At 44.1% G+C, this 144,179-nt stretch overlaps 1 protein-coding gene and 1 long non-coding RNA gene across 3 annotated transcripts; one reads left to right on the plus strand and one right to left on the minus strand.

The window, feature by feature from the left end:
- Nucleotides 1–27,383: 27,383 nt before the first annotated feature.
- On the minus strand, nt 27,384–93,111 carry LOC147626027 (uncharacterized). Of its 2 annotated transcripts, XR_015268754.1 has the most exons (4): nt 92,659–93,111; nt 92,112–92,191; nt 28,136–28,215; nt 27,384–28,015 (listed from the first exon to the last, which is right to left on the minus strand). It is a non-coding gene; the product is annotated as an uncharacterized LOC147626027 (long non-coding RNA). The 2 variants fall into 2 exon arrangements; XR_015268753.1 differs by having other exon boundaries at nt 27,384–28,215.
- A 14,183-nt stretch (nt 93,112–107,294) lies between these two features.
- Nucleotides 107,295–108,608, plus strand: LOC147626028 (uncharacterized). Its single transcript, XM_086817778.1, has one exon. The coding sequence runs from the start codon at nt 107,295–107,297 to the stop codon at nt 108,606–108,608; it is 1,314 nt and encodes a 437-aa protein (XP_086673904.1).
- Nucleotides 108,609–144,179: the final 35,571 nt, after the last annotated feature.

The raw sequence follows: 144,179 nt of genomic DNA on the forward strand, positions 1-144,179 counted from the left end.
TTTCACCCTTTGGGACTGCTGCAACTCTCGATCAAAGGCTTCCTTGGCCGCCGTGCCATAATCACTTCATGAAGACCCAAAACATCATCATCCAGGACTGTTTTTGTGATGGATATTTTGTTCCCTATACGGATATCTCCAAAAGCTCCATTGGCCGGTCTAGAGGGAATGGCCACCATCTTGCGGTTTTTAACCCAACAACTTGACTTTCTTCTTTCCTTTGTGAATTGTAATCTCATCCAATTACCAATCCTATTTAATCCATGCCTACCAAAGACAAGGTTGACCAAGCAATATCAGATAAGCCCCCTTGATGTCTTCCATTTGGAGCACAACCCCACGACCGTGCTAAAGTTGAATCTGGCTATCTCCATGGTCACTCCACAGATTCAGTCCACGGATTAACCCAAGTGGTTGGACCCACCATTAATTAGCCATCTTCGTAGAAAAAGGGGCCAAATCCTAGGTTTTTAGACCAAGATGGCAACTGTTACATGTGGTGTCATACAGTATGTTCACTCCAGAACCGCCATCGAGCACATCCAATAGCACACCTAAGATGGTTTGCCCTACCAATTGCACCTTCAACATTGGAATTGCTTCATCTCATACATGGGTGCTTCCTTTCCTTTGACTGTTGACTCCTCTTTGTTGACCTGCAAGGTCTCCTGAATTGGCAAAACACCACGCTGCTCTACTGCTGCTCCCATATCGGTCAGCTTGTCGGACTAACTGATTATAGAATGTCGGCACCAAAGCAAGGAGCTGATCCATCGATATATGAATCGGTTGCTTCTTCAAGTCTTTCCATAAGTCATATGGCAGAACCTTGTCCGTCTCCTATACCAGCTCCATCTGGACGAGCTCACCCCCTTGACTAGTTCCATCTTGGCCATTTCTTCCTTGGCTGGTTCTTCACTTTCTTGCTCTTCTGTGGGCCAATGATTCCCTTATCGGTTCATCCTTGGCTAGTGTTTTCCTTATCGGTTCATCCTTGGCCGGTGTTTTCTTCACCGGTTGATCCTTGGATGGTGTTTTCTTCACCGATTCTTCCTTGGCTAGTGCTTTCTTCACCGGTTTGTCCTTGTCTAGTGTGTCCTTCACCGGTTCTTCCTTGGCCCATTCTTGGACCCCTGAGACTATATCTTGCCCTTTTGGGCTCCGCAACTTCAGTTGGTCGGAGCTGAATGGATTTGGAGCTTGTTTCCCTTGAGCTTGTTTTTCCTTTTCAATCCAGTTGGCCACCTAATGCCAAACATGGTTTTGTGCTTGCCAATCCACCCATTTCCCCTTCAAATCCTTATATCTAACTCCATCTTTCTTGATGGTGGAAGTCATAGATGCTGCATAGAATGGGTGATGGCCATCACTGGAAACTCAACGAGACCAGCACCGTCGAAGTAGACACCATTGGCTCCTCCAGTACCATGATTTCCATTGTATTAGGCGATGCTTTGGAAGTAGACGCCATGGGTTGCTGCTTGCTCTGCTCCTGCTCCGTCTTGTGTTTCAGCCAAAGTGGATAATCCGACTTCCTATGACTAGGAAGGTCATAGTAGAGGCAGGTGAAATTTTGAGATGTGCCCTAAGATGTGTCCATGGCTCCTATTGCCTATTGAAAATTAACCCATGGCCAAAAAGGACGGTGCACCAGCTTCTGTGTGGCTACTAGATTGGCAGGCTGAACTACTACCTAGGGCTAGAACTAGCGATGCTGGTGCCCGGTTGAGGTTGTGTTACATTCCCGTAACGCCGCTACGGGCGTTACCACAAGAGGGGACGGCCTCTGGCTCACCACCCAGCCATAGAGGAAGAATGAGGATTGCCCCTCATCCCCCAGGCTATATAGTGTGTGGCCTGCCGTCCACACTAGCCTGGCCACCCATGACTCCGCATGGGCGTCCTCTCCCACTGAACCCCGGATATGGCCATCCGGTCTGCCGTCGGTCACACAGGCATTACAGCCTACGTGACATTACCCTCCCCCTTAAGAAGAGTTTTCGTCATCGAAAACAAACTGGGGAAACCTTTTGGAAATTGCACTACGGCGTTCCCAGGTAGCTACCTCCTCATCCCTATCTGTCCATTTAACAAGTACCTCCTGGTACACTTTATGTCGGGTTTGTCTATCACGATACTGTAGAATCTTTTCAGGTTCATGTGGTATCTTTGGTGGCTCTATCAAGTCTACCAAAATCTCTGGAGAAACTGCGTTCTCTAACCCGTGAACTGATTTCTTCAGTTTACTGACATGGAAGACAGGATGGACTTGAGAACTCTCCGGTAACTCAAGTTTATATGCTACGTCCCCAATCTTCTTAAGGATTTTAAAAGGACCACAATATCTCGGAGAAAGTTTATCACACTTTCCCGTTTTCATGGTTTCTGACTGCGCAGGAACCTTGAGGAATACAAAGTCACCTTCTGCAAAGATCACCTTTCTTTGTCCTTTATCCATATAAGTTTTAGTGCGATCCTGAGCGCTACGAATGCTCTCACGTGCGGCTCTGAGCATATCATTCATATCTTCAAGGAAATCCTTGACAGATTGAATCTTCTCCTTTTCTAGGCCTACAGCCCCATTGGAGATCTCGGCTGGAATCCATACATTAACATGAATGGTGTAAATCCAGTCGTCGCTGAGTGTTTGGAGCTGTTATAGGAAAACTCCAATAAGGGCAAGTACTCTTCCCAATTAGATTGCTTCTTACTAACATAAGAACGCAACATATCCTCTAGAATTTGGTTAACTCTTTCAGTTTGACCATCAGACTCCGGATGATCTGCCGTACTCATACTCAGAGTAGTATCCAACTTTTTGAAGACTTCCCTCCAAAAATGACTGTTGAACTTTCTATCTCTATCCGACACTATATCTGCGGGCAGGCCATATAGCTTGTAGAGATGTTCAATAAAGAGTTTTGCCAACTCTGGCGTTTTAACAGTTTTCTTCGTGGCGATAAACTTTGCCATTTTAGTTAACCTGTCCACTACCACCCACACCGAGTCATTCCTCGACTCGTCTTGGGTAAACCGGTAATGAAATCCATGGAAATGCTTTCCCATTTCCCTTGAGGAATATCCAGCGGATGGAGTAGTCCTCCAACCTTAAGACGTTCATGTTTATTGACCTGGCACTTACTGCATTTCAGCACATAAGCCTGGACGTCCTTAAACAAACTAGGCCAATAAAACTGTCTTTTTACTAGTGCATAGGTCTTCTGAATCCCAGGATGACCCGCACTTGGACTATCATGACTTTCTTTAAGAATTTGGGCCCGAAAGTCACCAATAGTTGGTACACATATTCTACCCTTGTAGAGTAAGTACCCGTCGTCAATGGAGTAATTAGCATATTTCTCCCCCCGACGAAGTTTATCACTCCCCTTTGAACCCGTGGCAGTCAAAGGTGATGAAGGGCCTACGTCAGAACTCTCCGGCTCCAAACTATACCCAGAAGACACGGCTAGTCTCTCCGGACTAACTCTCGCTTCCCTTCTCATTGCACCTTCGGCCAGTCTCTCCGGACTAGCAATACGTGCCAACGAGGGAGGTGGTCGTGTCTGTGAAGAAGTGCGTATGCGTACAGCGCGCCAGACCTCTGTAAAAGATGGATCGTGCTCACATAAACCACGTAGGGACTCCAAGAAATCATTCTTGAAGACTGTGAAACTAAGTTCATTAATTTGTGGCATGCGACTAAGTGCATCTGCCACCACGTTATACTTACCTTTCTGGTAACGTATCTGAAGGTCAAACTCCTGTAGAATCTCCGCCCACCGAGCTTTTCTACCCTTCAGTTCATTTTGACTTGAAAGCCATTTCAGACTTTCATGGTCCGTCCGGACCTCAAAAGTGGCACCATATAAATAGTGTCTCCACTTTTTCAGTGCATGAACTATCGCTAGTAACTCTCGCTCGTAAGCCGAGTAGTTACGCTGCGCACGATCTAACTTTTTACTTTCAAATGCAATTGGGCGTCCCCTTTGCATTAGTACGGCCCTAATGGCCTCATTACTAGCGTCTGTTTCCAAAACAAACGGCTCATTTGGATCGACAATTGTCAAAACAGGTGCAGCTGCTACGGTCACCTTGAGCTTGTCAAAGCTCTTCTGTTGGGCGTCCCCCCAACTAATGTTTTTTGTTTTTGACCGTAAACTGGTCAGTCAACGGGACTGCGATCTTCGCGTAGTCCTTCACATACTGTCGGTAGAACCCCGACATGCCAAGAAAAATCTGCAGTTCCTCGAGATTCTTCGGCGCTGGCCATTTAAGAATAGCCTCTACTTTTTCTGGCTCCATCCGTGTACCATCGGCGGATATAATATGGCCAAGGTAGTGAATTTCTGTTTCAAAAAATTCACATTGGCTTTTCTTTGCAAATAATTTGTGCTCTCGCAACAACTTGAACACTAGACGCAAATGCTCTATGTGTTCTTTCTGTGTCTTACTGTACACAAGAATATCATCTAGGAAAACTACTATGAATTTTCCCAGATATGGACGTAAAATGTTGTCCATTAGCGTCATAAACGTTGCTGGAGCATTGGTTAGCCCAAATGGCATGACCAAAAACTCAAAATGCCCGAAACGGGTCCGAAATGCTGTCTTCGCAACATCTTCTGCTTTTATTCTAACCTGATGATACCCAGATCTCAGGTCTATTTTTGTGAAGTATCTCGATCCATAGAGTTGATCAAACAACTCATCCATGCGTGGCATCGGATACTTGTTCTTAATCGTTATCTGATTAAGAGCCCTATAGTCTATGCACATCCGCATAGATCCGTCTTTCTTCTTTACCAGAAGAATAGGCGATGCCCACGGACTTGAACTAGGCCGAATAAAGCCTTTGTTCAAATATTCCGTCAATTGTTTTTCCACCTCCTGTGCCTCGGAGTGGCTTAACCTATAAGCAGGTTTGCTTATAGGTTTTGATCCTGGCATAACTTCGATGCCATGGTCTACTTCTCTAGATGGTGGTAAACCATCTGGTAAATCATCAGGAAAAACATCCTGAAATTCCTCTAATAAATTCATTAAAGTATTTACGTACTTTTTCTTTAATGTCTCATTCACCTTGGATTTTTTCTTGTTTGAATCACATGCATGCCAAACAGGGTTTTCAAACAGTGGTTCTCGTCCAAGGTTATTTTGTTTTTCTTGTTTGTCTACGCAAACATCATTTATCGTTTCATCTACGAAAACAGAATTCAAAAGAGGGTAACAAGCATATACCTCTGCTATCTGGTCTCTGCGGACCGCTGTACACAACTCCATGGAGGAAATAAGTGGTGTGGCAGGGACAGTACGGTCGCCCTGCAGGGTGATGACTCTACCACCGTGCTCAAGACATAGCGTGTTATGTAAGTAATTCCGAGCTAGACTAGGGCCCAAGCCATACAGCCACTCCCTGCCTAGATATACGTCTGCTCTGGCTAAGTGCATGACCTGAAAGTCAAGCGGAGCCTCGTAGTCCTGCATAGATAATGGGACCCCCAATACTACGGTATTCCATACCGTTTTGTCATATCTGTTGGCTAGGCCAACAGTATACTCATGATCACTCCGGGTCTTAGTCAACCCCAACTTCTTGACTAACGAGTAGTTCAAAAAGTTGTGGCTAGCTCCATCATCAATAAAAACTATGACTCTACGGCCACCTATGGTGCCATACATGCGCACCATGTCATGCGGACCTACAGTAGGCTGCCACATCGCTGGTGTCACTGAACAAGCGTGATGCTCATCACAATGACACACTGTCACCTCTCTGAACTCTGCGGAACTGAGAGGGAGTCTCTGCACTGTATGCAACTGCCTAGAAGATTTACCATCTTTTTTGGTCTCGTTGCCACTCGTGCTGGATTTAGGATTTGGACACTCAGCCTTCGTGTGTCCTACTTCATTGCAATTAAAGCAGCGATTTTCCTTTCGCGCTTTAATATACTGTTCTTTCTTTTGGATTTCGGTGTCTCTTTTTTTCCTGGATGGTCGCGGTTTTTTAGACCAATGACCACCCTGTCCTTCCTGGTCCGTCCTATCCCCTTGTTTCTCACTGCGGAACCCTTTTCTTTTGAGGCCTGACTTCCTCTTTTCACTACCCTCGGCCCTGCTAGAACCACCACGCGCACTACGGCGCTTGATGTCATCGAATATCTGTGCATATTGAATTGCCTCTGCTAAGTCTTTAGGCTGTAGGGGTTCTACGTACTCAAGGTAATCATCTTTGAGGCCTCTCTTAAAGCCTCGCAATGTCTGGAATGCATCGATTCCCTTTAGCTTGAGTACTATCTCCCTGTAGTTTGAGATGTACTGAGTTAGGGATTTGTTCTCCATCGAGCACTTGTCCCATAACTCCCAGCTTCTCTCTGCCTCATTAACAGGCAAAAATTCTTTTCGAAACATTGTTTCAAATTCTGTCCAAGTGGCAGGGCGAGTTGTCAAACTCATCCACCACTTGTACGCTTTGCCGGTTAATGAGAGACTAGCCTCTACGGGCTGTATACGGCTAGGCTGCTGTCGCAGCGCGTGCAAATCTGACCACTTCGCTAGAAACATATTGACTGAGTCCTTGTTTCTCTCCTTTTCCTCACCACCAAAACTAGGCGGCTTTAAGTCTTTTAACAACGACGAAGCTGTCGCTATACGGACGGCCCCGCAGCAGGTGCATCGGCCTGTACTCCTGCAATTACTGGCGAGGCTACGCTCACCCGTGCCGCAGGAGCTCGGCTACCACGAGGAGTCGGAGTACTACCCGAGGCGGCTGTCAGTGCATCTAACCGTGTGGAGATGCTCTGTAGCATCGTTACTAAATCAGCCTGGACTTTACCCATAGTGTTCAATTTGGCATTAAGATATTTAAACAATCCACTAGAGAGCTCCGTCTCTGTCAGGACATCAGCAGGGTCCAATAGGTCATAGTCGTTGTCGTCATAATCCAAGAGGTCCTCCTCGGTCCCCTCGGCGACGTCAGTGTTCATGTCCTCTGGCTCATCGGCCAGAAAGGGGTCATCAGCCAATGCGGCCGCTGCGGGTCGCTGGGTCCTAAGACGGGGTCAATAGACGAGGAGGGCGCTGGCAGATCACGAGTGATCGATAAGCGCGCTCTGGACCGAATAACGGTCGGGCGTGTACGGCCTGACAATTCGGTCGGGGTCAAACCCGCGACCGAGGACAAGAGACTGGAAAAACCTAGAGAAGTAGAAGGCGGTGGGGACACACTACGCCTAGCAGACATTTTTAATTCTTGCAAAAAATAATGCGAGAACTCGGAAATTACTAAAAAAAACGCTAATAAAAATGAGCAATGGTGGAGAGAGAATAATAGTCACCCCCCTTTACGGTCGCCTGTCGAATTGTTGTGCGTTGCGGGCCTCTACAAGGATGCTTCCGGGATGCTCCGATCCACGAGAAAAATGCCTGCAACTCATAACAAGAATTTAAATGATCGAGAGGTGCCTTGCCGGGATTATTTCTTGTGGGGATGATTCTCCTCCCCAGCCGAGAGAGAGGGTTTCCTTGAATTTTCTGATTTTTAATTTTCAAGAAACGAATAATGAAAATTAATTTTTAAAAAAATAATTTTTTTAAATCTTTTTTTTTGGTCTCTGGCCGCTGGTGGGTTGGCTGGCGTGTGCTGGACGTTGTGGCCCTTGGCCGCCGCCGCCGTTGGCTGGTCGGCGCCGGCGCCTGCTGCCCGCCCATGGCTGGCCTGGCTGGCTGGCTGGCCGCCGCCGCCGCTTGCCGGCCTGGCTGGCTGGCCTCCACCGGCTGGCCGTGGCCCTGGCCGCCGCCTCCTCCCCGCAAGGCTGTACGACGGCGAAAAGTCAAACGTGGTCTCCTGCGCCTCACACTCGTCGCTGTGGTCTCCTGCGCCTCCCCCCCTCTACACACGTGGGCTTTGGGGTTGACGTGTGGTTGGATGCGAAGCAGATGAAGCTCCTCCCCCGCTCTCTACACAGGTCGTGGGGGGAATGTGCTTTGCCCCACACACACGGAATTTCAGCTTCGACTAGCTACTGGTTTTCGCCGACTTTGCCTTCGTTTTTTGCAAGGCAAGCCCCCGCAGAGCTTCAGCTATGTGTTTTCGCCGCCCCACCCCCACACACACGGGCTGGTCGTGGGGGTGGTCTGCGCCCCCCCACTTCAACAACGTATACGTGGGACTGGCCGGGCTGGTTTTCGCCCCCTTCATCCCACCTTTAGTGTATTTCGTGGGGGTTGGTCTGCGCCCCCCACCTCGACACACAGGTTTCAATCCTTTGAAAACCTTCAACGCAGAGTTTTTTTTTCGAAGCGATTCAACGCAGAAAACAAAAAAACAAAAATTTTGCTTACAATTAGTAGGAGAGGTATTCAAGCTATAGTGCAATGATGCTATCATGAAGAAAGAGTTTGGTTTGCTAGGAGACACATGTTTGGGCTGCCCCCAAGAGGCATACTACATGATTAAGAATGTGAAGGGGGAAAGAAAGCAGCAGTTGAAATGGTATCTGGAAGAAAATTTTCAGCTAATGAAGTATGATTACATGAATAAAGATAACTATGCCCCAATTTATTATGTAGAGAAAGGTGGAAAGGTTAGTTGGGCCTTCATTATTTATGATCAGATCATGTAGGAGATATAGGTGAAGGATAAGAGGAAGGCTTAGACTAAATCAAAACTTAGCACCTTCTTAGCAGCTTTGTTTTGCTAGAGGATGGAAGGAGAACATAGGTATTCTAGTACTTGCAAAGGAAGGAAGAAAAGAAGCAGTTGCCTATTGGGACAAAAGGGAAAAAGAGGAGATTGCACCTTGACACTAAAGGATTAAGTATTCCAGAGGAGATTGCAAGTGTCCCAAGGAAGGTGAAGGTATTTAAAGATCTTATTGCGGTAGGATATAGTGAATGAGGAAAAGGATATCCTAATTACACCATAGAAGGAAGAGCAGATGGGGGATGATTTGTTGATGCTTGCAGAGGAAATAGAAGGAGGGTTGAAGTCTCATGGAGGAAGAGCAGATGGGGGATGATTTGTTGATGCTTTGCAGAGGAAATAGAAGGAGGGTTGAAGTCTCATAGAGGAAAGAAGGTACAAAGCTCAAGATTAGCACAACAAGAAGCCACCTACAATTCAAGCAACACCGGTGGATTTAGGGAAGAAAGAGGATAGTGGGTGAGTAAAAAATGGCTAGCTGGAACTAGCTAGAACACTCTACTTGACATATCTAAGGAATGTACTACTATCACACTAAAGGCTACGATACCAGAAATGTATTTTTTGCAAGTGATGTGCCAAGGACTAGTCATCATCATTTTTTAAAGAATCACAGTATAGATGATGTTCTCAAGCACTTCAGTATTCTTTGTTATCTTTGATGGTTGTGCAAGAGTTCTTGATAGATCAAAATAAGCAGGTTGTTCTTTTATCTTTAGAGAATCAAAAGTTTCAGATTGAAGAAAGACTTGGTTTGCAATACCAGGCTCTTCTCAAGTAGATGGAGGAGGAGTTAGCTCAAATGCGAGTACAAATGTAGAGACAAAAAGTGATAGTAGTTGAAGAGAAATAAGAGTTGAGGATGCAGTTGGAGGATATGCAGAAATAGGTGATGAAGAACAAAATGTCCTTTTCAATTGTTTAAGGAATGGACTAGGTGAATTGAAAGAGTACATGCACACTGAATTAAGTGTTCTCTGTGACAAAAATGTGTCACTTCAAGTGGATAACTATTTTCTTTTGCAGAGGATTGAACCCTTGAAAGCCATGGAACAACAAGTTTTACTAGGGAAGGAGGATGTTGAGACTTAGAGGGTTCTTGTATTTGAGATGATGAAGTAGGAAATGGCTCAAGTTGGTACCAAAATGTGGAAGGAATATAGGAGTGTAGAGCTAGGCATTAAATCTATTTCAATCTTTGCAAAGTGATGTTGTATCTGAGCATGAAGCAAAACTATTAGAGCAGGTTGGAAGCTTGGAGAAAATAAATGAATTCAGAGCTGAAGGCCCAGTTTTGCAAGATGCACAATAGAAGCTGGAGAAATATGTTGATAAGAAGGAAGATCTTATTGAGGGAGTTGGTCCATAGCATCAAAATGAAGTAGAATTAGATTAAAAAATTAGTACTAAAAAGGTAGATAATCAGGAGAGCCAATATTGCATCATGTGTAGGAATCTAGTGGTGAGGATAATATCTAGCAGTTTATGTTTTTTGTCAAAGCATTTATAGAAGGGAAAACTTAGTGTATGGAAGAATACCAGTAGAGCAGGATGTGGATAAGTCAAAGATGATGAGCAAGAGGATGCTAGAAAAATGGAAGGAGTTGAAGATTTGTTGTTTTGGAAGAAACTAGAAACGAGCATGCTATCATCATCACCGCCATCCTCCTGATGCACTCGGCTCCTAAATTCCCCATAATTTTTTGGGTGCTGGAAATACATGATAACAAATGTATGCTTGAAACTCATTCCATAAGTGTCCATAGGCATGTGGCTAACCGTTCCCAAAAGTTTGTCAATTGACCCATCGTCCATCTTGATAGAAACACTCAAGGGTAGGTTTGTCCCATTGTAACCAACAAGATTTTGTTGCAATACTCATACCTGCCCCACCATCTAGAATGGTTGAGACTTTCATTCCTTGGTAGGAAATGAGAATTTTAGCATTTTTATCCTCCCCTTCATAGTATTGGTATTGTCCTAGTTTGTTTATGGACACTTTGGGAATGCTTTTCCCATTTGTATTATGCTCTTCTTTCAATTGAGTCCGATTCAACAAACTTGGTCTAAAATTCCCTTAAGCCATCCCATTACCTAATTCCATAATGCACGCTTACCCTAAAGGAGCTCTGAAGAAGCTCGCCCCCCATAGCATTAGTTGAGTAGGAGAAGACAAGGTTAATTGAAGCATAATGGTGTTTGCATGATGCTTGGTCATATTTTTAGCTTTTCCTAACTTTGAAAAGCGTATGGACCTAGTTGTTACAAAACCAAATTATTTTCCTTGTTCCAAGCTAGTATTATTGTCTTCTTCACTTCTGATGAGGTAATGAAGGAAATGCTCCTATAAATTCATTCTCACATCCAATACACTGGTCAACAATTATGACCAAGGAAACCCTTAACCAAGGGGGAGACCTCTCGTGGAGATACAACCACAAGTCCTTAGGCTCAGGCATTTCCATAGGTTTGGGGAGAATTTGAGGTTCTTTCTCTACTTTGTTTTTTACTTATGGTTGTAATTTTTCCTCTTTATTAGGTTTTTACTCCAAAGCTCTTCGACATTGAAGCCTTCCGAATCGAGTACCTCTATAGAAACATCATTAGCATCATCCATAGGTAAATCATCATTTTACAAATCTTGGATGACTGAAAGGGGAGGAGGAGGACACCATTAAGAGTTCTTGAGAGGTCTAAAGACACTCTCCAGCTCTTTTTGGGATCGCCTCACCAATTCCTTTGCTTTTTCTATCAGCTTCTTTTCTATGGTGGGCTCAAGGTATTTTACTAGTTTTTTGGCTAGCTTTTGAGGATTATCTTGCAAACTACCTTCCATAGCCTTCCTTGTATATCTCAAGTCTTCATTGCAAAGAATGGAAGGAAGCAATTTATTGGAAGATGAGTTAGATCCATCAATAATCTTTACTTTGTCCCATAGGGAAAAAGGGAGCTCATTTTGGGGCCCTGTAAGAAATTCACTATTTTTCGATTTATTTCTCTCCTAAAAGATCTCAAAAATTATAAAATAGGGAAACGTGGCTCAGAACTGTCAGTAAGGACTACTGAACTGTCAGTTCAGAAAAGAATAAGATAATCTTTTATCTAACTAACACGATTTCGCATTAAATATCTCCTTAATTTTTTTTGTTTCTCGAAGATTCCGCATCTCTTTTGACGACGTGTGCAGGCCTCTCATAAAGAATCCATCACTGAACTTAATGATTGTATGGATACCGCCACACTTCCACAATTCATGTTACAAAAAGACTATGAGATTGACAAGCCAACTTTGCAACCTCAGAAGCACAAAAAATGGCTGATACTAGTGAGTTACAATCTCAGAAGAAGCGATTATACCATCTTCACATCGACTTAGAAGAACAATATGCTCCAGCACAAAAAAGACGAAAGGATACGGTGCTGAATGCTCAACAACGGGAAAATATGAGAAGAGAAGGGCTCCAACATATTGACTTATGGTGTGATGGAAGTATATATCCAAAATGTCTAGTAAAAAACTCTACACCTCCATTTGTCAATCCAACCACACTACTGAGGTTTGCGGGCGATGGACAAAATGGACTTCTTGGTTATATTTCAGCACAGTTTGCATTTGCAGAAACATATAAAACAATGTACCTACAAGAAAAGGGGGCCAGGATTCAAGAGATAGCTATTCGTGCAAAATTGGAGCAGCAGTTGTAGAATGAAATTGAGGAGCATTCAAAGAGTAAAAAAGAGTTGACAAGATCAAGAAGGAAGAGAACCGTGCTTGGAGACAGACAACAAAGTAGGAAGATTAAAAACATTGCAAATTTGAAGGCTGGGATTGGTGGATGCAAGCGAAGAATTCAGGAAGCAAGGTTAGTTTGTAATTTTTTATTTTTTATACTAAAAAATGCTCTCAAATGACTATATCGATTTTGTCCATTAACACAAAACAAGATTGGAAGTGTTGAATAATATAGGCATATTGTGTTGTTACTATAGGAAACTATTGGAGCCTGCAAAAAAAAAAATCCCAACCTTCTTCCAGTTAAACAAATGAAAGGATTGCTTTCTTGTGGTGTAGCAAAAGGTTTGATTGAAGAAAAAAAATACAAAACAATCAAACGCAATGTTGTAGAGGACTTTATATCCAATAATCAAGTTGATGGTACTACAATCCAAGAGGCTCTTGATGTTAGTGGAGTTAGCAGGAAGGGATATAGTTCGATTTTCCATGCGATATCCTCAACTTTGAGAGATCAAAGGATTAAACGAGTTTTACTGCCAAATCCAGCAACAGTGTGGAAGATAAGAGGTCATTTGAATGAAAGTATAGATGAGTTTATTAGACCATATATCCATATTGAAGAAATATTTCATGGTGCTAAAGGAACCACTGTGTATGACCCTTGGAACAATATATTTGTAGATCTACAACAACTTCAAAGAAGAATGGTCGAGTTTTATGGAATAACATTTGAAGAGTGCAAAGGCATTTTGAAATTTGTTATCAAACTGGATGAGTGTGAGGTTGTAAAGGAAAAGAAAATGGAAAGGATTACTATCACATTGATGAATGGAGCACTTGATACATCATTGACTGAAGCGAGTTCAAAGTATTTTAGTGTGTAGTCGGAGAAACACATATGGTGGTTGGGCTCGTTCCAGGTATGATCATTTTTTATTTCGTACTTGATTTTAGTCAATGTTTTCAAATCTTTTATAGTAAGACTTTTGTTTTGTATAATCACAGGTGAAGACAGAAGACCATGAAACACTAGATTGGGTGTTTCACCACACGAAAATACCAAGAATAATTAAAAGATAAGTGCAAGGAGAGAATCTCCATGTTGTAGGAAAAGGTGATTTTCAAGTAGAGTGGCACATGGCGGGGGATCTTAAAACACTTAAGTGCATGTATAACGTTAGTAAAGGAGGTAACTCAAAGTCTCCTTGTCTTTACTGCAAAGAATCAGCTCAAGTAATGGATTCCAAATGGTGGAAGAGAGCACCTAATAGAGATAAAGTTGACCCTGACTTCAAGGCCATTCTTGACATTCCACTATGTAATGTTCACATATGCACATTGCATGCTCTATGTCGAATTATTGAGAAATTGGTATTTTTGTATATTGGATTTGCTTGGAAACTCCGTCCCGAAAGAAATAGAAAGGATGCTCTTCATGCATTGGAAAAAGTGTTATCCGATACATGGAGGTGATGTTCATATCACAAAGGATTTTAAAAAGTCTACCAATGGCAAGGAGGTACCAATCAAGCTCTCTATTGGTGGTGTTAAGGCAAGAAGATTCTTGTCTCGACCCAAACACAGTAGTAAGCAAGTAAGGCAAGGTAGAACAGTTTCAAGGATTAGTTATGGATTGTGGAAGCAAGTCCATAATGCCGTGAAAGATCATGAGGCAGATGGGGAAGCACGAAATGTGAAGGCAGAGGTGTGGAGGTCTCTTGATCAACTCTTCATGTTCTGTGACAATGTAACATGGACAAAGAGTGATTACAAGAACTTTGAAGAGGCAATTAAACATTTTGGGAAGTCAATGAAAGACGCGTGGACAGCCTGCAATATAACTCACTACATGGTAAAGTGATGTCTTCTTCTTTTACTTAAGTGTGATCCTCTTTTCTTTTATAACTTACTATGCATTCTTATGTCTCTGTGAAAACAACATATCATCTACAACCACCTTCCCTATTTTGTCAAAAAGTATGGATGCCCAGCAATTTGGTCTACCCAAGGCATGGAGAAGTCTCACTACATGGCACGTAATGCATTTTTCAGACACACACAACACTATGGAGGGAGTCAAAAGGCAAATAGTCTGAAGGAAGTCTTCCAATGGTTTTACCGAGGCATTCTACAAAGGCTGCATGCTAAAAGAAAAGTTGCTAGTTCCAAAGTCAAGCTTGCTTTTATTCTAGCCCAAAAGCAAAGACGAAGACAAACTTTGGACAATTCAATGGCAGCAGAGAGACATAGACAATGGAGGGATTCGAAGATATTTAGAAACCATAAATGGACAAGTAAACATGAATAGCAGTTTGTAACTTATTGGTGTTATGTCCACATGTTTTCAAACTCAATCAATAGATTTTTATTCTGTGGAACAAGTGACTCTTGGTGTTATGCCTATATGTTTTGAGACTCCATCAAAAGTATTTCCTTTGTGAAACATGTGATCTATATTAACAAGCATCAATACATCCATGAGCTACACACAAAAAATTCAATCAATACTACTTAATTATGCTAGACACACTATTGATCCTTACCAATAAGGTACTGAGTGTCAAACGCTTTTAGAAGCTACTGAGTGTGGGAAGAGTACTGAAGTGTCGTACGGTGATGGGACAAATGCAAAAGGGTACTGATCGTCCGTACGGACAAGGAACTGATGAGGATCAAAGACTTTGTACAAATCAGTTCAACTTCAACATAATGTTTGTGCTATATTTGATGACTAAATCCTATTACTCCCAAGGCCTGCGAGTCGGAACTCTCTTTTTGAACTTGATTGGACTCTTTTTCTTCCTTGTTGGCTTGATGTCGACTTTCTGTTTATCAATGCTTGCCTCTGTTGCTTGTCTGAGAGGGGTATCCTTGTCTTCAGCTATCTCCACGTGTTCTTCTTCTTGGATTGTGTGGCCTGATGCAATCATGGGTGGCTCTCGAAACCTTATGAGCTTGTGTTTTCCATAGCCCTCTAGACATTTGGGCTCCTTAACACCACATGCTAATGCATAAGAAGTGTAAGACAAAAAGTAAGAGGCCCTAGAGGCCTGCTTATTCACATAATCCCCAAATATATCTATGGCGGACAACCTCTCTATTAAAATGATCTTTTCCTTTTGCCATGGAAGATCATGTCCACCTAAAACCCTAGACAAACATTTAAAGAAGTAAACAATGGCTTCTCCATTGTTGCTCAACTGCCTATGGTAAATCAAGATCTTAGCACTGCCTAGATCATGAATATAATGAGCTAGGCTTGACATTTTGCCAAACCCAGCCGGCCTGCTTCCACTTGTTCTCTGGAGGAATGTGTCATCCTCAATTTGTAGCTGCCATGTATCAAAAGATTGGAGTGAGACAATAATACATAACTACAAAACATTTAAACACAAGATAAAGTATTTGATTTGAAGTAATAATATCATACCTTCTCATTTTCATCAGCAACAAGAAGTTCATCTTTCCAAAGATTTATTCCTCTCCCCTCCAGTCCAGCCTCTTCTTTAAGCTTTTCCTTATGAAGTGCTGAGAGATTCATAGCTTCCTGGGTGAGCTGGAAGGCAGCTTCATCTGGCTCTTGGAAATTTTCAGCCTCTTTGAAACAAATAGTAAGGGCCTCTGCAGGATCAAAAGTTGTTTCCAAAGCTAGCAGTGAATGGTCATCCTCTATGCCAACCTCCTTGTCAAGCCTTGAAGCCTGGGCAATAAGGGAAATGGCATAGTCCTCCCTCAAATTGAATATACACTCTATATCATGGAGGAAAACATAATCTTTACCACCAATCAAGACACCTGGAAGCATGGGCACTGCATAGTTGCTGCTCTGAACATCAAAATCTTCAACTGGCTGTGCTGCCCTAAGAGTTTCAGTCCTCAGTTGAACAAGGTCAAGAGCAGCCACTTACAGCCCCTCATCCTCGAGGTTGATATCTTCTTCCTGCTCTGCCATATTTGTTGCCACAGGAATATCCTCTTTTACCTCCGCTACAGATATATCTTCTTCTTCAGCCTCCTGCCCTTGCTCTTCTAGAGATTGCTGTTGGAAGACAATGTACATAAGGAATGCCATGTTTTCCTCAAGCACTCTACACTTTCTGGTGTGCAAGCTACAGCTGAATTTATATTCCTCAGGCAGGCTGTCAAACCTTCTATTCACATGGTACCTCAGCCTGTCAATGGAGACAATATGATTTAAATGCACAAAAACCTTTTCACCTTCCACAATCCTTCCTGCCTCTGTCAGTTGTTTGAAGGTATCCCAATGGTCTGAAAGAAAATCTCTGTGATGCTCCAAAACAGAGCTCATAGTGAACTCCCTGTTGAAAATACTGTGGTATATGTGGAAGTTCCTCTGAGCCTTTCACTTGTGAAGAAAGTCAAATAGGAGCAAATCTGGAGATTTGTCCTCTTCTGGTTCCCTTTCTTTTGAAAGGGAAGACTCACCTTTCTGCTCTAGTCTCTTGCTTTTGCCTGAACAAAAATTTATATACCATGAATTCCATATGCTGACATATGCAATCAGGTAATGTATAGGATATCACCAAACAACTCTCTTCATGAGCACACAGTAATCACCTGGTGATTGCTGTGGTGTGAGTATAGCAGCAGAAAAGTCCAGCTTCCTCTTGAAAGGAGGGGCCTAAGAATCAATTGTTCCAAAGCAAAAACTTTTCTCATCATCAAGAAAGAAATCTCCAAGGACATAGAAAGCAAAACAATGAGGAAACAGTGAAAACCAAAAGGGACACAAGAATTTGCAACAAAATGCGATGCAGAACCATTTGAAAAATGCAAGTGCTCTCCTCGCATTTTATTGCAAATTCTACATTTCTATTGACATCCATCTCCAATCAAATGCTAGGGACATCTCACAATGTTCTGGACAGTAAATGGCACTAGGAGGAATTCCCCAGGGCAAAAGAGAGCAAAACAAAGAGGAAGAAATAAAAACTGAAACTAATATCAGAATTTGTAGGAAAACGCGATTTGGAGCATTTGGAAAATGTAAAGCACTCTCCTCGCATTTTGTTGCAAAATTCTAAGTCCTATTCATATCCATCTCTAATCAAATCCTAGGTTGATCTACTAGATTCCTAGGCACTGAGATTCAAGAATTCTATAGATGGAAGAAATATATATCAGAAAACATTGGAAAGGGTATAGATCTCTGACCTTTCTTTTCCTCTTCCATACTGTTGGAGTTGCCCTGGTGATTCTCTTGCTCTCTTCCAAACTTGAGCTGCAGCACTGGTAACCTGGAGATCTGGCAGTGGTAGTAGTCTTCAGACAGGTTGCAGAGTGGATGGAGTGTGTTGGGTAGGAAGTGATCAGAGTGGGAAGGAAAAGGATGATGGGAGGGTACTGGCAGGGATGGAAGACGGGGAGGGAAGAGTGTTAATGGATCTGATTATGAAATCATGATTGGCACAATTTCCAAGGCAAAAAGTGACTTTCACACGTGTCAAATTTCAAATTCCAAAAGATCTGGGTGGGACCCACACGTGTTAAAAAACGACTACATTTCACACGTGTGGTATTTAATAGCTCCTTTATTTGTATTTTGCAATAATCTACTCTCCTAACTCAGTTCTCTTGCATCTCTACCTCCCTACTCTACACCATCAGCATCCAGACTAGCAGCAACATCCCCAGCACAGGATACTCATCATCAGCACAGCACACCTACAGATAGCTTCCAGGTCAGTAAGACAATCTATTTCCTTCTCTTCTTGTTTAATAGTATATTAGGGTAAGGTACTGATTGATGTGATGTAGGTTAGATATTATGATAAATATTATATGCATTTCTTAGATTTTTTCCACTGCATGTAGAAGCAGGAAGACTTTTTATTTGGGCTTGTTGAGTGAGAGCTTGATCACTTCTTGCTTTCTATAGGCTCAATCCATGTTGCACCAAGTTGTATACACACTGAAATGACTAAAGGCATGCTCAAGTATGCTGCCTCAAGAATTTGCAGTAAAACGCGAGGAGAGGGCTTTAGAAATCTCAAACAGCCCAAATCGCATTTTGTTGCAAATTTGAAAATGCTTCTTCATCCACCCCTTTCATTGTGATTTTGTATCTTTCTAGGCTATTCAAGGCTGCATACTCCTTGCATAAACTCAATACATATTGTTTATAGTTGAAAAGACAGAGAATTCACTATAGGAATGCAATAGCATGTTGTTTCAAGTATTTGTAGAGAAACGCGATGATGAGCTGTTAGAAATTTCAAATTATCATAATCGCGTTTTGTTACAAATTGTTCAATTTTGCTTTATCCAATTTGTCATTACCTTCTTTTATCATTCCATGTTCTCCATGGTTGTAATCTTTTTCCATTGCTTTGTATGCAGCTTTTCAAAGTGATGGCAAGAACCAAGGCAACTGCAAGGAGGTCTGGCAAGGGGCCAGGGCTTGCAGCAGCAGCAGCTGGGGCTGATATCAAGGAATCTAGTGTGCCTCCAAAGGGAAGAGTTGCACATGGCAGGAAGGGGAAGCCAATGAGCATGCTGCAGCAAAAGTCCAAGAGGTTAAAACATTCTGCAGGTGTGCTAAAGGAGATCAGGAAACAACAAAAAGCTATAGGCTTTGTAATTCCCAAGGCACCTTTTCAGAGGCTAGTGAGAGAAATTTGTGATAGCTGGCACCTTGGTTTCAGGTGGAACAGGATTGCCACTCTTTCCTTACAGGAAATGGCAGAGGATTACTTGGAGAAGTACTTTGAAGATGCAATGCTTGTAGCAGCCCATGCTCACAGGGTAACTCTGATGGCCAAGGACTTCAACACATTGTCCAGAGTGAGATGGAGGTATGACAAGCTGGTCCATCCTGTGGAATGGCAGGACATAAAAATGAGAGACATATTATTAATTCCACCTACAAGGAAATTGAAGGTAGACAAGGTGAAGGTTGTTGCTTATGAGGAGTCACTGAAGCAGCAAATAGAAGAATCCAAATCTGCTATAGATGTGGAAACTGTACAGATGGAGCTGCAGATACAGAGAAGGTTGCAGGAGCTGGGCCCTAACATAGTTGTCCATATTGAAGATGATTTTTCAGAGAATAATTTTGACTTGACAAAAGCATGCTTGGCAGCATTGGCTCATAAGAATGAGTATTGCTCAGATACTATCATTCTTGCAATGCTCTAGTAAGTGTCTTTTATTTTACATTTGTTTGCAAAACAATCCTTATTGTACCTCCTCCCTTACACCTTACCCTAATTATTGTTTTGTCCAATGTAGCATGATGAGAAGCTGGCTGAACCATGCTGTACAGCATACATTTCATATTATTGATCCTGCAATTTCCTTCAAGTTAAGAGATCCAAAGGAAACTCCCATGGATATTTCCAATTGGTTCAGACACTGTGATTTTGATCATGTTGATATTTTGCTACTTCCATACCATAACAAGTATGTGGGTGGCTGCTTCTTTTGGGATTTTTCTTCAAGATTGAGTACTCTTGTAGCCTTTGATTTCTTAATGCTTTTTTCCTTATGCAGTGACCACTGGAGCTTTGCTTCTATTGACATCCAGCAGAAGCAATCCTTTTTATTCAACTCTCTTAGAAACACACACAGAGAGGTGAAATTGTAAGTGGTTTGTGTGCTATTTTTAACTTTAAACTTCATTATTTGGATTTAATGCACACTAACTGAATTATATGTATTGCAGTTGTATTAGAAGACTTCTAGATGCATTGGATCACTGTCCTCCTAATGTCAATCTTTTGGATTCAATAGAGCCAATAGATTTAGAGGTAGAAAGTTGTTCCCTCTACTGATGTCTATTTCATGCTATGCCTTTGAACTTATTGAATAATTTTATTTTGTTCAGATATTAACAATTTCTAACATATCTTTTCAACTATCCAGACACCACAACAAGATGATTCAAGTAGCTGTGGCTAGAGAGTGCTGATTAGTGCCAAATATATACTTTTAAGCTATTTTGAGATAGGACAACCAGAGCTTGTAAGAAAAAATAATTTTCATTTAGCTTCAAAAAATTTGATATTGGTACAAAGTGTTCTAAATCATCATATCTCATTGCAGATGAGAGAAGATAGCTTCAGCTCGAACTATGTGTATAGTTTCAGAGCTGATATAATTTGGAAGTTTTTGAAGTATGCCTCCCCCAAACCTATTGTACCAGCTACTATCGAGTTGGGTGAGAGCTCTAAAGTCCGAGAAGGTGTCATACACCTTGATGACACAGATGATGCAGATGTGGTGCCATAGGAACAAGGACCTAGTGTTGATGAGGAGAAGCCACAAGGACCTACTGTTACTGCTGTTATTGAGGAGATGATGGAGCAGCAGCAAACAGATGCTCCAGGGGCAGTAGAGGAGACAATGGAGCAGCACCAAGAGACTGTACACGACAGGATGGAGCAGCAAAAAATAGATTCTCCAAATAAAGATGATACGGTGAGCTTGGACCATGTAGAGCAGCCTCTAGATCAGCCTGTAGATAAATAGAAAATTGTTGTCAAGAATATGTTCTACATATATAATTAAACACTTCTGTACAGAATTTTACTTTATTGAATATAATACCTTTGTTTATGGAGTCTGTGTTATCTCAATTTTTAAATTTTCAATGTCTTTGCATTTTATTGAACTCTCTCTTCTTTTGAGCACCTGCAAAAAAGCAATATGAAACAATAAGGTAAAGTAAACTAATAGCAGTGCTTAATGAGACTAGGATAAGTCACATGGTATACCTTCTTATTGTTGTAGATAAATAAAAAGTCCTTTGAAATAGAACCTTCTGTCTCAAATAGAATGTCATTGCGCAATTGAGCTAGGGAGCAACATTGTCTTAATGAGATATTGACTAGCACATCACCATTCTCAACAACATCAATATCAAGAAGTTTATTTTCTGCACCAAAAGAATCTTCATCTTGATCCACTGGGACTAGTTTTGTACCTAGCATTCGACTGCGCTTATAATAAAAAGAAAAAATAAAATTTTGTGATGCAACCATGTACTTTAGTTGCATAGAAGGTTGGACAACCTCACAAAACACTGAACTACATGTCTTCTTATCCCAACCTTTATCCAAAAATTGTGGCATGCATGCCAGACTTGTTGCTTTAACTGTGAACATTGTTTTTGAAACCTTCACTGGAAAGGTATTAAACAAGTCTACAAAAACTGTGAGAGGCATGCATAAAGAAAATTTTATTATTCTTGTGGCAATATTGGGCCTCAGAGCTTTCTGTACTTCTTTGAAAAGCTTGGCCCTATATGCCTCTGTAACACTAAAATGTGGGAGAGGCCAATCCACTGAATTCCATGCCGGAAGGTCTTGTTTTCTTAACACACCATGTGTGTTTGCATTGTCCAGCAACAACTGATAAAAATGATCAGTAAAAAATTACCGGATTGAGCTAGCTCTGTTGCACATCGACCTTGGTATTGTTGTTCTCGTATCGATCCATGCAAAACATCTATAAATCCCAGAATACAATCGATGTTTTGCCATGTCTCATACGATGAAGGGTATAAATCTGAAATAAAATAACACAAGAATGTCAATAAGCAAAGAAAGAAAGCTTTATCTTAAAAATCCATACACCTCATAAAGAACAAAACCACAATAGAAAAATATACAATTAGGCCTGTGTTGCGGAAGATCATTTGGATAGTCTCGCAAGACAAGTTCTTTATGCATGTACACATGCTGAATCAAAACTTCTTTCACCGATATCTTCCCTCTGGTGATTTTAAAATCTCGTACTCTTCCCTTCCATGATGCCAAGAACATGTTTTTTTGTCTGGGGTCTCTTTCTTTTGCTAGGTTGCATGAGCACCCATGCTCCTTTCGAAACAGTAAACCTTTCCCAAGTTCCTTCCGTTTTGACTGTACTTGAATTCTCTACCGAAGAAATAGAAGAAGCAGGTCGACGGGGTAAGGATGTGTGGTATAATTCTGCCTTTATAGCATTATCATCCACAGAGTGTCTTCCACAAGAACGGCCATAGTTTTTATTCACCATGGAGACCTTGTGAATCTGTAACCACAGCAAAGTAATGTAAACAAGATAACAAAGTGAAGTTTCAAGAAAGAGAAAGTGGGCAGACAGATAGTTGACAAGAAACATCTTACTCTAAGCCAAACAGGATCAAGGGAGCAGTTTTGGAAAAGAAGAGGCTGCTGCACAATGAGGCAGTGGTGTAGAATGGTAGACCTTTCGAAGGAAAGGCAGCACAACATTTCAAAGTTCAAAGGAATGTGGAAGCGGGAAGGCCCTTGTCAGAGAAAATGTCAGACTAGATTCTATCTTCATGTCCAAAGATCTTGTGAGAATAAAAAACCAATCTCCACATTAATGTAGCACGCTTGTACCTACATAAAATATTATTTCTTTTATCTATTTTCTCTTATTTTTGTGAATTTCCAACGTTACGTTGGCCCTCTGTTCATTGGTTGAGAGCTTATTTTTCCAAACCGTAAAAGGCCCCAAAATGAGCTCCCTTTTTCCCTAATGTTTCCATTTACCAACTGTGACTTTTTTTTTGTCTTCCCATCTGCCGTCTCTTGGTACTCATGGTAGTTGAAGCTTCCACATCTCTAGCCTTGGCCATTATAGCTTTTGCTTGTGTCATGACATTAGTCGGAGCTAAGATGAAGTGTTCACTACCTTGATTTTGCAAGGCCCTCATTATGTTAAGTCTAGTGGTGGGTCTAGGTGAAGTGCCTATATTTGAAGTTTGTTGGTTTTTGTATGGACAATCCTTAATTAGGTTATCTATCCCACATCCTAAACACCATCTTTCCAAGGGTGTAGGACTTACCACTATCGGTGCATCCTTATATGCCTAGTTTGGACACTTTGCCTTAATGTGTGGTCCTCCATAGGCATAACACAACATGATAAGGGTGCTCTCCTTGTCAAAGAATTAATATCTCTACCTCTACCATTAGCAATCATAATTAGCAAGGTTGTATACTCTTTAGATTTTGGTGGGCTTAGCCACCAAGTTTTTAGTATCACTATATCAAGCTCAACAGGTGTAACATTCGGTGGTGCAGGGGCTATGGTGGCAAAACTAGAGGTGGCAAAGGAGTTGATCCTCCCCTTACCTGGACTAGATTATGCATAGGCATAGGTGGTGCAAGTAGAGCTAGAGGTCTTTGGGGAGTTGAAAAAGTTGAAGCTCTAGCTGCTTGATTTGCTCTTAGATCTGGGTTCAATCTATAGCCTCTATTTGTGTCACGGGGTTACCCACCATTCATGCACAATATCCACACTATAGATTTGGTCTTGGTTTAAGGCACAAACACCTGAGAAACACTCTCTGTATTAGTGTGATTAGCCTTACAAGAAGCGCACCAAACCATATCTCAATGCAGATAGAGATGGGGATTGCCTATCTCTTTGGAACTTGTCTTCAAGTTGTTTCCTCAATTTTCCAATCAATTCTGAATCGGCTTTCGTCTCTTTATTTTTTTGGTTATCACTTGGGATACTCCTAGAATTGGTCCTGAATGATGCTACTGAATCATGAATTTCCTTGGGTGGTCCCATAAGATTGTCATCACAATAAATAGCATCTAGAGTGCATTCACCAGAGTGCATTCATTGAAAGTTCCATACCTTCGAGCATAAAGAGCATCATGAAGTTTGAAGTTTCTCGCTCTATAAACCTTCAATTCCTTGGAGGAAATAATATTGGCATTATAACAAGATTTTTTTGTGTATGGGACAATAAAAGAGAACCCAATGGAAGAAAACCCAGTGGGCTGGCCATTTTCCTAGAGTTGGAGGATCCCCGTCCCCTCATTTCACTATTTCTGGGGAAGTTATTCTTTGGGATGGGGTGACTCATTCGGGGCCTCCTTTACATCACATTCCTACCGAAGCTACTCGGAGAAACTGTCCCAATTTTCTACAAGGAATCTCATGGTAGGGAAATGCAGGGAGTCTTCTAGGGTTTAGGCAACTAAAATTTAGGTCGAGGTCACATAGCCTTTTACTAAATTTAGACTTTAGATTGAGTTAGAGATTGATTTCCTCTTGGTCAATCCTAATCCCTGTCCGTCCCGAGGATTAGCCTACCACTCGGCCACTTAACCAAGGGTCAATATCTCTTTTTTTATTTGGTTGGGGGGTTGAGCCCAGGTATGAAGACCCTTCCTCCAGGCCCCCTAGCCAGCACGTGTAAGGACATCAAGCACGCACAAGTAATACATGCACACCTTAACATTTTTAACTTTAAAACTTTTCAATGTTTGAGTGAGACATAAGAAGACATCAATGACACTCATCCTTGTCTATATTTTTTGTTTTCGCATTGTCAACACAATGCATTACAACATCGAAACCTAATTTTTGTGGGGTTTTGGTATTGTGGTCTCATATAGATCTTTAATCCTTTACTTCTCTATCAAGACGGAGTACTCCCTCGGTGAGATATCCCTTGGCATCCTTAGAAAAAGGCACATCCAAGGCGATAATCAACACCCATATCTTAATTTCAAGGCGGGGTAATATCTCGATATGAGGTCCCACTGGAATTCTTTCAGGTATTTCCGGGATGACTTGCACCATAAACTACCCACCAACGGGGTCCCTTGGTGGGCGATCCCATTTGTGACCCCCAAGCGTAGTCATAAATGGCAACATATACCCTTATCATCCACAACTGAGGAGTATTGACCTCAAAAGGAGGTCCCATGGATGTCAAAGCACTTTTTGACCACCCCATGGGCGACTAGACATGAAAATTCTATTAGCCATACCTCTCTTAAAAAGGTCAGGATCTCGACTCGCCAACAACAGGGTGATCAAATCCAATGGCTTAAACATGAAGTTTATTCATTTATAAAAAAATTTATTTCTTAACCTTATTCATGGACTGGAATTTAACCTTCCAAGGTTAAGTTTTGGTATATTTGCATGAGCAATATTATGACCTATACCTTTTTGGCATAAAGAGCTTGTATGATACCCTTTTTTCATAGGGTTATTTTACACCTCAATGGTTGCTTGGGAATTCAACCCTAGAAAACATATCAACTTAATTTGTCAAGTAAGAGTGTATTATTCTAGTCACATTTTTCAATACAAAGATTTGTGTGATTAACACTCCCTATACTGGATTTATTTTTTATATAAAACGTGCATTACAAATTACTCTAATCATAGAAATTTTCATTATTAACTTGTTTAAACATAGTAGTGCATTAGAACATTGGAAGATCTAGCTTATTTTAGTTATTCAACACAGTAACATTATGTACCTGCACTATTTTATAAAAAATAACTTGACAAACCATGTCATGTCTTATTTGAAAGGCTAAAACAAAAAAACTTGTGCATTTTTTGTGATGCCAACCGCCAATGTAAGAGGTGAAATTAGTGAAGCACCAGTTGCAATGCTAGGGTCTTCACAATAAGCATTAGGCCATCAAGTGGGCTAGCCAAGAGGGTGGCAAGATACCAAGCTGCAAGCTATCAGGTATGCAGTCGAGAGGGAGGCAATGAGAAGCTCGATCAACTAGCACGTAAGAGAGAGAGAGAGAGAGAGAGAGAGAGAGAGAGAGAGAGAGAGAGAATCATTAGCCATACTAGCACGTAAGAGAAGCAATAGTTCAAGAGAAGCAAACCAGCACACTATTGCCAGCAAGCAAGCCACACGCTGCCCCTTTAAGCACACATTCCAAATAATAAAAGCAAACAGTGAGAGAGAGAGAGAGAGAGAGAGAGAGAGAGGACACCGAAGCACAAAACATTCACGCATTCCATCTAGCATACAGAGCAACCGGCTAGTATGCCTTGGAGTGTGGCCATGCAGTCGAGCATCCACGACACAACCTACTAGAGAGAGTAAGCCAAGCCCCAGGCAAGCTAAGCTTGGGGGGTTCACTATATAGAAATCCTCTATATCACATGCGTTCAAGGCCTATTAAAAAATACCCTTATCTGTGATTTTATCATGAATAAAAAAACACACCCTTTTTCTATTCAATCTCTGAATACCCCCATTAAATGTTACTCTTTTGTATATAAAAATTTTCTAAAAAATGGATTAAAAAAACTCGTTCTGTTGAACCCACGTGCTACACTTACATATTTATGAGTGACCCCCCGAGAGGCTAAGCAGCACCATCATTTGCATACACCATACGTGACCTAGCAAAGGCTAGCCAAGGCACCAAGAAGAACTAAAAAAACTAATCGGCAAGGCAAGACGTACCATAACTAGTACCCAGCATGTAGGCCATGAAAGGCAATAAGACCACACGTAACTTAACGAAGCACATAGGAGCACAACCAATTAGCATACACAGACACAGAGAGAGAGAGAGAGAGAGAGAGAGAGAGAGAGAGAGAGAGAGAGCAACGTTCCACGAATTGCACAGTGGAAGCGTGGTAGACCTATAACCTTTAGGTGTGAGGAACTCCTAAGACTTGTGGAAGCCACTAAAACAAAAGTGGATAACACTTGATAGGGGGGAATGTTGGGATATATCAAGAGTCATCCACACTCTGTGGGAAAGGGCTCTAACCACCTAAACTTTCTTTGGCTTCTCCTTTCAATGAAAAATGGATGGCTACTGCTTTTACATATCATTGGAGAGTCTTCACGAAAGTCTAAGTTCCTATTGCAAGAGAATAAAAAATTGACCATTGAAAACTCCACAACAACGACGGGTGAAATCACCATCAAAAACTACAATGGGACTAGTTTTGCAAGCTCTAGAGTTGATGCAGATGAAGCTGGAGGTGATGATAATGACCATTGAGAACTCCACAACAACGATGGGTCAAATCACCATCAAAAACTACAATGGGAATAATTTTGTAAGTTCCAGAGTTGATGCAGATGAAGTTGGAGGTGATGATAACGACGATCCAGATATCATAACATTTTATGCAATAAGTTTTAATTAGAAAAATAAAAGTCCTAGATTAGTTGCATCACTATTTTTTGTAAACAAGGGATAGACACTAGCTCCACAAAGAGCTAAGAACCCCTTCACATATACATGCACAAGATATAAAACCTAACATCTACATCTCTAGAATGCCATAGCAGTACAAAGCCTTGTGTGTAATGTAAGATCTTTGACATGTGCAGTGAATATCCTATAAGGAGGAGTAAATCTGGCTAAGCTCTTCATAGAAGATAACGTAAGTGATAAATACAACATAAGTACTAAGTACTATGTACAATAGTCATAGTGTCAAACCGCTATGTTAGTGAGCTTGCAAAATAAGTGTGCCATCACTCTTGCTAGGTAGACCAGTTGATGTGGTCCAACTATCAAACATGCTACCATGTGTTGGTGATATGAATGCAATGTCAATGGTCATGCAAGTGTATAGTGAATGCAACCTCATGTTGAGCTTGACATCTCTACACTCCTCCTCAAGCTTAACACCATCTCATGTATGCCAATCATAACTCAAAATGTATGCAGCTTCTCTCCTCCCAGGGCCTTTGTAAAAATTTCTACTACCTGCTCCTCAGTGCCCACATACACGAGATCAATGTCACCAATACAAACCCTCTCTTTGATGAAGTGGTAGTGGACCTCAATGTATTATACCTTCACATGAAATGCATGATTACATGCCAATTAGATTCTACTAAGATTTTCACAATATATGAAAACCTTCATATCAATCTGCTATCCAAAATCTCCATGTAGCATGTGAAGCCAAGATACCTTGCATGTTGTGACCATATCACTTCAAAACTCTGACTTAAGTACGTTCATTCGCCGAGCCAAAATTCCCGAGCTAAGAGCTAAAATTCCAGAGTTAGGAACCACATATAGTCCAAAAATTTGTTATGACATAACAATATTTCTTGATTAAACTATCTATAAGACTACAAAAAAAATCATAATTAAAAAAAAATCCCTCCAAGACATGTTTCATGATAAAACTATATGTATTTAAAGCATCAAAATCTTTAAAAAAATATTTAGAAAAATTTTATTTTGAAAGATTTTTTTAATTTAATTTTTTTATTTTTACAGGCATCAGAGGGAGCCATCTTAGAATATACATTTTTGGCTCCCAACCATGTTTTGTCGGCGAAATAGATCTCGGAGCCAAAAAAAAATTATCTTAAAAAAAATAAAAATAAAATTTCAAAACATGGTTGGGAGCTAAAAATATGATTTTAATTTTTTTTAAACTTTTATTTAGATCCTAGATTTTTTTTTGCCTTTTTTGTTTTTTTTTAGCTCTAAGACCATGTTTTGCTGGCGAAACATGGTTAGGAGCCAAAAAATATCTATTCTAAGATGGCTCCCAACCTTGTTTCGCTAGCGAAACGGGTCCCAGAACCAATTGGGAGACAATTTATTCAACTTTTCATTAGTCATGAATTTTTTTCTCTAACCTTTACTCTCTCTCTCTCTCTCTCTCTCTCTCTCTCTCTCTCTCCCCCCCCCTTAACACACACACATGCTTCAATCTGCTATACCTATATTAGCTGAGTTTGGATATGAATACTAGTTGCTTATACATTTGGTTCGAGAGGGTGTGTACCCTATTCGCTATGTGCATCAGTATGCTAGAATAGATTACATTCTATATTGTGCATCAGTACCACCTCCTAGCATAAAAAAAGAAGTAATAATTACACCTCATTACTTTTTTTGCTCAAATTATTATCTTGTGCTCATAGAAAGTCGATCTCTTTGGGCTATCAAAAAGCAAAGATTCCAACATTGGAATCTTCCATACATTGAAGAGGCAAGATACCAAGTTTGTGACCACTCATCAATTTTTTAGAGAAGAACCCTTATCTTTTGTGAGTAAAGAGAAATAAAATATTTTTACAATCCTAAAATAAAAATTATTTTGTATTTAACCATAACATGATGCAAGTGAACATATTCCTTTTTAGTGTTGCCTTATTAAAAGTGTTGCATATACTTTAGAGGGGCACATATATGTTGCCTCACATGGATCTGCAAAAAAGAAGTAAAGACCACATGAAAGTGACCATACCAAGAAACATGTTGAAAGTTCATAAGCCCCAGCTATTTTGAGGATTCTAAAGTCCCGACCACAAATGGGAGTACTCTAGTTGTAGGAGCACCTTTGGACTATTATACCTAGAAATCATATAGTGCAACAATCACCAAGCCCGCTAAAGATACCATTTCTATGTGTGTATTTGCCTTGCAAAAGCAATCCATTCATAGATGCACTTAATAGAAATTCATGAGTAGCTTAGTAAGTCAAGCAAAGCACATGGAAAACATATAGTACCTTGACTCTATCGAGTTCGGGACTCCAAGGGGAATCCTTACATGTTCGATTTGGCAACAGGCACGAACCATTACAACATTGAGGACAACAAGGGTCCACTTCATGATACTATAAAGAAGAAGACATGATTAGAATAGAAGAAATATCTATGACTAACTCCAACAAAAATGAATTTACAAACAAGGCCTGGGTGACACTAAGGAAGTATGCCTCCTAAACCCTAGTTGTTACGTATACGAGCATGATTGAGCCTGAGCGATAGACTTCGTAAATCCACTTGTCTTTTGTAGTCTCATCGAGGCATTAGGGAGACTCTTTAGCCTCGAGCAAGGTAAAGACAGGAGACCTCATAAGAGCATTTCATTATGTGTCAATTTTAATTCCTCATATCATCCAAATCCTCATCATTTGAATTGTCCATAGAAAAGTAGGTCTTCATGGGTTCCTCAAGAATGTGGGTGGTGTCATATAGTGGAATCTATGATAACAACGGGGACCCATTAATGTGTGCACTAAGTATTTTTATTGAGAACATGATAACAAATATTTTGTACGATTTTACAATTTGTTAGTAGAATATTTGCCATTTTCCCTTTTTTTGTTGGTCTCGTAAACTTATACTTTTCAAGCAAAGGATAATGAACTACATTATACCTTAAGATAGCTCTACGTTAGAGGAAAGAGAAATGAAAGAATCTATTTGATCGATCTGTGGTGCAACTATCTCATGGTAGTCATCTATAAGACTATATAACCATACATTCCCTCTCCTATCTACATCTTTTTCTTACCTACTATTGTTTTTCATAAACAATTATGTGTGTGTAGGTGTGTTTTCCGAGGCATTTGCCTTGTTGGCTTAAAAACATGACTATAAACGAATAAAGGTACAAAATACAAAGGTGGTCCCCAAAATGGAACACCTTACCAATTGGCTAACTCTCCTCATATTTTTTACTACATATGGTTTTCATGTAATTGTTTACTCTTTTGTTTAAATACACAATAAAACAAAATCTTCTCTCTCTAGTACACACAAATCCATTCTCTCTCTTTCTTCCTCTCTCTAGTACACACAAACCTTCACATGCAGAGATGTCACAGAGAGAGAGAGAGAGAGAGAGAGAGAGAGAGAGAGACTAATGTGGCTAGGGGGTTGGTAGTTAACTTACAGTTAAGTTAACTGTAGCTTCTTTTAATTCAAACCCAAAGCAACACACTGCCCTAAAACTTCAGCAGTCCATGCACAAACATTGTACATATGCCAATAGTTAGGAGCAAGCAAATCTTATCTCAGTGTCTTTGCATCTAATTTGGTAGGGGGACCAATCTATTTGCATGGGTGGGTATAAATTTCGTCTTGCTTTGCTCACTGATTTCGTATTGCTTGTTCTTATATGAGAGAGAGAGAGAGAGAGAGAAAGAGAGAGAGAGCCCAAGGCTTGATATGCTCAATGAGGGGTGCTATTGTGGCTAACTCTCTTGTGGTACTTGATATGCTTCAGAGAAGAGTGATGTTGTGGCTAACTCTCTCAGCTAATCATTCTCTTGAGTAGGTACCTTGCACTGTTCTCTAGCATCTAAGGACTGCTTTGTTGATATCTCAATCCCATCGTACTAAATGCAACTCCGACTTTGCCACAATGAGATCTTGCTTTATTTGTGAGGCTTCTCCCATGATATCTTTCAATTCATTGACAGTCTTGCACCTTTGTGAGTGAGCTTGGCTCATGGGTCCTAAAACTACTTTTCACTGTCTAGGCCCAGTCTTTCCTTGTTTAATGAAGGTTCTTTTGAGCTGCTTGCATCCATATGAGTTGTATGCTCTTCAATCGTATAAGATCTTCAAAGATCATATGAGTTGTATGCTCTTCAAAGATCATATGAGTTGTATGCTCTTCAAGCCATTGGCCAAGCCTTGTCCAAACACATCATACAGTGCAAAAGCCATGAGTTTAAAACCACAAAGTTGATTATAAGATATCAAATTACGCGTGAGAAAGGACGGTGCTGTTATGAGCCATGAAAGACTGCAGTAGCCCAAATGCCCATACACTCTCTTTCTCTCTCTCTCTCTCTCTCTCTCTCTCTGCTTTTCTGGCCGTGCAGGGCTACTGCTTGTTTTCTCCCACTCTCCCGCTCTCTCTCTCTTGGCCACTACCAAAAGGGAACAAATCCCTATCGAGACTGTAATGCAGGGGCTGCTTCTGCCAACCGCAAGCCAAGGGGAAGAAAGTCCATGATGCGATATCAAGGCAGGAGCTGTTGGAGCATAATATTGTGCAGGGCGGTGCTCTAGTGGACATGTTGCCAAGCGCGGGGTTGTTTCCTATCAGCCTTTCCTGGTTGCCGCAGAACAACATTGTGTTGGGCTTTGCTCTAGTGGGCATGTATGCAAGTGTTGTGCTGCAACAAGGCTCGATGGGCTGCCTTCTTGGACTGTTTTGAAGGGATGCAGCATGGGGACATCTTTCCAAGGCAGTGATCTACACTTGCATCTTGTTCAGAATCAGCCGTACTAGTCAAGAGGAAACTAATCCGTGAGGAGGTTGTAAATCAAGGACAAGGCAAACAAATCCATTCTGAGATTACAAGGGTGGTGCTCTAGTGGACATTATATGCACAAGAAGGTTACGCCAAGTAAGCACTCAAATGCTTTGAAGAGAAGCAGCATAAGGTCAGCCTTCCAAATGCAGTGACTTTCATATGCATCTTGAAAGCATGTTCCCAATCTGAGTAGCTGACGAAGGAAAACAAATTCATGATGGATTGTGAAGCAGAGGTTGCTGCTACACATAAGGCAAGACAAATGCATGACGAGATTCAAGGGATACAAAGCATGCATAAAGCAAGGTGCTCTTACAAAATATGTGGTCACGAGGGTAATCTCTCTCTTCCACTTTCTCCCTTTTGAAGGGCTGGCACCCGCTGCTCCTCGCCAAGCCTTGGCCAATGGCTAAAATGACCAAGGCATGAGCAGCCGCGCGTGCGCGGACGGTCTGCCTGCTCATTCCTTGGCCATTAATTAGTGCTTGGTCATTATCAAATATTATGAGGCAGCGGCATTTTACTAAAAAACTGTATGTTGAAATCCTTTAAAATTAAGCGCCTATCAACCAATGCATTCTTCTTCTTTTTTGTGGAATATTATGAAACCGTCTATGAATAAATCCCAAGTCCTGGCAACCGTTACTTGTGTGCCCGGGTGTGCCTTGTGAGAGCACCCAAACGTCCATTCTTTTGGGTTCCATTAAAGGGCACCTTTTTGCTTTTTGCTTTCATAGCCAAGGCCAATGGCCATATTGATCAGAGCACATAGGCCGTCCACGCGCATGCGGATGGCCTGTGTGCTCATGTAATGATCAATATAGCTATGGTTTTTTTTTTTAATGTATAACAGCATTGGCCTAGTTTGGCTACAGTGCTTGCAGAAAACGGCATTAACATGGACTGAAATTGAGAATTACTGGATGGAAATTTACTTTGCCTTTTTTTTTTAGTGAAAAGAGAAATTATATTAAAAAAGAATATTTACCGGTTGGAAATTATATTACTGACTGGAAATTTACTTTGCCTTTAAGAAAATCGGCCATAATTTTGTCAATTCAGTTAAAAAAATCGGCATTTTACATTAAAATCACTAGTAAAACCAGTTTACTTTTACACATGCCCTTATTTTGATTGGTTCTAAAAAAGGTTTGTTTTCTTCTAGCCCTGTTTAGATATGGTCTTTTTTTTGAATATTGGGTGACAAGCTCCCAGACCGTCCGTGCGCGCGGACGGTCTTGCTCTAAGAGCATAACAGATTCCAGCCTACAGAAACCTACGCGTGCATCTTAAAATCCTGTGCCACGATCGGGGCTGCTCACAAGGGCAAACAAATTGAGTGTTGGGCGATGCTCTAGCGGACATGTATGCCAAATGCGGTGCTCTCTCAAAGGCATGACAAGTGCTTGACTGGCTGCCTTCTTGGGATGTTGTCTCCCAGAATGCACTGATTACAGGATATGCACAAGGTCATGCTAGGTAGCTGCTCATAAATGTAGGAACTTCATGAGAACTCAAACCCACAGTACTTTCAATCCACAGCGAGGGCATGCCACATAACTCACAGTACTTTCAATCCACAGTACTTTCTGTGGATTGAAAGAACTTCATGCACAACGAGGGCATCCTTCTAGATGCAATGATTTCAAGGCAGGGGTTGCTACACAATGATATCATGCTGTATCAAAGGCACAACAAGTGCTTGGGGGGACTGCCTTCTCAAAATGTTGTCTCTTGGAATCAATTGATTGTTGCAGGATATACATAAGGAGGTCAAGCTGAGCAAGCTCTGTATTGCTTTGAATAGATGCAATGTGAAGGCATCCTTATTACAGATGCAGTAAGCTATACCTACATCTTGAAATCATGTGCCACAATTGGAGCCGTTGACAAGGGGAAACAAATCCATGACAAGATTATGAGGTAGGGATTGCTACAAAGTGCAATGCTCTTATGGACATGTATTCCAAGTGCGATGTTATTTCAAAGGCACAACAAGTGCTTGAGGGGCTGCTTGCTCAGAATATTGTGTCTTGGAATGCACTGATTGCAGGATATGCACAAGAAGGTCAAGTTGAGCAAGCTCTGGACCACTTCGAGCAGAATCAGTGTGAGGGCATCCTTCCCCGTCAAGTACCTACACCTGCATCTTGAAAGCGTGTGCCATGATAGGAGCCGCTGACAAGGGGAAACAAATCTATGATGAGATTGTGTTGGGCAGTGCTCTTGTTGATGTGCGGTGCTGTTTTGAAGGCACAACAAGTGCTTGAGGGGTTGCCTTCTCAGCATGTTATCTCTAAGAACATACTGACTACAGGATATTTACAAGAAGGTCAAGCTTAGTAAGCTTTGAATTGCTTTGAGTAGATGCAACTTGAGGGCATCCTTCTAGAGGTAGTAACCTACACCTATGGCTTGAAAGCATCTGCTGCAATTGGAGCTGTTGTCAAGGGGAAACTAATCCATGATGAGATTGCGATGCAGGGGCATTGGAAAAAGGTTGTGTATGTAGAGACTAGCTTGGGGCTTTTTTGTTTTAGAGAATATGAAGATGTACTAATACCCTCTGCGACACAAACACAGTTCTAGACTCTCGATTATGGTGGATATCTAGAAGACATTGCCATGATAGCATGTTGCAATCACTTTGAACTTGAGCCATTGTTGAATTGAGCTTGCGCCCCCTAACTTTGCAAGTACTCATAATGGAGAAGATGTGCCTTTTATAAACTCTATTGCTTCTACTACTCAACCTCTCTCTTGCAAGTATGCTCGCTCTAAATTTATGAAACGTCTATCCATGTGTCATTGTTATTTGGTCAAACATCCTTGAACTTAACATGAAAACTTTTTGCCACTTACCTCACCTTCTTGCCTTAAATACATTTGGAGATATGTCCATCTATATTATGCAACCATTTAACTTCTATTAAATCACTCTATTGTTTGACACCATTGAAATGTTGTAGCTCTCCTTTGCACATCTGGTACCACCAGAGCTAGCAAGGCTGATTAATCTCTCATAAAAGCTTTGTAGTGGCATCTCTCAAGTTAAACTTTCTTCCAACATGTGCAAAGAGATGACAAGGTATTGTACATTTCTATGTTGTGTACCAATGTTTCATGTATTCTAATTTTTGGTGAGCTTAATAGCACAATTGCACATGGAAAACAAATGCCCAAATACATCATTAATGGCATTTTGAATGCATTTGAAACTTATCAAGTGATAGAGTGACACATTTACCAAGCTTGAAAAATATATCCTTTCCCTATGTTTCCCTAATAGTGTCATCATTTTGTTGGCAGTGAAGTACACGGATTCTTGCAGCTTGCCATTCTAGTAAACTTGCTCATGGCTTAGGGTCATGGGAGGATGGATTTCAGCCATACAATCAAAAGGTTTTTATTTGTAGAATCTAACTCAATAGCTGTTAGATGACAGACAACTCAACAGTGGGAATGGAGCTCCCACTCTCCTACGGCCATGACAGCCGGGAATGACCATGGATCGGGCATTCCCAGGGAAAAATGGGTGTCTACGTAAGGTCTTGGAAAGATGCAGGTTGTACCACATTGTTAAACCCCCTCAAATGCCAGTTTTGGGTAAAACACGGAGTCATCCTAGGGCATATTGTATCCCAACATGGGATCTCAACAGATGAAGCAAAGGTGAAGCTAATATTAGACCTGCCACCCCCAACGAATTACAAGGGAGTACAATGCTTCATGGGACATGTTGGCTACTACAGACGATTCATCGTCTTCTATGCCAACATAGCAAGACCCTTGTATAGACTTCTAATAGCCTTTGAATGGACCGAGGAATGCCAACAATTATTTGAAACCTTGAAAAATGCATTGGCAAGCGCCCCCATTCTTCGTAGTCCTCATTGGAACATCCCATTCCATGTCCACATTGATGCATCAGCTTATGCTATTGGATGCGTATTGGCACAACCTGGGGAGCATAACATGGATTTTCCTGTTAGCTTCGCCAACCGCGAACTCAATGACGCTGAGCAAAATTACACAAACACGGAAAGAGAAGACCTTGCTATGGTGTATGCCGTCAAGAAGTTTAGACACTACTTGTTAGCTAACAAGTTTGTGTTCTATGTTGATCACCAAGCGTTGCTCTATCTTGTCAAAACAAGCCATGTGCTACGGGACGTATATCACGATGGCTACTAATCCTCATGAAATTTGACTTCACAATTATTGTTCGGAAAGGATCGCAACATGTGCATGCAGATCATATGTCTCGTATTCCTAATGGTGAACCACCACTAGGAGTTGATGATGAATTCCCAGACGCTGCACTTTTTTCCATTAGCATAGTCCCTGAGTGGGCTGAGGATATTGTTTACTACCTTGCTAATGGAACCTTAAGGGATACTAACCTTAAAGCAGATCAAGCCCGATGCTTGATCAAAAAAATAGCACCTTATCAACTCATCACAGGAGAGTTGTACAGACAAGGGAAGGATGGGATTCTAAGGAAGTGTGTTCCTGAGAGCAATTATATATCAACATTGGAATTAGCTCACGCTAGTCTAGCAGGAGGACATTTTGCAGCTGACATCACTGCTAGAAAAGTTCTTCATGCAAGGCTATGGTGGCCCACACTATTTGGTGATGCACCAGAATTCACTAAAAGGTGCGATGAATGCCAACGAACATCCAACCCCCAGAAGAAAGATCGAATGCCACTAACTCCAATCATATCTTGGCAACCGTTTGAGAAATGGGGCCTAGATTTTATAGGTCCAATCAGCCCTGCAGCAAGATGCACTCAAGCGAGATATATCATTGCTGCCACGGATTATTGCACTAAGTGGGCCGAAGCAAAAGCCACGAAGAAGGCAGATGCACGAACAACAGCCAAGTTTCTTTTTTGCCATATCATAACAAGGTTTGGCTGTCCTCTTGAATTAGTCAGTGATAGGGGAAGTCACTTCATTAATGAAGTGGTAAGCCATTTACTGAGCGAATTCATGATTATGCATCATAAATCCACCCCTTACTACCCACAAGCCAATGGACAAGCAAAGAGTACTAACAAGGTGCTCTGCTCCATCCTAACTAAAACAGTAGAGGCCAGTCGAACAGATTGGGACAAGAAACTCCTCTCAGGCTTATGGGCTTATAGGACTGCATATAAGGTTGGCACTGGGTTTACTCCGTTCCACCTAGCCTATGGACTACATGCGGTAATGCCTATGGAGTTTCTAGTCGCCAATCTTTGAATAGCAGTAAAGGAAAGATTGGAAGGAAGCATGCTTTCTGACAGACTACTGGCCCTGGAGCAATTAGACGAAACTAGATTACAGGCTGTTCATGGCATATGATAGTGGAAAAGTTCAAACGAAAATAGTGGTTTGATGTGACCAACTAAAGGAGAAAGACATCATGGTGGGAAGTCTAGTCCTCTTGTATAGTGTAAAAAGCCAAAAGCGTAAGCTCAAGTATAGAGGACTAGGACCTTTCCAAGTGGTTGAAATCACATCCCAAGGTGCTGTAAAACTTTCCACACTTGACGGCATGGAGATGGAAGGCTACATCAACGGAAGTCATCTTAGAGCCTTTTATGGTCCTTTAACGGAGCATATGCTACAGGCGTTACACCTCAAAAAGGAGGAGAGGAGATAATGGGAGGAATTAAAATGCGAAGCAAAACGTGAAGCCAAGGCGCGTGAAGAAAAAAGAAAATTACAAATTCTCCAAATCAATATGGCACAAGTTATTGACTTACAAGAGGAAGAATGGGAGGTGCAGCCAGCTCGACTTTGGGTGGGTATACAAACCCCAAGCGCTTAGTTCAAAAATCAGCATTGCTAGATATTGGCGCGAGTCATAACTTAATGTCATATGAAACATGGGAAACATTGGGGAAACCGACATTATGCCCTACACAAGCCTTGGTACAAGCAATAAATGCCAACACCACACCGTGTTTAGGCACTTGCACAATTCTATTTCACATTGGAAATAACCCTTTGGAAGGGAAGTTCTATGTAATGAGTGCAAGTACCATGACTGAGGAATTACTGTTGGGAAGGAATTGGATGGGCCACAACAAGTGCCAAATCGATTGGGAAACAAGAATGGCAATCCTCCAACTAGCCACTGGAAAAGTCACGGTCCTCATGACAGAAGAAACCCCGAAGGTACAGGAAATAAACAACATCAACTCTGTCCCCCAACAACTGCACAAACCCCAAGGTGATGAGTCTTCAACACAATCACAAGTGCCAACAGCTGAGTTAAGAAAGCACTCAGCCCCCAAGCCGCAACAAGCAGTCTATCATCATCGAGGAAACCAATGGTGGGTTTGCAAGGACCTTCTAAGGTCGCAAGGTTACACAGGGAAGTGCACCAAGCTATGGATTCCACGGAGGCCAGGAGTACCCCAGCCACCAAGACCAAAGGAGAGACCAGCCAAGCAAGTGAAGAAGACAACTGCTACCCAACCTACGCCGACACCCAATGGTCGATAACCCAGCATTATGTACCCAAGGATAGCCTTCTTGCTCAAGGATATTACAAAGGAAGAACACAACTATGGCTGCCAAAGCAACCAAAGACATCACCAGTCGACCTACGGCAAACCACAACCCTGAAAACGCCCAAACCACCAGCGCCAAGGCCAAAGGCACCAAAAGCTACCAAACCAACACAGAAATGGATTCCCAAGTCCCTCAACAAGGAACCCAAGCCTGTAACACCCCTATGTTTTGTTCCGAGACAAGTACTTTTGGGAACTTCAAAAAAGGGCATTACAGAAGGAAAAGATTTGGTGGTCAAAAGGAATACCCAGGCAATGAACCCGACCCTAGATGTGAAAACCCTACAATCACCCTATGATGCCTCCACTTCCAATAAGCCACCCCTGGCACCCACAAACTCTGAACAGGCAAGCAATACATTCATGTCAGCATGGAAGAAATTAAACCTCTTTGCCAAAAAACGTCAATAACCTCACCGGCCACCCTCACAAAACTGTGAGAAGGAATGGTCAAAGAGAGTCGAAGAAAGCAGACAAGAAAAATGTCGAAGAAAGCAGGGAGACAGGTGAGTTGGTGAACTACTCAAGCATATTTACCCCTTACTTGCTTTGTCCAAACTGCATTAGGCACTCACATAGGCTAGGCCTGGTACATTTCCGGATGGGGAGATTCTAGCGGGTTTCAACCTGGCCTAGGATACGACCCATCGCCAGGTTGCATCACTGAGTACACAAGCATCCTTTCAAGTGAGATGAGAGCACAGTGTGCACAAAATCAAGAAAATCAAAAAAATCAAAAATGAGCAAAATCTCATTTTTTCCACAAGTCAGGATGAACGCGTTCATCCTGATGATGAACGCGCTCATCCTGAAGAATTACGAACGTTCATCCTCCATCGAGATGTACGCGTGCATCCTGACGATGAACGCGCTCATCCTCACTCATAAATCACAATCGTTCATCCTGACGATGAACGCGCTCATCCTCACAAATTATGACCGTTCATCTTGACGATGAGCGTGCTCATCCTCACAAATCACGACCGTTCATCCTGACGATGTATGCGTTCATCCTCCATCGATGAACACATGCATCCTGATGATGAACGCGTGCATCCTCAGCAACTATAAAAACCACTGCCCCACACTCAGTTTCTCACTTTTCTATTGCTCTGGAGCCAAACTCTTGCAAATTTTTACTAGAATTTGATCTTTGAGCAATAGAACTCTCTGCAATCCTTAACACTCTCATCATGGCTGATCCATCCCCCCGCAAGAGGAAGGCATCTGTCCCTCCCTACGTCGAGCACTCATTCGAGGAGAAAGACAAATCGTGGATCAGCAAAGACGATCTGAAGTTAGTCGATGGTGTTGTCACACACAGTAGCATGGAGAACGCTACTGGCATCACTTTCAGACTCTGCTACCACTCCCCCCAATGCCACAGGCTGCTCCAGGATGCCCGGGTCCTTCCATACATGTAGAGCATGGGGCTAGGTGATTTTGCACAGCTGCCGCCCTGGGGTCTGGACATCCCCAAGTGCATCCAATTTATCAGTTCTTACAACTCCCGAACTATGGTAGGCAAGGTGCTGGGAGAGGGAGACGAAGAAGTTAGAATTCACTTATCCCAACAGAACATTTGCAGGGCCTTGCACTTACCACTCATCGAAGAGAAATACAAGCAATACAGGAACATTCACCCAGTAATCCAGGGTGTGGTGAATGTCAAGAGGATCCGTGGAGCCTTTATACAGTGGGAGGATATCCAACAACCAGAACTTGTATTGCCCGCACAAGTCTTGACAATGGTCACCCAGCTACACTACCCCGACAGGTTCAATACCTGTAAAACCGATATCCTCAATCGGGTGGTTGAATGCAAGCCTGTAAAAACTGGGGCTCCTATTTGCATACCGAATTACAGAGCATATGTGAGAACCGACGGATGAAGTTCGCTGCAGCATCCTTATTAACAAGGATCATCTACTAGACTGCTGGATGGATGCTGCCAGCAGTGGAGGACATCACCCAGATCCCCCAACAGTACACATTGAAGAGATAGCCACTGAAGCCGCGGAAGGACCCTCGGAAACAGGGGATCCCCTTAGAAAGAGGCAGCACATGGACCCTCAGATAGGAGCGGAGCCTACAACAGGAGGAGGAGTTCCAGGGGGGGATACACCCGAAAGCAGCCTCCCCCAAGATCCCATTGACATACCCTCACACATTCCCACCCCACAACATCTACAACAGCCAGAGGCCTCCACAGGAATAGGGACGCCGGACTACATGTAGTATTTATTTGGAGCCACAGGGACCCAAAGGGGGGAAGCCTCATCTTCAGCCACAGCCAGAAACATCCAGCAGACACTGGATCAGCTCGCATCGAGCCAGGCCAATTCACTGGCATGCCAACAATGGATAAAGGACGGAAAGCTCTACTCCAAGGAAGCTTTTCTAGAGGGTATCCAACAGGTTCAGGGGGAAATGCCTGATCTGGAGACAGGTATCCTTGGCCTCCTCCAAAGTAATGTATGCAACATACAATTATTGATGGAGCGTCGGGCAGACCAAAGATTTGAGGACCACAAACAGCTGCAACAACTTCAGCAACAACATGCAGATTTACAAAGGACACACACTCATGTGCTCAATCAACTGGATGCTAGCATAGCAAAAAACAGGGCTCAAAGTAATACAATCGAGGCACTTGCTGCACGGAACAACAACTATGAGGACCAGCTAACCCAACTCCAGATAGAAGTAACCCAGCTCCAGCAAGCACGCCAGACCAGTGAGGCGGAAGCTGATAGGTGGAGAACCCTCTCCATCGACGCTCAAGACCAGGTGCATTTGGCAAGGAGGGAGAACATAGAAAAAGGAGAGAAGCTACAGAGAATCACCAGATTGCATGCAGAGGAAATAGCAGTCAACGCCAAAGCTCTACAAACTGCTGAAAGCCTGGCCATCACCAAGGACAAAGAAATCACCAAGCTGTGGCAAATGCTCGAGGATCAATGCCAACAACTCCAAATACTCCGAGCAGCTAAAGAGAGGGAAGATGCGGGAACTTCACAGGCACTACATCATTTAGATAAAGTCCAGGACAAGTTAGATGTTTTGATGGACGCTGCAATAGGCCTACCCCTCATGAGCCATGGCCCATACACTCCTTCATCATTACTTGAGCTCAGGAGGAAGGCTATAAGCTTACATATGCTACAATTTGATTTTGAGCTCAACAAACCACTCACAACAGCAATCATCACAGCTCTGTGCGACAAGCAGCGGGATCCAGCCCTTGCGACCATGGCTATGGGGTTCTTTCAAGGCCAAGTTGAGCTCCAACATGCAGATCAAATCTACAAGCTACCTCGGCACCCCATAGCCATGAACCTCCAATCATGGTGCAGCGTCTTGTCCGATGCCACTACATAGATTGACGAGGATTACATCAACCTCGAGAAGCCGGTAGATCTGCCACCTGTCCTCCTTACCATGCAGGATCTACAGGAGACAGTGCATTGGCTGGAGACTGAAGGCAAGGATGCAGTCATCGCCACATAAAGCCGCCTGATTGACTTTAAAAACCCAACTTATCATGCACAAGGGATTGTCACCCTCTACTATAGAGTGATGACATCCATACACGAACAGGAAAAGTAGAAGATCCTTGACTTCACAACGCAGGAGGTGGCCTACCCAAACCCCAGCGAGGAAGAGTTCCTCAAAGCTATCACTCTATTTCCGCCCTCAACATTTGACCAAGACGAGGACGCGGCGGGGGGGTTTCACAGCCCCGACACACCAAAAGACTCCAATGGCGCTGAAGGAAATTCCGACCCAGCAGAGGAGCGACATGGACAGCAAAGCCCTCAACCCACCCTACCTCACCAAGGCGGTGCTTCACCCTTCGACGCCATTGAAATCTTGTCATGGTCGCCCACCACCCTCACACTCTTTCCCGCAACCACCAAAACCACTCCACAGCCCATTCCTCTACCACCCCCATCATCTCCTCACCACCCCCCACCCTCTTCACCATTAATCTTTACTCTAGCACCCCCCGGCACCACCTTACCAACCCCTACCGTCATTCCGCCAAAGGATGTCCCGCAACCCGTGGACATACCCCCCCTCTCACTCGCTCAACCTCAACCACCAACCCCCACACCCCCCTCACCTACAGAGGCAACTTCACCACCAGAGGAAGGCCAGATCCCCTCAACAGGAACACCGCAAGGATTTCCGTTCCAGAAGCAAAAATACTACCACCCTCAACCACACCACAATGGGAGGACCCATTGAACATCTGCACGTTCAATGAGGTCCTAGATACCCCCGTCGTCGATATCCTCTTCCTCAACACAGAGCCTGAAAACACGCAGAAGCTGGATATCCGCTTACTTTGACTCTACCTTCTCCGTGTCAACCGCAATACCTACTCCAGCAAGTACCCCACCCACTCTACACGGGCAGGATACCAACACCCGAATGAAGCAAAAGCACCTCCTACCAGAGCTGAACTCAAAGGCCAACCAAAATGGCGCAAGCCATGGCTATTCCAAAGGCACCAATGCAGATAAGGATCACAGGGTTATACTTCCCCATACCCCGTCGCTGGAGCTGGGAGGAGTTTTGGAAGTTACAAAAAACCAAATGTCCAAGTATGCTTTACAACTTCCCATCATTCGCTCCACCACCACATCAGCAACCAGTCACCGAAAAATGGATGATCAAAGTTATGGAAAGCTTCAACCAAGAATACCTACAGGTCCCAAACCCTACCATCGTCGCCACTCGCAGGTTTTTCAAACTCATCATCGACATGCTGCTGGCTTTTCCAGAGTGGACCACACATTCAGATCCCATCAAAGGGTTAGCTTTCCACATCGACCAAGGGCCATCACTTGCACAAACCATTGGCTACTTCTCTCTCTCTCTCTCTCTCTCTCTCTCTCTCTCTCTCTCAACATGACACACACACAGTTCTATTGATTGGATAGCTCAAAGTGATCAATATGACACATACACACACACAGTTCTATTAACTGGAGTCTGAAATATCTCAAAGTGATCAACATGCCACACATGCACACACACAGTTCTATTAGTTAGAGTCTGAAGAAATAGCTCAAAGTTCTACTTTCCTCTGTCAAAAAGGTACAGTTATACACAAAATTACATGGCTAGAAATGTTAGAGACACTAAAGTAGATAATAAGTGTGCATAAGCAAGGGTAGCGTAAGCAAGAGTAGCATTAACTTTGATGCATAAGAGGAGATCCCTAAAGAGGCAAGTAAACACATCATTCTTCAAATATTCAAATCTTCACTTGCTACTCCAAGCTCATCTAACACCGGGATCATATCGTCTACCTCCTCAATGTCCGAGCTTTCAGAAGCAAGCTCCCATTCCATTTCATCATCACTCTGTTACTCTATTGCGAGAGTCTCATGAGTTTGAAAAGCTCCAAAGATCGCTTATGTTGCTCTTGTAGCTATTTTAGATGGAGCATGGATTAAACACATGTTGCAAAAAACATATACCAAGTCAGCTACACGATTAGGATTTAGGCAATTTCGTGTGCACAAAGTTGAAAACAGACCAGTTTCGCTCACAACTTCCACTTGATGCTGTAACTGATAACGCATGAGTAGCTACATGTTGTAGCTCTATTTTGTCACCGCCATACTCCTTCCACCATATTGGAGCACTTACCTTCTTGATTGCGTCAATGTGTCAAGGGTCCCCAAACATACCCTGTCTATTAGCATAATCGACTCTTTGATGGAATGCTTCTTTACCGTCATCTCCTGATAATAATTGCAAGCAGACTTTTTTAAAATTACTCATAACCTCACTATTTGCTGCTTGTCCAAACATCTGAAACTTGGGATCCAGTACAAACGCAGCTCCATGCAAAGGTGTATGCATCTGTGCCCAACGAGAATTTGTAACTGTAACAAGCTCTGATTTCTCCCTTGTAGTAAATTGGTTAAATTATTTTACTTGGCGAATAGCTTTAGACATTAACCAATATACGTTGCCAAACACAAACTTGTCAGTGTCAACAATACGTAGCAATTCAACAAAGGGCTTTGACACTCCCACAATTTTTTCTACATTGCACCAATTTGGCGGCTGAACTAGTTGCACACACTTTACAGTGTGATAGCTAGGATATTTTGCAATCCATGCATCCCAACGTCTATCTGCCACTGTTTCATTTATATTTGGCCGCAATGTTAACAATGTACTCAATACATAATATGCAGTAGCGAAACGCGTGGCACAAAAAATCTGAAGGTCTTCGTGGGTGACTTGGTACAAAATAAGGCATATGTAAATTGATGCTCCCTTATAAACTTCACCACAGCATTCAATAGAGTCCGCTTTATAAAAGGCATCTTTCCTATATCCTTCAATAACAAGTTCAAAGTGTGTGATGCACACGAAACCCATATTATCTCGGGATATTTTTCTTGTCCCTTTATAATTGGATGCATTATTTGTGACAATAGTTGTAACATTCTTTGGCCCCCCAACTTTGGCAATAGCTCGCTCATATACCTTTGACAAATAAGCAAATGTCTTTTCTTTGAGGGATGTATCCGAATAGCCTCAAGAAATATAGATCCTCTAGGTCAAATGCACATAATATTAATCAATGGTTTCTTTTGGCAACTGGTCCAACCATCTAAAGATATTGTGCATCCAAACATTAGCACAAAGTATAGCACAGTTCACTTAAGTATAGCTTATGTGCTACTCTTCACTTTGTCTACATATTCTGTACGCATTTTATTGTAATCGGGCATAACAAAATCCTTCTTTGCAGTACTCATCAATGCATCCTGGAAGATAGGATTACGAATCACATTAAATGATATACCACATGCCAGTCCACTTTAAGTGTAATTCGAGCATTGATTGTTTATCAAATGCATTCTGCAAGCATTGATCTATTGCATGGCCTGACATTGAAATTGCATATGAGCTTTGGACACGAGAGTTTTGACCCATACATGGAGATATATAATCCCTAGGCTCTTCTTCCTCAACCTTCGTACTTTCAGGTGTGCACTCAACTGAGGCTCCACATCTGATGCCTTGCTTTATTTTCTTCTTCACCTATGATGCACTTGCTTTAAGGTTTGTAGCATATTTCTGCAAGCGCACATGTGTATCACCAGGTGGAGAGGAACATCACCATTAACATTGACTCCAATATTAAAAAGATGTTCTTTAATTCTAGTTGCATTGTCATGAAAAGTATGGCCACAACTTTTACAGTGAATATGTGAGGTATTTTTGCCTAGAACTAGTTCATCTACATACGACCATTCTTGCCCACGAACCATGTTTGTAACCTACGAGCAAGAAAGCAAATAGAGTGAGTGGCTATATCCAAATTCAATACGATATTGGATATCATCTAATTTCTAAATTTATCATAAAGTGTGAGACTTTGGTCGAACACAATAAGATAAACTCAAAACTAAAACGGATATTTATCTAAGAGTGTGAGGCTATGCTCGAACACAAAAAGATAAATAAAAAGCTAAACCTAAATTTATCTTGGAGTGTGAGACTAGCCTCGAACACAACAAAATAAACCAAAAACTAAAACCTATGTTTATCTTAGAGAGTGAGATCATGCTCGAACACAAAAAGATAAACAACTATGATCTACATTTATATTAGAGTGTGAGACCAGCTCGAACACAAAAAGATAAGCAACTACAATTTTATCTAAAGTGTGAGACTAAGCTCTAACACGAGATAAAAAGCTAACCTAAATTTATCTTAAATATAAGATAAGTTAAATCTATATTAATTTCATTTATTAATATTTTAAAAAAACTTTACAAGATTTTTTATGACTTTAGCCATTACCTTGCATACCTAGGAGCGGGGTCAGTAAAATGGCAGTTCAAATGAGTCCCCAAGCTAGATTTGGGGATTTTTATACTACTTACATTTCGATCGAAAGTCTTTCGATCGAAATGTAAGTGGAAAATCGTATATTTGAAAATACGTGATGTGTCCACGTATATTTCGATCGAACAATAACCTCTATCATAAAATACGCCTTTAATTTGTGAATAAATTGAATGTCGAATAACGAATAATGCAACTTAGCTCCTAGCTCTCTATATATATGACCCCCCTTGTCCTCACAATGCATGCCTTCCATGTGTGCTTGGCCCTAGGGTTTGTACATGAAGTTACATGTTAGGATTTTGCACATGAAGGTATTGGTGCATGATGATAAGTGTGTGTAGACATGTGTAAAAAGGGGTCGTGCATGTATGCTAGGGCATGCATGATGGTAGGCTTTCTTTACATACTAAACTCATGCCTTGCTTGTGCATGGAATGTTTGCTTTGTTGGATTGCTTACATGCTATTCTATGCCATGTTTGGTACATGTTTTGAATGCTTGTTGTTTTGCATGCGTGAATGAGAATCTACAGAGAGAGTATGAGAATTTAGTTTTTTCTAGTTAAAATAGCTTTATTTTGTGTTAAAAATAAAGGAAGTTGCTTGTCTTCCAGGATGTATAAAAGATAGCCTTGGGCTCACTTTTGCATCCTTGTTTGGGTGAAAAACCAAGCAAGACAAGGGCATAAGAAACCTAAGGTGCAATAGTAGGTGTTGATGGTTGTGTACGCCATGGGCACGTGTGATTGTGTCGGGTGAATATCAAGAAGCTTCATGCAAGTTTTTCTCGTGAGGAGCATGTATTGGTACTAGAGCTTTTGTTAACAAATAAAGACATACCGCAAGGAGGTTCCGGTTCAATGCCTTCTCTGTGTAGGAGCGCACTAGCTCCATTTCTCTTTATCTCAAGTGTTGTGCAAGTGTCTCAAGTGTTCATATCGTCTACTTTCCATCAAGGGCGTGAGAACCAAGTAGGTATTGATGTGTACCCCATGGACACGTGTGCTTGTGTCAAGTGAAGTTCAAGAAGCTTCATGTAAGTTTCTCATGGAGGAGCCCGTATTTGTTCTAGAGCTTTTGTGAATAAATTCAAAACTCTCTACTATGAAACAACATGTGAGAATGTAACACTCAGAGAGAAGTTGCTCAAGGCCCAAGAGGACCTAAATACTACTAAGGAACAGGCTCAGCTAATTGATGCTCATGAAAAGGAACCGCTAGCCACCAGCATTCCTAGAAAAACCCGGGGGGAGTTGATTGTTGTAGAGAACCGCGAGGTTGATGCAGTAAGTACAGGGATTGCTGAGACAAGTGCCAGAACCTACCGAGCTGAGTTTTTACAAAACAACTGCTTATGTACTTAACAGTGAACTTACCAAGCTTAACAAGCCGTTCCCACACTTTTATGATGACACAGAAAGGCTGACCAAACAACCAAATCTGGGAGCATGGTTTTTTCATACGGCAAGCATACAGCATATGCATACAAGTATGGAAATATGGTTGCAGTATGGTAGATGCCGCAACCATATGGCATACGTGACCATAAAACCATGTTATGTTTCATGCTCGGCTCTCTGTTTGCATGCCTGCATTACCTTTCTGAATGAACTAAAGCAAAATTTGCATTGTGGTGCTTGCTAATACTAGCTAGGATATTCTAGGGCTACTACAACGGGCCACACGTAATAGCTTGGCCAAGCATATGCCTATGCGCAAATTCATGAGATATATGTAAAAACTTTGGAACCAATCAAAACAGATGAAACCAAATCCAAAAACTCACAAATATTTCTTGTTTTCTGTAATGTGAACATTCAATGAAGAAACAGAGAGTGTACTGTACGCTCACAAATGCCTTGAAAATTGAAGGCATGCTTGGCGCTATGGGAAAGTATAGAGCTGTGAAAAGGAGAAAACAGCTATCTACAGGCACTCAAGGAGGCTGGTAGGAAGAGTGAACGATGAACCACTCCGGAGGAGCATAGTGCCATGACACAGTACCAGCGGTGTGCTTGAAGAACAATGAAGTCCGCCCCCAATGCCTAGTGAAATCAAATCTGCGCTGCTCTGCAGCTGTAGCTGTACCTGATGAATCGTCCCACTGACTACGAAGAGTGTGAACAAGCTCTGTTCATATCATAGTGAGAGTCTGAGAAGTCGATGAAGGATCTGCACTCAGCACATGAGAACATCGGCATTTCCAAATGCACCATAAGGAAATGCTGAAAAGTGTGGAGAAAATGGGCTCTCTAGTCTGGGTAGTAAAGTCATGAACACCATGCGGCAGCATAGAGAGAAAGGCTTGGCTATGACCAATACCTGACAACATGAAGACTGGATCCTCATCCTCCTCCTCAAAGAAAAGATGAGAGCCAGGAAACTGCGCGTTCAATGTGACTAGGGTATCTTGGCTTCTTCAGTTTCCTGGCTCTCATCTTTTCTTCAGTTTCCTGGCTCTCATCTTTTCTTCAGTTTCCTGGCTCTCATCTTTTCTTTGAGGGGGAGCATGAGGATCCAAACTTCATGTTGTCAGGTATTGGTCATAGCCAAGCCTTTCTCTCTATGCTGCCGCATGGTGTTCATGACTTTACTACCCAGACTAGAGAGCCCATTTTCTCCACTTGTCAGCATTTCCTTATGGTGCATTTGGAAATGCCGATGTTCTCATGTGCTGAGTGCAGATCCTTCATCGACTTCTCAGACTCTCACTATGATATGAACAGAGCTTGTTCACACTCTTCGTAGTCAGTGGGACAATTCATCAGGTACAGCTAGAGCTGCAAAGCAGCGCAGATTTGATTTCATTAGGCATTGGGGGCGGGCTTCATTGTTCTTCAAGCACACCGCTGGGGCTGTGTCATGGCACTATGCTCCTCCGGAGTGGTTCATCGTTCACTCTTCCTACCAGCCTCCTTGAGTGCCTGTAGATAGCTGTTTTCTCCTTTTCACAGCTCTGTACTTTCCCATAGCGCCAAGCATGCCTTCAATTTTCAAGGCATTTGTGAGCGTACAGTACACTCTCTGTTTCTTCATTGAATGTTCACATTACAGAAAACAAGAAATATTTGTGAGTTTTTGGATTTCGTTTCATCTGTTTTGATTGGTTCCAAAGTTTTTACATATATCTCATGAATTTGTGCGTAGGCATATGCTTGGCCAAGCTATTACGTGTGGCCCATTGTAGTAGCCCTAGAATTTGCTAGCTAGTAGTAGCAAGCACCACAATGCAAATTCTGATTTAGTTCATTCAGAAAGGTAATGCAGGCATGCAAACAGAGAGCCGAGCATGAAACATAACATGGTTTTCTGGTCGCGTATGCCGTATGGTTGCGGCATTTACCATACTGCAACCATATTTCCATACTTGTATGCATATGCTGTATGGTTGCCGTATGAAAAAACTATGCTCCCAGATTTGGTTGTTTGGTCAGCCTTTCTGTGTCATCATAAAAGTGTGCGAACGGCTTGTTAAGCTTGGTAAGTTCACTGTTAAGTACATAAGCAGTTGTTTTGTAAAAACTCAGCTCGGCAGGTTCTGGCACTTGTCTCAGCAATCCCTGTACTTGCTGCATCAACCTCGCGATTCTCTACAACAATCAACTCCCCCCGGGTTTTTCTAGGAATGCTGGTGGCTAGCGGTTCCTTATCATGAGCATCAATTAGCTGAGCCTGTTCCTTAGTAGTATTTAGGTCCTCTTGGGCCTTGAGCAACTTCTCTCTGAGTGTTACATTCTCACATGTTGTTTCATAGTAGATAGTTTTGAGAGTATTGGCCGCATCTCTAGGGAAGCTGTATGCATTGTTCACCAACCCTTGCATTTTTTCCACCTTCCTTATTTGGCTGAGTGATCAGTCTTTCTTAGGCTATAGTGAGGACCACTTCTAAGGTGTGCACATATGCATTTTTCTGCTCTTCAAACTGCTCTAACTGCTCTTTGTACTTTCTCACCTCTTCTTCTCTTGCCATCATCCTTTTGTTGTCCTGCTGGAGCTCTCTCACCAAGTTGATGTACTCTTGGTTATGCTTTGAACCCTTGTTGGCCTCCTGCAGTAACTCCCTCAATTTCCTTTCCAGCGCATCAGCTTTCTCTACTCTTTCCCGGGTTTCTTTCTCGCAGGCATGTGCAACCCCTAACTTTTGCCTAACTATCTCGAGTTTTATCTTCCTAGCCTCCATGAATTGTGAATGGTGTGCTTTCTCCTTATGGCTGGCTTCCTCAAGTCCTTCGACAGTTTGTGTGAGTTGGTTGCGCTCTCCTTCGAGAATGGTCATAGCCTGTGCAAACTCTTTCAGCTTCTCCTCCTTATGACACAGCTGTGCCTCAGCACTCTCAAGCCTATAGCGCAGGCTGCTGGTGGATCCCTCGAGCTGTTCTTTCGCAAGACCTAAAAGAGACTCCAGACAGTCTTTTGTGTTTTTCTCATAAATTGCAATCAGCCGCATCGTCCTCATCATCTGCTCCTTTGCTTCCCCGGTAACGTGTAGGTTGCCTCTGAGCCTTGCCATGGCTTGGTCCAGTTTGTGGTTGATAGTTGTGTCCAGGGCTCCCATCTGTTGCTGTTGCCGTAACTATTGCTCTCGTTGCTGCTCTTGTTGCTGCTGCTGTTGTTGCTGCTCGTGTTGTTGCTGCTCTTGTTGCTTTTGTCGTTGCTTTTGTCGTTGTTGCTATTGTTGCTGCTCTTGATATTGTTCATGGAGGGGTCGGAGGTCGATCATTACATTTTGTCTCTCTGTAGAATGTCTTGTATCTTGGGTGTTGCCCTCAGATTTGCCATTTGCGCTTTCTGAAAAGTCACCATGGACCTTCTTGAGCTTCTTTTCTGTCTCGATCTTGGGCTCTACATCATCAGCAGGCCCATCCCCTTTCACACCTACGTCTTCCGAATAGTCATCATGCACCTGCTTGCCCTGGGGTAGAGGCAAGGTGCGTGGTATACTTTCCATCATGCGGTCCTCCTATCTCGCTGCTCCTGCCACTCTCTTCCTCTTAAGCTGAATGTGCCCTTCCAATTCTTCAGCAAGGATGTCCTCATCCATCATCTCCTCAAAGCTCAAGGGCCTTTTCTGCGAAGAAGTACCCGCTTGTTGCACTTGGTCCTTGGGGTGGGGGTCTCTCCTGTGTCACCTTTGTTCTGGCGGAGCTCTCTGCCCTTTGCTTTGTTCTTCTTTCTTTATTCATTCTGCACAGTATGGCCCCCCGTTTCTGTGGCTGTGGCCGCCTTTCTTTTGAGGTTTTCTAAATATATGGATGCCCAATTAACTTTCTCCCCTTTTTCTGCGGCCCACAACCTGTTGTAGTGACATGTCCTCTGATATCGCCATTAGAGCTATATTGTGTAAGTAGCCCTTCTGTCTGGGTTAATGACATCTTTTACCTGATGCATCTGCCCCTTCTTGGGCACTTCGGCTGCCACTCGGTACTGCTTATCAGATTCTGTTATCCCTTCATCTGGCAGCCCGGACGCCTGCTTCACAAGCGGTGTGGTCACCGATCCAGGCTCCTTCCCAGGGACCAGTAAGGTTTCTGTTTCTAAAAAGTTTCTTAGCAGTTCTTGTGCTCCCTCGGGTTCAGCCAGCTCCTCCTACTCCTGCTCTATCAACTGATTGAACCCTAGCTTCGCTGCCCACTCTTTGTTGAGGGATGTCTCCATGTTGGAAAAGTAGTGTGGTCTCACAGGCAGAAGGGAATTAGCGGCAGCCTTGGCCTTGTGACCACTTTAGTACACCTCTATGCTGGATGTATGTGGCACACCTATATGTATGTGTTGTGAATGCATACATATGTAAGGGCCCGTGCGTGCATTTTCTGTAAATCTGTTTGCCATCTGTATTTAGTAATCATTTTTATGTTTTTGCTTGGTATATGTGCAGTATGATTATCTGCAGTTGTTCACTTGCCATTCTCATGACTTTGTGTGCCGTGCACTGTACGTGGATGTATAATTTGTGCATTCTTACTAGATGAATGCTGGACACCTGCCTTGTGTATGAATTATGATACAAGTTTATGGCTGACTGCCTGTTGTGCTTGTTGCAGACGATAAAGGAAGAGCCTCTGGTGTCAGCTCTGCGGGACAGCCCCACCTTGTATCACCAACAGGGAAAGAGAGAAAAGCAGACATGACTGATTGTAGTGTGAAGACGGTGTACAGTGAGTCGGTGAAGGTACTTGCAACCGAATATCTAGGTTTGGCATTCAATCTCCCGAATGGATCGGGGACTATATGGAGCATTATGGAGCAAGACATGAAAGAGCTAGGCTCCAACGAGCCATTTCCAGATCAAGTTCAGATCTTGGAGTTCCTATCCATTTTTTTCGCCAAGGAATTTGTTGATTTGGTTTCGAGCAATCTCCAAGCATTAGCCAAGTCTAGTTTGGGGATTGAATACACTCTTCGACGACCTAAAGCAGACATCGGGAAGGCCATCATTGAGGGCCTCCGAGAGGATGCGTCGGAAAAGGGGTCACCTGTGGGGTTTTTCTTGGGCGTCCCCTCCGTATTCGATGAGCTCGAGGATGCAGATGAGAAGATCAATGATAGCCGTCAAGATCAAGGAGCAGCCTATGATTTAGGTAGACGAGCACAAGAAACCAGTAATGGCGGTGATGGTGGGGACGAAGGAGAAGCAAGCGAAGCGATTGAAAGATTGGGTGCTGGTTCGGGAGAAAAGGAAGCAGGTGGTGGTGAGGACCAACAAATGAACAATGCTCGGCTAAAAGTTATGGATGAAGCAAATACCAGATGGGTGCGGCTACCGGCATACACAACGCCACCAAGGAACAAACCAGGCAGGAACATGGAATTGAGGGTCAGATCCAAGGACTTCACAAAGGTAGTGGGCCACAGGCCTAATCTTCTCTATAGCCCCTTCCATTCTTTGAACGGCACTGTCAGCTTATATCATGGGACCAGATCTTCGTCGCTTCAGTCCTTCGCAGTAGCCGGGATTGATCCAGAGTATACCACCAACAAATTCAGCCAGCGGGAGGCATTTTACTTGACGAATTCAGTACAGTATGCACACGAGTTCCCTCTTCATTATCACCCTTCCAGGAATGTGGCTGACCCTGTGGCTGTTTTGGAATTCAAGGTCAAGGTGGAGGTTCTTCATGGTGAGGAACCTCCCAGTGTTGGCTCAGCCCCCTTTGCAGTAAAATGGTTTCGTGGCCCCGACGAAGAATGGCAGAAGTTCTGTGCAGCCAACATGCTTCCACGAAAAGCAAGAATTCAGCTTGGCCTCAATGCGACGCAACATAGCCATGACATCGTTATAGGTCCCATTTGCAAGGGAGTTAGCGTGACTGGTGGTGATATTGGAGTTGTTGGGATGGATCTTCCGAACAATGTGTACCTCACACAGGTTGCATTTTGTACCGAGAGGGCCAGGGCTTGGCTTGAGTAGCATTTGCGGATTGTGTTTTGTGAAGAGAGAGCAAAAGAAAACTGAATGTCTGATTGTCATTCGCCATAGTATTGTATCAAAACTTGGGAATCAATGTTACTCAAGACTACTCTTGTTTTTCTCACTAGGATGACATGGTATTATTTTCATATATGTGTGCTCTCTCTCTCTCTCTCTCTCTCTCTCTCTCTCTCTCTCTCTCTCTCTCTCTCTCTCTCTCTCTCACACACACACACACACACACACCGTATGTTGATGATGGTTGTTTTTTTTGTGGGTTGATTCAAATTGGAGCATGAAAGAACTCTCTTGTGTAGTTGAACCCTTTATTGATGACAGGGGTATGGCTGGAAGTATCCTTATGTGATGATACATTGCTGGTTTAAAAAGGGACTTGCTCGTGGAATTTTGGTTAAGAATTTATATTGATTGATCTGCTCCTACGAGCTCCGCCTCTTCCCCCTCCCGTCTACCTTCCCCTGCTTCTCGCCGTCGCGCGCCCCCCTCTCCCCCCCCGCCTGTCCCCCGCCATCTCCTCCGCCTCTCTCCCACGCCTCCTTCCTCGCTTCCTCCCCCGCCATCTCTCCCCCCCCGCCTTCTCCTCCCCCGCCTCCTTCCTCGCTTCCTCCCCCGCCATCTCTCCCCCCCCGCCTCCTTCCTCGCTTCCTCCCCCGCCATCTCTCCCCCCCGCCTTCTCCTCCACTTCGTGGCTCTTCCCCCCGCCTTCTCCCTCGCCTCCCTCTTCGTCTCGCCCCTCCTCCCACCGCTAGCTCCCCCGCCTCAGCTCCCCCCTCCCCCCCCCGCTATCCTCTCTCCCTCCGCCTCTCCGTTTCCTCGTAGGGCTGTGTCCCTCCCGTTGGTGACCCCGGTCTCTGGCCTTTTCCCTCTGGACTACCCCTGCCGATTCCGGTCTCCTTCTGGAGTTCACAGATGCAGATCATCAGTTGTTTGTTTCCACAGTATCCGCTCTTGAGGCCTCCTCCTTGGTCTGCAAGATAGTGGGTAGCCGTCCGATGCGGAGACAGCTTCGCGACCTTCTGCAAGGAAGCCTCGTTGGCGTGCCTGCCAAGATCGTTAGCGTCGATTTTTTGGGACGTGGCTACTACCAGGTGGATTTCGAGTCCCCCCAGGCAGCTCAGACGGTGCTGGCTCGGAGCCCCATTGCCCTCCGCTCATCCCGGGCGTTCCTAGCGCGATGGACTCACGGTTTCGACCCCGCTTCTGACCCGCTAGCAGGCGCGACAGGTTTCCCCATCACTATCTGCTTTCCTGGACTCCGCAGGGAGTACTTGCCCCTCTTGTCATCCATTGGCAAGGCGTTCGGGCAGGTGGTGGAGACGCCTCAGACAGCGGCTTCAGTGATAGCTCGGGCACCAGGACTCCCGACCATTCGTGTTGTGGTTCCGTCACCGGAGTCCCTCCCGAAGACGATCCTCCTTCCTTGTCTTTCTGGAGGATATCTGATACAGCGCGTGGAGTATTCGGGCCTCCCCGGCCAGTGCTACATCTGTCGGGAGATGGGCCACCTCGCACGCGCCTGTCCCCGCAAGGGGGTTCATCCTTCACGCTTTGCCGCCTCTGGACTCCCTTCAGGAGGCCCGAGGGGTGGCCATCCACCTCAGAGACCGGACATCCCTGGCTCGTCTCAGCAGTCGCCATCATCTGACGAGCAGGCCCCAGCGGAGGATGCCGCGCAGACCCAGGAGGCTGGCGGATGGCAGGAGGTTCGCCGGCGGAAACGCCCGGCCCGCAGGGACCGTCGCAGACGCCAGCAGGCAGCACAGGCTAGCGGACAAGCGACTCCGGCTGGCGTCCAGGCACCTACCCGCACTTATGCTCCAGTCAGGGATAGGCGGCCAACAGGTCCCACCCCGATGGACGAGGATTCGGTCTCAGTGCCCGTTGAGGCCACCGGTGGAGCCCCCCACATGGAGACCCCGCTCCCGCCTCCCCCCTCGGGGGGCCCCGCCCCCTCCATGGAGCAGATTCCTGAGGATCCCGGGCCGCACTCTGCGACCCCTGGCCCCTCTTCCCCTCACTCGGAGAGCACTCCTTCCACCCCCCCCTCTCCCCCCCCACCTCCCGCCTCCCCCGGCGAACCCCCCTGACACCTCTCCTCTGGCAAATGCCTCTCCATCCTCTCCTCGCTCTCTCCCCTCCTCTCCGCGAGCCACCATCCCTCCCTCGGCCTCTCCAGGATACTCCTCCAGACCACCCACTGCCCCGGGGCAGCGCAGCTGGGTAGGCCAGAGTTCAGTTCAGTGACTGTTCCACCGCCACTCCGGGCCGGTGGAGATGGCGATCCTAGCTTCGCCCGCCACAGAGTTTTCTCCAGCCTCCCCTGGGGGGCCCCCGCGAGTGATGGGGCTCCCAGTGGATTACGGTTTTTTCAGGTGTCTCCAGCTGGATGCTGGCCCGTTCGAGACACTGGTCGTGCCCTTGCGAGTTTGCGTGGTGTGCCATCCCTCTCGTTCTCCTTCAGTGGTGAGCAGCATGGTGGCCTTCTCCTTTCCTCTCAGTGTTGCCCCAGACACAGCATGGGATTGCAACTCTGTAGAGGAAGTTTTGCGTGATCAGATACTGGAGTTTTCTCACCACTTCAGTGACTTGGGGCTCACGGACCTTTTGCAGACCCGATTACACTCAGCCCGCATGAGCTTGTTTGGTATAGGAGATTGGCGGGCGGATCCGGTCCACACCTCAGTTGAGGCGGTGCTACTGATTCTCCTCCATGCCGCCCCGAGGATGCAGCCTACCTTTAGATACATATATGCAGAGGATTGGTCTCACGCCTATGCCCTGGACAGGGCGAAGGTGGAGTGGGGCTGGACACAGAGACAGGTCACCCTCTTTTTGGAGAGACTCCGCACCCGTACAGACAGTGACTATTCTCCCTCCAAGCCGGCGCCCAAGACTCACAGAGTGGAGGGCAGCTCATCCGGGCCGGCTGAGAGGGGTGAGCCAGTGGCGGCTGCTTCACTTGCCATAGCTCATCCATGAGGATCCTCTCATGGAACATCCAGGGTCTTGGTGGACCTCGCTGCTACATTGGTCGGGGCAGACTTCGCCAGGACATCCAGAGGGCTCTCGTTGGAGGACCCATAGATATCCTTTTCATCCAAGAGCACCACCTCTCTGCCGGGCGTACCCGTACCTGCGGGAAGATCTTGCCAGGCAGGAGTCACACTTTTTGGTCACCGGCATATGGCTCCCAGGGGAACGAGGGTGGAGTATGCATCTCAGTCAGCGAGCAGCTTCTATCCGAGGTTGTGGATTCTGGCACTCTGGCATATGGCTCCTAGGGGAACCAGGGTGGAGTATGCATCTCAGTCAGCGAGCAGCTTCTATCCGAGGTTGTGGATTCAGGGTCGAGCGCAGTGGATCATCCTTCGGGTTGGGGAAGACCGCATTGGCTTCCTCAACTTCTACGCCCCTAATGGGGCGACCGGGAGAGGTGAGTTCTGGAGCACCATTAGGCAGTCCCTCCCCATGGCAGACCATTGGTGCCTAGGGGGGGATTGCAACATGCTGGAGGATGCAGAGGACAGGATGGGGGGCAGCCAGGAGACCATTCATGGACCGGAGCTCGCTGCCTGGGAGGAACTAGTGCTGCAGGTGAGAGGCCAGGATCCGTGGACTCTCTCGGAGTTTGGCAGGTTGCAGGGGAGTTTATCTTTCTCGCGCTCGGATAGACGGGCCACAGGAGTTAACCTTTCCCGCATCGACAAGTTTTACATTGATGAGTGGGCTTGCAATAGAGGTGGCACTGTGGGTATACTTGCAGGCTTCTCGTTTTCAGACCACTTTCCAGTGCTTCTCCAGATCGAGGACCCTACGAGAGGAGAGCGAGGCTAGAGCGTCCGGATTCCAGATTGTCTCATAGAGGAGCCCGAGATTGCGACCAGAGTTGAGCAGGTCTGGCAGGAGCTTCAGTTCAGGAGAGGATCGGCCAGCGATCTTGACAGGGGTTTGCAGGAGATCAGTAGGATGCTCAGACAGGCTGCCCTGGACTGTCTGGAGGCTTTCAGAGAGCAGGAGAGGAGCCTGCGGAGGAGTCTAGCTTCCCTTCAGAGACTTCAGGAGAGGGATCCTACGAGCCCTTGGATTTCAGAGCAGATGGAGTCAGCTCGCACAGAGATCAGATCCATCGAGGAGAGGAGGGTGGAGTTCTGATTCCATGCTCGGGCTTCTTTTTGGACACGGGCTGGAGACAGAGTGACTCGAGATTTCTTTGAGGCGACAGGGCCTCGCTTCAGACGAGAGGGTCTCACGCGTCTTCGGCAGGCTGGTGGCCAGGTAGTGGTGGATCCCCCCAGAGTTCGGGCGATCGCCACAGATTTTTACAGGGATCTGCTCTCTGCTGAGCCAGCAGATGACAGGGTGAGAGAGGCTCGGGAGGCAGTCTGGAGCTACACGAAACCGGTTGTGCCGGCCCATTTGCAGCACTCCCTTCTCTCCCCCTTCTCGGATACGGAACTGGAGGCGGCTCTTCAGGCACTTCCTCGGGGCAAATGCCCAGGAGAGGACGGTCTCTCAGTGGCTTTCTTCCAGAGGTACTGGGGTCTCTTGCATAGGGGTTTCAGATTGGCATACCAGGAGATCATGGAGTCGGGAGACATGCCGGACAGCATGGCAGAGGGGTTGATTCACTTGATCCCCAAAGAGGGAGGAGACAGACTGGAGATTAGACAGTGGAGACCGATCACCTTGCTAGGCACGGCCTACAAGGTCCTAGCTAAGGCGATCAGCAGGCGGCTTCAGCCTCACCTTCCGGACATCATCCACTCCACGTAGACAGGCTTCATCCAGGATAGGAGCATCCTGGATAACATCTTCTCTTTCTGGGAGGCTACGGCTTTGGCTAGATTTCGGCAGGAGGATCTGGCAGTGCTCCTTCTCGACTTCGAGAAGGCATATGATCGGGTGGACTGGGCCTTCTTGGAAGGCACTGTGGAGAGGATGGGCTTCCCCCCTCAGTGGATCCGTGGGGTCTCTGCACTCTACACATCGGCTCATAGCCAGGTGCTGATACAGGGCGTGCGCGGAGAGAGGTTCCAGCTCTCGCGCTCGGTGCGGCAGGGGTGCCCCTTGGCGCCCTTTCTTTTTCTTTTTGTGGCGGAGGCCATGAGCACTTTCTTGACGGCACAGGATACAGGTTTGCGGGGCCTCCAACTCCCCATCCGCACCTCGGAGGAGCTCCTAGACTCGGAGTTTGCGGATGACACTGCTGTCTATCTTCAGGGAGGGGAGGAGAACCTCCGCCGCTTCGCCTCAGCCATGGACCGGTTTTGCAGAGCTTCGGGCGCTTTGATCAACTGGCACAAGTCGTGTGGGTTGTGGGTCAGTTCTGTGCCCCCCCCCCCCCCCCCGACTTGGAGGCCAGTTGATGGGTTTCAGTGGCTGCCCCCTGGCACTACAGTGCGCTATTTGGGATGCTATGTGGGCATTGACATATCTCCAGAGCAGCAGATAGCCCCCCTTCTTCTGAGCATTCGGAAGAAGCTTCTGTATTGGAGTACCGCTCGTTTATCTCTGGCTGGCCGAGTGGTTGTGGCCAACCAGGTTCTGCTTGCTACCATGTGGTACATCACTTCTTGCTGGGCCTTCTCTCGGGCGTGCATTGGCCAGGTGCAGAGGCTCATCAGGAACTTTCTTTGGTCCGGTGGGACGGGCGGCCCGCCAGGGTCAAGGTGGCATGGGCTGTGATCACTCAGCCGAGGGAGAAAGGCGGCCTGGGCATAGTTGATCCTATTTGTCAGAGCCGAGCTTTGCTTGGCAAGTTGGTGGTTTGTGGCCTCCTACCAGGCGCTGAGCCGTGGAAGGAGTTTCTTGTTTCCAAGATTCTCAGCCGCACTCCTTCTCTTAGCGGCCCTTGGACCCCCAGCATCAGGTGGATCTTTACAGAGCAGCGATCCAGAGGAGTGGGCCTTGGCTTCGAGGAGCGTTTTGCAGCTACCCTTCTGAGGGCCTGGGAGCATCTGAGGCCGTCACTCTTCCAGACTCCCCCGGGCACCGATGAGGAGCGCCTGAGGCAGCCATTGATCTGGAACCCCTTGATCCGACTTCCCAGTGGTCATATGGTTGGATCGCGATCTCACGTGTCGTGGGGCCCGTTGAGCTCCGGCCCAGCCCAGTCCCTAGACGACTGGATATGTTTTCAGAAGCTGCCTCTAGAGGTTCAGGAGAGGAGACTCAGCGGGATGAGGGGCAGAGAGTTGATGAGGCAGGACATTGAGGCGGCCATCCCCCGAGAGTGGCGGACTCCAGTACAGGACCCTCCACCTCCACAGTGGATGGGAGTCTTTATTTGGCATGAGATCCTTCTAGCGGTCTGCGGCTCAGCAGAGAGAGTCGCCCCACTCACCTTCGAGGTGGGAGAGGGAGGCCAGCTTCAGAGGACCCGACTAGATTTGGATGAGTTCCAGGGTTGTATCTTTCAGAGGGTGCGGGTGGTCGGCTTTCATCAGAGACAGTGGCATGTAGACCCCTCACCGGCCTCGATAGGGGAGGACTATTCTTGGAGATTATGGGCTTGGGACAGCAGGCCCCTTATTCGCCTTCAGTGGGATCCAGGCGAGTGGCTTTGGCGAGATCCCTACTCGGCCCCTACCAGCCCAGGCACCCCCTTTTTTCAGTACACAGCGAGGCTGGGGCGGCGGATTCAGAGACACAGGATAGCGGGCACCCCGGCGGCGGCCGAGCATTGGCGGCGACAAGGGCTCTCCCCTGCCTTCCTTAGGGACTTCTGGCAGCGCCTTTGGGCCAGCTTCCGGCCCCGGAAGGTGACGCTTTTTCTCTGGCTTAGAGTGCATAGAGGACTGGCTGTGGGGGCTTGGCTATCGGTGCGGCCATGCACAGGAGTCGCAGCGGCACTGCTTATGGGATTGCCCACAGGCACAGCAGGTCTGGCAACGCGCTCTCAGGATGGTTTTTGCAAGCTCGCTAGGTGAGATGATGGTGACGTGGGGTGCGGTGGCTTGGGCCACGAACAGCGCCCCGGCCCTTAGATACGAGGACGTCCCTGGCAGTGTGACCATCCACAGATGGGAGATGATCAGCAGCATGACGGCTTGGCACATATGGAGAGCCCGATGCAGGGAGGCCATAGACCGCCACGCGACTCCACCGGCGGAGGTCATACAGGCCCTCTGGGTGGACATCATTCACACCTTGAGAGGACACTGGGGGAAACTTCACGGCGACTCGGATCGCATGAGAGGTCGCCGCAAGTCGTTCCTCCGCACTTGGCAGCCTGACCAAAAAGTGTGACTCCTGCCTGGCAAGATCTTCCCGCAGGTACGGGTACGCCCGGCAGAAAGGTGGTGCTCCTGGATGAAAAGGATTTCTATGGGTCCTCCAACGAGAGCCCTCTGGATCTCCTGGCGAAGTCTGCCCCGACCAATGTAGCATTCGATTGTAATCTCTAATAGCAAAAACTCTTCTATTTGAAGCACTCACAAACTCTACCTCATGGTTTACTATACCTTCAACTTCTATGTCATGATGATACTCTTGTTCTAAGGTTGGATCATGTTCTCCATTTACATTAATAGGGGAATGAGAAAGAAGAAGGGCAGGACCAAGAAGAGAAGAACTGTAAGAAGCTTTCGCTACTACCGCGCTCGAGGACGTGCGCAAAATAGGAAGGGGGGAGTATGAGCTATGGCAAGTGAAGCAGCCGCCACTGGCTCACCCCTCTCAGCCGGCCCAGATGAGCTACCCTCCACTCTGTGAGACTTGGGCGCCGCCTTGGAGGGAGAATAGTCACTGTCTGTCCGGGTGCGGAGTCTCTCCAAAAAGAGGGTGACCTGTCTCTGTGTCCAGCCCCACTCCACCTTCGCCCTGTCCAGGGCATAGGCGTGAGACCAATCCTCTGCATATATGTATCTAAAGGTAGGCTGCATCCTCGGGGCGGCGTGGAGGAGAATCAGTAGCACCGCCTCAACTGAGGTGTGGACCGGATCCGCCCGCCAATCTCCTATACCAAACAAGCTCATGCGGGCTGAGTGTAATCGGGTCTGCAAAAGGTCCGTGAGACCCAAGTCACTGAAGTGGTGAGAAAACACCAGTACCTGATCACGCAAAACTTCCTCTACAGAGTTGCAATCCCATGCTGTGTCTGGGGCAACACTGAGAGGAAAGGAGAAGGCCACCATGCTGCTCACCACTGAAGGAGAACGAGAGGGATGGCACACCACGCAAACTCGCAAGGGCACGACCAGTGTCTCAAACGGGCCAGCATCCAGCTGGAGACACCTGAAAAAACCGTAATCCACTGGGAGCCCCATCACTCGCGGGGGCCCCCCCAGGGGAGGCTGGAGAAAACTCTGTGGCGGGCGAAGCTAGGATCGCCATCTCCACCGGCCCGGAGTGGCGGGTGGAACAGCCGCTGAACTGAACTCTGGCCTACCCAGCTGCGCTGCCCCGGGGCAGTGGGTGGTCTGGAGGAGTATCCTGGAGAGGCCGAGGGAGGGATGGTGGCTCGCGGAGAGGAGGGGGGAGAGCGAGGAGAGGATGGAGAGGCATCTGCCAGAGGAGAGGTGTCAGGGGGGGCCGCCGGGGGAGGCGGCGGGGGGGGCGGGGGGGGGCTAGGGGGGGAGAGGGGAGGGTGGAAGCAGTGCTCTCCGAGTGAGGGGAAGAGGGGCCAGGGGTCGCAGAGTGCGGCCCAGGATCCTCAGGAATCTGCTCCATGGAGGGGGCGGGGCCCCCCGAGGGGGGAGGCGAGAGCGGGGTCTCCATGTGGGGGGCTCCACCGGCGGCCTCAACGGGCACTGAGACTGAATCCTCGTCCATCGGGGTGGGACCTGTTGGCCGCCTATCCCTGACTGGAGCATAAGTGCGGGTAGGTGCCTGGACGCCAGCCGGAGTCGCCTGTCCGCCAGCCTGTGCTGCCTGCTGACGTCTGCGACGGTCCCTGCGGGCCGGGCGTTTCCGCCGGCGAACCTCCTGCCATCCGCCAGCCCCCTGGGTCTGCGCGGCATCCTCCGCCGGGGCCTGCTCGTCAGATGATGGCGACTGCTAGGACGAGCCAGGGATGTCCGGTCTCTGAGGTGGATGGCCACCCCTCGGGCCTCCTGAAGGGGGTCCAGAGGCGGCAGAGCATGAAGGATGAACCCCCTTGCGGGGACAGGCGCGTGCGAGGTGGCCCATCTCCCGACAGATGTAGCACTGGCCGGGGAGGCCCGAATACTCCACGCGCTGTATCAAATGTCCTCCAGAAAGACAAGGGAGGAGGATCGTCTTCGGGAGGGACTCCGGTGACGGAACCACAACACGAATGGCCGGGAGTCCTGGTGCCCGAGCTATCACTGAAGCCTGAAGCCGCTGTCTGAGGCGTCTCCACCACCTGCCCGAACGCCTTGCCAATGGATGACAAGAGGGGCAAGTACTCCGTGCGGAGTCCAGGAAAGCAGATAGTGATGGGGAAACCTGTCGCGCCTGCTAGCGGGTCAGAAGCGGGGTCGAAACCGTGAGTCCATCGCGCAAGGAACGCCCGGGATGAGCGGAGGGCAATGGGGCTCCGAGCCAGCACCGTCTGAGCTGCCTGGGGGGACTCGAAATCCACCTGGTAGTAGCCACGTCCCAAAAAATCGACGCTAACGATCTTGGCAGGCACGCCAACGAGGCTTCCTTGCAGAAGGTCGCGAAGCTCTCTCCGCATCGGACTATCTTGCAGACCAAGGAGGAGGCCTCAAGAGCGGATACTGTGGAAACAAACAACTGATGATCTGCATCTGTGAACTCCAGAAGGAGACCGGAATCGGCAGGGGTAGTCGGAGCGGCTTCCATGGAGTCCTCCAGAGGGAAAAGGCCAGAGACCGGGGTCACCAACGGGAGGGACACAGCCCTACGAGGAAACGGAGAGGCGGAGGGAGAGAGGATAGCGGGGGCGGAGAGGGGGGGGGGGGGAGGGGGGAGCTGAGGCGGGGGAGCTAGCGGTGGGAGGAGGGGCGAGACGAAGAGGGAGGCGAGGGAGAAGGCGGGGGGAAGAGCCGCGAAGCGCAGGAGAAGGCGGGGGGGAGAGATGGTGGGGGAGGAAGCGAGGAAGGAGGCGGGGGGGGAGAGATGGCGGGGGAGGAAGCGAGGAAGGAGACGGGGGAGGAGAAGGCGGGGGGGGAGAGATGGCGGGGGAGGAAGCGAGGAAGGAGGCGGGGGAGAAAGGCGGAGGAGATGGCGGGGGACAGGCGGGGGGGGAGAGGGGGGCGCGCGACGGCGAGAAGCAGGGGAAGGTAGACGGGAGGGGGAAGAGGCGGAGCTCGCAGGAGCAGATCAATCAATATAAATTCTTAACCAAAATTCCACGAGCAAGTCCCTTTTTAAACCAGCAATGTATCATCACATAAGGATACTTCCAGCCATACCCCTGTCATCAATAAAGGGTTCAACTACACAAGAGAGTTCTTTTATGCTCCAATTTAAATCAACCCACAAAAAAAACAACCATCATCAACATATGGTGTGTGTGTGTGTGTGTGTGTGTGTGTGTGTGTGTGTGTGTGAGAGAGAGAGAGAGAGAGAGAGAGAGAGAGAGAGAGAGCACACATATATGAAAATAATACCATGTCATCCTAGTGAGAAAAACAAGAGTAGTCTTGAGTAACATTGATTCCCAAGTTTTGATACAATACTATGGCGAATGACAATCAGACATTCAGTTTTCTTTTGCTCTCTCTTCACGAAACACAATCCGCAAATGCTGCTCGAGCCAAGCCCTGGCCCTCTCGGTACAAAATGCAACCTGTGTGAGGTACACATTGTTCGGAAGATCCATCCCAACAACTCCAATATCACCACCAGTCACGCTAACTCCCTTGCAAATGGGACCTATAACGATGTCATGGCTATGTTGCGTCGCATTAAGGCCAAGCTGAATTCTTGCTTTTCGGCTCTCTCTCTCTCTCTCTCTCTCTCTCTCTCTCTCTCTCAGGCTGCCCATGAACTATACTGGCTGTTTGGGGACTGTTTTGGAGGCTTCCATCATGAAGAAATATTGAAGGCGAGGTATTGAATCAATTTATTATGGAAGCATGTTGGCTGCACAGAACTTCTGCCATTCTTCGTCGGGGCCACGAAACCATTTTACTGCAAAGGAGGCTGAGCCAACACTGGGAGGTTCCTCACCATGAAGAACCTCCACCTTGACCTTGAATTCCAAAACAACCACAGGGTCAGCCACATTCCTGGAAGGGTGATAATGAAGAGGGAACTCGTATGCATACTGTACTGAATTCGTCAAGTAAAATGCCTCCCGCCGGCTGAATTCGTTGGTGGTATACTCTGGATCAATCCCGCCTACTGCGAAGGACTGAAGCGACGAAGATCTGGTCCCATGATATAAGCTGACAGTGCCGCTCAAAGAATGGAAGGGGCTATAGAGAAGATTAGGCCTGTGGCCCACTACCTTTGTGAAGTCCTTGGATCTGATCCTCAATTCCATGTTCCTGCCTGGTTTGTTCCTTGGTGGCGTTGTGTATGCCGGTAGCCGCACCCATCTGGTATTTGCTTCATCCATAACTTTTAGCCGAGCATTGTTCATTTGTTGGTCCTCACCACCACCTGCTTCCTTTTCTCCCGAACCAGCACCCAATCCTTCAATCGCTTCGCTTGCTTCTCCTTCGTCCCCACCATCACCGCCACTACTGGTTTCTTGTGCTCGTCTACCTAAATCATAGGCTGCTCCTTGATCTTGACGGCTATCATTGATCTTCTCATCTGCATCCTCGAGCTCATCCAATACGGAGGGGACGCCCAAGAAAAACCCCACAGGTGACCCCTTTTCCGACGCATCCTCTCGGAGGCCCTCAATGATGGCCTTCCCGATGTCTGCTTTAGGTCGTCGAAGAGTGTATTCAATCCCCAAACTAGACTTGGCTAATGCTTGGAGATTGCTCGAAACCAAATCAACAAATTCCTTGGCGAAAAAAATGGATAGGAACTCCAAGATCTGAACTTGATCTGCAAATGGCTCGTTGGAGCCTAGCTCTTTCATGTCTTCCTCCATAATGCTCCATATAGTCCCCGATCCATTCGGGAGATTGAATGCCAAACCTAGATATTCGGTTGCAAGTACCTTCACCGACTCACTGTACACCGTCTTCACACTACAATCAGTCATGTCTGCTTTTCTCTCTTTCCCTGTTGGTGATACAAGGTGGGGCTGTCCCGCAGAGCTGATCCCAGAGGCTCTTCCTTTATCGTCTGCAACAAGCACAACAGGCAGTCAACCATAAACTTGTGAGACATCCCTCAACAAAGAGTGGGCAGCGAAGCTAGGGTTCAATCAGTTGATAGAGCAGGAGTAGGAGGAGCTGGCTGAACCCGAGGGAGCACAAGAACTGCTAAGAAACTTTTTAGAAACAGAAACCTTACTGGTCCCTGGGAAGGAGCCTGGATCGGTGACCACACCGCTTGTGAAGCAGGCGTTCGGGCTGCCAGATGAAGGGATAACAAAATCTGATAAGCAGTACCGAGTGGCAGCCGAAGTGCCCAAGAAGGGGCAGATGCATCAAGTAAAAGATGTCATTAACCCAGACAGAAGGGCTACTTACACAATATAGCTCTAATGGCGATATCAGAGGACATGTCACTACAAACAGGTTGTGGGCCGCAGAAAAAGGGGAGAAAGTTAATTGGGCATCCATATATTTAGAAAACCTCAAAAGAAAGGCGGCCACAGCCACAGAAACGAGGGGCCATACTGTGCAGAATGAATAAAGAAAGAAGAACAAAGCAAAGGGCAGAGAGCTCCACCAGAACAAAGGTGACACAGGAGAGACCCCCACCCCAAGGACCAAGTGCAACAAGCGGGTACTTCTTCACAGAAAAGGCCCTTGAACTTTGAGGAGATGATGGATGAGGACATCCTTGCTGAAGAATTGGAAGGGCACATTCAGCTTAAGAGGAAGAGAGTGGCAGGAGCAACAAGATAGGAGGACCGCATGATGGAAAGTATACCACGCACCTTGCCTCTACCCCAGGGCAAGCAGGTGCATGATGACTATTCGGAAGACGTAGGTGTGAAAGGGGATGGGCCTGCTGATGATGTAGAGCCCAAGATCGAGACAGAAAAGAAGCTCAAGAAGGTCCATGGTGACTATTCAGAAAGCGCAAATGGCAAATCTGAGGACAACACCCAAGATACAAGACATTCTACAGAGAGACAAAATGTAATGATCGACCTCCGACCCCTCCATGAACAATATCAAGAGCAGCAACAATAGCAACAACGACAAAAGCAACGACAAAAGCAACAAGAGCAGCAACAACACGAGCAGCAACAACAACAACCGCAACAAGAGCAGCAACGAGAGCAATAGTTACAGCAACAGCAACAGATGGGAGCCCTGGACACAACTATCAACCACAAACTGGACCAAGCCATGGCAAGGCTCAGAGGCAACCTACACGTTACCGGGGAAGCAAAGGAGCAGATGATAAGGACGATGCGGCTGATTGCAATTTATGAGAAAAACACAAAAGACTGTCTGGAGTCTCTTTTAGGTCTTGCGAAAGAACAACTCGAGGGATCCACCAGCAGCCTGCGCTACAGGCTTGAGAGTGCTGAGGCACAGCTGTGTCATAAGGAGGAGAAGCTGAAAGAGTTTGCACAGGCTATGACCATTCTCGAAGGAGAGCGCAACCAACTCACACAAACTGTCGAAGGACTTGAGGAAGCCAGCCATAAGGAGAAAGCACACCATGCACAATTCATGGAGGCTAGGAAGATAAAACTCGAGATAGTTAGGCAAAAGTTAGGGGTTGCACATGCCTGCGAGAAAGAAACCCGGGAAAGAGTAGAGAAAGCTGATGCGCTGGAAAGGAAATTGAGGGAGTTACAGCAGGTTCTGGAAAAGAGAAGAGAAATCGATGCCTAGAACACTCAAATTTGGAATTCTACATTTGAGGAGTTGCAAACTCGAGTGCTCACTATCACCGCTGAAAGGGATGTCCTACAGCAAGAGGTCAATGCTACTCACTGATACCAAGAAAAAGCTCATCAAATCTGTAGCACGCAACCTGGCTCAAGGCACTAGCTACCATGTGGGAATTGTAAGAGCAAAGAGAAGCCAAGATCGGAGACTTACAACTACCATGGTGAAGCACACCCAGTCCACACAAACTAAGGCTACTCAGACAAAAGCTGAGGATAAAGATATAGCCTACTGGAGGAGGCAAGTAGAGGTGGCTAGGGAGAAAGTGAAAAATCTGCAGGAGGCCAACAAGGGTTCAAAGCATAACCAAGAGTACATCAACTTGGTAAGAGAGCTCCAGCAGGACAACAAAAGGATGATGGCAAGAGAAGAAGAGGTGAGAAAGTACAAAGAGCAGTTAGAGCAGTTTGAAGAGCAGAAAAATGCATAGGTGCACACCTTAGAAGTGGTCCTCACTATAGCCTAAGAAAGACTGATCACTCAGCCAAATAAGGAAGGTGGAAAAAATGCAAGGGTTGGTGAACAATGCATACAGCTTCCCTAGAGATGCGGCCAATACTCTCAAAACTATCTACTATGAAACAACATGTGAGAATGTAACACTCAGAGAGAAGTTGCTCAAGGCCCAAGAGGACCTAAATACTACTAAGGAACAGGCTCAGCTAATTGATGCTCATGATAAGGAACCGCTAGCCACCAGCATTCCTAGAAAAACCCGAGGGGAGTTGATTGTTGTAGAGAACCGCGAGGTTGATGCAGCAAGTACAGGGATTGCTGAGACAAGTGCCAGAACCTACCGAGCTGAGTTTTTACAAAACAACTGCTTATGTACTTAACAGTGAACTTACCAAGCTTAACAAGCCGCTCCCACACTTTTATGATGACACAGAAAGGCTGACCAAACAACCAAATCTGGGAGCATAGTTTTTTCATACGGCAACCATACAGCATATGCATACAAGTATGGAAATATGGTTGCAGTATGGTAAATGCCGCAACCATACGGCATACGTGACCATAAAACCATGTTATGTTTCATGCTCGGCTCTCTGTTTGCATGCCTGCATTACCTTTCTGAATGAACTAAATCAGAATTTGCATTGTGGTGCTTGCTACTACTAGCTAGCAAATTCTAGGGCTACTACAATGGGCCACACGTAATAGCTTGGCCAAGCATATGCCTATGCGCAAATTCATGAGATATATGTAAAAACTTTGGAACCAATCAAAACAGATGAAACCAAATCCAAAAACTCACAAATATTTCTTGTTTTCTGTAATGTGAACATTCAATGAAGAAACAGAGAGTGTACTGTACGCTCACAAATGCCTTGAAAATTGAAGGCATGCTTGGCGCTATGGGAAAGTACAGAGCTGTGAAAAGGAGAAAACAGCTATCTACAGGCACTCAAGGAGGCTGGTAGGAAGAGTGAACGATGAACCACTCCGGAGGAGCATAGTGCCATGACACAGTCCCAGCGGTGTGCTTGAAGAACAATGAAGCCCTCCCCCAATGCCTAATGAAATCAAATCTGCGCTGCTCTGCAGCTGTAGCTGTACCTGATGAATTGTCCCACTGATTACAAAGAGTGTGAACAAGCTCTGTTCATATCATAGTGAGAGTCTGAGAAGTCGATGAAGGATTTGCACTCAGCACATGAGAACATCGGCATTTCCAAATGCACCATAAGGAAATGCTGACAAGCGTGGAGAAAATGGGCTCTCTAGTCTCGGTAGTAAAGTCATGAACACCATGCGGCAGCATAGAGAGAAAGGCTTGGCTATGACCAATACCTGACAACATGAAGACTGGATCCTCATGCTCCCCCTCAAAGAAAAGATGAGAGCCAGGAAACTGAAGAAAAGATGAGAGCCAGGAAACTGAAGAAGCCAAGATACCCTAGTCACATGGAACGCGCAGTTTCATGTGGCAGACCCAACAATGGAACCATGAAATCGGCCTTAAATAAAATCCTGACAGGCGGTAGACGATATGAACACTTGAGACACTTGCACAACACTTGAGATAGAGAGAAAGGGAGCTAGAGTGGTCCTACACAGAGAAGGCATTGGCCCCAAACCTCGACGCCCCTTGCGATATTTCTTTATTTATTCACAAAAGCTTTAGAACAAATACGGGCTCCTCCATGAGAAACTTACATGAAGGTTCTTGAACTTCACCTAACACAAGCACACGTGTCCATGGGGTACACATCAATACCTACTTGGTTCTCACGCCCTTGATGGGAAGTAGACGATATGAACACTTGAGACACTTGCACAACACTTGAGATAAAGAGAAATGGAGCTAGTGCGCTCCTACACAGAGAAGGCATTGAACCGGAACCTCCTTGCGGTATGTCTTTATTTGTTCACAAAAGCTCTAGTACCAATACATGCTCCTCACGAGAAAAACTTGCATGAAGCTTCTTGATATTCACCCGACACAATCACACGTGCCCATGGCGTACACAACCATCAACACCTACTATTGCACCTTAGGTTTCTTATGCCCTTGTCTTGCTTGGTTTTTCACCCAAACGAGGATGCAAAAGTGAGCCCAAGGCTATCTTTTATACATCCTGGAAGACAAGCAACTTCCTTTATTTTTAACACAAAATAAAGCTATTTTAACTAGAAAAAACTAAATTCTCATACTCTCTCTGCAGATTCTCATTCACCCATGCAAAACAACAAGCATTCAAAACATGTACCAAACATGGCATAGAATAGCATGTAAGCAATCCAACAAAGCAAACATTCCATGCACAAGCAAGGCATGAGTTTAGTATGTAAAGAAAGCCTACCATCATGCATGCCCTAGCATACATGCACGACCCCTTTTTACACATGTCTACACACACTTATCATCATGCACCAATACCTTCATGTGCAAAATCCTAACATGTAACTTCATGTACAAACCCTAGGGCCAAGCACACATGGAAGGCATGCATTGTGAGGACAAGGGGGGTCATATATATAGAGAGCTAGGAGCTAAGTTGCATTATTCGTTATTCGACATTCAATTTATTCACAAATTAAAGGCGTATTTTATGATAGAGGTTATTGTTCGATCGAAATATACGTGGACACATCACGTATTTTCAAATATACGATTTTCCACTTACATTTCGATCGAAAGACTTTCGATCGAAATGTAAGTAGTATAAAAATCCCCAAATCTAGCTTGGGGACTCATTTGAACTGCCATTTTACTGACCCCGCTCCTGGGTATGCAAGGTAATGGCTAAAGTCATAAAAAATCTTGTAAAGTTTTTTTAAAATATTAATAAATGAAATTAATATAGATTTAACTTATCTTATATTTAAGATAAATTTAGGTTAGCTTTTTATCTCGTGTTAGAGCTTAGTCTCACACTTTAGATAAAATTGTAGTTGCTTATCTTTTTGTGTTCGAGCTGGTCTCACACTCTAATATAAATGTAGATCATAGTTGTTTATCTTTTTGTGTTCGAGCATGATCTCACTCTCTAAGATAAACATAGGTTTTAGTTTTTGGTTTATTTTGTTGTGTTCGAGGCTAGTCTCACACTCCAAGATAAATTTAGGTTTAGCTTTTTATTTATCTTTTTGTGTTCGAGCATAGCCTCACACTCTTAGATAAATATCCGTTTTAGTTTTGAGTTTATCTTATTGTGTTCGACCAAAGTCTCACACTTTATGATAAATTTAGAAATTAGATGATATCCAATATCGTATTGAATTTGGATATAGCCACTCACTCTATTTGCTTTCTTGCTCGTAGGCTACAAACATGGTTCGTGGGCAAGAATGGTCGTATGTAGATGAACTAGTTCTAGGCAAAAATACCTCACATATTCACTGTAAAAGTTGTGGCCATACTTTTCATGACAATGCAACTAGAATTAAAGAACATCTTTTTAATATTGGAGTCAATGTTAATGGTGATGTTCCTCTCCACCTGGTGATACACATGTGCGCTTGCAGAAATATGCTACAAACCTTAAAGCAAGTGCATCATAGGTGAAGAAGAAAATAAAGCAAGGCATCAGATGTGGAGCCTCAGTTGAGTGCACACCTGAAAGTACGAAGGTTGAGGAAGAAGAGCCTAGGGATTATATATCTCCATGTATGGGTCAAAACTCTCGTGTCCAAAGCTCATATGCAATTTCAATGTCAGGCCATGCAATAGATCAATGCTTGCAGAATGCATTTGATAAACAATCAATGCTCGAATTACACTTAAAGTGGACTGGCATGTGGTATATCATTTAATGTGATTCGTAATCCTATCTTCCAGGATGCATTGATGAGTACTGCAAAGAAGGATTTTGTTATGCCCGATTACAATAAAATGCGTACAGAATATGTAGACAAAGTGAAGAGTAGCACATAAGCTATACTTAAGTGAACTGTGCTATACTTTGTGCTAATGTTTGGATGCACAATATCTTTAGATGGTTGGACCAGTTGCCAAAAGAAACCATTGATTAATATTATGTGCATTTGACCTAGAGGATCTATATTTCTTGAGGCTATTCGGATACATCCCTCAAAGAAAAGACATTTGCTTATTTGTCAAAGGTATATGAGCGAGCTATTGCCAAAGTTGGGGGGCCAAAGAATGTTACAACTATTGTCACAAATAATGCATCCAATTATAAAGGGACAAGAAAAATATCCCGAGTTATCATGGGTTTCGTGTGCATCACACACTTTGAACTTGTTATTGAAGGATATAGGAAAGATGCCTTTTATAAAGCGGACTCTATTGAATGCTGTGGTGAAGTTTATAAGGGAGCATCAATTTACATATGCCTTATTTTGTACCAAGTCACCCACGAAGACCTTCAGATTTTTTGTGCCACGCGTTTCGCTACTGCTTATTATGTATTGAGTACATTGTTAACATTGCGGCCAAATATAAATGAAATAGTGGCAGATAGACGTTGGGATGCATGGATTGCAAAATATCCTAGCTATCACACTGTAAAGTGTGTGCAACTAGTTCAGCCGCCAAATTGGTGCAATGTAGAAAAAATTGTGGGAGTGTCAAAGCCCTTCGTTGAATTGCTACGTATTGTTGACACTGACAAGTTTGTGTTTGGCAACGTATATTGGTTAATGTCTAAAGCTATTCGCCAAGTAAAATAATTTAACCAATTTACTACAAGGGAGAAATCAGAGCTTGTTACAGTTACAAATTCTCGTTGGGCACAGATGCATACACCTTTGCATGGAGCTGCGTTTGTACTGGATCCCAAGTTTCAGATGTTTGGACAAGCAGCAAATAGTGAGGTTATGAGTAATTTTAAAAAAGTCTGCTTGCAATTATTATCAGGAGATGACGGTAAAGAAGCATTCCATCAAAGAGTCGATTATGCTAATAGACAGGGTATGTTTGGGGACCCTTGACACATTGACACAATCAAGAAGGTAAGTGCTCCAATATGGTGGAAGGAGTATGGCGGTGACAAAATAGAGCTACAACATGTAGCTACTCATGCGTTATCAGTTACAGCATCAAGTGGAAGTTGTGAGCGAAACTGGTCTGTTTTCAACTTTGTGCACACGAAATTGCCTAAATCCTAATCGTGTAGCTGACTTGGTATATGTTTTTTGCAACATGTGTTTAATCCATGCTCCATCTAAAATAGCTACAAGAGCAACATAAGCGATCTTTGGAGCTTTTCAAACTCATGAGACTCTCGCAATAGAGTAACAGAGTGATGATGAAATGGAATGGGAGCTTGCTTCTGAAAGCTCGGACATTGAGGAGGTAGACGATATGATCCCGGTGTTAGATGAGCTTGGAGTAGCAAGTGAAGATTTGAATATTTGAAAAATGATGTGTTTACTTGCCTCTTTAGGGATCTCCTCTTATGCATCAAAGTTAATGCTACTCTTGCTTATGCTACCCTTGCTTATGCACACTTATTATCTACTTTAGTGTCTCTAACATTTCTAGCCATGTAATTTTGTGTATAACTGTACCTTTTTGACAGAGGAAAGTAGAACTTTGAGCTATTTCTTCAGACTCTAACTAATAGAACTGTGTGTGTGCATGTGTGGCATGTTGATCACTTTGAGATATTTCAGACTCCAGTTAATAGAACTGTGTGTGTGTATGTGTCATATTGATCACTTTGAGCTATCCAATCAATAGAACTGTGTGTGTGTCATGTTGAGAGAGAGAGAGAGAGAGAGAGAGAGAGAGAGAAAGTCAATGATAGTAACAAAATAAGATGTTGAATATATCAAAAGTTTACAAGTTGATCAAAATTTGAGAGCTGAAAATATATAAAATGCTGAATACGTTAGATATTTATAGGGCCCGCCAAACTATGTTGTTTCAATTTTCAAAGTCCGACACTTTGATAGCCTTCATTAGGGGAAAGTTGGGGTCACTTTTGGGCCTTTTAAGGTTTATGGAATATTCCGTGAGAACCAATGGGGGTGAGGCTTCCGTTACATAACTTTTGATGTTACTTTTTTATGGAAAGGCCATAACTTGATCGTATGAACTCCAAATTTGGCGGAGGTTGGTGCGCTAGAATCCCCTCACTGAGAACTTTCCAATGATATGTTACATGATATAGTTTTGAGGTAGAGAGATTAAAGTTATCCGGAGGCCCCCTTTCTTCATTAGATTGATGACATGGAACTTCTTAGAGGGCCCAAAAATGACCCCAAATTTCCCCTAATGCGCAAGAAATCTTTCCCACCACCAAAATCTGTCCTAGGATGCGTTGAATTTCCTCGTTCATGTTTCCATTCGTCAATATCGAAACATCAAAGTGCACATTGACAAACTTCTCCTCTAACTTGGCAAATGTATCCCTCGCCAAGCCAGTGATGAACTGGTCGTAAGCATCCATACTATCAGGGTCATAGTAAGGCCTAGGGCCATAGCAAGGCTAAGGACTCTAAACCGGTTTGCAGGTGCTCTCACCATAGCCAAGGGCTATTTTTGCCATCTCTCTCTCTCTCTCTCTCTCTCTCTCTCTCTCTCTCTTGGAAGCTTTTCAGAGCTTTTCAATTCAAGCTTCGTTCCCACGAAGATGACCACACAATTTTCCATGGCTGACGGCGACCATCTCACTTTTGATTTCAAACAAGATAACATGGCACCGGCCATGGGCTATGTCGATTATCTTTTGTGAGTAAAGAGAAATAAAATATTTTTACAATCCTAAAATAAAAATTATTTTGTATTTAACCATAACATGATGCAAGTGAACATATTCCTTTTTAGTGTTGCCTTATTAAAAGTGTTGCATATACTTTAGAGGGGCACATATATGTTGCCTCACATGGATCTGCAAAAAAGAAGTAAAGACCACGTGAAAGTGACCATACCAAGAAACATGTTGAAAGTTCATAACCCCCAGCTATTTTGAGGATTCTAAAGTCCCCACCACAAATGGGAGTACTCTAGTTGTAGGAGCACCTTTGGACTATTATACCTAGAAATCATATAGTGCAACAATCACCAAGCCCGCTAAAGATACCATTTCTATGTGTGTATTTGCCTTGCAAAAGCAATCCATTCATAGATGCACTTAATAGAAATTCATGAGCAGCTTAGTAAGTCAAGCAAAGCACATGGAAAACATATAGTACCTTGACTCTATCGAGTTCGGGACTCCAAGGGGAATCCTTACATGTTCGATTTGGCAACAGGCACGAACCATTACAACATTGAGGACAACAAGGGTCCACTTCATGATACTATAAAGAAGAAGACATGATTAGAATAGAAGAAATATCTATGACTAACTCCAACAAAAATGAATTTACAAACAAGGCCTGGGTGACACTAAGGAAGTATGCCTCCTAAACCCTAGTTGTTACGTATACGAGCATGATTGAGCCTGAGCGATAAGACTTCGTAAATCCACTTGTCTTTTGTAGTCTCATCGAGGCATTAGGGAGACTCTTTAGCCTCGAGCAAGGTAAAGACAGGAGACCTCATAAGAGCATTTCATTATGTGTCAATTTTAATTCCTCATATCATCCAAATCCTCATCATTTGAATTGTCCATAGAAAAGTAGGTCTTCATGGGTTCCTCAAGAATGTGGGTGGTGTCATATAGTGGAATCTATGATAACAACGGGGATGTCATGGCCCTGTGAAAATGGAACAGCACAAGTGTGGGCATGGTGGTTGCAGAGTCAGAATATTGAATGATTCACATGGGGGGTGCTCGGACAGAGTTAAAGATGTGTGGACATCCCTAGGTGTGAAGGGGGGAACTAGAACATTAAACTTTTAATGTTTATTAAAGTTGCCCCTAGGCCTTAGTGGCCCCTAGGGACTTTTAAAGTTTGGGGCCCTAGGATTTTTATGGGGAGGAGGCCACTCCACTTTTGGAGTGTGTGCTTCTCTCTCCTCCCCCTCTCTCTAGCTTTTGGGAAAAGGAATCGTGGAGCTTTCAAGCGCTTGTGTACATGCGTGGAAAAGCTGAAGGGAAGAAGGAGTCGACTGCAGATTTTGTGTGCTGCTGCTGCTGCTGTTTTTCTGAGTGCAAACCAGCCGTACAGCACTGTGTGAACATCTGCTACTGCAGGCGGCTGTAGCAAGGACTGTACGGACAAGCTGCTGGATCAGGTGCAGGTCGTACAGTACAGTACGACTGCCGTACAGTGTACGGACAGTCCAGGTACAACACTGTACTGCTGTTGGCGACGCAAGACAGGTTCTGGACAGATTGACTGCGCAGGTTCAGGCGAGTCCAGGTGCTATTTGCAGGCGGTGTTCGCAAGTACAACTCCTGGCACGTATCCCGAGGTAGTACAGACGGGTACGGGGCTGTTTTTCAGATCTGTACATTCAAAGACAGCATAGAAGTGAACACAAGGAGGAGGGTACAGACAAGTACATGCACATATGTGAAGCAGGGTTGTGGAAACAAGTGCCTGCAAGTACAGATTGATGTCGTTGCTTCCTCCAGTGCTGTTTCACGAGCTGATTTTGGTAAGCTCCTCACCTGTTCATCTATCTCTCTTTCTACTGCTTGATGTCTGTTGCAGATATGAGCTATCTGGCCCCTTGTGAGAGGAGGGGTATGGCAGATTGACAGGAGTTGAGACAGAGTTTGGACAGTACATGTATGTATGAGCTGAGATGTTGTATCATGCACTTGAGTTATGCCAGATGTATGCTCATGGCTGCCCTGCTTAGTGGTCTTGGCTGATCAGAGGGAGGCACAGTGTGTTATTGTGGAACACAGATCTGTGTGCATAGATCCTCTGTGCTAAGAGGGTATTGTGGGCCGTCAGATTGGACATACAGGTGTAATCTCTTGGCTGATTTTTGTTGTACTCAGCCATTCATATTTTTGGAATTGAATAAAGAAATACCGCAAGGGGCGCCAAGCTTTGGGGCCAACAGGTGTCGCCTTGTTTTCAGATTTGGGCACTTTAGCTCCAATCTGTTTTGTTTTCATATCTAGACTACAAGTGGACGGGTGACTGGTAGTCTACCGCACTCTGGTTTCTATTAGAGGCCGGTTTCAAGGTTCTGTCCCCGGGACCAATCATCAACTTTCTGAAGGGGGTGAGCTCGTGGTTGCTTTGAAGAAAGCCATTGCTGAAAATTCAGCAAACATGTCTGATACAGAGGATGAGTACTTCTATCATGAAGAAGAAGAGCAAGAGACTTCTCCTGAGAGAGATGTATCTGAGGATATTTTTGCAGGAGAACAGGCTGCAGATGTTGAGCCTTATGAGGATGTAACACAGCCAGAAGATGTGCATGGTAAAGAGGATGATGATGCTCGGTTCAAAGATCGTTTGGCTAGTGTTATGGATACTTTTATGCAGCTCACACAGAGTGAGATTTGCTGAATTTATGAGATCCCGCACAGAGCCCGAAAAAAAGAAGAAGAAGGTTCGTTCTAAGAATCTTCCACAAGGTCATAGTGGTGCCATCCCACAGGAACCATCTTTTGGCCAGTTTCCGAATATGCAGCATGCTTATGGTGCAAACTCTCAGAGTTCCTTCTATGGACAGCCACCTATTCCTCAGCAGAATATGCATCCAGGTTATTTTGGTGGTGGCTCGGTGTTCCAATCTATGACTGGGGGTTATCCTCAGGGAGGCATGGGTATGTACGGGCCTTTTGGAGCCAATTTTCAGCCTGGCATGCAAGGGAATATGTTTGGAGGCATGCAACCTGGGATGCAAGGCAATATGTTTGGTGGCATGCAGCCAGGTATGCATAATGGAATGTTTGGAAACATGGCTGGAATGTATGGTATGCCTGGTGTGGGAATGGGAAATGTTGACCCAATGATGGGTATGAATGTTGGGGGCAGCAATCTTGCGAAACCACTTCCATATGATAATCTAATGCCTATGGGAAAGGCGAAGGATTACAAGGAAGGGGGAGCTGCAGTGAAGTTTGACACATTCAGTGGGGCCAAAGATAAATTGAAAGCACTTACCTTTTTACAGCAGTTTGATGCTGCTTTTTCTGGTGGGAATTACACAGAGTCCTCTAAGGTGAGGAAAGCTGCCACTTTTCTCAAGGGCAATGCTTTGCAGTGGTGGTCTACTCTTCTTTTGCAGGGCATAGCACCCACTACATGGGTCCAATTTAAACAGGTTTTCTCTTCCGTATGGCTCACATCTACATTTGAGGTGGATGTTATGACAGCATGGCACAAATTGGATGCTTCAAAGTGTGATAATTTGGAGGATTATAACAAGAAGTTTTGGGAAGCTTTACCCCCAGTGACTTCTTATCGTGCTGTGCCATTATCTGAGCAGGTAGAGAAGTATTGTTGTGGGCTGCCCAAAGAGGTACGAGATTATTGTATAAAGACAAGAGTAACGAACATGTCACAGATGATTGAAAATGCTATGACAGCTAATGCGTTACTCACTGGTGGTTCGTCTGGGTTTAAAGGCAGTAAGAAATTGAGCAAGAAAGCTGAAAAATTTGGGCATGCTTCTCGTGATGCTAAAGGGTCTTCAGAGACAAAGTATAAGAAGTTGCCAATGCCCAAGAGGACTTCTGAGGAAAGATAGGTTTTGAGAGATGCTCATAAATGTTTTTACTGTACTGAAGAGGGGCATATGTCATTCAATTGTCCCAAGAGGAAGTCCCAAAAGGACTCTGACAATAAAGGAGAGCCCAAGCCAAAGAAACAAAAGCCTTCTGCAGGCTTAGTTCCTGATCTTGTGGGGGAACAGCCAGGTGGTGAAGCTACAGAGTTGTGCAAGGCATGGGGCAAAGTGAGAGATCAGAATGCCTTGATCTTCTTTGACACAGGTGCTAGAGCCAACTTCATTTCACCAAATTTGGCTGGCATGTCATTACCCCCCCTTAATTTTAGGTGGTAGGATGTGAATACAAATAGATGAGATGAAATGGGTGTCTACTCTGATGGTGACCCCTTTTTACAACAAATGGCTAGGGGGTACTAGTGATTTTTATTGCTCGCTTTAGAAGAGCTGGTCGCTTGGAATCTTTTTGCTTTTGTCTGTAGTTTGCCTCATTCTTCTTTAATTTGCGTTCTTCTTCTTTGTGGTCGATCTTCTTACAATGATTGCACTTTGGCTTATCCTTTAATCTGCATTCACTCTGGAAATGTCCCTTCCTTCCATAATGGTGACACTTCATGGTGTTGTTGTTGAAGAGCACATGTATACTTGTGCTTCCTTGTTTCAACCTCTTTTCTTCTTCAAGAAGAGAAGAGATACACGCTTCAAAGATTGGATATGGTAGTTTTTTCAATGTGATCACTAATGTATTATATTCCTTAGGCATGCTTTTTAAGAGTATGGCTAATGCATCCTTCTCTCCTATTTTAGTCTCTATGCCTTCAAGTTGGGTCGTGATGCTCTTTATTTTTCTCACAAATTATGCTAGTGACTCATGAAAATTCATTGCTAGTCCATAAAACTCTATTTTGAGATGGATTTCTTGATTCTTGGCTCTGGCCCCAAACACTTGGTTTAGCTCTTTCCATGTATCCTTAGCATGTTCTTTGGAAATAATGTAGTGGATGAGATTAGTACCCAAATGCAATCCAATGAGTGACAATGCTCATTCATCTTTTTCTACCCATTGATGCAAGTGGTATATCTTCCTTAATGATTTTCCATAGCTTTTTGTGCATGACGAGGTACTTCATTTGTGTAGCCCAAGTGTGGAACCCTTCCCTAGTGAACCTCTCTACGGGTGTGCTTGTCGCCATTTGAAAAGGTCTTACCCAAGTACTACTCAGATAGTGTCTAGTCTCGCGTACAAATTTGGGTGTGAAATCAAGCAATATAGATGAGTAAAATGCAAATATTTTTGGTAGTTTTGATGACACAAAATGATGAAAAACTAAGGCAATGCAAAGAGCTTTGAGTGATAATGAGAGTTACCCTAAGCAAAACAAACCCCACTTTTGTAATCTTGATGTTAATGTTTGCTAATGGATGCTGCTAAAACCTGTTTTGTTGAAAACCTGTAAATAGCATACCCCTATATTGTTTTGGTCGTAACTTGAGCTACATAACTCCAAATCTGAAATTTGAAAGTCTAAACACGTCTATAGAAAACAAGCTTTCTATTTGTTACATTACATACACTTTTGATCAGTGCAACAAAAGTTATCGTTGTTCAAGCAATGTGTAATTTTTCTTCACAAGTTTTCAACTTTCGAGCGATTTGGGGAGAAATTATTAGAACCCTTTGGTGAGGTTGGGAACTTAGATGAGGTAAAGTGTATCCCATAAAGCGGCTTGGCTAATGGATTTCTGTAAAGGGGGAACCAAGCTGTGTAATCTCAGTATTACTCTCAAGCTAGTGGATAAGATGAGATTAGTGGACTAATTAAGATTTATTAGTGTTCCTACAAGTGAAAATTGGATAATGGAAGTTGAGAGGAATGATGCGGGCTTGAGATGGAGAGATTCAAGGGGAGAGAGGAGGCTCTGATACCATAACAAGAATCATGGTACCTCCTAAATGGCTAAAGAGATGGAGATGAGCTATGGGAGCTCATGTGAAGCTGAAGATGATGATGGGCTATGGTGGATAGAGCCTAAGAGTACCCATAGTTAGAGTGTATACTAACTAATGATGCACTCAAGTTAATTAGGTTCCAAGATAGATTAGCTTGGGCTCATAGAGAAACTTGAGATTAGTGCAAGTGCTTGTGATTACATTGCTTGAAAATGACCCCTTTTATATGGGTGGAGTACAACATTGCCATTGTCCTTGTTTATGGGATATGGAGGCTTTGCCACATGGCTTGATGCTCTCCTACTCACTCCTTTCCTCTATCTTGTGCTCAAGGTAGCACACTTATCAACACTCAAGTGGGGTAACTATGATGGTTGGTGTAAATGAGGGTCTTGTTAAAAAATTACAATGGTTTATTCTGTATCTTGTTGGTGTGCATGTGTGCATTGTATTGCCCACAAAGAAAACCTTGTTATGAAATATGCTTTCAAAAGCTTTAGAGAATTTGTGTATTTAGATAAGCTTGCTCCACAAGGTAAGGGAATGGTTAGGAGAGTCAACTTTAAGAAGCTTCTTGAAATCTATGATGCATTTCATTTAAAGCATTACCTAGTCTTGAAAATTCATAGTGTCCGCGATGGTTATCAAGAGGAAAGGTAATAATAGGTAGGTTCATTGAAGATTTCTCTTCTCTTTCACATTGGAAAGAGAACAATGTGACTTTGTATGATCAAGGGGTAAATTTTCAAGTTCAAAATCTTATCCACTTTTTAACAGATGTATTGAAGGAAATTGATTATTTGAACTTAAAATTTCAAGATGACCATGTTAACATAACAACCATTGGGAGAGATGTGACCATTGTGAATGAACACACTTAAGGATAGTTATTTGGGAAACTATTTTGGAGGGTGTTCAGAACACCTTAAGTAACTCTTAAAGAAGATTCAAAGTGGTATTTTTAAGTGTTATAATGAGACAAATAAAATGATTGAGCATATCCTTAAGTATGAAAGTCTCCCAAATAGTACAAGGTAAAGAGATATTGAAGGATGATGGAATTCAATGAAAGGTTTGTTGATTTCAATTTGTTTAATGCAAGAAAGCTCTTCTCACCTAAACATTACCTGAGTGAAAAATGAGATCAAGGAAATTGCTCTAGATGGTTTTTGGGTTGACTATGTGTGATAGAATGGACCATATCCACTTGTAGACAAGGATGAATGTGAGATAAAGCTACCAAGATTTGTTGCAACATTATTAGAGGCCTATCCAACCAAAGGTCTCTTTGATACTTGGACACAATGTGGTAGTGAATGATGCAACATTAAAGGTCTCTTTGACACTTGGACACAATGTGGTAGAGTGAACTAGAGTAGAGATAGATATTTCTAGAACTATCCAACCAAAGGTCTCTTTAACACTTGGACACAATGTAGTAGTGAACTGGAGTGGAGACAGATGTTTCCATAACTATTCAAGATTTGGAAAATTATACCTACTAGCTATATCATGAGTGAGAGAGGTTTTTCAAATCAAAATAGAATGAAGAGTCATGATAGATCTTCTATTTTCTTGAAGTCCTTAGATAGGCTTGTGCTTATATCACTTTCTATTGATGATAAGCTTGAAGTTGTAGATTGGGATGGCATATTTGAAATGTGTAAGTCAATCAAGGAAAGGATGTGTTATGTCCCATGTCCAGGACATAACGAGGCTAGTGTTAGTGATTGGCCGGATAGTTCATACTCAGTGTGGACATTATACTATATAGTCGATTGTGGCTCATTTGTGAGAGAGCCTTGCTGGAGAGATCTACCTTGGGATAGGGGCATCCCAAGGGTCCCACTTGGTGACACACCAGGATGACACACCAGGACAATTGTGAGGATTAGGGGTGCATAGGGGTGCATGGTATGGGACACACATGCCTTGGAGGTGTGGGAGCTGCCATGGATCATGCATGTCACTAGCTCCGGGGTGGCTTACTCGGTTGGAGCCTATGGATCATCTAGGTCACTAGCTTGGGGGCGGCTTACCATTGTATTCAATTGGAGCCTATGGTTGGGTGGTGAGTGCTAGCCGAACCCCTTTATGTTCTTGTTGATTCTTCCCATTGATTCGTGCTTGTTGTACCATGCTGTTGTACCATGCTATAGTGCTATAGTGCGATGGACGAACTCTCAAATTCATCCATGTGAGTATTCGTGGGACACTTAGGTAGGTGCTTTATTCCTTGGGGTGTTTCATTTGGTATAGATTTGTTTACCTGATGTGGATGGTGTGAGGAATCACATCTTGCTTGAGTATTCTCACGGACACTCGGGTAGGTGCTTTATACCTTGGGGTGTTTCATTTGGTATAGGTTTGTTTACCTGATGTGGATGGTGTGAGGAATCACATATTGTTTGAGTGTCCATCTTGTTTTTGAGTGTCATGACATGCCCTTGGGTAGTACTGAGGATTGAGCAATTGGTAAGAAGGGATTTCTTCTGGCTAAAGTTGAAAGCTCATGTTGAACAATATGTTCAAAACTGTCAACAATACCAAGTCAATAAAGCTTAGTGCTTGTGGTGGCTTGTTGCTTGCATTGGAAATACCTGAAAAGAAATGGCACAATATTTCTATGGACTTTGTGGTTGGATTACCATGGACTTTGAGGGAGAATAATGCCATATGGGTGATCGTTAACTGACTCACTAAAATGGTGAGATTTATTCCTATGAAAGATAGTATCTCAACTATGCAACTTGCTCATCTTTTTGTTAAGAATTTGTTTAGCCTTTACGTTTTGCCAGTTGATATTGTCAGAAGTTCATTGGACATTTCTAGTGTGAGGTGTTCAAGAAATTGGACACGAGGCTAAGTATGAGTTCGGTTGACCATCTTGAGTCTGATGGGTAGACTGAACATGTGGAGGATATGCTTCATGCATATGCACTCATTGATAGTGGGAGCACACATAGTTTTGTCAACAAAAGGTCTTTGAACACTCTCAAGATGCAACCGATTTCTTTGCCAAACAAACACATGGCTCAAGTAGCCAATAGTGATTCAATGGATTGCATTATGGAGTGTCAAAGTGTGGAGTTAAAGCTGTCCAATGACTACATTTTCAAGGTTGATCTATTGGTGCTCGAGATGGGACCAATTGACATTGTACTTGGATGTGATTGGTTGTGCACATTAAACTCATTCACTATGAATTTGCAGAAATGCTTTATGAGTTTCATGCATCATGGAAGAGAGGTCACTTTGGATGGAATGCATGGTTCCAAGCTCTCTATGATCAATGCTACTCAAATGAAGAGGGAGTTTAAGAAAGTGGGCTATTTCTTTGTATTACAGCTTTGCAAAGAGGATGAGAATGTATTCAAGGATGGTACTAAGAATGAAGACATGGTTAAGCTACTAAAGGAGTATGAAGATGTTTTCACCATGCCAAAGTCATTGACACCAAAAAGGAGTGTTGACAAAGATAAAGCTGATAAAAAACAGAAGAAGGAGGGAGCACACACGAAGAGAAGCAAACCCTAATCATAAACCATAACAAAGGAGGGAAGCCATATCCATCATCTCTCTCACACACCAAAGGGGAACACACAAAGTGTTATGTTCACACTCGAAAGGAAACCTAATGTAATGTCCACACCACACTTGACCAGCTGGACGTGGTCATAAACAAACCACATGCTATCCTCCTAATCACATTGTCATACTGTCCAGCACCCATGTGCTATCCTCTAGCTGTACTAGCTGTACACGAGCTTGACATTTCAACACTCCCCCTCAAGCTTGACATGTCCATCTCTAGTACTCCCAATCTAGTATGGAAGTACTCGAACTTATCCTTACCAAGAACTTTGGTAAAGATATCTGCAATCTGCTCATCTGTCTGTACATAAGTCAAGTCAACATGCCCATCTAACACTTTCTCCTTGATGAAATGGTAATGGACCTCAATGTGTTTGGTCCTAGCATGATAGACTGGGTTACTAGCAAGCTGTATGCTACTCATGTTGTCACAATGAATGACAACTCTCATATCACTCTGTAATCTCACATCATCAAGCAACTTCTTCAACCACATAGCCTCACACGCAGCTATGGCTGCTCCACGATACTCGGCCTCTGTGGTAGACAAAGCAACTGTGGGTTGCTTCTTTGCTGCTTTAACTCACAGCACCACTACCAAGGCTGAAAGCATAGCCATTGGTAGACCTCCTATCATAAGCACTACCGGCCCAATCCACATCTGTATATCCATAGACATGCATGTCTTTTCCTATCTCATAGAGAAGACCATAGTGCATGGTAGTCTTGACATATCTCATGATACGTTTGACAGCATCCAAATGAGGCTTGCGGGGACTCTGCATATCCTTCTGGTTGTTCCATTCACACCTCTTCTTGTAGTTCACCATTCAAGAAAGCATTCTTAACATCCATTTGATGCAAATTCCAACCTTTTTGTGCTGCCAATGCAATGATAGACCTCACAGTGGCCATCTTAGCCACTGGGCTAAAAGTTTCATCATAATCTAGCCCATAGGTCTACGCATATCCTTTGGCGACCAGCCTTGCCTTGTGTCTTTCTAGGCTACCATCTGATTTGCACTTTACTTTGTACACCCATTTGCAACCAATCGCGTTCTTTCCCTGTGGTACCTCAACCAATTCCCATGTATCATTTTTGTCCAAGGCATTCATCTCATCGTCCATTGCCTTGTCCCAATCACTCTTTCCAACTGCTTCTTTAAAACCTGTTGGCTCCACATGTTTTATGACAGATGTCATGTATGCATAGTGTATTGCATACCCCTTATATGTCAATCTCTAAACAGGGTATCTCACCCTTTGCGACCTCCTCACCTGTGGGTCACAATGAGCTTCACCATGAGCTCTTGCATGTGGTGGCACATACCTATTTTGCTTTGCACCTGGAGTGCGCAATGTTGGGATTCCCAACTCTTCATCAAGACTCTTTGAACTTGAGGAGTCATAACCACCACTGCCAATGCCAACACCTTCAACTTTCCTCTTTCCTTTATCAACCACATTGCTAGTACTAGTGCTAGCATCATCATGCCTTAGTCTCCCGGACCAAGGTCTCACACTAGCATCACCACTTGATGTTTCTGTGGGACCTGTCATACTAGTAGTGTTGTCCATAGGTGGCAAGTTCACCTGCACATTTGTATCAATGTCATCAACTGACATATGTGGATCACTCTCTTTGTACCAACTACCCATCTCATCAAAGATAACATCTTTGCTTATAACCACCTGTTTTGTTAATGGGTTAAAGCATTTGTATGCCTTTCTGTCAAGCGCATACCCAATAAAAACACATTTCTCTGCTTTGGGATCCAATTTCCTTCTTCTCTCATCTTGTACATGCACATAAGCTATGCATCCAAAAACCTTCAAGTGTCCAACTTCTGGCCTAAAACTTGTGAGCCTCATCTCTGGAGTGCTCTCATGAATAGCTGCAATGGGAGTCCTGTTTAGCAAATAAACAGCTATTGCAATGCTTCTGCCCAAAAATAATTAGGCATACTCTTCTCATTTAACATGGCCCTGGCAATCTCACCAATCACACGATTCTTCCTCTCAGCCACACCATTCTGCTGGGGTGTGTACCTACATGTGACTTGCCTTCTTATGCCATGTTCATGTAAGAACCCATCAAAGGCTCTTGACATGTACACTCCACCGTCATCAATTCTCAAGCATTTAATCCATGCACCATATTGCTTTTCAGCATAGACTTTGAACTCTCTGAATTTCTCAAATGCTTCTCCTTTCTCTTTCAAGAAATAAATTGATGTTTTCCTGCTATAATCATCTATGAAAGTGACATAGTACCTCCATCCACTTATTAATGTCTGGCACCACTCCTTGACCTTTAGAAAACATGGCTGTTTTTAGCTGAGGTATCCTTGCATCAAGCTTGAATAACCTGCCATCTTTCTACCCCTTGGTAATCAATTTACAGCCATTCTTGAAATCCTCAACAAAGCATCCATGTTAGTTGAAATGAACCTATAATCCCTGCTCAACCATTTGTCCAACTGAGGCTAGATTCTTTGTTATAGACGGTACAAACAACACGTCTGACATGCTTTTGACTCTCCCATCATGCATCCTGAGGGGTATTGTACCTGTATGTGTGATGGCATGCTAAGTGTCATCACCTGTCGCCACATAACCCTACGACTGTGTGGGCATCAACCTGTCAAACCACTCTCCATAACACGTCATGTGGTTTGAAGCTCCTGAATCCATGTATCAAGTGTCATCCATCTCTTTCTGAGATGTCATGGTGCCCATCACATACTTCATTACAAAAATATGATTGGCATGTCCCTCATTACTTGACAATGCATAGTGCCCATGTTGCACTCTACCTCCTTGGAGGTCATTTTGCTTCTTATAGCAATCCCTTGTCATATGGCCAAACTTGCCACAGTAATGGCATTCAACTCCACTTGCACTTTGTTGTGGTCCTTGCCATCTTCCACGACCATGAGTACCTGTTCTCCCCCTTGCTGGAGAGTGTGCATTTCTTCCACCAGCTCCACGAGCACCATAAGACTACTGATAATTCTATTGTGGTGGTCTATCCTGCCATCCACCATGGCTAGTACCATGGCCTCTCGAATAAGCTCTCCCCTTGCCTCTAGCACCTCTAGAGTAAAAAGTATGGTCTCTTGCATGACCACCTGTGCTAGACGATGAAGAACCAAGTCCAAGCTTTAGCTCCTCCGTGATGAGTAATGCACACAACTCATCAAAGTCTGGGGGGTTCCCTCCTCTCACAGCTATGGAGGTGTCAAAGTTCTTGTACTCCTTGCCTAATCCATTCAATGCAAGGGCTACCAAATCACTATCATCAACAGGCGAGTTGATAGAAGCAAGAGCATCTGCTATACCTTTGATCTCTTGCACAAAGTCTTGTATGTTCCGGTTGTTCCTCGCAGCACTATGCAGTTTCTGCTTTAACTGCAGCTTCCTTGCTTGAGTGTTTGTGTCATAAATCTTGACCAGGGTGTCCCATGTATCCCTTGGATTGTCAGCATTTTGAATGTGACAAAGCATCCCTTCAGTGACACAAATAGCAAAATAGTGTAATACACGATTGGCTCTCTCCGTCCATGTGTGATGAGCATGTACCTGTACTGGAGTGGGGTTGGGAACCTATATCCTGGGTTCTACTTCTTCACCTATCACCAAACTCCAAAAGCCTTTGCCTTTCAAAAAACTTTGCATTTTGTATTTCCATGACTGGAAATTTGTGCGGTCCAATTTCTCCCCCACAATCTATACCGGTCCATCACCCATAGTTGAGGTACAGATTGGACTTCAAAAAACCTATAAGTGAGCTCCAAATCCTTGTAGGAGTGTTCAATCACAGCTTCCAAACTTGCATTCATTCCCCATTATATTCCATATCACTCATAAGCATCATCCAAGTGATTACATTCAAAAAAGTTTGAGTTGAAATTTTTTGGTTCGGAAAAAACCCAAAAAAACTAGTCAAGATTATGACTTTAATCCATCCAAATGTTGTTCAAATGAGGGTTGCAAGCATTCAATAGGTTCATAATGCATTGCTCCATGATACCCTAAGAGGGTTTGATGAGTTTCTTCAAGATGAGGGAGTTCCACCAATTTTAGTGACTCTCTGGTTTGTCAAATTTTGCAAATGTCGGGTACCTACATTTTTCAACCCCTTGACCAAATCCATACATTTTTGTTTCATTGGCTTACCAACTACAAGATCCAACCTTGTACCAAAGGAATTAGGCTAATTTGTAAAGGGTAGTGAGTAATGGCAACTTTTCCAATGCTCTATTTTCAAATAATAGGTTTGTAATTCTGCTAACTGTCCATTAATTAGCTCATTGTGCTTGTAATCCTCCAAATGATGCTCCCAAAGCAATTTCCTAGCACCATTAACAACTTTTCTAAGCTCTTTATGCATCCAATCACCAAGCATTGGCCCCAAATGAAGTGTGCATCATGTAATATGACAAAAGATATGCTAGAAAACACGCCGCCTATTCCAGAGGGTTGTAGGAGAAGGGCATATGCTATTTGATGCTACACAACCCTTAGCAATGACCTAATGCATGTTGTATCCAAAGGGTTTAATCCAATTTTGAATTTCGGATGAGTAATCAAGCCTCCACGGAGCCTATATCCTCCTTTTTCAGAAAAAACCAGAATTTCTATCATAAACTCACTTTCACTTGAGTTTACTCAAATCTATATGCATTAAATTGCTTCAAGATCCTGTATGTTGCTTGTGCCCAACTTGCTAATACATTTGCAAGCTCAAATACATGTGCCTTGAAGTATTCATTTGCCAAAATACATTCACTTCAAGTTTTCCATGAAAGCTTTGAAAAAACCAAAAATTTGCACTTGCTTTGTGCAGTTCAAATCTCACTGATTCTGTTCACTGGCACCTGCAATCCACTCAAGGGTGTTTTGCTACTCTTACCCGTTAGGCCAAGCTTCAGATCGGCAACCGAGGTGAGCTCCACCGCTTTCTTTTGCTCCGCAGCTTCAATGGAAGTCTTCACAACTTTTTCTTCTTCCCTCTTCTCACACTCACTCACAAACAACAATGTTGAGCTCTTGGCTTTGATACCATGATAAAAAACAGAAGAAGGAAGGAGCACACATGAAGAGAGCAAACCCTAATCCATAATCATAAACCATAACAAATGAGAGAAGCCATATCCATCATCCCTCTTACACATGAAAGGGGAACACACAAAGTGTTTTTTTTTTCCCCCCCGAGAGAGAGATCCTACTAATAGTTAACATTACAACTCGCTCAACGTCCCAGCCACGCTGGTGTCGTGAGCTACAAGATCATCTACGCGGCCCTCTGAAGAGGGCGACGAGTACACTCGACCACAGAGAGCGGAGGGGCTACACTAGAGTCCTCCTGGGAAAGGCGGCCAGAACACGATCGACGCCGAAAGGGAAGCTTATGGAGAGCGCGGATGAGAGGTGCCGCCGAGGGGTCCAAGCAGGGTTTGAACCCAAGACCTTTCGGTCCTAGGCAAACACTTTACCACTTGGACTATCACCTCTTTGGCGGGAACACACAAAGTGTTATGTTCACACTCCAAAGGAAACCAAATGTAATGTCCACACCACACATGACCAGCTGGACGTAGTCATAAACACACCAGATGATATCCTCCTCTTAGGGAGGCAAATGTCACCTAGGCTGGGATCTTCTCCTTCCATGTAATTGACTGGATCACCATCTTCCAGCACTTGCTATCCTTCCTCCATTTCACTATTGCTCTGTTGCCTAGCTCTGCTTAGAGCATTGGATCATATAAAAGACTTGTTTCTCATTGACCAACCCTATTTAGAGCCAAGGGGGTTGTTTAGAGGCAAAACTTGTTTAGAGCCAGGGGTTGTTTAGAGGGCTAATGTATGTTATTGTTCTATGGAAAAGAATCAACGGTTGTGCCTCTCAATGAGGAAAAAAGCATTGGTCTCTATGATCCAAGTACAGTCTTTTTTCCTGATCTGACTATGGGACTTACGGGTTCGGTCAGATGAGCTCAGTTAGTTAAGGCTTTTGAATACGTTCGGGAAAAGTTATCTTGGTGGAATCGCCCGTGCTTTTCGAGCCAGAGAAGTTTTGTTTGGAAGAATCGAGGAATTAGTCACCTGTCTGGATATCCGTGGGCGAGGCCCCGAGTGTGGGACCGTGCCCCGTGTAAGATGTGCTACTTCCGCTGCTAGCACCCTGAATCCATTGCACGGTGGGGACAGGGATCTTACAGTTGGTATCAGAGCTATTTGGCTAATGAGGATCAACCGAGAAGCCAAATATGTCAAAAATGTATCAAGAAGCACTAAAAGGTTGTAATTGTGTGATAAAATTCATACAATTTGATATTCAAACTGAAATTAGTAAATTGGTAATTGGGTCTTCAGATGGAACTAGGAGCTCAAGCTGCTTACCGATAGGTAGATAGTCAAATGCTAACATATCTTTCCTTGGCTTATTACACTTATGACACTTCTCACAACACATTAGACACTCACGCTACAATGTTCGCACAAGAACATGGTGCAATGTCTCCAACATAGTTATTCTCATTACTAGGCTGAAGAAACTCAATATCATGTTGATTTTCATCTTCACCCATGCATAATTTATAACATAGATATTGAACCATTCCAAGTCCATTAAACATGGATTTTAATTGCTCCCAACATGCTGGGACTCTTAATCCATCAAGGTCACCATCCCATGTTTTTGGCAATTGTACCAAGAGTTTACTCAAGCTTGGTTTTTGGCATTCATTTGTACGTTTTCCTACTCTACCTCCACCCAGGTCTCCAAATAGTAGTTTAAGCATCTTATCTTGAGCATTGATTGGTATTCGATGCTCATCCCATAAAGCTTGAAATTCAACTATTTTCTCTAATATTTGATTACATAATGATGGTTCTTGGCTCTCATCAATACTAGTTAGGTCTATGGAGGGATCAAATGATTGCTCTTGAGGATAAATAAAATTATCATGGAGCCCTTCATAGTGATCCTCGTTGTCATTCTCCTCTACAATGTTCTCATCTTGACCAAATAGACCTACTTGTGTACCAAATTCATTATACTTCAACTTTAATTGTTGGTGCATAAAAAAAGTTGAAGGGGCTACGTTTCGTCCACCATGACAATATGACAGACAATTACAACAAACTCGTCTTCTTTCTTCTTGTACTACATGATGTGACTCTCTTACTTCTTGAACATGAATGGGTGTCTCTACTTGGGTTTCATTTTGAATTTCTCTCTCAATACTTGGGTGCACATTCCCAAGTACATCGTTTTGGGTTTCATTTTGATTTTGTCTCTGAACATTTGGAGGCACATTTCTAAATAGATTATTTTCATTTTCATTTTGACTATCTCGTTGAATACTTGGGTGCACATTCCCAACTATATCATGATTAGTATGTTCATAATATGTACTTCTACTTACTAATTACCAACCTTCAATAGTATGTGCACATTTATAATTACAAGAACACCTTTTCATATTGATTAGAACTACAGAAAACAATGATATCTCACTTGCAAAATTGATCGAATGTTACGTAGCTAGAGTTGTGATGGATGTTGTGTAGCCAAAGCCGCGTAAATAACTCGAGCAACTACAAAAATCAAAACAATAAAAATAATCAACATAACAAATAATAATTTATAACACAAAATAATAAAATAATAAAACCTTAAAAAACACAACCTTAAAACCTTAGTTTTTTTATTAAAGTTTAAGACTTTAAAAAAAACCTTAATAAAAAAAACATGTGTGTGTGTTATGTATGTATAAATATATGTGTGTGTGTGCGCGCGCGTGTGTCAGGCACACACACACATATAGCCCAAATAAAAAACAAACAAACAAAAAAACCTTAATAAAAAATAAACATTAAAAAGCCTTATTAAAACCTTAATAAAATTTAAAAAAACTTAATAAAAAACAAGCAAAAAAGAAACAACAAGCTAGCATTTTTTTAAATAAAAAATAAAGAAAAAATAATCTTATTAAAACCTTAATAATAAAACCTTAAAAAAATTTAAAAAATTAATAAAAAACAAACAAACAAAAATACAATACCTGCTGTGTTGTGATGGCGCAACGCTGCTGCTAAGAACTCTTAAAGAACTGCCGCGTTGTATCCAGCAGACTGTTTGCGTTCAGATGCAATGCGCCGTTGATCAATCTCGCAAGCTTCCTGGAGCCCCTTGTGTATGTCTGTGACACGTTAGCCCCAATCCGTCTTAACTATTCAAGCGAGAAGGGGAGGGCGGCCACATACTTCCACTTGCTGCTGCTGATCTCCAAAGAAGTGGACTGGGCTACACCCCGGTCGGCCTCTCAAGAAGGGCTCACCCCACACATACAAGAAATCAAAGTCTAAAACAAAAAGATCGACTTATTATAGCTAGAGGAGCTGCAGTGCAGCAGGAGGAGAAAGCTCGAATGAAGCTCTCTCAGAAAGTGGCCTACAAGAAGAGCGCTGAAGCTCTGCGGGTGCAAGAAGCTGAAGCTGGGCAAAAACGAGCGGGAAGTTTTCTCAAATGGGAAGAAACGAAAATGTAAAATATATATATATATATATATATATATATATATTGATTTTGTTTGATACACATTAAATACCCACGGGCTGAAAGTTATCATGTAGTGAGAGTAAATTAGTACATCATTATATTTGGGAGATTTTCTAACTAGAATGGGACCCATCACAAAGGGTGGTTATGAATAAATCACGCAGAAGCTCAACACAAAGAAAGTGGGCCCCCTCAACCAAGTTTTAGTTCCACTCACCTTATTGCTTTGGGCTAGCTAAATGACTCATTTTTTTTGTTTAAAGTTTGGCGCAATGCCAAAAATTATGTACGAGGCGAGAGGACTCCTCTCAGGGGCCATCTACCCCTTTTACAAACACCCATATCCCCACACCATGGGCCAATTTGTACAAGGTTTACAAGGTATCATCAGTGGTCGTGGGTAGCACCAACAAGGTTCGAATCCATGACCTGGGTTGATGACCGAAACACCTTAACAACTAGGCTACATCTGCTTGATTAAATGACTCATTTTTTTTTTGAAGATAGACGCACTCAAACAATTCTATTCTCAGCCAAGTCATCCTTAAGGGTGCTTCATAATTTCTCTTTCGAGACCTTGTGGCCCCCCTTTTCACAAGGAGTGAAAGTGCCCATGTTTTAAATAATACCTTTATAGCCCATTTCAAGTGTGGTGGGCCAATTAGTTAAGGCTTGCATGTTGATAGGCAGGGGTATAAAGTTCAAGTCCCATTAGGACCCGTTTGGTGCAAACATTACGACGACTACATCACAGTTTTTATAATCCAAACCAAATGCGGTTGCAACATCCAAACCAAATGCGGTTGGATGGTGATCAAACTTTGCGAGGGTGTGGGGGGGACCCACATGGACACCCTCACAAAGTTTGGTCGCCATACAACCATGTTTAGTGCAAAACTTACGACTTCGTTGATGGCACGAAAGCGATAAAGCTGTCTACGTCTTTATAGAGTGCCACACTTCCACACACACACACATGCAAACACGCCAGAACATCACACCAAAGAGCATGAACAAGACTTATATTTCAGAACACACCTTCATCTTTACAGAGTTAGATATCCCAGACACCAGCTTAATCTAGCAATCAGCCCACTCCACCTCCTGGTCACTCCCAATCCGTTCACACTTGCTTCTCTGCAGCAGCCGACCTCTTCGTTCTCTGCTCTGCTCCTCAGCTGAAGACCACTCTCTCCTACGCCACCAGCTCACTGCCAGTTCTCAAAGCAAAAAACCAGTCACCCTTCTGACTTTGTCACAAACCCAACAACCAGCCCAAGGCAAACAAAACCCAGCCACACCTCTGAACTTCCCTGCCTCTCAGAGACGGCATCCGCAATACCAGAACCCAAACACTCTGACGTCGACCAGCTTGTCTGCTGCAGCACTCCAGCGCTAAGTTCTCCACGATCACCTAGAGGCCTGCAGCCAGCCTTCTTTGCTTGCAATCATGTGGCTGCGCTTCATCCCTTCACACCAAACTGTTCTACGCTGGTTGCACCAGCCCAAGCCAACAGAAAGGCGGCCTTCTTCTTTACACCCCTTCGCTCCAGGCTTCCGAAACAGCCACTTCTTCCAGCGCTGCTCTCGACAGTTCCCTTTGTCTCTTTTCTGCAGCGCCTCACACACCAGGCAGCTACCAGGCTCGATGACCCAGGCGCCTCCAGCTAGCGCCTACACCTCTGGTCTCTGCAGCGCCAGCAAGGCGTCGTTCCACGTTTCGCAATCACCAGCCCGTCTCTTCAACACTAACCAAACACCACTTTGCTCTCCCCGCAGCGCCACAGCAAGGCCACCTTCTCACGACCCCCTTCACTGCCAACTCCTCTGCAGTGGTCAGCGTGCTCTCTCTCTCCCACCATGACCCACCTCCACCAAAACCAACGCTACCCTTCTTCTGCAGCTGCAGCGGCAGTCTCCTCACGGTCGCCAGCAACTCCACGCTTCTTGCCCTTCTGTGCCTATGGCTGCACACGCCCCAGCACCTGCAGCTCCTTCGCTTCCCTTGGCTCTGTCCTGTGGCTACGCCAGAGAGCCCCCCCACTGCAACAACACGGCAGCCTTCACTTCTTTTCTTCTGCAGGCTGCGCCGATTCTCCACACATGCTTCTGGATGGCTTCCTTCACGTGCATCGCCAATGCTGGCAGCAACTCTAGCCTCCACGCCAACCTTTTTCAGCTGGCCACGTTGATCCCTTTTTTATTTTTCTTAAAGCCACCAATTATTCCTTTTCACACCAAATGCCCAAGGCAACTTTGGCCCACAATCTTTTATTGCTCCCATGCTCCACACACTTCAAACACAACCCACGATGCCCGCTCATTTCCTTCTCTAAGGAAACCAATTCCAACAGATCATCCATTGCATTTTCAAGAACACAGTTCAGCTCATCATCCTCATTCTCACAAGCTGCAATATCCAACTCATCACCCGGATTATCCATATGTACTCCATCCATAGTATCTTCATTAGTAACATTTTGATCATCACACTCCACCTTGACTGGCTGAAGTACTGGCACATGCAAATCATTACTCTTTTCTGAATCAAAAAGATCATCCAAGTCATATCCATACTTAAACACATCAGGCTCCTTTGCATTAGCATCACTTTCACAATCCACAGCACCATCAATTCTTCCATCCTCCTCCTCCTCACCTTCTGAAAACTCTTCAGGGCTGATTCCAGAAACCTCACCCTTCTCCATTTCCAACAGATTAATCTATCCCATATCCTGCTCTGCAAATGTTACCTCACAGACTTCAAGAACATTGGGCTGAATTGCATCCTTTATCTGTATACTAGGGTCCATCACCCTATTACTCATTCCCATAGACAATTGATATATACCACCATTAGCTTTGGCTGGTCTCTCACATTGTGGACTGATATGACCCCACTCACCACAATTCCGGCATTGCACATCACTCGGATACCCTCTCCCTCTTCCAATATCTGCTGAATTTTCTTCAGAACCAGATGATGCATCAGTTTTCCTTCCCATAACACCTATGCCTCGTCCTCTTCCTGTAGACTCTATCCAATTCAAGCTTAAAGACTTCATGAGCTCCACTGCTTCATGAACCTCCCTCTTCAAAGAATCCTCCTGTTTAGGAACAACAGCAGCTTTTCTTCCAGGATGCATACTCTCAATCTCTGGCACCTTCACAAACCTCTTTGGCTCTTCCTGCATTCCCAACTGCCTCAGACGCTTCACCTTCCACTCCTTCTCACGAGCAACTTTGACACCCTCCTCAAAGCTATCCAGATTCTTCAGCTCCACCACCGTTGGCTCCAGACCAGCCACAAACCGCTCTCTCTTTATCATCGACGGGGGTACTTCAGGAATCAAAGCCTCACACCATAGACTCCACAATCTACCAAACTCAATCAAATACTGATCCACATCCTGACCATCTTTCTGCTGAATGTTACACAACTCCTTCCATACTTCATTCGGACTCTTCACATGGACAAACTGTGCCAAAAATGCAGCTCTGACTACACGGTACTCAGGATCCTGTTGATGAACATTCCTGTGTGTAGTCACAAACATCTGTAGCCATGTTTTTGCATCACCCTGCAAGCAATAAGTCAAAATCTGAGAAAGGATCTCCGGGGTTGTCCTGTCCTTCATCAAGGCTGTAAACTCCATCTTCTCCAGAAACCTGATTGCACTCTCCTGTGGCAATCCCCAATACTCCGAAAAATCCTGAGCCATCTTTCCAAATCTTGCTTCACACAGCCCCTGTCTTCTTTCACAAACCAGAGGAAATCTGCATCCTCTGTGGAGGCACCAAAAAGTGATGGCACGGAAGCGGTAAAGCTATCTACGCCTTTATAGAGTGCCACACTTCCACACACACACATGCAAACACACCAGAACATCAGACCAAAGAGCATGAACAAGACTTATATTTCATAACACACCTTCATCTTTACAGAGTTAAATATCCCAGACACTAGCTTAATCTAGCAATCAACCCACTCCAGCTCCTGGTCGCTCCCAATCCGTTCACACTTGCTTCTCTGCAGCCGACCTCTTCGTTCTCTGCTCTGCTCCTCAGCTGAAGACCACTCTCTCCTACGCCACCAGCTCACTGCCAGTTCTCAAAGCAAAAAACTAGTCACCCTTCTGACTTTGTCACAAACCCAACAACCAGCCCAAGGCAAACAAAACCCAGCCATACCTCTGAACTTCCCTGCCTCTCAGAGACGGCATCCGCAATACCAGAACCCAAACACTTTGACGTCGACCAGCTTGTCTGCTGCAGCACTCCAGCGCTAAGTTCTCCACGATCACCTAGAGGCCTGCAGCCAGCCTTCTTTGCTTGCAATCATGTGGCTGCGCTTCATCCCTTCACACCAAACTGTTCTACGCTGGTTGCACCAGCCCAAAGCCAACAGCAAGGCGGCCTTCTTCTTTACACCCCTTCGCTCCAGGCTTCCGAAACGGCCACTTCTTCCAGCGCTGCTCTCGACAGTTCCCTTTGTCTCTTTTCTGCAGCGCCTCACACACCAGGCAGCTACCAGGCTCGATGACCCAGGCGCCTCCAACTAGCGCCTACACCTGTGGTCTCTGCAGCGCCAGCAAGGCGTCGTTCCACGTTTCGCAATCACCAGCCCGTCTCTTCAACACTAACCAAACACCACTTTGCTCTCCCCGCAGCGCCACAGCAAGGCCACCTTCTCACGACCCCCTTCACTGCCAACTCCTCTGCAGTGGTCAGCGTGCTCTCTCTCTCCCACCATGACCCGCCGCCTCCACCAAAACCAACGCTACCCTTCTTTTGCAGCTGCAGCGGCAGTCTCCTCACGGTCGCCAGCAACTCCACGCTTCTTGCCCTTCTGCGCCTATGGCTGCACACGCCCCAACGCCTGCAGCTCCTTCGCTTCCCTTGGCTCTGTCCTGTGGCTACGCCAGAGAGCCCCCCCACTGCAACAACACGGCGGCCTTCACTTCTTTTCTTCTGCAGGCTGCGCCGATTCTCCACACATGCTTCTGGATGGCTTCCTTCAGGTGCATCGCCAATGCTGGCAGCAACTCTAGCCTCCACGTCAACCTTTTTCAGCTGGCCACGTTGATCCCTTTTTTATTTTTCTTAAAGCCACCAATTATTCCTTTTCACACCAAATGCCCAAGGCAACTTTGGCCCACAATCTTTTATTGCTCCCATGCTCCACACACTTCAAACACAACCCACGATGCCCGCTCATTTTCTTTGACGCGCACACACCGAGAGCTGCCAAACAGCTGATACTACCTCCAGTGAACCTCGTTCCGGACAGGCTGTGCTTCCAGAATTTCATCATTTTTTCTTGCACATACACCTCCATCAAAACCAAAAGCCTGATTGCCGCATCCACGACGCCCACACCGAGTCAATGGGTGCGCCCATGACTTTACCACAACATGAACATCACTCATGTACACATGTACAAGTTGAGTTTGAGGTTCTCCAAAAACTTCACACAACGTCCTAGTTTTTATAATCCAACTAGTCTCTAGAGCGACGTTTAAAAGTATGGTTGTAGTTGTAAGTTCCGACCCAAACACAATCCAATGCAACCAAACATTTCAAGAGTGTGGGGGGACCCACATGGACACCCTCGCAAAGTAAAGTCACCATCCAACCACGTTTAGTGTGAAAGTTACGACTACATCCTAGTTTTCAAAATTCAACTAGTCCTTAGTGTGACATTTAAAAGTATGGTTGTAGTTGTAATTTTCGAACCAAACACGATCCGATGGTGACCAAAATTTGCGAGAGTGTGGGGGGGACCACATGGAAACCCTCGCAAATTCTGGTTGCCATCCGACCACGTTAAGTGCGAAAGTTACGACTACATCCCAATTTTTATAATCCAACTAGTCCCTAGAGCGACATTTAAAAGTATGGTTGTAGTTGCCAACATCCAAACCAAATGCGATCTGATGGCAACCAAAATTTGCAAGAGTGCGGAGGGGATCCACATGGACACCCTCACAAAGTTGGGTCGCCATCCGACCACGTTTAGTGCAAAAGTTATGACTACATCCCATTTTTTATAATCCAACTAGTCCCTAGAACGATGTTTAAGAGTATGGTTATAGTCATAATTTCCAAACCAAATGCGATTCGATGGCAACCAAACTTTGCGAGTGTGTGGGGGAGGCCCACATGGATACCCTCACAAAGTTTGGTTGCCATCCGAACACGTTTAGTGCGAAAGTTACCACTACATCCTAGTCTTTCTAGTCCAACTAGTCCCTAGAGCGACATTTAGAAGTCTAGTTGTAGTTGTAAGTTCCAAACCAAATGTGATCCAATGGTTATGAAAGTTACGACTAGTTTTTATAATCCAACTAGTCCCTAGAGAAACATTTAAAAGTATGGTTGTAGTCTAAATTTAAAAACTAAATGCGATTCGATGGAGACCAAACTTTGCAAGAGTGCCAGGGGACCCACATGGACATCCTCGCAAAGTTGGGTCACCATCGAACCACGTTTAGTGCAAAAGTTATGACTACATCCCAGTTTTTATAATCCAACTAGTCCCTAGAGCAATGTTTAAGAGTATGGTTGTAGTCATAATTTCCAAACCAAACGCAATCCGATGGCAACCAAACTTTGTGAGGGTGTGCAGGGATGGACACCCTCACAAATTTTGGTTGCCATCCAACCACATTTAGTGCGAAAGTTACGACTACATTCTAATTTTTATAATCCAACTAGTCCCTAGAGCGACGTTTAAAAGTATGGTTATAGTCGTAAGTTCCAAACCAAACGCAATTCGATGGTGACCAAACTTTGTGAGGGTGTGGGGGAGACCCACATGGACACCCTCGCAAAGTTTGGTCACCATCCAACTACTTTTAGTACAAAAATTATGACTACATCCTAGGTTTATAATCTAACTGGTCCCTACAAATGACGTTTAAAAGTATGGTTGTAGTCGCATTTTTCAAAACAAACGAGATCCGATGGCGACCAAACTTTGCGAGAGTGTGGGGGGGACCCACATGGACACCCTTGCAAAGTTGGGTCACCATACAACCACATTTAGTGTAAAAGTTATGACTATATCCTAGTTTTCATAATCCAACTAGTCCCTAGTGCGACGTTTAAAAGTATGGTTGTAGTTGTAATTTCCGAACCAAACACAGTCCGATGGTGACCAAAATTTACGAGGGTGTGGGGGGGACCACATGGACACCCTCGCAAAGTCTGGTCGCCATCCGACCACGTTAAGTGTAAAAGTTACGACTACATCCCAATTTTTATAATCCAACTAGTCCCTAGAGCGACGTTTAAAAGCATGGTTGTAGTCGCCAACATCCACCTTTGTGTGACAGAGTTGTATAAGCCGCCCATAATTTTTCACAAGATCTGGTTGAGGTACCTATTGGTCCACCTTGGATGGCAGTACTTCACTAATCATTTGGAAGGTTTGCAGCCCTTTGTGAACCTAGCCTAATGTGTGGTTTATGCATTTCCCACTTGGGAATTTAGAATTCCCACAAATGGAATGTTTTCCACATGGGAATTTAGAATTCCCATAAATGGAACAATTCCCACTTGGGGATTTGAAATTCCCATAAGTAACCATATGGGGTTAATTTTTCCCACATGGGATTATGAAGAGTCCCATCTAAGGTCCAATTTCCCATATTGATCGTCCCTTTCCTACTTGGGAAACTATAATCCCAACAAGGGAATATACATCTTCAAGAACATTCCCATAAGGGAATTTTACTCCCATGTTGTAAAATTATGCATTTTATTATTTCCATATGTGAAAATTATAAGGAAAAATGCTAAAAACTTCTTGTGGGTGTTCATCGTTTATTACATCAAAAATGAATCAATTTATACAATGGTGGGTGATCACTCGAATGCCAAAAGATGCTCTCAAAGGAGCAGTTACATCGATTGAGTTTCTAAATTCTACTTCAGACAAAAGCGAAGCGGAGCAGAAGAGACATCGCATCCAACTTCGAAGATGAAAAGACAGTAGGAGTTCCCCCCACGGTGGTTATGACATTTTTGAACCCCCCCTTCTACTTCAGTTCCAACTATGCACGGGTTGACAAGGTTTGATCTCACTGCTTTGGCAGTTCCTGGAGGTGTGAGTGCCTTAAAAAATGTCCGAGTCGACTTCCCAAAGTTTGCCGGTGCACGAGGAGAGGTCCCGAAATAGCATATTCAGAAGTTTGTGTATGTTTGTTTGATTATGGGCGTCGTCGATCCATCCCATAAATTCATTTCTTTTCCATCTACATTGGTGGGGTTGGCCGAGTCCTAGTTCTATAGAATGGATAAAAGATCAGTGGTGGTCGATTGGCCCTCTCTTGTGACTAAGTTTCTTGGTGTATTTCAGCCTCCGGCCCGGCCTCATATGTATCATAGCTGACCACGATTTGATAGCAGGCAACCGAAGGCATTGATGATTATGTGCAGAGGTTCAGAGGTCTGGTTTATAGGGTACATGCTTCGATGGCAATGGATCACACTTTCCTATGTGAACTTTCCATCAATGGCCTATCATGGGGTCTTCAGTTGCAAGTTTGACCACTCGAGCCGAAGTCTTTGGATGAAGCTGTCTCATAGGCACAAAGGTTTGATCATTTTAATTGATCGACATACGAAGCGATTGTTCCAGCCGAATTTATGCCATCGGGAGTACCGATCAGAGAGGTACTCCATCTAGGTTTTACATGGCTAGTGGGTGCAATAGTTCCTGCCTAGTCAGTGGTAGCGCCATCTTGTAAAACCATCAATATTCCTCCCCCTTCAAGATTGATGTAGCAACAAGTGGCCTCGGCTGCCTCGACAGTTAGGCAGGCAACATCGGCTACAATAGATTTGACTCCAGAACAATTGCAAATTCCAAAATATGATTCCGAGTCTGAAGTTGCGTCGGACAAAGGGATGTTATCAAATTATAGGAATCATCTCAACGAGTCTATGAAGGCGCTCATCAATTTCCTCAAGAGACAATAGAACCTCATCGGTCAAAGAGCCCTTGAAGAAGGCGTGTCCGATTTGTGCAAGTGACCAATTAGTGAGGAAGTGCACGATTTCTTGTCCCTGCTAATGTGGCAAGACGGGCCACTCAAAGGATATTTTTATCGAAAGAAAGATGAGCCTCCTAATCATCCCGGTCTGGTTAATCATTGCGACAAAGGTAAGGCTTCGTAAATTCAGATACTCACAATAGGTGAAGCTAGTACATCGGCGTCACCCACGGTCAATTTGGTGATAGAGGCCGACCCTAAACCCAAAGAAGAGGCATTGGTCAGGTATAGCAAAAGGGTGTAGTTCAAAGAATCAGAAGAGACGAGCAGTAGGGGATCAACCTCCGCCCAATCGAAGTTGAAGCCCAATGTAGCCACTTTTGCTCAGAAGGTTTCTCAGCCAACCCAAAGTACGATAGTGACTCCTGCATAGCCGATCTCCCATGTCCGACTAAGACAAGGAGCAAGCTGATGCCGCTATTTCCGCACGTAAAAAGGTATGACCTCTTGGCAGATCTCTCTTCTTTAAAAGTAAACATGTTGGTCCTACAATTTCTCGTAAGGAATAAAGAGGCAGTCCATACTTTGAAAAGGAGTTTGAAAAGAAAGGCTCTACCAATGGTACTTAGTCAGATCGGAGCACCTTAGTTTGATACTTCTTGTCCATTAATCACCCGCCGAGTGTTCAACTGCCCTGTTGAGGATGCGGTGGTCGATGGCGGACCAGTAGTTAATGTCCTTAACTATGAATTGTTTGAAAGTCTCTATTTGAACTATACATCACCAGCACAAAGAGTCCTCAAGCTCATAGAAGGCAAGGCCATTTATCCGGAGGGCATGCTTATGGAAGTTCTAGTATCAGTTGTTGCTGGTTTCAAAGTACCGGTCGACTTTTTTGTGGTTAGGGTTTCAGGGATTCATGTTTATCCCTTGATCTTAGGAAGGCACTGGATCGTGAAGACCAGGTGTGTTATTAATATTCCTCGCAGGGTTTTGATCCTCGAAGATGATAGTGGAAAGAAGATTCGAGAACCTTTCTTAGAGCCACCCCGGTGAGTCACCACCCCTACTGACGGATGAACAAGAGATAACTAAAGAATATGATTCCAGTTCTGAAGCTAACCTAGCCTTTCTAGTTCGATCGGAGGAGGTCATGCTCAACCAAGGGAACCGCCACTTCAGGTAAGAGAAGCAGATATTTGTTATATCCAAGTTGGAAACCCCGTATCCGCACTGTAGATTCGGTTGGGTTCACAGGTTGATGAGGAATGCCGACGGTAGTTCAAGCAAGTATGTGAGGATCATCAAGATCTCTTTGCAGAAAATTATACCAATCTGAAAGGAGTCCCCAAAGGATTTGGTTCAACATCCGATTCCTTTGCGTCCTAGAGCTAGACCTTATTGGCAAAGAGAATGACGGCTAGCTCCACATTATCGGGAGCCAATTTATAGAGAAATTCAAAAGTTGCTGGCAAATGGCATGATCTTTGAAGTCGACCACACTGAGTGGTGTTCTCAAATTGTGGTAACCCTAAAGAAGGACAATCAGGGGAGACAATCAAAGACTATTATCCGATGCCGTCCATTGACTAGATACTCGATGTATATCTTCATGGACTATTTCTCACGTTACAATTAGATTGCCATTGCTGATGAAGATATATTAAAGATGACTTTTACCATAATGTTCAAAACCTATGCATACCATGTGATGCCATTTGGATTATGCAATGCACGCATAACTTACCAGAAGTTCCTTTTGGCCACTTTCTAGTAGACTTTGTCAAAATATTCATTGATGACTTGTGTGTCACTTTGGACGCTAAGTCACACCCTTCCAAGGTGTTGGATTGCCTACAAAAACGTTCTTTAGATTTGCTTGGATTGAAGGTTTCAAAGTGTTTGTTCGGCATTCCGTACGGGATTCTTCTTGGTCAAGTTGTCTCTACCACATTTATTTAGCTCGATCCCGATAAGGTTGATAAGTTTCTCACACTTCCTCCACCGACCTCGATCAAGACACTTCAAAGATTCCTCGATGCGGTGGGGTATTATCGACGGTTTTTGAAAGATTATGCACATTTTGTTGCCCTATTGACTCGATTGTTGCAACGGACATTGCCATGGCAGTGGGGACCCAAGCATCAGGAGTCTTTTGAACTCCTTAGAGGACTATTCCTAACAACCCCAGTCTTGAAACCACCAGTATGGGACAAGCCATTTTTTGTTTACTCTGCGATCGAGGTTGCCCTTTCCACATCCTTGGCCCAAGAGCATGATGGCATCCACCATCCAATTGTGCATACCAGCTGACGTCTCTCAGATGTGGAGAGAAGATATTTAGTGATCGAAAAGCATGGTTTGGCCCTTGGGTTATGTTCCAAAATATTTAGACACTACTTGCTCGGATGGAAAGTAGTGCTCTTCACGGAATCCGCCATCGTGAAATTGTTGATGAATAAGTTGCAATCGTCAGACCGAATTCTTAAATGGGTGGTGTAGCTCCAAGAATTTGACTCTACTCTTAAGACCAAACCAAAAACTCTTCAAAGGGCCCTGGCCTATCTGGCCAAAGCCAAAGTGCCCATTCAAATTCCTGATGATATGCAAGTTTCCTTTTTTTGTCGAAGCTTCGACTACCTGGTACGGAGCACTGCCCCAATACTTGACTACCCAGCAATTGCTTGATGGTCTATTACCTACAAAGAAAAGAAGAATCATATGGCTCGGCATTGGTGATCAATTGTACCAAAAGTGTCTCAAAGACCTGTATCGAAGGTGAGGCAGTGTTCGGGAAAAAATAGGTTCGACTTAGCCTAAAGCCGGCTCAAATTGAATACGAGTCGGCTCAAAAAAATTTGAGAAGGAAAAGCTTCCTTCTCATTTTTTTTTGAGAAGGAATATGACCGATTCATTTTAAAAGGAGAAGGATTTTAATTTTTACTATATATAAATAATATAAATATATTGGGCGCCCGGCTGATTATTACGAGCATGGTGCATGTGTGCCAGGTGTCTCAGTGCTTGTGGGCGGGTGGCCGGCGACCGTTGGAGTCTGGGCGGGTGGCCGCTGGAGTCTGGACTCTGGACAGTGGACACAAATTACAATGCACGTCAAAAATTAAAATTTTAAAAATCGATATTCAAAAATCGATATTATGCTGCATGTGCCATGCAAGGATTTTACAGTTTACTATTTTAGCTCAAGCCTTGGCGAGTCGGCCCTCAAGGCTCAACTGCCATTGGCCAAGGTATGATCATCATACCTTGCCATTGGCCTGCTGCATGCATCCTTATCTGCACTGTGCAGACTGCGCAGGCGGCACTGGGCGGCCCTTGAGGCCCGTTACTATATTCTGGTAGCTACAAGCCTGCATGGCACATGCACTCTCACGGTTCACCGTTCACCTGTGCAGTTCCTCCGACCGTCACCGTTCACCTGTGCAGTTCCTCCGACGGTCGACCTCGGACCTCCCACTCCCAGGCTCCCTGACTCTTGAGTCCTGAGGCTTGCCGGCGTGCCGCTTGAGCCTTGAGGCTTGAAGTTGAGCCCTCAACTTTTGTTTCACCGACGTCGGAGTCTCGGACCTCCCTGTCACCTGAGCCTTGAGGCTTGCAAGTTGCCGCTTGAGCCTTGAGCCCTCAACTTTCAGGTTACTATTTCAACTTTCAAGGCGAACGTCGAATTTCGAAAACCAGCGGCGGCGGTCAACCTCCAGGCCGAACTGCGAACGGCGAACTGTAGTTTGTAAGTGTAGTCTGTGAACGGCGAAAACCAGTTTGTAACTTTGTTATATGTTTTCTGCGGCCTGCCTTGCACGCAGCCACCGGCCATCGTAGCTCCAGCGGCGTCCAGCCTCCAGCCCGCCTATGCTTGCTTAACTCTGCTGTTGCCTCGGCCATCATAGCTCCAGCCCGCCTCTCGAGTCTGCTGTTGCGCCTGTTGTCGAAAACGGCCTGCAGGCTGCACCACGATCTCCTTCTAAGTTCTTGGTGAGGAGTTCATTAAGGTAATAAGCCTATATAGTATAAGGTCTCTCTGTGGATATGTTCCAACTTCCGATGCATGCTTGTAAGTTGTAAGAGAGAGAGAGAGAGAGGTACTGTGATGTTCTTTGTGAAATTGTGTGTCTGAGCAGTGAACTGTGAAAGTTGAAACTCTCTCAGAAAATTAAGGCAGACGTACTGGGTGCTGGCAACTGAAGATTTTGAGTTTTTCGCCATACCAACTCGAACCAGAGAGCATGCAGAAGAAAGTAAAGACTAGTAAGAGGCAAGGAAGCCTTCTTAAATGGGTTCAAGGTAATCCTAAAGCTCCACGTAATTAAAAAAAAATTACTTTCGCAAGTATGTCATATCATATTGCAGAAAAAGTAGACCTCTCTACTCTATCTCCTGAGGAAAGGGTAGAGGAGGCAAGAAGACAAGGTCGACGAGATCTTTTGCATGCAGAGTGGTTGGAAGACTTCAAGTGGCTTGAGTACAATAAGGAGGAGGCAAGGTTGTATTGTAAGTTTTGTAAAAAGTATCCACATCACCATAGTGCATATTCATTGAGTGGATCAATCAACTTCAAGGTAAGTAATCTCAAAGCTCATTGCAGTACTGATTGCCATAGGCTTGCTATGCAAGCATGTTTTATGGAGGGAAAGGAAAGCATACAAAGTAGCATTAAAAAAGTGAAAGAGTTGAAAGATGAAGCTTTGTTGACATTATTTAAATCTGCATATTTCATAGCTAAGAGAAATGAATCCTTTGCACTTTTCCCACACTTGATATCTCACATGCAAGATTGTGGTGTCCCATACACTACAAGCTTGTATAATGATGATAAAGCTTGTGCGAAAATGGTCTATTGTATTGCTAATTATTTGATGCATGATACATTAAAGAAAGTTGCTAAGAGTCCATGGTTTGGGGTGCTTGTTGATGAATCCACCGATATTGCCACTCATGGTCATATGGTTATCTACTTTTCTTACGTAGAATCTGAGTGCATACCAAAAGTCTCTTTCTATGGGATTATGCGGTGAGTGATGGAACTTCAAAAAGTTTGTTTGACACTTTGATTGCTGAACTCAAGAAGTGCAAGTTGGACCTATCCAAACTAATTGCGTTTGGATCTGATGGATGCTCCACCATGACAGGTAAGGAAAATGGACTTTCAACTCTTCTAAAGAAAAATGTCAATCCTTTTCTTACATCAATACATTGTGTAGCACATAGAACTGCACTTGCCGTCTCTAATGTAGCTAAGAGTAATGACACTTGTAAAAGGATAGATAAACTTGTCAATAGTTTAGCTACTTTTTACAATGCGAGCTCTAAGCGCAAAGAAGCACTACGTGATTTGCAAGAGGATTTGGCTTGTCCCATTTTGAAGTTACAACATACTTATGATATTCGATGGTTAAGTCGATATAATGCTTTGAAATCTATTTGTAGATCATTTGATGCTATCTTGGCTGAGGTAAGAGAGAAAAACTCTCATCTCCACAATGACATTGCGGAGTTTGAGTTTATTTATTGCTTATTTTTCTTGGCGGATATACTCAAAGGTTTGGCTTCCTTAAGTAAAATGTTTCAAAAAGATCATGTTGATGTAACCACAATCAATGGTCTAGTTGACAACGAGATTGATCGTATCAAACAATACTACATGGAAGAACCACAACCCGACTGCAATGCTTTTACACATGGAGTAGGAGGCTTTGAAATTTTGCCAAAATATGGATCCGAAAAAGGTAACCTCTTTTCTCTTCGTGAATCACTTCATGGTAATGTTTTCTTTGATGAGTCAATAAAACGCGATATTTATGGTGAAGATTTAAAGAGAGCTTTAGAATTTCAAACCTCTTTTTCTTCTTCTATCATTGCCAACTTGCAAACAAGGTTTGAAGATAATTCCATACTTAGCAACATGAAGATCCTTGTTCCTGCACAACATCCACTCTTGGAGCGACCGTTGAAAGCATATGGCATCGAAGAAGTTACGAAGTTAGTGTCATTTTATGGTAAGGATCATGTACTAGGTATGTTTGAATTTAAAGCATTGGTTGATGGTGATGAGTTAAAAAAAGAGTTTAGAACTTTCAAAAATCAAGCTCCAAAAGGCTTTGTCCGATATAGCCTAGTAGAAGTCGCTTCTTCAATAGCCAGCAATGCTTCATGGAGAGCGATATATCCCAATTTACTAACGCTTTGTCAAGTTGCATTAGTTCAATGTTGTAGCATTGCAATGTGCGAAAGAGGCTTTAGTGCGAGAACCATGATCAAGTCTCGCCTTCGAAATAGGCTTGAGACTAAAAGTCTTGATGCTCTTATGAAGATTGCTATTGAAGGGCCAGAAAAATTGTGTGAGGAAGAGCTTCTAGAATGCATTGAGATTTGGAGTGCAAAGGCTCATCGACATCTTTTTAGTTCAGAAGGTATTTCTTCACTTATTGTTCAATAGTGATTTCTTTTATTGTTTTTTGAAACAATTATTATCCATGACTAACACTTTTATGAAGAGGGAAAAAGAGGAGTAGATAGACTACTCCTCTTTTTCCCAAGGGAGCTTGGTGTAGCCATGTAAAATGGCGAAGGGGTTCAAATCCCCTACTCTCTCTTAGGTTGGAGATGACAAAATTTCTTTGTTTGCGAGACATGCTTTTGGAGGTGATTACCTTGCATGCTACTTTTTAACTTTACTCATTTGATATGAAATTATCATGAATAGAATATCTATTTGCTTGTTTATTATTTACAGATATTTCATGCAATTATAGAAGCATTCGATGTTCAAGATTTTAGAGGATTGGAATTTGGGTGGATGCTTTAAACTTATGTTGATTCCAGAATCCAAATGTGACTCAAGTTAAAAGGTATGATTCTTGAAACATTTACACCACTTAAATTATTTTTTTAAAGGTTCATGTTTTGGGTTTGTTATTGCTTTCAAGAGAAGCATTTTCCATCTACTAGTCTCCAATTAGTTTGGTTAGCAAATCTTGCTACTTGTTTTCTAGCAAAGTATAAATTTGTAGTATGTAAAACTTGTTCAAATTTACCCAAGAAGGTCTTTGGCAGGCTCGTGTAGATATGAAGAGGATATGAATTGCTCATTTTTTTCGAAACCGGTTCACTCATTAGAGAGGAGGATTTCAACATAGCTCAATTTTTTAAATTTCCCGAACACTGCTGGGAGGACGAGGCTCAGGAAGTTCTTCTTGAATGTCATGATTCTGCTTGTGGGGAACATTTTGCAGGTCTACTCATGGCATAGAAAATTCTCAAAGTAGGTTATTGGTGGCCCACTCTGTTTAAATATTCCCATGGTCATGCCAAGAGGTGTGACATTTATTAGTGTGTCCGAAATCCCTGAGATACCATGAGGGGACCACTAGTGCCGGTTCAAGCTGTGATTCCCTTCAAAAGATGAGGTATCGATTATGTTGGCCCTTTTTCACCAACCTCCTCTCCAGCAAGAAATATATTGTGATAGCCACCGACTACTTCACTAAGTGGTCTAAGGCTCAAGTAGTGAAGAAAGATGATGCGAATTCAACCGCAACCTTCTTGATGGAACAGATTGTCTGCAGGTTCGGGGCCCCAGAGATATTGGTGTCTGACCAAGGTACACATTTTCTCAACAATGTCATTGTAGAGCTCACCTCACCATTAACTGTGAAACATTACAAATCGACTCCATACAAACCTTTAGTAAATGGCCAAGTCCAGTCGACTAACAAGCACCTGGTGACCATGCTTAGCGAAACCGTATAGGAGAATCGGGTGACCATTCTTAGCACTTGGTGACCATGCTTAGGGAAACTGTATAGGAGAATCAGAGGGATTGGGACCAAAAACTTTCAACCATGGTTTGGGATTACAATGTGATGTTCAAAAAAGCTACAGGATTCTCTCTTCTTTCCCTCACCTATGGGTTTGAATGCATGCTTCCAACCGAAATCGAAGTCTTGATTCTTTGCACAGCACTGCAACATGAGTTGGGTGATAAGGAATCTCTCAAGAAAGGATTGCTCATGATCAAACAGACGGATGAATGACGCCAGTAGTCATTTCTGACGAATGAGGTCCTCCAATGGAGGAAGAAGTCCAAACATGATAGAAATCTCAAGACATCGGAATATCGAGCAGGGAAGTTGGTGCTTGTTTAGTGCTTGTTTATAACAATTGAGCGGCCCGGTTTAAAGGCAAATTGATGCTACCTTGGATAGGTCCTTGTGAAATTGTGGATATTAGCGTCAATAATATTGTTCAACTGAAGGAGCTTGGTGGTTCGGTCTTGCCAACATGGACGAACGTCGATAAGATTAAGCCTTATTACATTTGAATTTTGGGGTCAAGAAGGGGGCTCAAACTTTCAAGGGAATGGCCTTTGAATCCCCTCTTCATCAGGTGATTGACTTGAATTCCCTCTCAGCTAATTTTTAGCCCATTCCCTATGCTTGCAGGTGCACCCTTTTGATCGATTTTGATGGGACCGTGCAGAAGAGAGAACGGGAAGCAGCCATCGGTATGGGTTTTTGCGCATTGATCGACAATGTTGTGGGATAGCTAGGAGCTAGTTTTTCAGCAGGTGGCTGGTGATTGGCAAGTTCTAAATCCGTTACTTGATGCTTACAGATGGGAGGCCCTTGACTTCCTATAGACATTTTGGATATGGTATCTTCAGCATGTACCACAACTTTGGAACTCAGGCGGTGATCGCCTGGCTTCAGGGGCTTTCAGCGAGGCGGTGTACACCGGCTGCGTTATCCCGACTAGTAGAATTCTTTGTTGGGAAAAGTTGGTATCAGAATGCGCCTTTGGAATTGGCCATGTAAAAGGGTTGATCAGACAATTGAAGATGGAGCCACCTGACTAGTATGCAAGATGGCTATTTTCAGTTCATAATTTTGGGATGCATTAGTGTCATGGATCGATGCTGAATAGATTTATGCAGATGTCATGAACCAGATATTCTAGTTTCGACTGGCCGGGATGGCTTCTTCCCATTGGTCACCATATGTAGGAGTCTTTTTTGGTCCGAAAAATGGCACGAATCGGGATCTGTTCGACTTCAATTTGGCGCATGGACAGTTCAGATAGATGAGTTTTGAGGACTTTGGAAGCGGTTTCTTTTTGTAACTCTTCAAATGGATGAGTTGTTCGGATTTCTTTTACTTTAGATCGGATCGGAGGGGAGACAGTTTTACTTTGTCTCAAAGAGCGTTTGGCGGTTCTCAGGACGACATAGAAGGAAAAGATTATCTCACATCTCAAGATTGCCAGGTGTGAATAGCTAATGGCCAGATGGTGCGTTAAGGAGCATAACCAAGTTTCATCAACAGCACAATGACCCTTAATGCACATGCATCAGCTACCTTTGATAATCATGGATGGATCAAGGGCAGGCATCCGTGAATTAATTTGAGTAAAAAGGGAGGCTGATGGGAGAGTTGTAGCCTACCCGAAACAGTGTGAGTTTGGACACAGCCTAGCATTTGTATTCAAGAGAAGTGTAACATGTGACCATCCAATCTTTCGCCGCCTTTTTTGCTCCCTCTCCTTTTCAAAATCTCACTTTACTCTGGGCGAATTTCCTTCAAGCTCTCTCACTCTCCTTGCTCCCTTTCATGGTAGTTTGCCTCCTTACCATCACTACTTCTTCCTTACCATCTCCAACTCTCCCAATTTCCTATCCTCCTAGATTTTCTAAGGAGTTTCTATTTTCGTGATGGCTTTTGTCAATCCTTTGGCACCTCGATGTGGTGGATTTTCTCAGGAGTTTCTGTTTTCGTGATGGCTTTTGTCAATCCTTTGGCACCTCGATGTGGTGGATTTTCTAAAGAGTATCTATTTTCGTGATGGCTTTTGTCAATCCTTTGGCCGTCTCCACACTAGACTTAAAAAGCAATTAACAGGGAAGAGATAGGGAGACTTCCTCTGCACCTCCCTGGTCCAATTATTAGTGTCATACATGTTCGGGAGAAGCCCCAACTGGTAGTGGTTTCCAATCCTTCGGGCGAAGTAGCTAGCTCTTTCAAGCCCGTTCCAGCACAAACCTCGGCCCCACCCCAGAGATTCAGTAGGGTGGTCGACCTAATAGCCCCCAAAGCCATCGGAGAAGCCTTCAAAGAAGAAGGCCGAACAGAAAAAGAAGGATGGAGTTTTGAAGGAGGAGGAGAGGGGGCACATCAAGTTGCCCTCGGATGTTTATCTTGATTTATGCCTTGGTGACACTTACCTTCGGGCCGTCTGGTTTTATCACTGGAGGTGCCCTTCTTGTTGACTCGGCATGTGGAGATCTGCTCATATCTCAAGGCCGCCAGTTGGCCAGATCCAATGGTTGGATGGAGAGAAAAGGCCCAAGATCGCATCCCTTCAATGGGGTAGCAACCTTTCAGGCACGTGCATCGGCTACCTTGGCCAGATCAGAGGCCTGATCGGGGCCGGAATCTTGCGATTTGATGGGGCAACAGCTTAACTTTTCATCCAAACCAATGTAAAATCGGAGGCGCGTTGGCATCCACCGCCAAAAGCCTGGTCCATGTGATCACTTGCCGAGGCGGGTTTCACCAGCCCTTTTTGGTCTCTTCCTTTGCCCATAAACAGGGATTCCTTTTTGGGGCTGCTCTTTTCTTATCACTTTCATATACTTTGTTGCTGTGTTCTCGCTTTCATCCGCTTCCAAGACTCAAGGTTTTTCGCTCTCTTGCAAGCTTTTCTTCCACCATCCAAGCTCTGCCTTCACAAGCTCTATCGATTCATTTTGTCCTTGTGCCGAGCTTCGCTCTCCTTTTTTCCTTGTTAATGACCATGGCTTCGTCGAGTTCTCCTTCAGGACGGCGGGGGGGTCACCTTCCTCTGGCTCCTCCGGCTGTGCCAAAACTCAGTAAGCCTACGTTCGACTACATGCCGCAGTTGAAGACCTGGTTTGCAACTCAGCCTTCGAAGATCGCATAAGGGCTAGCCAGCATCGTGCCTCCTGCTCTGTCTGGTTTGGACATTGCAAAATTCAGCCTCCACCATGACCACATCGACAAAGGTGCGCGGAACAGTGGTGGGTTTTTTGCCACTCATGATCGTGAGAGTGCTTTGGGTCCCTGGTGTGGGGGTGTACGTCCAAGATTTGGACACTCTCAATTAGGTTAAGGTTCGAAAGCTCTGGCGGCAAGAATGAATCACATTGGGAGTCGACTCAGGCCTTCGTCAGACCAATTTGCTCAGCCCAACACTCCGGAATATCTGTGCTTTCGTGGCAGATATCCTGCTCCCCAAGAGTGCACGGAACTACTTGGGGAAAGATGCACTTCGTCTTGCAATTTACGAATAGGAGGATATTGATCTCCCAATGGCAGTGTTCTCGAGGCTCAAGAAAGACATCAAAGCAAAGAAGATGGGGGAATTCCTCTTCGCCCTCCTTGTTCAGTTATTGATTTGTGAGGCGAAGGGGAAGAAACCTCAGCCGGTGTCAGTGGGTTTTGCACTGGCCCAATCAACAGTTCCTCCAGCTCCAGCGGTTCAATCAACAGTTGTGCCTCTTGGCACAGCGGGGCAGGGGTCTTCAGAGCCTCCACTGAAGCCAGTTGATAAGAAGAAAATCGACCCGAAGAAGAAAGATGGGGTCCCGAAGAAAATAGGGAAATTTCCCGACCTCTCCTTAGACAACGTAGCGGTGCATGGGGCGAGGCGATGATCATATCGGATCTCAACAAAGATATGGGGAGGCTCAAAGATTTTGTTAAGCAGGCGGTCGAGCTCCTTAAGAAATGCAAGAGCTCGAGGAGCAATAGAAGGGTTGGGCAAAGGAGAAATCGGCCCTCGAGGCCAAAATTGAAGAAGTGCAACAGCAGTCAGGGGAGGCCATGGCACTCAACCAGGCCCTCAGCACAAAGAATGACCAGCTGGTCCGCGAAAAATAACAGCTTCTCGGGGCAGTTTCGACGGCAAAGAAGGAGTCATCCAATCTCTCGGTGGAGGTGGCTTGGCTTGGACGGGAGCTGAGTCAGGAGAATACGCGGCAAGGCAACACGAAGGCCAAGCTCGCCGCAGTGGCTATTAACCATATTTGGGACCACTTAAATAATGTATAATATCTTCCAATTTATCATGGTCAAGGTCCAATTAACTAAGGTTAATTGGGGTCAGAGGCAAAGTCAAGGTCATGTGGAACCCACAGTGGCAGCAGTCAAGGTCAGTCAAAGGAAAGGCAACGGTAGTTGACTGGTTAAACCACAGGTGACTTGTTGGCAGGTGTCTCGGTGTGCCAAGGTAATTCATAATTCCATTCAGGATCATTTCAAACAAATGCAGTGCTTGATAAAATAATTGACCGCGGAATCTACATTGCGGTGGAACAACTCCGACAACATCATTTCGTGGTGTAATAGCTCCGAGATGTGGTATTCCAAGGCAAATTGCCAAGACAATGGAGATGTAAAGATTAAATTGTAATTGGATGTAATATGTAAGGCTAAAAGGCCTATTAGACCCCAACTTACATGGGAGTAGGTGTAAATGGAGTTTAAGTCCAGTGTGAATGGGATTTAGCTTAGGGGTGCCCTTAGGATTTTAGGTATTTGTATATATTTCTCCTTTTCAATGAAACAGGGACCTTTTGCCTCATTTGCAAGGTCGTCACAATGCAAGTCTCTTGCTCTTGCTCTCTCCTACCTCTCACTCTCACTCCCTTCCCTCTTACACACACCTTCCTACAACCTCCTCTCCTTGTACCACCTCTTCCCAACCCCTTGCATTGTGTGACTCTCCTACCCCTCCTATCCTAGTTTGTGGGAGCCTTTTCAGGCTCATCTCTCTCCTTCCTACCATTCTCCTCCCCTACTTGAACTCTCCTCCACACCTCCTACCTCTCCTTCTTCCCTCTTGGCAAGCAGTTGGGCTTCTCATCCCTCCTAAGATGAACCTTTCCCCTGTACTACACGTTGGCCCAAAAGGGGGTTAATAAAAGCTCAGGTGGGGGAGATCGGTCGGCAAAGATCCAGGCTCTAAAGGTCGACTTGCTATATCAATTTGGGGGGCTTTGTCCCTCTAAGACAAGTACAACCCCAAGGTTTGGAAGGTGCCGTAGCCCCCAGATAGTTTCAACACGTTCTACCACTGGATCAGGTACCAATTTTATGCCCGGTGTGTATGTTAAGATTCTAGAAATGGGATTGATCATGGTGAAGGACATAGATTAAGCATAAGATTAAGGTGGATTAAACCACACTAAAAACTCCATGACTAGAGAGAGAGAGATTGCACACTCAACACTATTCTCTTCTATTGCATATCACAATGAACCATACAATCATATAGGCTCTCTAGCCTTATCCCACTTTACATGTCATCATCCATGTGGCAACTCCTTTTCCACTCTTTTGGTCAACTCTCACACACCATGCAATATTACATGTGGCATTCCTATCTCACCACAATATCTTGCACCTCTAGGGTGCTTTCCCACATACACACATGCACAATATCTTGCACCTCTAGGGTGCTTTCCCACATACACACAACACCACGATTACATCTCTCAACACCCCCTCTTAATCGAGGTGTTCCACAACTCACCCATCATTCATCACCCATATCAATGTAGCATTGCACAACCGCAATCGCTACCTTTCAACACTCCCCCTCAATGATACATTGGAGTGTCCATCAACCAAACATGTGTGCCCGTGTCTACCATCCTAGACACCTAGTCCATTTTGAGCCGACTTGCTCACAGCGGAACCACTGAGTCCGATTTGAACATGGAAGTTCGGGTAGGATCCAACCCATGCGCATGCACCTCACACGTGCATCGCTCATGCACACATCACAACAACAATTTTGAGCTTCTCGGTGAGCTCGGGCATGCAACCCTCATACCATGGATGATTACAAAAGTTTTGTTGTTTTGAGCACGCATGCTCGTGGATGATTTGGCCATCATCATATTTGGGTGAAAAATAAAATTACAAATTCCTTGGTCACAACCGGGCAAGGGACCCTCGATGTGTGTTTGAACATCTTCAAAAAAACTTTGGAAATTATTTGTGTGTGAATGTGTTCTCAAATAATGCCTTTTAAAAACATGTGAACAAGGCTTTATAATTTTCATATAATGCCTTTTAAAATAAATGATGTGTTGTGTGAATGTACCCTTATTGCCAATAAGGGTTAATTTTTTTTTAAAAAAAAATCTGTGAAATTCTCTGCACGCGCGTTGAATGCGCCGATCGTGCTCAGACTGTAGGGTCTTCTTCTTCCTCGTCGCAGCTTCTTCCTCTGCGTATAAGTCTGCGAAGCCTCTTCCTCTGTGTTTTCTCCTTCATTCGCCTGCGCATGTCTACCCGTCTCCCAAAACTTCTTTCAACTTCTTCAACTTCACGTCACTGCTGTCACCTGAGGTCGCCACAGCAGCCACCACCGCCTTGTCTTGGGCGTCAGTCAGTCTGCTCTTCAGTCCGCAAGATGTCAAATGATAAGATAACTCAGATTGTGGCTGAGAAGCTTGATAAGAATAACTTCCATGCTTGGAGGTTCAGGTTGACGAATTTCTTGATGGGAAAAGGCTATTGGGACTACATAGAAGGTGAGCATGAAGAGGCACCGGAGATACCGGATATAAATCCGACTGCTGCAGATGTGAAAGAGTTTAAAGACTGGAACCAAGGAGCCAGGAAGGTTATGTATTGGCTATCCATTAGTATACAGGACACCATGATTGGGCACATTCAGGATGCCAAGTCCCCCAAGGAGGCGTGGGACACCTTGGTAAAGCTCTATGAAACAAATACCAAGGCACGTAAGATACAGTTGAAGAATGAACTTCATACTGTGGAGAAAAAGAGCATGTCTGTGAATGACTATGCGCTGAAGATAAAGGGTATTGTGGAATCCCTTGCATCTATTGGTGTGTCAGTAGATGATGATGACAAGGTGGAAGTCTGTCTACGTGGTCTCGGGCCACAATACAAGGCGTTCAAGACGTCCATTCAGACTCGGGAAAACATTCCCAACTTTACAGATTTGGTGTCTATGTTGATTATCGAAGAGAAGAGCTTGGGTGAAGACTAACAGTCTTCACAAAGCAAAAACAGTTCAGAGCAACAGGCCTTCTACACGAGTTCAGGAAGAGGACGAGGTAGAGGAGGCCGTGGACGCGGTCAAGGAGATGGCCGAACAGGTAATCAGAATTATGGCCAGCAGCAGCAGCAACAACAACAGTCCCAGAATCAACAACAACAACAACACGCAGGTGGAAGAGGCAAATTCAGAGGCAGGGGGAGTCAAAGAGGCCGTGGAAATTAGCAAAGGCAATATAATGATGCACGTGAATGCTATTATTGTGGTAAGCCTGGACATGTGCAGGCAGAATGTTATAAGAAGCAGGCTGACATGCAAAATGGGAAAGTGCAACAAAACAACTATGCATCCTCAAGCAGAAATAATGAGGATAATGAAAGGTTGTTTGTTATGCAGCATGTCGTGAATGCCATGTCTGAAAATGTTGATGCAGCACAAAAAGATAATGTATGGTATGTGGATTCAAGCGCTTCGAACCACATGACGAGTCATGGGGAGTGGTTCAAGGAGATAAAAAACCCGGAAAGACCAGGTTTTGTGGAAACAGGGGATGACACTGCTCATCCAATTGCCCACGTTGGAGATGTGCCATTGTCTATGCAGGATGGCAAAGTGAAGTACCTTGCAGACGTACTTCATGTACCGAACATAACAAAGAATCTGGTTTCAGTTGGCCAGATGATTGAGCAGGGTTTGCAGGTTCGGTTTAACCCTGATGGGTGTTATGTTGAAGATTTCAAAGATAAGTGCAGGTTGGTTGCAAAAGGCAACAGAGTGGGCAGAATGTTTACGTTGAATGTAGACATGCCTGAAATGAGTGCTGCGATGTTTGCAAATGGTTCAGGAATTGTTGCAGACACAGACATTTGGCATAAAAGGATTGGACATGTAAATGTGCAGAGATTGAAGTCTATGCAAACAAAAGGAATTGTGACAGGGTTACCCAAATTTAAAGTGGAAGGTATGCAGAAAATATGTGAAGCATGCCAATTTGGGAAGCAAACAAAGCATGTGTTTCCACGTAACAGATATGTGAGCAGAAATGCACTAGATGTTGTGCATTCAGATGTATGGGGTCCTACGAAGACCATATTTATGGGAGGCTGCAGGTATTATGTGACTTTCATTGATGACCACACAAGGAAAGTGTGGGTATATTTCATGAAGGAGAAGAGTGAGGTGTTCACTCACTTTCAGAATTTCAGAGTTTTGGTTGAAAAGCAAACAGGGAAATATGTAAAGTGCCTAAGGTCAGATGGAGGGGGAGAATACTTCTCCAATGAGTTCTCTGAATTTTTGAAGAAGAATGGTATTCGGAGACAGTTTACATGCAGATACACTCCGCAGCAAAATGGAGTTGTTGAGCGAAAAAACAGGCACATTGCTGAGATTACACGAGCATTGATGGAAGAGAAGAATATGCCGCATTGCTATTGGGCTGAGGCTGTTTCTACAACAGTATACATCATGAACAGGACTCCAACTGCAGCCATACATGATGTAACTCCAGAGGAGAGGTTTACTGGCAGAAAACCAGATTTGTCTCATCTGAAAGTCTTTGGATGCATTGCATATGTGCATGTGCCAGATGAGCTGAGAACTAAGCTGGATCCAAAAGCTGAAAAATGTGTGTTTATTGGATACTCCCTTGAGCAAAAGGGATACAGGTGTTATAACCCTGCTACACGTGAGTTGAGGGTAAGCAGGGATGTTGTCTTTGATGAGATGAGCAGCTGGTATGCTACTGAAAAAGAAGCTGTTGGGGCTGATGTGAGTGGAAGTGTGGTTGCACAGAATGCAGGTCAGCAATCATAGTCTTTGAGTGGACCAGGAGAGTCCTCATCTAGTGGGTCTATTGATAGACCATGGAGTGGCAGGCTACGTCATAATACCAGTCCTGCAAATGTGGTTAGTACATCACGTAAAGGAAAAGAAAAAGTGGTTGAGCCTCTTGGTATGCCTGACATTTCTGCAGGGCATTCTCATGTTGATGGAGAGTCTAGTGGCTTAGATATGAGCCTTGATGAGGAGCTTGGGATCCCAGCTATGAGAACACCTGGTGTAAAGAAGGCTATGGAAGCCATGAATGAAAAGCTGCGAAGATCAGGGAGAGTGAAGAACCCTGTGCAGAGATTTACATCTGATGGTTATGTGGCACATCACTATGCATATATGGCAAAGGTTGTGCAGGTTGTTGAGCCCACATGCATTGATGAGGCTGTTGGAAATGTGTGTTGGGAGAAAGCTATGGATGAGGAGATGGATGCACTATATGGAAATGAGACTTGGGATTTAGTGCAATTGCCTGAAGGCAAGAAAGCCATTGGATGCAAGTGGGTGTACAAAGTAAAACATAACAGTGAGATGGAAGCATAAACAGGTACAAGGCTAGATTGGTAGCCAAAGGATATGCGCAGACATATGGCATTGATTATGAGAAAACTTTCAGCCCAGTTGCCAAGATGGCAACGGTGAGAGTTGTGATAGCAGTGGTTGCATCAAAGCAATGGTCTTTACATCAGATGGATGTAAAGAATGCATTCTTGCATGGGGATTTGCAAGAAGAGGTGTATATGTTGCAACCACCTGGTTATGAGGATGTGAGTCACCCCGAGCATGTTTGTAGGTTGAAGAAAGCCTTGTATGGCTTAAAACAAGCACCAAGAGCATGGTCTGACAAGATTTCTGAATATCTTGTCACTATTGGCTTTCATGTAGCCAATGCAGATTTCTCATTGTATGTGAGACATGGTGATAGAGGAGTTGTGCTTGTTGTCATCTATGTAGATGACTTGATCATTACGGGGGACCATGATGCAGAGATCTTTGATGTAAAGATCTTGCTTAGACAGAAGTTTGAGATGAAGGATCTGGGGGAGCTCAGATATTTCTTGGGCATTGAGGTGATTAGGTTACCACATGGTATTGGATTACTGCAGAGACAGTATGGCTTGGACATGTTGTCCAAGTATGGTATGACAGGCTGTAAGCCTATTTCCGTGCCATTGGATCAGAATGGCAAGTTGAGTGCAGATTCAGGAGAGATCTTGGAGGATCCTACTATGTACAGACGCATAGTAGGAAGTTTGATCTACATGACGATCACCAGACCAGATTTGAGCTATGCTGTTGGGTTGGTGAGTCAGTTTATGCAGGTTCCACGGAAACCGCATTTGGATGCAGTGAGACGCATACTGAGGTATGTGAAGTCTACTTTGCATTGTGGACTATTCTATGAGACTGGGACAGAGATATGTGTACATGGGTACACAGATGCTGAGCTGGTAGTATCTCAGATAGAAGATCTACCAGTGGATTCATGTTTTCTTTGGGGAGTGCTGTTGTGACTTGGAGCAGCAAGAAGCAGCCTACGGTTGCTCTATCGAGTACAGAGGCCGAGTACAGAGGAGCTGCTATGGCAGCATGTGAGGTAGCTTGGTTGAGAAAGCTACTTGCAGATTTGGGTCTATCAGTGGATAGACAAGGTGTCATTTTCTGTGACAACATTAGCAGTATACAGTTGGCCAGGAACCCAGTCTTTCATGCTCGTACGAAGCACATAGAGGTCCACTACCACTTCGTCAGAGAGAAGGTCTTGGCAGTAGATCTTGACCTTGTTTATGTCAGCACAGAGGATCAGGTAGCTGACATCTTCACCAAAGCATTGGGTACAGAGAAGCTCCGCAGATTCAGGGCTTCGCTTGGTGTACATGAGATGGAGTTGAGCTCGAGGGGGTGTTGAGATATCGAACTCGTCTAGTGAGGCGGTGGACACTGATGACCCGCTTGGGGGATAGGCCCCACACTTACACCACTGGCATGGTTAGTGAGATCTTGGGTGATATGTGGCCAGTGGGATGACAGGCTGTGTGACAGCCATTCTAGAGACTGGCATAGTTATAGCGCCAGCTCATTTAGTCGGGTTCACACTATAGAGAACCCGTGTATGTATTGGTTGAGTACCTTTCATATTATGTGTACTCTTATTCTTGTATATGGTGTGTTGAGTGTTGAGTAGAGAAGAAGAAGATTTCAGCCTCTCACCTTGTATGTTCTCTATTAGGGTTTTGTGAGTGTGTGTGTGCGCTTGCAAGAGCTCAAGCTCTCTTCCCCCCTGCATCTTTTCAGTGTAGACCTTCAAATCAACCCAGGCGACATGCATCACCTCCACAAATCAAAATGGAATCAGTTGTGGTGGATAACCTCATGGACGAGCTTGCAACATCGAAGCACGAGTACCCGGTCATACTGCTCAACTACCTTGGTAAAGTGTACAGAAGGGGGCATTTTATCCTGCCTTTCGATATAGATCCAGATTGGTGCTTTGGAAACACGTACTTTTACGGGCAGTCTGGTTCTACCAGAACGCAGCTAGGCTGATGGAGCAGCTACATCAAGATGTCCCAGGCAGTGTGTCAAATTATAAGATCGATCAAGTTAGGAAACGGGAGGTCGATGTTGTGGAAATGTCCGACAAAAGGAGGGAAAGGTTCGAGCAACACAAACCAGAGGAGCAAGTCCTACATCAGCAGGCTTGGGAGCTGTTTGAGGTGCATCGAGAGCTTGCCTTTGATTCGAAAGAAATTACAGCTAACCTTTGGAGCTTCATGTGGTTGTACCGAGGGTTGATAGAGCAGGCTGATAGGGAGGACAAGTTTGGGTGGCTCCAATTGGTAGTGGCCGCCGCCAAGCTATCGACGCATTATCTAAATAACCAGTTGGGTCTGACATCGGGAGGCTTCATTCAACTCATCCCTCCTGACATCTTCAAAGTGACACCCCATGATGAGAAGGAATATGCTGAAGTAATCAACTCACACCTCGCTACGATCTAACCAATCTTGGTGAAGAACCTTGTCCGATCCGACAAAGCAGCTCAGCTGACTGATCCATCGACCAAGCAGCCGATCGACCCAACCCTCCCTTCAAATATGGAAGTCGATCTGACCGTGCATGAGTCTAAACCCATGTGGCCCACCAGACCACAGCTAGCCGATCCGATGGATCTTGGACCTGAGAAGCAGGTTAATATCCAAATCGATTAGTTTGGACTAGCTCAGTGGTCCCTTCATCTTCTTTGTCTCTTCATCTTCGAAGCCAGATGCGATATCTCTTCCACTTTGCTTTGGTTTCTACTTAGATAGGCTTTAGAAGTTCAATCGGTGTAACCGCTCCTTTGAGAGTGTTTCTTTGCATTTGGGCATTTGCCCCATCATGTATAAATTGATTCATTTTGATGTAATAAGAGAGATGAACAACGTTGTGTTGATGATTTTGGAAGGCGATCATCTTCACCCTTTTTGCGCAAACTCTGTCTCTTTCCCTTTTGCAAATACATGTGGTGTCTTACTCTTTGCCATCACAGTTCGTTTTCTGTTTTATTGTGGTTTCATGCTTTCGTATGATTCTTGGTTTGCAAGGCAATTGAGTTCAACATGTATTTATGTTGCAATCGGCTAAGGAAAGTTGAAGAATGTGTGTGTTGGAATTAGGAGGAATATTTCTTTGGAAGCTTAGTTCTTTCCTATCTTCTTTCCGTGACACATTGAGAGTTAGTTCTGTTGTTAGCCACATTATGTTGGGATAAGCTTGAGCATGTGATAGATGATCGGTTGGCATCGCAATATGGTGCAACATCTTCCCAAGCCGGTGTCCCCTGTTTAGTTAACACCGAGACTCTTTCTTTTTATCTGTCATTGCATTCTCTAGGAAACTATTCCCTCCTCCTTGTAAACGATTTCCCCTACTCCCGACATTTGGACGTTCATCTCGTTGCTTGGACTGTGGGAGGTTTTATCCTCTTATGGATCCCGCTTTCATGATCTGTAAAGCTGTTGGACTATAATTTGGGTGTGTGTGCTCGCAACTCTTCCTTAAGGTTGGGTTCGAATCGATCGGGGGAACTCCCTTCCCTGTGTCAGGTAGGCTCGAGTCGATTTTGGTGAAGCATGCCCTTTACATTTTGGGGATATCGGGCTCAGAATTGGGTGTTCCCACCATTGAACTGATCCAATTTTAGGCTCTTGTCGGCCCCAAAATAAACCCCACAGATTGGTGCATCTGTCAGGAACCCGATTCGAAAGGTCACGTCCTAGGTCAAGTCGCCTCCCCTTGATTTTTTCTCTTTAGTAAATTTTTTCGCACCCGTGATATGGTTTCAGTTGTAGAGAGCTGTCGAGATTCACCATGCAACTACTAGTCTCTCATCACTCTGTGACTATTGGATAGGGTCGCTTTTTCTTGGGATTTTGTTTCTCAGTGTTCGACCATTAATTTATTAGAGCTACTTTTGGCGTGAAATTATCGAGCATTCGTTGCCTTGGACGCCTGTATCTTTCTTGGCACAGTTTGGTCCTATAAGCTACGAGTTGATTTCTTATTATTGTGGAGACGGGGATTTCTTGAAATTCCTCCATTTCTTACTGAGTTTTGAGGTGCTTCATTGGGTCCGACAGGTCCAGAGCTAAGGAATTCCAGTAACAATATCGTATGAGTGAGAACTATAAGTAGCCGGATTCGAGGGCCATCAGACGGTCGGAGAGGAATAAGAAAAAGGCTCAGAAGTCTTGTAGCTTGGAAGATCTCCTTTCGGATTGGGGGCCTAGTAGCCCAGGTAGGATGTCGACGACTAGTTCTCTTTCTCAGGGTCGGCTCAACTATCGCTTGTTTCACCATTACCAATGCCATTTTCTATCCCTTCGCCTTTGCCCCCAGATGCAACCATGTTTCCGATAGGGCAGGGAATTGCTCCTGTTTCAGCAGCACTAGCATTTCCGAATCCCCCATCTGTTTCGGCTCCTGGGATGCAAGGGTTGACAAGATTCGATTTGATGGCTCTTTCCATTCCATGGGGGTCCCTATTTTGCAAAATGTCCAGGTTTATTTCCCTAAATTCACAAGATCAAGGGGGGAAGACCCCGAGTAACATATTCAAAAATTTGTATATGTCTGTTCTATCATGGGTGTGGTGGACCCAGCCCACAAATTCATATATTTTTCGTTGACATTGGTGGGACCGTCTGAGTCTTGGTTCTATCGGATGGATAAGAGGACAATCATCGATTGGCCCTCGTTTGGTAACCAAGTTCCTTGATGCATTCCACCCCGATGTCGGCCCAGCCTCCTACATTCTGCAACTAACCACGATTCGACAGCATGTGTTTGAGGTAATCGACGATTGCGTACAGAGATTTTGGGGCGTGCTGGACAAAGTGCAGTTGTCCATCGTGATGGATCCGATATTTTTATGCGAGCTTTTTATCAATGGGTTATCTTGAGGTCTCCAGCTGCAAGTGTAGCCAGTCAAGCTGAAGACTCTAGACGAAGCCATCCTACATGCGCAAAGGTTTGACCGATGTAATCGGTCCACTTACGAAGTAGTAGGTTGGATTGTTCCGACGCCCGAGTTCATGCCATCTCGGGTACCTGCCAGGGAGGAGCCTTGGCCCAGCTTCACATGGCACATCGATACGGAGGTTCCAGTGCCGTTAGTAGTGGCACCCTCATCAATGACTATTCATCTTTCACCCCCCACGGGAGTAGTTCAGCAGCCAGTGGCATCGGCTGTTTCGATGGTCCAACATGCCATGCCACCTCTCGTGCAAACGGAAACAGTACAGCCACAGGTGCCCAGGTATGAGTCAGAATCGGAGGTGGGGTCCATAAAGAATATGTCCCACAAACTACATAAATCAGTTGAATGGATCAATGAAGATGTTGACTTTAGATGTATATTTTTTGAAAAAGGCAACAGAATCTGATCGACTGGAGGAGAGACGATTCCCTAGCCCCTAAGAAGTGTTGTTTGATTTGCTCAGGGGAACATTACCTGAGAAACTACCCTACTCCATGTCCCCATGGAAACATGGGACATTCTGAAGAGAGATGTTACCTTGAAGAAATTAAATCCTCGAACCCGCCTAGGTTGGTCAACCACCAGGATAAGGGAAAAGCCCCGACAATCTAGATTCTCACCCGAGGAGAGGCGAGCACTTTGAAGCCGCCTTCAATCAGTCTTGTGATTGAGGCCGATCCCAAGCTGGGAGAAGAGGTGCTAATGGCGATCACCAGGTCGGGGAAGAAAGTTCAATTTGAAGAACCACCAAAATTGGGTGCACTTAACACCTGTAGGAGAGTCTCCCCCACTCGAATGAAACAAAAGCAGCATGTGGAAGACGAGGAAGGGTCGGAGCCCAGAAATGTCAAGGGTAATTGGTTGGACGAGTTGGAGTTTGGATATCACTCCCCCTCATCCCACTCAAATAAAGGTGAAGATCATGTTGATACCTCTATTTCTGCAACTAACGAGGTATGATTTCTTGGCAAACCTTTTGGATCTCAAAGTGAACATGTCAGTTCTCCAGTTTCTTGTAGGGAACAAAGAAGCGGTCCAGAACCTGAAAAGGGGTCTGAAGATAAAAGCTTTACCGACAATGGTTAGTTAGATCGGGGCTCCCCACTTTGATGCATTCTGCTCGTTCATCAGTTGTCGGGTATACGATTGCTCGATCGAAGATGCAGTGGTGGATGGTGGTGCAGAAGTGAACGTGATCAGTTATGAATTATTTGAAAGCTTGGATTTGAATTATACATCCCTGACAAAATGGGTCCTCAAACTTGCCGATGGAAAATCATTTTATCCCGAGGGCATGGTCATGGATGTCCCTATATCGGTCATGGGTTTTGAGGTGCCAGTTGATTTTTATGTGGTCAAGGTGCTTGGCAGTCAAATCTATCCCCTTATTTTAGGGAGGCTATGGATCGTCAGAGCCAGGTGTGTTATCGACATCCCTTGAAAATGATGAGGGGAAAAAGATTCGGGAACCATTTTCGGAACTTTCACATGGTGAGATGCCTTCCGAGTAGTCATGTGAAGAAGAGGAAATGACGGAAGAATATGATTCAGCTTCAAAAGTCGGCTTAGCGCTTTTGTTTTAGCCAAGGGAGGTCATGCTCAACCAACCGAGAGAGCCACTCCTTGGAGTCCGAGAGGCAGACTTTTGTTACATTTGAGTTGGGGATTCAGTCTTGCCATTGTAGATAAAGGTGGGTTCACATATCGATGATGAAGACCAATAGCAATTCAGACGTGTATTCGAGGATCATCAAGGTCTGTTTGCAGAAAGTTACATCCACTTAAAGGGGGTCCCTAAAGATTTGATACAACACCGGATTCCTTTGCGGCCTGGGTCAACATCATACCGACAGAGGATAGCCCTACACTATCAGGAACCGGTTTACAGAGAAATCCAGAAACTCTTGACCAATGGGATGATCTTCAAAGTCGACGACACGGAGTGGTCGACTTCCAAGTGGTGTTCCCAAATTGTCATGGCCCCTAAAAAGGATAATCAAATTAGGTTGTGTGTTGGCTTTCGGCTGCTCAACCAGGAAACCATTAAAGATTACTATCCGATGCCATTCATCAATCAAATACTGGACGAGCTGGCTGGTAAGGAAATGCATAGCTTTATGGATTGCTTTTCGGGGTATAATCAGATCATTATCGCCGAGGAAGATAAGCTGAAGACAATGTTTACCACGGTGTTCGGGACGTTCGCATTCCATGTGATGCCCTTCGGGTTGTGCAATGCGGGTGCAACGTACCAAAAATTCATGAACAAGACATTCGGTGATTTGTTGAAAGATTTCATAAATTTTTTTATTGATGACCTTTGTGTAGCATGCTTCTAAGGTTGCAGATTGTTTACAAAAGTGTGCATTGGTCTCTTTAGGGCTAAAAGTCTCTAAATGTGTGTTCAGAGTCCCATATGGCATATTGCTTGGTCATGTGGTTTTAGCCACAGGGATACAGGTCGACCCCGACAAGGTTGAAAAATTTTTGAAGCTTCCACCGCCGACTTCAATCAAGACACTCCAGGGGTTCCTCGGAGCAATGGGGTACTATCATAGGTTCCTCAAGGATTACGTGCATGTGGCCGTTCCTCTCACCCGATTGCGGTGTCGGACGCTGCCGTGGTAGTGGGGGTCAGAACATCAGGAATCTTTCGAACATCTTCAAGCGTTGCTCCTATTGGCCCCAGTCTTGAAGCCACCGGTGTGGGAAAAAAATTTCTTTGTTTATTCAGCCTCAAGTGAATCGGCTCTTGCAGTAGCCTTAGCCCAGGAGCATGACGGGGCTCATCACCCAATTACATATGCTAGTCGGCGCTTATTGGACATCGAGAGGAAATACTCACCGATTGAGAAGCACGGCCTAGCCTTGAGTTTTACATCAGAGAAGTTCAGACATTATCTGCTCGGATAAAGCATTGTATTCTTCATTGAATCGGCCATCATTAAATTGCTTATGAACAAGCTCCATCCTTCGGATCGGATCTTGAAATGGGTAGTGTAGCTTTAGGAGTTTGATTATACTCTGTCCACTAGGCCGAAGCCTTTGCAATGAGCGCTAGCCTGTCTGACTGAGGTTGAAGAATGGGTGGAGGTCCTGGAGAACGGCAAGGTATTGGGTTTGTTGATGATTGGTTCCACAACCTCTTGGTATGGGCCTCTGCCTGAGTACTTAATGACACAGAAGCTCCCCAATGATCTGCCACCATCAGTAGAAAGAAGAAGGGTTAAAGCGATGGCTTGATGCTTTGTCATGGTGGTGAGCGGGCAGTTGTACAAACGAGGGCTCGAATGTAGCCTATATCGGAGGTGTCTCCTAGAGGATGAAGCCCGAGAAGTGTTGATCGAATGTCATGATTCGACCTATGGGGGGTATTTTGTAGATCTTCTTACAGTGCAAAAGATCCTCAAAGCAAGGTATTGGTGGCCCACTTTTTTTTGAGACGCCCACAGCCATGCCAAGAAATTCAACATTTGTCAGAGAATCGGGAAGCCCCAAGATATCACAAGGGGTCCCTTGGTTCTGATCCGAGCAATAATGCCTTTTGGGCGATGGGGTATTGACTAAGTCGGCCCTTTCTTGCCTACCTCTTCAACGGGGAAGAAGTACATTGTGGTGGCAACCGACTATTTTACGAAGTGGTCTGAGGCACGAGCGGTGAAGAAGGATGATGCAAAATCTATGGTAACTTTTCTAATGGAGCAAGTCGTTTGCAAATTTGAGGCTCCTCAGATCCTGCTGTCAGATTGAGGGACTCATTTTCTGAACAAGGTGATTGACGAGCTAACTTCCACTTTAACCGTGAAACATTATAATTCGACCCACTATAATTCCTCAATGAACAGACAAGTCGAGTGAACCAACAAGTAGTAGGTGACTATCATTAGCAAAATGGTGCAGGATAATAGGAGGGATTGGGATCAGAAGCTCACGGTGGCAATCTGGGCCTACAATGTAACTTTTAAGAAGTCAACCGGGTTCTCGCCTTTGGCTTTAACATATGGATTTGAATGTGTGCTTCCAATCGAGATCGAGGTTCCCACTCTTCGAACAGCACTTTGGCATGAGCTAGGGGACAAGGAATCTTTGGAGCAACAACTGCTCACGATTGAGCAAATGGATGAATGGTGCTGGCATGCATTTTTGACAACAAAAGCCCTCCAACAGAGGAAAAAGGTTGAGCATGACAAGAAACTCAAAAAATGGGAGTACCAAGTGGGTCAGCTGGTCTCAAGCGCGGGGGGGGGGGGGGGGGGGGGGGGGGGGGGGGTTCTTTATAAACATGTAACATAGCACGTTCGAGCAACAGGAGGGTATTTTTTATTGGGGGCCTTACATGCCATTTACATACATGAGGGGATTTTATTAATACCCCAAAATACTTATCTAGTGTATTTTACTTTTGTGAATACACAGAGGGGAGTTTTAAATTCAACATTTAAATGTTGTTTACATATGGAAGGGGGTAAACAATTATTAAAAAAATGTTAAAAATAAAATATAAGGATATTTTTAATTCATGATTGAACGAACGCGCTATATGGGGTTTTGCAAAGCGACCCCTCCGAGCAACTAGTATTGGTGTATAATAGTCAAGCAGGCCAATTCTAGGGCAAATTGTTGTTGTCCTAGATAGGTCCTCGTTTGTGAGATTGTCGATGTGGGTGACTATAACATGGTTCAGCTCGAGAAGCTTGGCAGCTCGTGAGAAGAGTATGGGGGAGAGGGAGAGAGTCTCGATTCTTGCAAGCAACAACACTCACACACACAAACACAAGAGTAGACAAGCACACACAAGAGAGAGGATGGCTGAATTTTCTTCTATCTTCTTCTTCACTCAACAATGCATAAAACTAAAGATAAGAGTACACACTATAATGTAGAGTACTCACTACTAACATACAAAGGTCGGTCCATAATGTGAACCCGACTATATGAGCTGGCGCTATAACTATGCCAACACTCTACTAGCTGTCACCCATGATGTAGTCCACTGGCGTGTATCATAACAATAATGTCTACCAACCATGCCCGTGACATAAGTGCGAAACCATCACCCAGGCTGTCCATCAATGTCCACACGTGGAGCTCGATATCTCAACACTCCCCCTCGAGCTCAACCCCATGCTATGCACTCCAGGTAAGCTCCTAAACCTGTGGAGCTTTTCTGTACCCAATGCCTTCATAAAAATGTCAGCTACCTAATCCTCTGTGTTGACATAAACCAACTCAACATCACCTGCTAGAACCTTCTCCCTCACAAAGTGATAATGCACCTCAATGTGCTTGGTCCTAGCATGATACACTGGGTTACTGTCCAGCTGTATGCTGCTCATGTTATCAAAAAAAATGACAACGGCCCTATCCAAGGGCACACCCATATCTGCAAGTAGATTCTGCATCCAAGCTACCTCACACGCTGCCATAGCAGGACCCCTGTACTCTGCCTCTATGCTTGACAAGGCAACTGTAGGCTGTTTCTTGCTGCTCCAACTCACGATAGCACTCCCAAAAGAGAAAATAAAACCACTAGTAGATCTCTTGTCTGAGATGCTACCAGACCAATCAGCATCGGTGTATCCTGTCACCTGTATCTCTCTACAAGCCTCATAAAAAAGTCCATAGTCAAGAGTGGACTTTATGTACCTGAGTATCCGTCTAGCCGCATCCAAGTGTGGCTTCCTCGGGGTCTACATAAACTGGCTCACCAATCCAACAGCATAGCTCAAATCTGGCCTCATGATAGTCATATAAATCAAGCTGCCTACTATGCGCCTGTACATAGTAGGGTCTTCCAAGACATCACCTGTATCTGTAGACAACTTCATGTTCTACTCCAATGGCACTGTGATAGGCTTACAACCTGTCATACCATACTTGGATAACATGTCCAAGCCATACTCCCTCTGCACCAAAAAAATGCCATGAGGTGATCTCACCACCTCTATGCCCAGAGAATATCGTAGCTCACCCAAATCCTTCATCTCAAACTTATGTTTCAAAAGTAGCCGCACATCCTGTATTTCTACATCACTATCACTAGTGATAATCAGATCATCCACATAGATGACCAACAATATGATTCCATTTTTTGTCCTTTTCACATAAAGTGAAAAATCTGCATTGGATTTTGGAAATCCAATAGTAACAAGATACTCCCCGATCTTGTTGAACATGCTCTAGGTGCCTGTTTCAAGCCATACAAGGCTTTCCATAACTTGCACACAAAATCTGGATGTGCATCACTCTCATAACCTGGTGGCTACATCATGTAAACCTCTTCTTGCAAATCACCATGCAAAAAGGCATTCTTTATATTCATTTGATGTAAAGACCATTCTTTTGCTACAGCCATAGCAATGACTGCTCTCACTGTTGCCATCCTAGCAACTAGACTAAACGTCACCTCATAGTCAATCCCATAGGTCTGTGCATAACCCTTGGCAACTAACCTTGCCTTGTACCTGCTCACTGATCCATCTGAGTTATGCTTTACTTTGTACACCCACTTACATCCAATTGCCTTCTTTTCCTTAGGCAAAGGCACCAATTCCCATGTCTCATTCACATCCAATGCTGCCATCTCCTCATCCATGGCATCTTTTCATTTCTGATTTTCAAGTGCCTGCTCAAAGCAAGTGGGCTCAACCTCATGTATAACTTTCTCCGTGTAAGCATAGTGAGATGAGCTGTATAACCATCATATCTCAATCAGTCAACAGGGTATTTCACCCGTGTAGACCTACGTACACTTGGATCGCTACCAAGTGTCCTCAAAATAGTCCTGGTTCTCTGCACACCAGGAGTAACCACAGATGGAATCCCCAGCTCCTCATCAAGGCTCTGCTCTAAGCCACTAGAGTCACCATCCATATAGGAGTGACCTACTGACACGTCAGGCATAAAAGGTTGGTCTACCTTTTCCTTTCCTTTACGTGATACATGTGTACCTGCATCTGCACTATCATGATGTGCATCACGAGGTGGTGCATCAGACCTCAGCCTGCTTGACCCCACGAACTAACAATGGATCCACTGCTCAAGGACTCTCTAGGTCCACTCAAGACCTGTGACTGTTGCTGTACCTATGGAACAGCATTTGCACCTCTAACATCTGTATCTTCAATTATCTTTGCTGGTGCATACCAACTATTGATCTCATCAAAGACCACATCTCTACTCACTCGCATCTCACGAGTCGTAGGGTTATAGCATCTATAACCTTTCTGCTCCAAGGAATAACCAATGAAGATGCATTTTTCAGCCTTTGGATCCAACTTTGTTCTCACTTCATCAGGTACATGCACATATGCAATACAGCCAAACACTTTCAAGTGTGAAACATTCGGTTTTGTACCTGTAAACTTTTGTTCAGGTGTCATGCTATGAATAGCTATAGTGGGGGTCCTGTTCATAATGTAAATAGCAGTTGATACTGTTTCAGCCCAAAAATAACGAGGCATGTTCTTCTCATTCATCAAGGCACAAGCAACTTCTGCAATGTGCCGATTCTTCCTTTTTGCAACACCATTTTGTTGCGGAGTGTACCTGCATGTAAACTGCCTCTTGATTCCCTGCTCTCTCAAGAAATCTGTAAACTCATTGGAGAAATATTCTCCCCCACCATCTGACCTTAGGCATTTAATCTGCATGCCTTTCTCCTTTTCAACCATCGCTTTGAATTTCTGAAAGTGAGAAAACACCTCACTTTTCTCCTTCATAAAGTAGACCCACACTTTTCTAGTGTGATCATCAATGAAAGTCACATAAAACCTGCAACCTGAAATAGTTACAGTTTTGGCCGGTCCCTATACATCAGAATTCCAGAAAAGAGAGGTGATAAAAGGTAAAGAGGAAAAAAAGTAAACGGTAAGGGAAAAAGGATAAGAAAGATAAAAAGAGAACAAAAACAAAGTAAAGATAAAGAGAAGAAAGGTTAGCAAATATGTTATAGTGTACAAATTATTATCCCTCGCATCACTTTTGTGCTTCTTTTTCTTTACTCTTTTCTTTTTCCTTTTCCTTCTCAGCCTCTTCCGCTCGAATTCTTTGGGTTGCCCTTTTTTGTGCAATCATTTTATGCCACTATGATTGGATTAGAAATCATTCGGTGCTAGATTGACTGATAGGACCGAAGACGGTTGGAGCCTTGTAAAGCCAACCAGATCTCACCCATTGCTCAAACTGTTGTATGTTGTCAGACAAAGTGTTTTGCACTCTATAGTACAATCTATTAACAACATAAGCAGGAATTGGAATGTTTGGATTGAAGACAAGGTCACCCATCATATCATCATATCTGGACTGAAGGGATAGGATGAACTTCAAGGTATCATAGTTCCTATGGCTTTCAATGACTGTCCGGTCAGGGCTATTCATGAAGCACTTGGAATTATGCTCAAGGTTTCTAATCATGTCTGTTTCAGTTGTCCACCCTTGTTTTTTATATGAGAAGATGTAGGGCCAATTGATGGGTTTTGTAGATAGATCCTTATGGAACTACCCATCCCACTCATATCTTCTCTCTAGAGGGTGAAACCTTGGGTTAATGTGGATGTTACGACGTGCTTGGAAATACCTTTTGACATTTATTTCTACGTTAAAGACCTTTAGTCTCTAGTTAGGTTTCGTAACCATGATATCTACGAGATCCCCTTTCCTTTTCCTTACATTCTCATACCCACCCCTTTGCTCTACCGGATACATCTCTCAAAGTCATCAATTTCCTGCTCCAGGGGGGTTTTAGAAATTGGGGGCTGATCTTCATCGCCTGTGGGGGTTTGCTCCCTCTTCGCTGACTTAGTAAACATGGCTTGCAAGGGAGTGACATATATGGCTAGGGCGTTGCCATCACGCCACCGGTCTCTGACCCGCTAATCCTTCTGCCGCCGGACCCCAAGGAACTCCCCAACCGAGGAGTCATTCTTCTGATGATCACAAGTAATAAGGCTTAATTTTATTGACGTTCATCCGCGTAGGCAGGACCGGACTGTTGAGATATCGAGCTCCACATGTACGGACATTAATGGACAGCCTAGGTGATGGTTTCACACTTATGTCACTGGCATGGTTGGAGGACATTATTGTTATGATACACACCAGTGGACTACATCATGGGTGACAGCTAGTAGAGAGTTGGCATAGTTATAGTGCTAGCTCATATAGTCGGGTTCACATTATGGACCGACCTTTGTATGTTAGTAGTGAGTACTCTACATTATAGTGTGTACTCTTATCTTTAGTTTTATGCATTGTTGAGTAAAGAAGAAGATAGAAGAAAATTCAGCCATCCTCTCTCTTGTGTGTGCTTGTCTACTCTTGTGTTTGTGTGTGTGAGTGTTGTTGCTTCTTGCGAGAATCGAGACTCTCTCCCTCTCCCCCATATTCTTCTCATGGTATCAAAGCTTGGTTCGTGGTGGGTGGTGAAGAGAGCTCCAGAGGCAAGCTAGAGACAAGCAAGGAAGCGGTACATGGGTAAGGGTAAATCGATCTCTTTCCCTTTGATTCCGAAGCAAATCATTGCAGGTAGTTGCCAGGCAAAGGCAGTGAAGGAAATTGTACAGATCCAGATTGGGTTGTCCTTCTTGGAGGAGGAAGCATACCCTATACTATGATGTCAACTTGTTGTCAAAATTTTTACGACCAGATTTCAATTTCAGGTGCATTTCAGGCCTTGTTTTGGCCCCGCAAGGTTTCTGGATAGTCTGTAGAACAGTCAAAATTGACTATTTTTTTGGTTGCGTAGTGTTTCTGTGCACAGTTTGCATTGAGTAAATAGTGCATTGGTGTATGTGAAGTGCATACAAAGTTTTGGGGAGCCTGCGTATGTGTTGTAGGTGTATGTATTGGTGAAATACAGAAGTTCACAGGTACCGCTATACAGGGAGCTCATTGTGCAGGTTGAGCTGTTTGTCTGCAGTTTGCATATTTTTTGGTTATACTCAACAAAAAGAGAGGAGATAATGTCGGACACCTTATCATCCATTGTAAATGAGAAGCTGGACAAGAATAACTTCCAAGCATGGAAGTTCAGAATGATAAATTTCCTTAATAGAAAAGGCTACTGGGACTTTATTTCAGGTGATGAGAAAGAGCCGAAACTTTTGGAAGAGAATCCCACTCCGCAAACAGGTGCACGCCTTTAAGGCATGGTATGAGAGAGCCAGTAAGGTGATGTATTGGTTGTCAATCAGTGTCACAGATGCAATGATTGGACACATACAGGATGCAGAGACACCAAAGGCTGCCTGGGATACCGTGGTGAAACCTCGGGGGGTCCACTATATGGAAGCCCCTCCTACGACGTGCGTTCAAGCGGTATTTAAAAATCCCCTTATCTGTGAATTTTGAGCTAATAAAACTACCCCTTTTTTTTTATAAACTTACGGTTTTTTTCCAAAGTACAATTAAAATACCCCACTTGTAATTGTATTTCTGTAAATTTACCCAATATTTTGGATTTAAAAAACCCCACCTAATGATCGCACGTGGTAGACTTACATATTTTGAGGTGCACCCCCCGAGGGTGAAACTATACAGCACAAACACCAAGGCAAGGAAGATGCAGTTGAAACAAGAGCTGCATAATGTAAAAAAGATGCAGTTGTCTATCAATGATTACTCATTGAAAGTGAAAGGGCTTGCAGATGCCCTTGCATCTATTGGATCACCTGTGGAGGATGATGACTTGGTTTCAGTCACGTTAAATGGTTTAAGCAAGGAATATGACCAGTTTTGGACATCTATCTGAACTCAGGAGAATTTTCCAAACTTCCAGGATCTTATATCTCTATTGATTATAGAGGAGATGAATGTTGGGAGCAAGACAGCTTCTAGTAATGTGCAAGAGCAGGCCTTCTACTTGGACACAGGTAGAGGCAGAGATATATCGTCATCTAGAGGAGGATGAGGTGGTTGGTTTGGAAATCGAAATTAACAACAACAATCAAAAAACCAGTCCAGCAATACAGGTGGAAGAGGCCAGTCTTGAGGCAGGGGGAGCCAGAGAGGCCGTGGAGGATGGCAAAGGAATCAACAACAATAAACAGATAGCAACATGGAATGCTATTATTGTGGAAAACCAGGGCATATGGCAAGGAGCTGCTACAAGAAACAGAATGACATAAAGTTACAGCAGGGCAACTATGCATCGTCATGCAAAGAGGCTGAAGATAGAAGTGAGCAGCTGTTCGTGATGCAGCACATGCTTAGCTCCATGACAGGGGATGTATCACAACCTAGCGATGTGTGGTATGTAGATTCCGGAGCATCTAACCATATGGCCAGTCATGGTGGGTGGTTTCGAGATATGCAGAAATTGTAGAAACCAGGGTATGTGGAAACAAGAGATGATAGTGCGCATCCCATTGCGCATGCTGGGAAAGTGCCATTATCTATGCAAGATGGCAAAATGAAGTACCTTGCAGATGTGCTTCATGTCCCAAACATAACAAAGAACTTGGTCTCAGTTGGACGGATGGTTGAGCAGGGTCTGCAAGTGAGGTTTAATCCTCAAGGCTGTTTTGTTGAAGACTTCAAGAACCAATGCCGCTTGGTTGCAAAGGGTAACAGAAACGGAAGAATGTTTACCTTGGATGTGAGCATGCCTCAGGTGAAGGCTGTAATGTTTGCGCATGGGACATGTGTCATTGCAGATATTAACATTTGGCATAAGCACATTGGACATGTGAATGTGCAGCGGTTGAAGTCTATGCAGACTAATAACATTGTGGATGGGTTGCCCAACTTTAAGGTTGATGGTATGCATAAAGTGTGTGAAGCATGCCAGCTTGGTAAGCAGTCTAAACATGATTTTCCATATGATAAGCATGTGAGTCTCTCAAATGCAATCAATAAAAGTTGAGTGCACAGAAAGTTGAGATGCATAAGGCAATTTTACTAAGTGAGGCAATTGCAAATGAGGGATTTACATTGGATCTTCTTCGAATCAACAAAATTGCACACACTACACCAGTCAGAGTTTCTCTTCTCGCCAAATTGCTATCCCTTCCATCCCGTTCCCGAAGATTCTAGTGAGCAAGTGAGAGAAGTAAGAAGATCCCAATGACGTATATCTCAAGGTCTTGGAATGGTGACACTCCCAGAGATAAAAAGAGGATCTTGGAATGATGTCAAACTCTCTAGGAGATGCAAGTCAAAATATTTGCATGCATGAAGGAAGAAGCGAGAGATGCAATGCAAAAGATGCTCACTCTCAAGATGATGCAAATCTTAACAACACTCTACAAGATGCGAGGCATCAAAGATCTTATGCGGCTCCAAACTTGGTTTGTGGAAAAGATGGCATTGGGTGGCATGTTGAACTATTTGGAAGTGCCCAAGATCTTCCCTTGCACTTCATAGCATGGCGATAGAGCATGCAACAAAGTAGAAGCAAAGAGTACATAGAAATTCCTCTCATGGATGTAGATGTGTGGTTAAATTTGGAGTAGGTACACTCATCAAGACCACCAACATGCACCAGTTTGAAACTTGGGAAGTGCAAATCACACGCTTCCTCTGTAGCCTCAATGCCTTAGAGCTGATTTTTATCCCTGGTGAAGATGGCAGAGTGGTTCATGACTTGAATATAGTAAGTGCTAGAGGTTTTGTGTAAGTTCTTGCTATTTTCTCATGTCATCATCGTATTCCGTTTCTTTTGTAGGGGGGTATTATATTCATCCCATCCATCTATGCAAAAAGGGTATAATGCAATGTAAGAAAATCCATGGTAAGATTTGATCTCGTCTTCTCATTACGATTTCCTAGTACAATATAGTTTTTGAGTCATCAACCTGACTACTAACTTTTGATGTTTATAACAACGGTGTGTTGCTACCAATGTTGATGGTGCAACATCTTACGGTGACGAAAGTTCCATGGTTGCAAGCAATTTAGGGCTTGGCTCCAAGACGTTTCTACAATTTATGCACGATGTCATGAATATGAATGCAGATGACTGGTGGCAGGTAAAATAGTGGTTTTACTAATCTAGATTGTGAAATCCTTCATAAGAAATTATATGGATAAAAGTCTAGTTGGGCTCTTTATGTCATGTAGGACATTGATGAGCTACGAGGATGCGAAGGTGAACCACTATATGCTAGCAAAGAGAACCAACTTTCTATGTCATTTGGATGAGATCCAAATGTGGGGGTAGTATGAAAAACTCGATATTTCTTTGCATTCTATCATGAATTAATTTAGGTTCCTATAGTTCTATTTTATTGTCTATTTCTTTTTACAATTTCACCTTGGCATTTCACACCATGGTTTGCAAATGCAAACTCGAGATCATAATTATGTAGAGAAGCCATGCCTTGGTCCTCAATTGTTCATGGGGATTTCTTCCATTGGTCCAATTGAAGCACTGAGCAAGTGCACCTTACTAGTTTTCACATAAGTTTTTGTCTTTTTTATGTGCTTATTGCATAATTTCCTCTTTGCATCAAATTTGACATTGTAGTCCACTTCTATGGCTATGGCTCACACCTCAAGTAGTGAATGTATTTCTAAAACGGGACTTGGATTTCCCAAGATCTAGAGCACTCTTTATGTAGCCCTACACATGTCGTAAGTCTCTACAACTTAACCTTCACATTGTATATCATAGGGTATCAAAATAATCTCTAGCATGTTCTTTGTCATGCAGCCCACATTTGCATCTAAATCCCCAAGCAACGACGATCATCATGATCAAGATGCATACATTGTGGAAGGGTTGAAGAATGTAGAACACCCATAGGTAAGTTCTATGCTCATATGCTACCTTTTATTTCTTGATGTTTGCAATGGAAAATTGGGTTATTCCAAAGAAAAGGGGTTTTAGTAATGTTTTTCTTAGTGACACAACTCCTAGCAGCAAAGTCTTCCACTTTGTGAAATATAGTGTATGGCATGAATGATGTATCAAGTTGAAAAAAATATCAAACTGGGAAGGTTTTTTTTTGGGGGGGGGCACGAGTAGTATATAGTTTGAGGTGAGGTCAAATTTATGTTAGGGCTATAGTAGACCTTTTCTTTTGGGGCTAGTAGAGCTTTGGAGGGGTTAAAATGGGAAATAAGACTTAATACTCTCTCATGGTACAATGATTTGAAGTTGTGAACACACATGTGGCATTGGGGGGTAGTAGAGCTTTGAGTGATTTTTGTATGGGTCGAAAAGGTAATTAAAACTTGATACACCCTCATGGCCTAGTGGTATGAAGTTGTGAAGAAAAATGTAGTTTTGTAAAATTTCTCAAAGCGAAACCCTCCCTAGAGATTGAATTTTACAATTTGTGAGATAAAGGGCATTATTTATGTCATACATTGGCATGACAAAATTGTCAAGGTGCAGTACATGTGACAATCGGAATGATATGAAAATGTGGAAGACAAATGTGGTTTTGGAGATCTTTCAAAGCAAAACTATTCCTAGAGATGAAATTTCAAAATTTGTGAGATAAAAGGCATGATTTAGGTGATATATTGATATGCAATAATTGTGAAGGAGCCGTACACGTAATGAGAGAGAGAGAGAGAGAGCTATAGCTACTAGGAAACTCATAATTATAACACCTTGGAAGCTACTTGGGAATTCAAAATTACACCTTGGAGGGATTTTTTCCAAGAGCTAGAGCACTCTTCATGTAGCCCTACACATGTCGTAAGTCTCCAACACTTATCTTCACATTGTGTAGCATAAGGTGCCAAAATAATGTCTACCATGTTTTTTATCTTGCAGTCCACTTTCGCAACTGAGGCCCTAGATGATGTTGATAATCATGAGCAAAGCACATACATTGTGGAAGGGTTGGAGAGTCCACAACACCCACAAGTAAGTTCCATGACCAAATACTAGCTAGTTACTTCGGGGTATTAGGAGTGGAAAAAGGGGTTTTTGGAATGTTTTCCTTAGCGCCACAACTCCTAGAGACCAATGTTTCCACCTTTTGAAGTATAGTGCATGACATGAATCATGTATAAAGTTGAAAAAATTATCAAAGTGACGTAAACTTTTAAGTTACGATTTTCTTTTTTTTCCTCGAGACGTGGGTAGTACAGTTTGAGTTGAGGTGAACTTTATGTCTAGCTTTTCTTTGGAGGGTAATAGAGATTTTCTTTTGGGGGGGAGTAGAGCTTTGATTGATTTCTTTTGGGGGGGAGTAGAGCTTTGATTGATTTTTGGAGGGGTCAAAATGGTAAATAGAAGTTGATACTTTATAATGGCCTAGTAATATGAAGTTGTTAGGGCAAATGTGGTGTTGGAATATTGCTCATAGCGAATCCATTCCTATATATGAAATATTTCAATTTTTGTTACAAATGGGATGATTTTGGTGACTTATTGATGATAAAAAGTTGTCAAGGTGTGGTAAACTTATTTGGTCCAGCTTTAAAAGGGTAGTAAAGCTATGACTTTGAAAACTGAAGATAATTTTGTTGGCCTAGTTCTTACCATGCTATTGTGAAAGTCGTGAATACTAGTATCTTATTTGATCTTTGTTCTTCATCGACACATGTACCTCAGTCGCCTAATTATGAGGGAAGTGGAGAATTCCAGGAAGATTTGGAACATGTAGAGTACATTGCCACAATTGTAAGTCCTTTGTATATATTGTTAGGCCAAAACATAGCACATGTTCTCTATATATCATCTTTGTAAACCATCACTGGCTTTAGTGCACTTTGTAGTCCTATGCATGCATTATTATGCTAAAAAAAGCACCTGGTCTTACTTTTACATCTTTGTCTAGAACTCAATGATTCAACCCACTTTCGAGGCTCAATCTCCAAGTATTGAAGGTTATCATGATGAGAGTGACGACTTCCAAGAAGAAATTGTTCAAGGATGTTGGTAGATTACTAGTCCTTTAGTTAATGTTATGGATGAATATCATTGGGTTATAAATTTATGTCAATCATTTACCTTTCACCTTGCACTACCCGGTCCTATTGAAGGGGATGCATGCAGAAAGGAGGAAAATCAAATGACAGAAAGTTTGGGAGCATCAACATGATGATGGTAAGTGATTAACAATTCTCCTCCAATATTGCATATAAAAATTCTCGTAGTTTAATGATGTGTAAATAATTTCTTTACTTGATGGCTAATAGGAACTACCTAGAGAAAAGTGTCAAATGTACAAGAAATCTCTTCCAAAGAAGAGGAAGGTTTGTGAAGCTTTTGAGTACTATTTTTTTTATCAATGTTAAAATACATTTTGTACAATCTCCGTATTGTTAATTTGTTATATGTAGGCCTTGAGGGAGGTGCAAAATGATGCAATATGCAAACCCGAAGAAATTGTTCAAGTAAACTCTCTCTCTCTCTCTCTCTCTCTCTCTCTCTCTCTCTCCCCCATCTTTTTTATAAAGAGTTAAGGTAGTTATGATAGTTTGTAATCTGTGTGTAGGCCATAAAGACATCAAGGTCATCAAGGGCTATACAAAAACCCTGTAGATACAAGGATAGCCTTCACTACAAGAGCTTGAGGGCATACCGACGCTAACATACCGACGCAAATGTCGAACGTCGGTATGTCCGTCGTAATGTTGGAGGAGACAAGTAGGGCTTTTCGTGTCCCGACACGTATACCGACGCCTATTCCGACGCACATTCCGACGCCTATACCGATGCACATTCCCTAGCATATACCGACGTATATTCCGACGCATATTCCGTAGCATATACCGGCGCTCGTAAGTTTTTCACAGCCGAGAGCCTATTTTCTGATTTTTTTGCAGAGAAGGCGCGTTACAGCTAGAGAAGGTCTCTTTCTCTCCCTCTTCTCTTTCTCTCCCTCTCCTCTTTTTTCCTCTCTCCTCTTTTCTCCTTCTTTCTTCTTTTCTCCTCTTCTCCTTCTCCTAATATGTTCTTGCAATTGCTTTTACTTTTTAATTTAAGAATTAGGACGTTTAGGGTTTTGTGTTTTTTTGGCTCTCTATGCATGTTGAGAGCTCTCTATGTATGCATAGATCTCCTAATGCATGATTATGCATAAGACTTATGCATAGAGTTTATGCATAAGGCTTATGCATAGAGCGTATGCATATGGCTTATGCATAAGACTTATGCATAGAGCGTGTGCATAAGACTTATGCATATGGCTTATGCATAGAGCGTACGCATAAGACTTATGCATAGAGCGTGTGCATAAGACTTATGCATATAGCTTATGCATAGAGCTTATGCATATGGCTTATGCATAAGGCTTATGCATAAGTCTTGCAGCCTTATTATGCATAAAACTTATGCATAGAGCTTATGCATAAGGCTTATGCATAGAGCGTATGCATATGGCTTATGCATAGAGCGTGTGCATAAGACTTATGCATAGAGCTTATGCATAGAGCTTATGCATATGGCTTATGCATAAGGCTTATGCATAGAGCTTATGCATAAGTCTTGCAGCCTTATTATGCAAGCTTATACTTATACTATGCATTTAGATTATTGCATAAGGCCTTTATAAATAGCTATTTATGAATAGAGATAGCTTCTCTCTCCATCCTTGTTCAAATTCGAGTTAATTTTGTATGGAGAGGAGATACGCTAATGTATGAGTTATTTTTAAAATCTCCCTCAACGGCTGGGGAAAAGAAGCCCGTTTGACGCTTTTTTAAATATTTGTCAAGTCTCCCTCAATGGCTGGGGAAAAGAAGCCCGTTTGACGCTTTTTTAAATATTTGTCAAGTCTCCCTCAACGGCTGGGGAAAAGAAGCCCGTTTGACGCTTTAAATGTTATTTTTTAAAATCTCCCTCGCGGCTGGAAAAAAGAAGCCCTGTTTTATGGTTTACATAGTGCTTTGTGTAATGCATAACGATTTGTGTTTAATGAGCTGCATATACATGTTATCCTGCTAGATGGAGCCTCTCAATCTTGAAGAGAGAATAGCGTGTCCATGCATGCGATGTAAGTACCAAATCTTTCGAAAACGAAGGATTTGCAACCAGCATGTTCATGACGCTGGCATATTTCCAATGGAGCGCTTGCAAAATTTACGGTTTCAATCGTACAACCAAGCAAGTGTGCAGCCGCATCTTGATAACATTGCGCCTGTGAATTCTCGTCCCCAACAAAGGATGAGGATATCGCAGGAGGGAGTGACAGATGGAGCTCAATTAACAGCACCTGAGGGAATGGAAGAAGGTCAGGAAATGGAAGAAGGTCCAATGGAAGAAATGTTGGATGCCTTCATCGAGCAACAAGAAGCTCTCTTCGAGGAGCATGAACATGAAGACCATCAACCATGACATTCTCAACGGTCAAATTATGAACCAGAGGAAGAGGCCATGCGTAAACTTGCACGCCTTCCATTATACAATGGTGCCAACATATCTGTATTGCGTGCATCTCTTACGATGCTAAATTTGCAGTCAATTTTTGGATGGTCTAATACAAGTGTCACTGAACTATTCAAGTAAGGTCTTTTTTTGGAGATTACACCTACTGTTGAAATGATAAATTATCAACTTGTATTTGAGAAAATCTTAATAGTAACGATCAGACTTGCAGGCTTTTGAAAGATCAGATATTGCCCCCTGGCAACGAGATGCCTCCATCTCGTGCAGATACGAAGAAGTTATTGTATGCATTGCTTGAAAAGTTATTGTATGAAGAGGCTCTCTATCTTTCACCAACTCCCCTATTGGGGTGATCTCCTTATAAACCATTTGCTTGACCCGATGCATATTTTCAAGAATGTAGCTGACATTCTGTGGAAGACCATGACAGGAAAAAAGGATACTAAAGGCCAAAGGGATGACTTGGAAGAGATTGGTTGCATGCAAGAGTTGTGGGCTCGCACTAGACCCAATGGAAAGGTGCTACTTCCAAGAGCCCCATGGGTTTTTAGCAAGATGGAGGAACAACAAGTCAAGAGGACAATTTCAGAGTTTCGGACTCCTACAGGTTGTATGCATTGCTTGAAAAGTGCATTTACAAAGGATGATGATCTTAGTGGCCTCAAGAGTCATGATTGGCACAAGTTTCTACAATTTGTGCTACCCATAGCAATAAAAGATTGCCTCACTGAAGACATTAGAGCTACTATCTATAAGATTGGCACATTGGTGCGCTGGATTTCTTTAAAAGAGATAAAGAGAGACACTTTGGAGACAGCGCGTTTAAACTCCATAGAGGCAGTCTGCATGGTAGAGAAGTTTTTCCCTACAAGTTTATTAACAATCCAGATGCATCTGCTAGTTCATGTTGTAGATGAGGTTGCAGTTGCTGGAACAGTCCATTCAAGATGGATGTTCTTTTTGGAGAGGTTTATGAAGACATTAAAGGGATTTGTTCGCCAAATGGCTCGCCCAGAGGGTAGTATGTCAGAAGGGTGGCTGATACAAGAGTCCCTTGTTTACATCACTGAATATTTAAGTTCCTCAGATCCAGAGATACCTCGACTATGGTCTCAAGAGTCCAACAGGCGAGTCATTGGTGAGGAACCTCAAGGCCAAGGCATTAAGAGAAAGATGGATAACAATTTGAGGGAAAAAATCAACAAATTTTGCATCTTGAACTCTCATGTAATGGAGAAGTGGATTGAGACATATGAAGCTCTCAAGCGACAGCGAGTACAAGATCGTTTAAGTTTCAGAAGGAATCGCACTAC

The sequence above is a fragment of the Cibotium barometz genome, chromosome 23 (genome assembly GCF_041138505.1).
Source record: "Cibotium barometz isolate CiBa-2024 chromosome 23, ASM4113850v1, whole genome shotgun sequence".
Taxonomy (NCBI): Eukaryota; Viridiplantae; Streptophyta; class Polypodiopsida; order Cyatheales; family Cibotiaceae; genus Cibotium; species Cibotium barometz.

Bases quoted from the DNA above. Each gene is read 5' to 3' on its own strand.
- LOC147626028 (XM_086817778.1), top strand. From the start codon at position 107,295: ATGACAGGTAAGGAAAATGGACTTTCAACTCTTCTAAAGAAAAATGTC.